This window comes from Rhinopithecus roxellana, chromosome 12 (assembly GCF_007565055.1).
Source record: "Rhinopithecus roxellana isolate Shanxi Qingling chromosome 12, ASM756505v1, whole genome shotgun sequence".
Taxonomy (NCBI): Eukaryota; Metazoa; Chordata; class Mammalia; order Primates; family Cercopithecidae; genus Rhinopithecus; species Rhinopithecus roxellana.
In genome coordinates, this window is record NC_044560.1 from 25,362,132 (window position 1) to 25,504,698 (window position 142,567).

General features: G+C 47.0%; 2 protein-coding genes, 2 long non-coding RNA genes, 1 other non-coding gene and 1 pseudogene across 8 annotated transcripts; 4 read left to right on the top strand and 2 right to left on the bottom strand.

The window, feature by feature from the left end:
- The first annotated feature begins 6,532 nt into the window (after positions 1-6,532).
- Positions 6,533-6,696, top strand: LOC115892429. Its single transcript, XR_004052319.1, has one exon. It is a non-coding gene; the product is annotated as a U1 spliceosomal RNA (small nuclear RNA).
- Positions 6,697-22,842: 16,146 nt separating this feature from the next.
- On the top strand, positions 22,843-49,655 carry LOC104671534 (rootletin-like). Its single transcript, XM_030942314.1, is given in 19 exon segments — positions 22,843-23,065; positions 23,652-23,787; positions 25,301-25,455; positions 29,037-29,222; positions 29,315-29,398; positions 29,477-29,538; positions 29,619-29,784; positions 30,609-30,715; positions 35,623-35,859; positions 36,629-36,725; positions 36,924-37,004; positions 37,906-38,139; positions 39,032-39,093; positions 44,558-44,740; positions 46,215-46,308; positions 46,310-46,360; positions 47,002-47,047; positions 47,050-47,510; positions 49,509-49,655. Coding segments are annotated over 19 exon segments (2,649 nt in total). The 5' UTR covers positions 22,843-23,005.
- A 7,369-nt stretch (positions 49,656-57,024) lies between these two features.
- LOC115892408 lies at positions 57,025-70,264 on the top strand. The gene is made up of 3 exons (XR_004052300.1): positions 57,025-57,286; positions 62,098-62,368; positions 68,842-70,264. It is a non-coding gene; the product is annotated as an uncharacterized LOC115892408 (long non-coding RNA).
- Positions 70,265-79,954: 9,690 nt separating this feature from the next.
- Positions 79,955-81,025, bottom strand: LOC115900719 (annotated as a pseudogene).
- Positions 81,026-88,373: 7,348 nt separating this feature from the next.
- On the bottom strand, positions 88,374-103,340 carry LOC115892404. Of its 4 annotated transcripts, none has more exons than XR_004052297.1 (6): positions 101,038-101,371; positions 100,654-100,894; positions 97,264-98,862; positions 89,883-89,991; positions 89,633-89,759; positions 88,374-88,503 (listed from the first exon to the last, which is right to left on the bottom strand). It is a non-coding gene; the product is annotated as an uncharacterized LOC115892404 (long non-coding RNA). The 4 variants fall into 4 exon arrangements; XR_004052296.1 differs by lacking the exon at positions 88,374-88,503 and adding an exon at positions 103,202-103,340 and having other exon boundaries at positions 101,038-101,126; XR_004052294.1 differs by lacking the exons at positions 88,374-88,503; positions 100,654-100,894 and having other exon boundaries at positions 97,264-98,959.
- LOC115892402 (neuroblastoma breakpoint family member 3-like) lies at positions 89,616-117,308 on the top strand. Its single transcript, XM_030913818.1, is given in 24 exon segments — positions 89,616-89,883; positions 90,835-90,937; positions 91,768-91,982; positions 93,045-93,117; positions 93,578-93,789; positions 94,842-95,051; positions 96,835-96,937; positions 97,760-97,974; positions 99,011-99,056; positions 99,545-99,756; positions 100,809-101,018; positions 102,773-102,875; positions 103,698-103,912; positions 104,972-105,044; positions 105,509-105,714; positions 107,189-107,240; positions 110,734-110,897; positions 111,677-111,728; positions 112,384-112,426; positions 112,428-112,557; positions 113,263-113,314; positions 113,934-114,106; positions 114,809-114,860; positions 115,445-117,308. Coding segments are annotated over 24 exon segments (3,393 nt in total). The 5' UTR covers positions 89,616-89,648; the 3' UTR covers positions 115,689-117,308.
- Positions 117,309-142,567: the final 25,259 nt, after the last annotated feature.

Genomic DNA, 142,567 nt, shown 5'->3' on the forward strand with positions numbered 1-142,567 from the left:
CGTCCAAACACCTACCATTGTGCATACCACTTCACCGAAACGTGAATTATAGCCGGGCGCGGTATTATAGCCGGGCGCGGTAGCTCAAGCCTGTAATCCTAGCACTTTGGGAGGCTGAGACGGGTGGATCACGAAGTCAGGAGATCGAGACCATCCTGGCTAACACGGTGAAACCCCGTCTCTACTAAAAATACAAAAAAAACTAGCCCGGCGAGGTGGCGGGCGCCTGTAGTCCCAGCTACTCGGGAGGCTGAGGCGGGAGAATGGCGTGAATCCGGGAGGCGGAGCTTGCAGTGAGCTGAGATCCGGCCATTGCACTCCAGCCAGGGCGACAGAGCGAGACTCCGTCTCAAAAAAAAAAAAAAAAAAAAAGAGAGTATTATAAAGGACTTCCCTGATCTAAATTTAAATACATTTCACTCTTCTGTTTCTAAAGCAGGCTCCAAGATCCTATAGACTTTGGCAGAAAATTTGACTTAACTGTTGAAACCGTTGAGCCCAAATATTCTGACCTTTATCAATTAATTCCCATGCTGGTGAAGAAGGCAAGGCCACTAACTGGTTGCAAAAGGCAAATTGGAAGGATTTTCAAAAAGAGACTGAAGCAGGGCCGGGCGCGGTGGCTCAGGCCTGTAATCCCAGCACTTAGGGAGGCTAAGGCGGGCGGATCATGAGGTCAAGAAATCGAGACCATCCTGGCTAACACAGTGAAACCCATCTCTACTAAAAATACAAAAAATTAGCCGGGCATGGTGACGGGCGCCTGTAGTTCCATATTGAGGCAGGAGAATGGCGTGAACCCGGCAGGCAGAGCTTGCAGTGAGCCGAGATCACGCTACTGTACTCCAGCCTGGGTGACAAGTGAGACTCCATCTCAAAAAAAAAAAAAAAAAAAAAAAAAGAATGAAGCAGAACATGAAAGGTTCACATTTTAGCCAAATATCTCCATGTTGCCATTCCCCAGGTCCTTCCTAAAAATACAGATTGGAGGATAATTCAGCAATGTACTAAAAAGCCAGACAAACCTGTCTTTGCTTACTTAAAATGGTTTGAGAGCCAGGCATGGTAGCTCATGCCTGTAATCCCAGCACTTTGGGAGGCCGAGTTGAGTGGAACACTTGAGGTCATGAGTTCGAGACCAGCCTGCCAACATGGTGAAACCCTGTCTTGACTAAAAATACAAAAATTAGCCAGGTGGCTACTCAGGAGGCTGAAGCAGAAGAATCGCTTGAACCCTGGGAGGCGGAGGTTGCAGTGAGCTGAGATCCTGCCATTGCAATATAGCCTGGGTGACAGAGGGACACTCCGTCTCAAAAATAACAAAAGAAAGAAAGAAGAAAAAATTAGCAGAGTACAATATAATGTACACGAGAATGATAATCATGACGACAGTCTGTATTTTTTTTTTTTTTCTGAGACGGAGTCTTGCTCTGTCGCCCAGGCTGGAGTGCAGTGGCCAGATCTCAGCTTACTGCAACCTCCGCCTCCTGGGTTCACGCCATTCTCCTGCCTCAGCCTCCTGAGTAGCTGGGACTACAGGCGCCCGCCACCACGCCCGGCTAGTTTTTTGTATTTTTTAGTAGAGACGGGGTTTCACCGTGTTAGCCAGGATGGTCTGGATCTCCTGACCTCGTGATCCACCCGTCTCTGCCTCCCAAAGTGCTGGGATTACAGGCTTGAGCCACCGCGCCCGGCCCAATCTGTATTCTAGAATAGTAAGGGAACCTATTCCATTAGGGAACCAACTGAAAACATCAAATCCCAGTTCACACCCCAGGGTGTGAGGTCACGTGCCTGTAGTCCCAGCTACTCAGGAGGATTAGTAAGGAGGTTTGCTTGAATTTATGAGGTCAAGGCAGAAGTAAACCCTGATCATGCCACTGCAGTCCAGCCTGGGTGACAGTGAGACCTTGTCTCAAAAACAAACATGAAAAAATCCACAAAACCAAACAACAAATTTTCCCCTCACTCTGAAATGACAGTGGCAAACATCACTTTGCTATTGGAAAATTAAAACACCTCCTCTTGCTAAAACACTCCCTCTTGCTAAAACACTCCCTCTTGCTATCAACCTGCCCTCTTACTCTAACATGTCTGACCCACGGTTTAAAATGCCCAAAAACTGATGTACTCAAATTGTAGTACACTTACCTGTTCTGCAACAGCATTTATTTTTGTCTGGAGGAGATCACCATCCATAGCCCTATAAATGTCTAACAGCATGGAATGATGAAGGGCAGTGTCCTTTAGGATATATATATATATATATATATAGCTCTGAAGAAACCCAACATTGGGCGACTTCCCTCAAACTTTTCACTAGGCATGACCACTGTGCTATTTTAGATAGAGAGTCTGTGGGGCAAAACCTGAGAATTATCTGCCTGGCTATCAAGAAGATAGCTTCTTGTATTTTTGGGGAGTGAACACCTTTGCTTCAAGGGAGTGTTTCCTCCCAGGATTACAAATCTTTCTGTAACCTCAGGAAACATTGCTGATGAAAACCAGGCATGGTGGCTCTGGCCTGTAATCCCAGTGACTCAGGGGCTGAGGCAAGAGGATCACTTAAGTCCAGGAGTTCGAGGTTGCAGTGAGCTATGATGGCACCACTGCTCTCCAGCCTGGGCCACAGAGCCAGACACTGTCTCTGAAAGAAAAAGAAAGAAATACATTGCTGATGAAACTGTGGCCTCTTTTGCAGCTCAATAAAAAGCTAGTTATTCACTGGCTAAGGTTGTACTAGACAATCACATGACTTTAGATGATATGTTTAGCTGAGCAGGGAGATGTATGTCTGGTGGCAAATACCTTTTGTTGCATATACATAAATATTCCCCATGCAGTAGAACTTTCTCTAGAAAAAGTCCGTTCAGTTGGTTGTAGGGCCTAGGGCTTATTTTTATTTCTCAGTCCTGACAAGGTAAGGCCGGATTAATGAAGATTCTCCGCAGGTGTAAATTTCCCCTACAAAAGACAGTTTTGCAGAGTTACTTCTGTTTGCTGGCTCTCTGACAGCCATCTTAAAATATGCCAAAGAAATACATTCTGGGGTAAAATATTTTGATTTTCTTCATCTATCTACAGCTTCACCGTGCTGACAGCCTCCAGTCCAAGCATACCTGAAGCCTTTCTTTTTAAAAAGCTTTCCTACCCTTCTGACTGCCTTCAAGTCTCTGCCAAAGCACAAGTCACAGTGACTGACTCCCTGCTATAGCAAGCTCGGAATAAATAGCCTTTGCTTTTTTCCATTTGGTTGGTCTTTGTTTATTTGCAGAAGCTTCAGTGTAGAGTTGACAAGGACTCCATCTTTCACCACACCTTGGTAGTTTCCTCTGAGCCCTTTTCTCTGTTAGTTCTTGGCCTGCCAAGTCCAGTTTTAGAAAAGAATACTGTTGAGTCTAGTTTAGCAAGAGTCCTCCCAACCACTTTTGATAGCTGTTCAATTCCTCTTAGTAATTTTCCATCCACTGACTTTCTTCTCTTGCCAATTGGCTATAATCTTCAACTCCTCCTGCTGTATTTGAGGTTGAGCTCAGTTCTCTGCTGGCCTCTCTTGCCTATTGTAGTACATACAATAAAATCTGTCTCATGTTTTTAACAAGTGTCCAGCGCAGTCCCTCAGAAACTACCTTTGCAAAATTCTGACAATAAGAGAAAGCTGACATGGCTGGCCCCATCTTGGTTCTAGCCTCACAGGCTAGCTGTCTTTGCTCTTTCCTGGGCAATTTCTCCCAAGCTGTCTTTGGGAGTTTATAGTTTAAATCAGGGGTCCTCATCCCCCAGGGCCACAAGACAGCTACTGGTCCATGGTTTGTTAGGAACCCAGCCGAACAGCAGGAGGTGAGCTGCAGACCTTCAAGCATTACCACCTGAGATCTTGTCAGATCTGCATCAGCATTAGATGCTCATCGGAGCTCGGACCCTATTGGGAACTGTGTATGTGAGGGATCCAGATTGCGCACTGCTTATGAGACTGTAATTAATGCCTGATATCCTGAGGTGGAACGGTTTCATCTGGAAACCTTCCACCACCCCCTTCCATGGAACAATTGTCTTCTGTGAAACCAGTCCCTGGTGCCAAAAAGGTTGGGGACAGCCAGAAAAGTTGGTTTAAAATGATAACCTTCCCCAAAACTAAATTACCCCTGTAAAACTCATGAAAGGCCACCAAGTTAGAAGGATGAAAGAGGCCTGAACTCTACTAAGATGTATGCCTCGTTCAATGATTACCAGCCATTATTCCAGAGGTCGCAAGATTTGCAGCTTCCCCAATAACTGCTGTGAACATCACTATTGTAGAACCTAAGATTGGCCTCTTGAGATGTCTTTTCAGGCTTTAGCATTTCTGACTATTGGATGGCACCATTTGGCCCGAAAATCAACCAGTCCCTTAGCCCCTACCCAGAAGCTGACTCAATGCAGGAGGGCCATTTTCCACACCCCTGTGATTTCATCCCCGACAATCAGCACCGCCCAAGCCCTAGCCCCCTCCCCACCAAACTATCTGAAAAACCCATTACCTCCAAGCCTTCAGTGAGATTGATTTGAGTAACAACTCTGTCTCCCACATGTCGTGGCTGGCCTGTGTCAATGAAACTCTTTACTGCAATGCCGTGGTCTCCATGAATTGATTTTGTGTGTATATTAGGCAGGAAGAACCCATCAGGCGGTTACATCTGCAGGATGGTGCCAGTTCTTTCCACAAAGGCTGGTCAGATACCCAGAAAGTATTTCTCCACTACTGCCTGGACAATGTGTCTCCCTGTCAATCTCCAGGAAATGGGGCCTGGATCAAGGATTTAGTATTCAGCAGATACTACACTGTCACCTCATCCCTCATTTTCAATATTTTGCCATGCCTTCCAGTGGCCTAACTGGCCACCATGCCACAGAATCTTTACTTTATGATCTCCAAGGAGAACTCTCCACTCGATGTTTTGTGATTTGAGCAATGGAATAGAATCTGATACTGGTGGGCTGGGAGAGGTTCCCGGACACTGGTGGGATCTCGACCCCAGCTGTGGTGTCCAGGATCTTGACACCACCTCAAGAACGAAGTCAAGGATGAGTCAGCAAATAGTGAAAGAAGAGATTTATCGCAAAGCAAAAAGTACACACTCAAGAAAGGGGAGTTTGGGCATACCGGAGAAAGAACAATGGGTGCTGGGGTTTCATCTTGATGGGTTTCTTTAACCAAGGAGTGGAATATTCATGAAAATTCCCAGGTAAAGGTGGAGATTTCTTGGAACTGTGGCGCCTTCCATTTTTACATCAAATAATGGTCTCACAACTGTCATGCCACTGGTGGGTGTGTGATTTAGTATGTTAATGAGCATATAATGACAGTCTAGTAAAACCTCTGTCCAATCCAGCACCACATTGTGTCCAGTCAGTCTCAACCAGCTTGGTCCACACCCTGGTTTTCCAGCCTCTTATCAGCCCATAGCCTCAAGTCATGTAAATCTACTGCCTAGAATTTGTTATCCTGTGACCACCCTGTATTATTCCTGTTTGAAATCTACTTGTAAATATTCAAATGGTCTTTGACTTGGGCATTCCAACTTTGCTTACTTCACAGTGTTTCCCGCGTAATACATAAGAAAAGATGATCCAGACATTTGTTAAACATCTCAAATAAGATGTAGCCCAGGTATTTGTGTCAAATTTGGATGATTTTGGTTTTGTCTTTGCAGAATATAAAAAACTAACGTAAGGTAAGGACGAAGGTCTGGAGATGGCTGCGCAAGAGATGACAAAGTCCAACACCACGCTTGAGAGTGTCCAATCATCTCTTCTGGGGCAGCGTCTTTTTCTACAGTACTGAATTGGGAAAACAAGCAACAAGATTCATGAAACTGGACAACTGTCTTTATAACATTACCAGTGATAAAGCCAGTAAGGAAGGCTGGTTTGCAGTCATCCAACCTGCCTCTTTACTTTCATAAATATGGTTTCTCTCTGATATTAAAGGGCTTCCCATTTCAAGCGGAATGCTACATCACAAGGATAAGGATGTGAAGAGAACCGGTTTCTTTTGTAATCCTAAACGTTCCGCACGGCAGTTTTTGCGAATTAAAAGCCATTATTTGAAGAAGGGTGCCCAGGATCCATCTGGCGGCGGCGAAGTCTCCGCAACACAGGCTAAGGACGGTGCTTCTTTGAGAGAGTACAGATGCCGGGGCGGGAGGAAAAAAGGGAGAGGCAGACGTCACTTCCCCTGCCGGCTCCTGCAGCGGATTGGTCGGCTGAGTGACAGAAAGGCAGACGAGGACTGGGAAAGGCACTGTCGGTGACATCACGGGAAGGGCGACCTTCTATGTAGATGAGGCAGCGCAGGGACTGCTGCTTGGCCACCTGCTGCTTCGCCACGAAGGAGTTTCCATGCCGCGGAGCGGGCTCAGGACCGCTGGTCGGACCTGAGAATCCCAGCTGTGTGTCAGGGCTAGAAGGGCTCGGGAGTGCGCGTGGCAAGTGACCGTGAGTGAAAGGGTGACGCGTATGAGGCTGTGGCGGGGCGGAGGTGTAGGAAGTCATACTTACCTGGCAGGGGAGATACCATGATCACGAAGGTGGTTTTCCCAGGGCGAGGCTTATCCATTGCACTCCGGATGTGCTGACCCCTGCGATTTCCCCAAATGTGGGAAACTCGACTGCATAATTTGTAGTAGTGGGGGACTGCGTTCGCGCTTTCCCCTGGCTTTTTGTGGTTTAAAAAATAGACTGTATACTAGAAACTATTTTTTTATTTTAGCTGTGTGTTTTTCTTCAAGGTGTTCTAAGTGTAGTTTCAGTGGACAGCTTGGGAATATGGAAGTAGTATATCGCCTGTCTACCAGAGGTGGAATAAGTATGAGCGGTTGTAACACAAGCTATATTGAGGGAGGGCTGCACAGCTCTAAGACTGGCCGCTTTTTGTAGAAGTTGGTGCCAGGTCTCCCGTCTCTTGGCTTCCCATGCTCTGTGAAAATCTTCGTGTTTTTTTACCCCCCAGTCACCTTTTACACAGCCTCTGCTTCTAACCACAGCCCCCGGTTTATAGGATTTCGGTGCCCTTAGCGCACATTCATCCAGGCCCGCAGGTCAGAACCTCAGTATCACCTGTCTTGACCGAAATGCGCTGCGATCCTCCCTGAAGTATAAGGCGGGAAGTTTTATGAGGAGCCGGGTCCAGTTTCCTACTTAATCTCCTGCCGTTTACATATCTTGTCTTTCTTCAGACTTTGTTTAAGCGACAGCTTCTTGTTTGAGGTCACGCTTACACGTCCTACATCCATTGTCAGGCAACTTTCTAGATAGCACTCCGACCCATCCTTCCCACCTCCAAGCAGCCCTTTCCTATTTTTGGTGCCAGTGTCCTCCCCTGTCCTTCTTTCTTCAGGCCCTCGCTTATCACCTTCATGGACAGAAAATACTTAGCCCTCTCTCAACCTGCGGTTTACACCCGACACGCGTCAGTACCCTGGCAAATTCCTTAGTACCCCTTCTCAAATTGCACTGTAAATGCATCTCTTTTTAACTCCCAGAAGTATCTGATTGGTTTTGTCCCTGCACTACATGAATTCCACTACAGAAGAAAACCCCAGGGCTAGAGATGGCGGTTCTGAGCATTGTGCCAGCCTCTCCCAGGGTATGTTTTCTGACCTCACCTACTTCTGATCAGTTGAGGTCAGGAGTTTGAGACCAACCTGACCAACATGGTGAAACTCCATCTCTACTAAAAATACATTTGAAAAAAAAAAAAAAAAAATAGCCGGGCGTGATGGTGTGTGTCTGTAATCCCAACTACTCAGGAGGCTGAGGCAGGAGAATCACTTGAACCTGGGAGGTGGAGGTTGCAGTGAGCCAAGTCGTGCCACTGCACTCCAGCCTGGGCGACAGAGCGAGACTCCGTATCAAAAAAAAAAAAAAGAAAAAAAAAAAGAAAAAGAAAAAGAAAGACAATTAAGAATTTGTTGAAAATTGTTTTAGTACAATGCTAGGCTGCATGTCTTGCGTCTGTACTCCCACCAACTCAACAGGCTGAGGCGGAAGGATTGCTTTAGGCCAGCAGTTGGAGACCAGCCTCAGCAACAGGGCAACACCTCATTTCTTAAAAAATACAAGGGAAGCTGAGCCAGGAGGATTGCCTGAGCCCAGAAGTTCCAATTTGGTCAGCTATGATTGCCCTGCTTCACTCTAGCCTGGATAACAGAGCAAGACCCTGTGCCTTAATTTTTACTTTATGTATATTTTTTACTACTTACGCTTTATTTATTTATTTATTTATTTATTTATTTATTTATTTATTTTTGAGACAGCGTCTTGCTCTGTAGCCCAGGCTGGAGTGCAGTGGTGCAATCTGAGCTTACTGCAAGCTCCGCCTCCCAGGTTGAAGCTATTTGCCTGCCTCAGCCTCCAGAGTAGCTGGGATTACAGGCACACGCCACCACGCCCAGCTAAGTTTTATATTTTTAGTAGAGACGAGGTTTCACCATGTTAGCCAGGCTGGTCTCAAACTCCTAACCTCAACTGATGCACCTGTCTCGGCCTCCCAAAGTGCTGAGATTACAGGTATGAGCCACCTCGCCCAGCCTACTTATGCTTGAAATGGGAGGTTTCATTAGGGAAACATTTTCTTGTTGAATTTCTAACATGAAAAAATAATAGATTTAGCTGTAGATTAAATTAATGGTCTTGATAGTTTGGTACAATAAATGAAATGAAGTCGATAGCAAAGAGGAATCTTTGATTCTCTTGAACAATTTAAATAATGTAAATATTTAATATATAAAGATATGAAAAAGTTCATTACGTTATTATTTATTTATTTATTTTTATTTATTTTGAGACGGAGTCTTACTCTGTCGCCTAGGCTGGAGTGCAGTGGTGCAATCTCGGCTCACTGCAACCTCTGGCTCCCGGGTTCAAGCGATTCTCCTGCCTCAGCCTCCTGAGTAGCTCGGATTATAGGCACACACCACCACGCCTGGCTAATTTTTGTATTTTTTAATTTGTAGTAGTGGGGGACTGCGTTCGCGCTTTCCCCTGGCTTTTTGTGGTTTAAAAAATAGACTGTATACTAGAAACTATTTTTTTATTTTAGCTGTGTGTTTTTCTTCAAGGTGTTCTAAGTGTAGTTTCAGTGGACAGCTTGGGAATATGGAAGTAGTATATCGCCTGTCTACCAGAGGTGGAATAAGTATGAGCGGTTGTAACACAAGCTATATTGAGGGAGGGCTGCACAGCTCTAAGACTGGCCGCTTTTTGTAGAAGTTGGTGCCAGGTCTCCCGTCTCTTGGCTTCCCATGCTCTGTGAAAATCTTCGTGTTTTTTTACCCCCCAGTCACCTTTTACACAGCCTCTGCTTCTAACCACAGCCCCCGGTTTATAGGATTTCGGTGCCCTTAGCGCACATTCATCCAGGCCCGCAGGTCAGAACCTCAGTATCACCTGTCTTGACCGAAATGCGCTGCGATCCTCCCTGAAGTATAAGGCGGGAAGTTTTATGAGGAGCCGGGTCCAGTTTCCTACTTAATCTCCTGCCGTTTACATATCTTGTCTTTCTTCAGACTTTGTTTAAGCGACAGCTTCTTGTTTGAGGTCACGCTTACACGTCCTACATCCATTGTCAGGCAACTTTCTAGATAGCACTCCGACCCATCCTTCCCACCTCCAAGCAGCCCTTTCCTATTTTTGGTGCCAGTGTCCTCCCCTGTCCTTCTTTCTTCAGGCCCTCGCTTATCACCTTCATGGACAGAAAATACTTAGCCCTCTCTCAACCTGCGGTTTACACCCGACACGCGTCAGTACCCTGGCAAATTCCTTAGTACCCCTTCTCAAATTGCACTGTAAATGCATCTCTTTTTAACTCCCAGAAGTATCTGATTGGTTTTGTCCCTGCACTACATGAATTCCACTACAGAAGAAAACCCCAGGGCTAGAGATGGCGGTTCTGAGCATTGTGCCAGCCTCTCCCAGGGTATGTTTTCTGACCTCACCTACTTCTGATCAGTTGAGGTCAGGAGTTTGAGACCAACCTGACCAACATGGTGAAACTCCATCTCTACTAAAAATACATTTGAAAAAAAAAAAAAAAAAATAGCCGGGCGTGATGGTGTGTGTCTGTAATCCCAACTACTCAGGAGGCTGAGGCAGGAGAATCACTTGAACCTGGGAGGTGGAGGTTGCAGTGAGCCAAGTCGTGCCACTGCACTCCAGCCTGGGCGACAGAGCGAGACTCCGTATCAAAAAAAAAAAAAAGAAAAAAAAAAAGAAAAAGAAAAAGAAAGACAATTAAGAATTTGTTGAAAATTGTTTTAGTACAATGCTAGGCTGCATGTCTTGCGTCTGTACTCCCACCAACTCAACAGGCTGAGGCGGAAGGATTGCTTTAGGCCAGCAGTTGGAGACCAGCCTCAGCAACAGGGCAACACCTCATTTCTTAAAAAATACAAGGGAAGCTGAGCCAGGAGGATTGCCTGAGCCCAGAAGTTCCAATTTGGTCAGCTATGATTGCCCTGCTTCACTCTAGCCTGGATAACAGAGCAAGACCCTGTGCCTTAATTTTTACTTTATGTATATTTTTTACTACTTACGCTTTATTTATTTATTTATTTATTTATTTATTTATTTATTTATTTTTGAGACAGCGTCTTGCTCTGTAGCCCAGGCTGGAGTGCAGTGGTGCAATCTGAGCTTACTGCAAGCTCCGCCTCCCAGGTTGAAGCTATTTGCCTGCCTCAGCCTCCAGAGTAGCTGGGATTACAGGCACACGCCACCACGCCCAGCTAAGTTTTATATTTTTAGTAGAGACGAGGTTTCACCATGTTAGCCAGGCTGGTCTCAAACTCCTAACCTCAACTGATGCACCTGTCTCGGCCTCCCAAAGTGCTGAGATTACAGGTATGAGCCACCTCGCCCAGCCTACTTATGCTTGAAATGGGAGGTTTCATTAGGGAAACATTTTCTTGTTGAATTTCTAACATGAAAAAATAATAGATTTAGCTGTAGATTAAATTAATGGTCTTGATAGTTTGGTACAATAAATGAAATGAAGTCGATAGCAAAGAGGAATCTTTGATTCTCTTGAACAATTTAAATAATGTAAATATTTAATATATAAAGATATGAAAAAGTTCATTACGTTATTATTTATTTATTTATTTTTATTTATTTTGAGACGGAGTCTTACTCTGTCGCCTAGGCTGGAGTGCAGTGGTGCAATCTCGGCTCACTGCAACCTCTGGCTCCCGGGTTCAAGCGATTCTCCTGCCTCAGCCTCCTGAGTAGCTCGGATTATAGGCACACACCACCACGCCTGGCTAATTTTTGTATTTTTTAATTTGTAGTAGTGGGGGACTGCGTTCGCGCTTTCCCCTGGCTTTTTGTGGTTTAAAAAATAGACTGTATACTAGAAACTATTTTTTTATTTTAGCTGTGTGTTTTTCTTCAAGGTGTTCTAAGTGTAGTTTCAGTGGACAGCTTGGGAATATGGAAGTAGTATATCGCCTGTCTACCAGAGGTGGAATAAGTATGAGCGGTTGTAACACAAGCTATATTGAGGGAGGGCTGCACAGCTCTAAGACTGGCCGCTTTTTGTAGAAGTTGGTGCCAGGTCTCCCGTCTCTTGGCTTCCCATGCTCTGTGAAAATCTTCGTGTTTTTTTACCCCCCAGTCACCTTTTACACAGCCTCTGCTTCTAACCACAGCCCCCGGTTTATAGGATTTCGGTGCCCTTAGCGCACATTCATCCAGGCCCGCAGGTCAGAACCTCAGTATCACCTGTCTTGACCGAAATGCGCTGCGATCCTCCCTGAAGTATAAGGCGGGAAGTTTTATGAGGAGCCGGGTCCAGTTTCCTACTTAATCTCCTGCCGTTTACATATCTTGTCTTTCTTCAGACTTTGTTTAAGCGACAGCTTCTTGTTTGAGGTCACGCTTACACGTCCTACATCCATTGTCAGGCAACTTTCTAGATAGCACTCCGACCCATCCTTCCCACCTCCAAGCAGCCCTTTCCTATTTTTGGTGCCAGTGTCCTCCCCTGTCCTTCTTTCTTCAGGCCCTCGCTTATCACCTTCATGGACAGAAAATACTTAGCCCTCTCTCAACCTGCGGTTTACACCCGACACGCGTCAGTACCCTGGCAAATTCCTTAGTACCCCTTCTCAAATTGCACTGTAAATGCATCTCTTTTTAACTCCCAGAAGTATCTGATTGGTTTTGTCCCTGCACTACATGAATTCCACTACAGAAGAAAACCCCAGGGCTAGAGATGGCGGTTCTGAGCATTGTGCCAGCCTCTCCCAGGGTATGTTTTCTGACCTCACCTACTTCTGATCAGTTGAGGTCAGGAGTTTGAGACCAACCTGACCAACATGGTGAAACTCCATCTCTACTAAAAATACATTTGAAAAAAAAAAAAAAAAAATAGCCGGGCGTGATGGTGTGTGTCTGTAATCCCAACTACTCAGGAGGCTGAGGCAGGAGAATCACTTGAACCTGGGAGGTGGAGGTTGCAGTGAGCCAAGTCGTGCCACTGCACTCCAGCCTGGGCGACAGAGCGAGACTCCGTATCAAAAAAAAAAAAAAGAAAAAAAAAAAGAAAAAGAAAAAGAAAGACAATTAAGAATTTGTTGAAAATTGTTTTAGTACAATGCTAGGCTGCATGTCTTGCGTCTGTACTCCCACCAACTCAACAGGCTGAGGCGGAAGGATTGCTTTAGGCCAGCAGTTGGAGACCAGCCTCAGCAACAGGGCAACACCTCATTTCTTAAAAAATACAAGGGAAGCTGAGCCAGGAGGATTGCCTGAGCCCAGAAGTTCCAATTTGGTCAGCTATGATTGCCCTGCTTCACTCTAGCCTGGATAACAGAGCAAGACCCTGTGCCTTAATTTTTACTTTATGTATATTTTTTACTACTTACGCTTTATTTATTTATTTATTTATTTATTTATTTATTTTTGAGACAGCGTCTTGCTCTGTAGCCCAGGCTGGAGTGCAGTGGTGCAATCTGAGCTTACTGCAAGCTCCGCCTCCCAGGTTGAAGCTATTTGCCTGCCTCAGCCTCCAGAGTAGCTGGGATTACAGGCACACGCCACCACGCCCAGCTAAGTTTTATATTTTTAGTAGAGACGAGGTTTCACCATGTTAGCCAGGCTGGTCTCAAACTCCTAACCTCAACTGATGCACCTGTCTCGGCCTCCCAAAGTGCTGAGATTACAGGTATGAGCCACCTCGCCCAGCCTACTTATGCTTGAAATGGGAGGTTTCATTAGGGAAACATTTTCTTGTTGAATTTCTAACATGAAAAAATAATAGATTTAGCTGTAGATTAAATTAATGGTCTTGATAGTTTGGTACAATAAATGAAATGAAGTCGATAGCAAAGAGGAATCTTTGATTCTCTTGAACAATTTAAATAATGTAAATATTTAATATATAAAGATATGAAAAAGTTCATTACGTTATTATTTATTTATTTATTTTTATTTATTTTGAGACGGAGTCTTACTCTGTCGCCTAGGCTGGAGTGCAGTGGTGCAATCTCGGCTCACTGCAACCTCTGGCTCCCGGGTTCAAGCGATTCTCCTGCCTCAGCCTCCTGAGTAGCTCGGATTATAGGCACACACCACCACGCCTGGCTAATTTTTGTATTTTTAGTAGGCATGGGGGTTCACCATGTTGGTCAGGCTGGTCTTGAACTCCTGACCTCGTGATCCTCCTAGAAATGGCCTTGGCTAGGAACAAAGTAGGGGGAAATGGTCGCTGGAGCTGGGGCCTGGGTACTGGGCCAGGTTGCCCTGCCGGGGGTGGGGGGTACTCAGGGTTAGAGGCGGCCAAGCACCAAGACTTCAGCATCCCCAACCTCCGAAAGGACTCAGAGAGATGCAGAAACCAAGACAGGGTTCCTCTTTAAGGAAAGAGACTTTTGAGGAAGACCTCAGGACTCTGAACCAAAATCCAGATTTTTCCCCATCTGTAGCTTAATTCCATCTTAATTGGTGCAACTTCATCCTTCCCCTGTGCTCAGGACAAAAAACAATTCTTTTATAGCGTGGTCGTTCTCTGGCCCCATACATCCTATTGGTCAGAAAAGTATGTTTTTTCTTTGGTTAATGTCAGACTTTGGTCTGCATAATCTTTTTCTTTCTTGGTCTGAAAACCACCCAATAGTCCCATATGTCACTTTTTTGGATAAACCTAGAAATGGATCTTTCTGGTCTTAAAGCTTGAAACTTAATATTTGTTTTATCTGAGTTCCTTCCTCAGGAAACAGCCTCTCAAGAAAGCTGTCAAAGAACTGAAATTCATGCCGACAGTGAGATGCTGGGACCCCTCCTTCCTCATGATTGCTTCCTTGCTCCTCCCGAGTTCCGTTTTCTTACACATTGTTACATTTCTTCCCTGCCATCTAAACCTCTGGTGTTGGTCGGCCAGGGAGATGGATTTGAGACTGAGTTCTCATCTCCCCCGCTGCAGCACCCTATTAAAGCGCCTTCCTTGGCAAGAATCATCTCGGTGATTGGCTTTCTGTGCGGTGATTGGTCCTTGCGACGGCCGCTGTCCCCCGCAGATGCCCTCTGCAGCTCCTGCGTGCGGCGCCGCCGTGCACTGCCCTCCTCGTGTGGGACGCGGTTTCGTTTTCATTGCAGCCCTGCTGAATCGGAAGCATCTCCATTGTGCAGATGGGGAAACCGAGGCCCAGAGTGCGCAGTTGGACTGGCCACGAAGGCAGGGCCGCCGGATGCTGTGCGGGGATGGGGCCCTGCACCGCTTGCGCCTCTCACCATGCGGCCTCCGGCCCCTGGGCCCGGTAGCGTCCCTGGAGTGGGCATTTTGAATGAGCGCCCTCCTGGTTTTCACACAAACCTAAGTCTGAAGACTGTGCTGGGGCGGATGTCTGCCCCTCTGGTGACCAGCTCACAACTCCCTCGGGAAGACGATTGACTAGGGAATGGGGACCCTGGGGAGGGGGCCTTCGCGGTGCCATCTGTCTGTGTACGCCAGAAAACAGAAATTTCTGTTTTTTTTTCGCTGGGCTCACAGCAGGTGCTTAGTAAACAGATCTTGTGGCGGGAGCAGAGGCCAGCGGGATTCAGGCAAGACTCCAGGAGTCAACCCCTGGATCTCGGAGGCTCCCCACCGGCGCACATTTGCCTGACTTAACCCTCCCCTCCCCAGTCTTTCTCTCAGCCCTTGGAGGGGAGGCCCCCTTTCCACCCAGGTGGCCCCTGTGGGGGTCACGGCCTGGTTTTCACCCTGAACTTCTGGGATGCGGGAGATGCTGGATGTGTTCACTGGTGTCCTTCCATGATCCCCGTGTGTGGCTGACACCATCTGTGGCCCAACATGACCCCAGCCAGAGCCAAGGGGAATCATTTCTTTTTCCATTTAACATCCTACATTATTACTTGGCTCTTAGCATTCATTAATTCATTCAGCAGCTCTTCGTGGAGATTTGGCCTTAGTCCATGCACTGTGGAAATGGCAGTGAACTAAGCCAACCTGGCACTTTGGGAGGCTGAGGTGGGAGGACCGCTTGAGCCAAAGAGTTGGAGACTAGCCTGGGCAACATCTCATCTCTACAACAAGTAAAAATTTAGCCAGGCATGGTGGCCCCAGCTACTCAGGAGGCTGAGGTGGGAGGATCCCTTAAGCGCAGGAGGTCGGGGCTGCAGTGAGCCATAATTTTGCCACTGCACTCCAGCCTGGATGACAGAGCAAGACGCTGTCTCAAAGGAAAAAAAAAAAAAAGACAACATACATGTTGGAGAAAACGGAACAGCCACTGGAGGGACCTCTTTAGCTGGGAGTCAGGGGTAGCTCCCTCAGAAGGTGATATTTTTGAGCCAAAATCTGGTCGGGAGTCCGCTGTGCAGAGGAAGGGGGAAGAGTGTACCAGGGAGAGAAAATGGCAGTGCAAAGGCCCAGAGGTGGGACCATGCCTGGTGTTTGAGGAATCAAGAAGGCCATGAGCAGCCGGGTGTGGTGGCTCACGCCTGTAATCCCAGCACTTTGGGAGGCCAAGGTGGGTGGGTCACTTGAGGTCAGGAGTTTAAGGCCAGTCTGGCCAATATGGTGAAACCTCATCTCTACTAAAAATACAAAAATTAGCCGGGCGCGGTGGCTCACGCCTGTAATCCCAGCATTTTGGGAGGCCGAGGTGGGTGGATCATAAGGTCAGGAGATCGAGACCATCCTGGAGAACACGGTGAAACCCCGTTTCTACTAAAAATACAAAAAATTAGCCAGCCGTGGTGGTGGGCACCTGTAGTCCCAGCTACTTGGGAGGCTGAGGCAGGAGCATGGTGTGAACCCAGGAGGCGCAGGTTGCAGTGAGCGGAGATCGCGCCACTGCACTCCAGCCTGGGCGACAAAGCCAGACTTTGTCTCAAAAAAAAAAAAAAAAAAATTACAAAAATTAGCTGGGCGTGGTGGTGCTTGCCTGTAATCGCAGCTACTCAGGAGACTGAGGTAGGACAATCGCTTGAACCCAAGAGGTGGAGGTTGCAGTGAGCCGTGATCGTGCACCACTGCACTCCAGCCTGGGTAACAGAGCAAGACTCTGCCTCAAAAAAAAAAAAAAAAGAAGGCCATGAGCCAGGGGGAGAGAGAAGGAGATGAGGTGGGAGAAGTGGGGCGGGGCCAGATCTGGGGGGCCCTGTGAGCCATGGGAGGACTTTGAACTTCATTTTAGGTGCGGTAAGAGCTAGTAGAGGGCTTTGGGCAGGGGAGGGGTATGACCTGTACTGTGTGAAATTGAGTGGGGTGAGGGGATGAGCAGCGAAGCAGAGAGACCCTTGGGGAGCCACTGAGCAGTCCAGGCAGTGGCTTATGTGATACACATCGGAGTCCTGGGGTGGTGCCAGGCACACAGCAGGCGCTGCAGGATGGCAGTCATTGCTGTTCCTGTTTTTGTTTATTTGACACAGGGTCTTGCTCTTTCACGCAGGCTAGAGTGCAGTGACACAACCGCAGCTCGTTGCAGCCTCAACCTTTCAGGCTCAAGCAATCCTCCTGCCTCAGCCTCTCAAGGAACTGGGATTACAGGAGGTGCATGCCACCATGCCAGGCCAATTTTTTTGTGTTTTTTTGGTAGAGATGGAATCTCACTATGTTGCCAGGGCTGTTCTCAAACTCCTGGGCTCAAGCAGTCCTCCTACCTCGGCCTCCCAAAGTGTTGGGATCACCCAGCTTGCTGTTATTATTTAAAACTCTGGGCTGGGCGTGGTGGCTCACGCCTATAATCCCAGCACTTTGGGAGGCCGAGGCAGGCAGATCACTTGAGGTCAGGAGTTGGAGACCAGCCTGGCAAACATGGTGAAACCCTGTCTCTACTAAAAACATAAAAATTAGCTAGGCGTGGTGGCGCATACCTGTAATCCCAGCTACTCAGGAGGCTGAGGCAGGAGAATTGCTTGAACCCAGGAGGCAGAGGTTGCAGTGAGCCGAGATCGTGCCACTGCACTCTAGACTGGGTGACAGAGCGAGACTCCATCTCCAAAACAAAACAAAACAAACAAAAAAACCAAAAACCCTTTGGAATCAGGCACACCTAGGTCGCGGCTGTGACTTGAGCTCTTTGTGGCTGGGTGCATTGGAGTCAATTATTTAACTTCGCTGAGACTTCATGCTGTCATCTGTAAAGTGAGTAGAGTGGTGCTGGGAATGTTAAAGCAGGTAAGGGACAGATGTAACGTTTTGGGCACAGGGCCTGGCTCGTGGTTGGTTCAATATTTTTGTCATAATTTCCAGTCAGCAACAGGAGGATAAAGAAGGGGTAAGCGGATAAGAGCTGCTGCTATGTTGGAAATGAGTAATCTCTGAGGAGCTTTTTGGCTAGTTCCTGCCACTAACCCTGGCAAAGGCAGGTTTGGAGGGTGGTAGTGGGGAGGGAAGGGTACAAAGGGTGTCTCTTCTGTATTTGGTCACCAAATAATGGCTCAGCATCTAGAACAAGGCACAAGGTTCTAAGTTGGCTACAAGAAAGAGGCAATAATATTCATGATAGTAATGATAACAGTAATAATAGCCAACACTTACCCGCTGTTTAACTGCTGGTAGTAATTAAGGTAACACTAGCTAATGTGATAGTGAAACCCTGAATCTTCAGAGGCTTAGCACAGTAGAAGTTTATTTCTCATTCATGAAATGTCCTGTTGGGTGTTTGGCCGGTGGCCATCTATGTGGTGACCCAGGGACCCAGATCCCTTCTGTCTTGTGGTTGCAGCATCCCCTAGGACCTTGGAGTTATTTCCTTCTAGCTGATGGACCAGGAAGGAGAGAGATAATTTTATGGGCCAAGCCTAAAGTGGCACGCTTTCTTTCTGTCTGAATTCTGTGGACCAGAAGTTGACCATAAGGGCATATCTGACTGCACGGGAGTCTGGGAAATGGCTTCTAGCCATATTCTTTTTTTTTTTTTTTCTTTTTTTGAGGCGGAGTCTCGCTCTGTCGCCCAGGCTGGAGTGCAGTGGCACGATCTCGGCTCACTGCAAGCTCCGCCTCCCGGGTTCACTCCATTCTCCTGCCTCAGCCTCCTGAGTAGCTGGGACTACAGGCGTCCGCCACCGCGCCCGGCTAATTTTTTGTATTTTTAGTAGAGACGGGGTTTCACCATGGTCTCTATCTCCTGACCTTGTGATCCGCCCGCCTCGGCCTCCCAAAGTGCTGGGATTACAGGCTTGAGCCACCGCGCCGGCCTTCTAGCCATATTCCTAAGAGGAATCAGAAATTCTTTGTGGTGAGCACATTGCAGTTTCTGCCACAGCATATCCAGGCATATAGCTTAGCATGGGGTATTTTATTTAATGCTCATGCTAGAAACAGGCACCATTATTATCCCATTTTGCAGATGAGGAAACTGAGGCTCAGGGAAGTGAAGACTCTGGTGCAGGATCTGTAAGCCAAGATTGGAGTCCAGGTGGCCAGATGCTGAAGCTGTTAGTATCCAGATTTCTAAGAGGAATTCAGTCATTTTTTTTTTTTTTTTTTTTTTTTGGAGAGTTGGGTGGAAGCAGTGGACACATACATGGAGTTCAGATATGACCTCCTGGAACCCACAGAACCCAGCAGGACTATGGGGGAGAACTTTGGGGATGGTGAGCCAAGAGCGGGTGTCACCTGGTGCCAGGGGCTGACATCGTGTCCCCTTCCCCTAACTGTTAGGGCCGTGGTCAGGAGAGGGCACAGAATAATTCAGTTCAGGCCCCCAAGGACATCTGGGGCCCCCTCTGCTGAGCTGGGCGTGCAGGGCTGGACATGCTGGTCCGGTGGTATTTGTGGCTTCCCCCCTGCTCTGGTGGGCAGGTGTGCAGCCTGTAGAGGGGATTTTTGGAGGCTACTTAGAGGTAGAAGAGTGGGCATCCCTGTGGTTTGTAGTGGGAGCTCTCTGCTGCTGGCTGGTTTAGTTTAGTTTTTTTTTTTTTTTTTTTTGAGACAGAGTCTCGCTCTGTCACCCAGGCTGGAGTTCAATGGTGCGATCTCAGCTCACTGCAACCTCTGCCTCCCAGTTTCAAGTGATTCTTGTGCCTCAGCCTCCCGAGTAGCTGGGACTGTAGGCACCCACCACCATGCCCAGCTCATTTCTGCATTTTTAGTACAGATGGGGTTTCACCACGTTGGCCAGGCTGGTCTAGAATTCCTGATCTCAAGCGATCCACCTGCCTCGGCCTCCCAAAGTGTTGGGATTACAGGCGTGAGCCACTGCACCCGGCCAGTGGCTGGTTTTGTTTTGCCCAAATCTGGCTTGCTTGCCATTGCAAGTTGGCAACATTTATCTTTTCTGTCCTGTCTCTTGGTTTTCCATCTGCAGGGCAGGTTCCTTTGGGCATGAGCGGTCCAGCCTGGACTGATGAGCATTTGGACAGCACCGTGGCATTCTGGGTCTGACCGCGATACAGTAGTAGAGCCTCAAAGCACAAATGCCTCGGCCTTGCCCTTCAGTCACTTATTGGGAGGCTGCTGGTCAAAGTGGAATGAGCTCTGGGCTTACCACTCCCCTGAAGCATGTCACCTTGAATAGGTGAGAGCCCAATCTCTCTGAGCCTCAGTTTTCTCATCTGGAAGTGGGTTGAAGTAAGGATTTAATGAGATAATGTGAATGTGCCCCTTTGGGGCACAGCATGGAGCAGAGGGCACCCAGAGGCCGAGGGCTGAGGCATAGCAGTGAAGCAGGACGAGCCACAGGCAAAACTCCTCAGACACCGGGTTAAAGAAGGAATGAGCTTTATCTGGCTGGGAACTTCAGTTGACTTGTGTCTTAAAAGTGGAGCTCCTCAAATGAGCAATTCCTGTCCTTTTTCAGGGCTTACAACTCTAAGGACAGGAGCCCAGACACATGATGCTAATGACAATAGGAACAGCAGCCACCATTGGCTAATAGCTCACCACCTGCCAGGTGTGGCAGGTACTATCAGTCTCATTTTTTTGTTGTTTTTGGTAGGAAGGAGTCTTGCTCTGTTACCCAGGCTGGTCTCAAACTCCTGGGCTCAAGCGCTTCTCCCATCTTGGCCTCCCAAAGTGCTGGGATTACAGACCTGAACCACCATGCCCAATCTAGTCTCCTTTTATTTTATTTTATTTTTTTATTTTTTAATTTTATTTTATTTACTTATTTATTTTTTTCAAGGCAGAGTCTTGCTCTGTCACCCAGGCTGGAGTGCTGTGGCACAATCTTGGCTCACTGCCACTTCCTCCTCCCAGGTTCAAATGATTCCCCTGCCTCAGTCTCCTGACTAGCTGGGATTACATGCACATGCCACCAAGCCCCAGCTAATTTTTTTTTTTTTTAGACGGAATCTTGCTCTGTCGCCCAGTCTGGAGTGCAGTGGTGTGATCTTGGCTCACTGCAATCTCAGCCTCCCGGGTTCATGCCATTCTCCTGCCTCAGCCTCCTGAGTAGCTGGGACTACAGGTGCCTGCCGCCACACCTGGCTAATTTTTTTTGTATTTTTAAAATAGAGATGGGGTTTCGCCACGTTAGCCAGGATGGTCTTGATCTCCTGACCTCATGATCCACTCGCCTTGGCCTCCCAAAGTGCTGGGATTACAGGTGTGAGCCACCGCGCCTGGCCAATTTTTAAATTTTTATCTATTTATTTTTTTTTTTGAGACAGTCTTACTGTGTCGCCAGGCTAGAGTGCAGTGGCGTGATCTTGGCTCACTGCAACCTCCGCCTTCCAGGTTCAAGCGATTCTCCTGACTCAGCCTCCCAAGTAGCTGGGACTACAGGCATGCACCACCATGCTCAGCTAATTTTTGTATTTTTAGTAGAGACGAGGTTTCACCATGTTGGCCAGGATAGTCTCAATCTCTTGACCTTGTGATCTGCCCACCTTGGCCTCTCAAAGTGCTGGGATTGCAGGCTAATTTTTGTATTTTTAGTAGAGATAGGGTTTCACTATGTTGGCCAGGCTGGTCTCGAACTCCCGACCTCAAGTGATCTGCCCGCCTCAGCCTCCCAAAGTGCTGGAATTACAGGCTTCAGCCACTGCGCCTGGCCTGGTCTAGTCTCCTTTTAGAGATGAGAAAACTGAGGCTCAGGGAGGTAACCTGTTGAAGGTCATACTGTCTTGAACACCATAGTTGCAAGTGACCGAGCTGTGTCTTACATGCAACCTCAGACCTGATACTGACTCCAGAGCTGTGTGCCTAACCACTACACCACATAGCCTCCTTGCCCCAGGGAAAAAACAATGGGAGGTGTGGGTGACCTCTGGGTCTCAGGGCCCTGGGATATAGGGACTGTGCTTTTCTTTTCTTTTCTTTTTTTTTTTGAGATGAGTTTCGCTCTTGTTGCCCAGGCTGGAGTGCAGTGGCACGATCTCGGGTCACTGCAACCTACGCCTCCCGGTTTCAATTGATTCTCCTGCCTCAGCCTCCCAAATAGCTGGGATTACAGGTATGCGCCACCATGCCCGGCTAATTTTTATATTTTTGGTAGAGACGGTGTTTCACCACATTCCTAAGACTGATCTCAAACTCCTGACCTTAGGTGATCCGCCCACCTTGGCCTTCCAAAATGCTGAGATTACAGGCCTGAGCGCCCATGCCCGGCTGGTACTGTGCCTTTTGGATTTTCAAATGAATGAAATGAGGATTTCTTGGGTGTTGGCCATGTGACCCCCCGGCACTGTGTCATGTGCTGGTTATGCACACACGATATTCTGTTTCATCCCCGGACCGCTCCATGAGGTGAGTGCCAATATTATCACATCTTACGTAAGAGGACACTGAGGCTCAGAGAGGCAAAGTCACTGTCGCTGGTGCACCCAGCTAGTGGGGGCTGGGGTGGGTGTGGAAGCCAGAAGCTTCCCAATAAGGGAAGGCTGGGGCATTTGTAGGTCGGGGCTGTACCACTGTGTCTAGGTCACTAGGAATGCCGCAGGTGTTGCATAAATGCTCATCAGTCCAGGCTGGACAGCTCATGCCCAACTAAGTGCCTAGCCTGGTCTGGGTGGCCTCACAGCCTGCATTCTTTGCCCTACACCTGTTGTGGGAAAGCGTGCTCCCAGCGTGCTGTAAATCCTCACATTCTTAGCTAACCATGTGACCCCAGTTCTGGCCCAGCAAAGATGATCCGGAAGACTTAGGGCTCTGGCCTTTCCCACTGCATGACTACTGACTCCACCCCCTGGACTTGGAGGGCTCTAGGACCCAGCAACCTGGGGAGGGTGGAGAGTGTGTGAGGTCCTGACCTCCAGGTACCTCCTCTCTTTTCCTCCCCCCATTCCCTCTTGTCTCTCCTCCCTCCCTTTCTCTCCCTTCTCCTCCCCTCTCTTTATCCTTCCTCTTCCTTCGGCTCCCCGCCTCTGCTTCCCTCCTCTCCTGTCCTTTCCCATCCCCTCCCCCTTCGGCCCCTATCCCGCTCCTCCCACCCCGGTGGTCACATGGGGGCGCCGCAGGATTTAAGCTTGATCTGCCTGGTGCTCACCACAGCAGCCTGGCTGTGGCGCCTGCTGACTGAGCTAGTCTTGGGGTCCTGGAGAAGGGGACTGGAGGGGTGCCCACAGCCTTCCCTCCATGAGCTTGGGGCTGGCGGGGGCACAGGAGGTCGAGCTGACACTAGAGACGGTTATCCAGGTGGGTCCTGGGGGCTATGCCCACCCTGTCTGGGGCAGGGTAGTGTGGACTTAGCAGGAGTGGTGAGAGGTGTGTTAGACTTGGGGGTCAAGGGGTGGGAGAGGTGTGGTGGTGGTGGGGCATAAGGGGACCCCCGCTTGCAGTTCCTGGCAAGACGGGGGGCAGAGGTACACACAGGGTGCACCTGCTGTGGCTCCCTCATCCCAGTGCCCTGCATTGGGAGAAGGGGGGTCCCTACTTCCAGATTTTGGGGTTCAGGGGACCTCTGGCATAGCCGGATCCTCATCCATCTAGGGTCGGAGCCAGATTGGAGCCCCCAACACTGGACTGCCTCAGTGGGGTTTGGGAGTTGCCCGTGGGGTTTGGTTCGCATCTCTGGCCCTGGGTGGCCTTCTTCCAGAGGCAGGGAGCGCACAAGAGGCTCCTCCCATGGTAATTTTTTGGATTCTAACTCCCAGGCTTCACTCCAGCTTGATGGGGCTCCTGGGGACCCACATCTTGGGCAGTAGGACTTTGCGGCTCTCCCCCCGAGGCCAGGGAGCCCCGGGTCCCAGGTCCCCTGAAGACCCTCTCGCTTTTCCCACAGACACTGGAGAGCAGCGTCCTGTGCCAGGAGAAGGGCTTGGGCAGGTGGGAACTGGCCCAGGACGCTCAGACCACCAGCCTGCCTGCCTGCATCAGGGAAATTGTCACCCGCAACCTCTCCCGGCCTGAGAGCCCAGGTGCCACCCCCATCCGCTCCCCTCCACAGACACCACCCACATTTTACGTCTTTGCATGTTCCTTTCCTGAGCAGTCACCATGATGATCATGACTGTAACTCGCTGTGGGGCAGGCACAACCTTATGATGGAAGAACCCATTTTACAGATGAGGAAAGAGAGGCTCAGGGATGTTATTTGCCCAGACTTATTCTGCATGTGGTGCAACTAGAAGGAAGGGCTGAGCATCCCCTCCGTGCTTGCCTGTAGCCTGCTGCAAAGATGTGAACCCCAAATCCCATATTCCCACCCGGGAAGGTGTGAGCTGGTTGAACCCAAGATATAGGGAGAGGGCAGCTCAGCTCAGACCAGGGTTTTGGAGAAGTCTGAGTGGATGGTGCTGTCCATGCATTTCCCATGTGGGCAGGAAGGCGGATGGTCCCTGCTTCTCTGAGCGGGTGGCACACATGGTGTCATTATGTGGCTTGAGGGTCTGGGAAGGACACAGTCAGTTGCAGCTGATGTGCTGGAAGCTCTCCGTGATGGCGTGTTGGTGTTCTAACCATTGTCTCTGTTCAACTGACAAGCTACAGACAGGCCCCCTCCTTGGGAGCGCCAGGGATGTTGGTGCCCTGGAGCCCCAGACAGAGAGAGACTCCGGGGGCCTTCACCCTGACACCTGGGGCGTATGTCCAGTTCTCCCAGGGTAGAAGGGAAACCCACAGGAGGTGGACAACCCCGCTTCTCCCGCTGGCCTTTCTTTCCCTCTTCTCTCTTTCTCCTCCTCCTCACAACCTGACCTACGCTATCCTGAGTCCTAGCCTTTAAAGTTCCATGAAGCTCTTCCCTCGAGCGCGGCTTTGATGCTTTTCTGGGAGGATCTGGTTACTATTCTACCTTTTTTTTTTTTTTTGAGACAGAGTCTCGCTGTGTTGCCCAGGCTGGAGTGCAGTGGTGCAATCTTGGCTCACTGCAACCTCCGCCTCCCGGGTTCAAGTGATTCTCCTGTCTCAGCCTCCCAAGTAGCTGGGACTACAGGCATGTACCACCATGCCCAACTAATTTTGTATTTTCAGTAGAGACAGGACTTCACCATGTTGGCCAGGCTAGTCTCAAACTCCTGACCTCAGGTGATCCTCCCATCTCGCCTCCCAAAGTGCTAGGATTACAGGCGTGAGTCCGCGCCCGCCCCACCTATTTTACAGATAAGTAAAACAGGCCCCAGAGAAGAATAGTAATTGGAAAAGGAGGGAGCAAGAACTCAGGGGTCTCCTGGCTCCTAGACTGAGCCTCTCTCCTGCACCTCCAAAACCTGCTGGGCCACACTTTAGCTGGAGCTGTGTTCACTTTATGTCCAGCTTTGTATCCCCTCCTTGCCTTCCTCCCCGTTCTCAGCTCTGTTTGCAGGCCTAATCCTGCAGCCATTCCCACCTGGGCTCATCCCAGGGGCCTGGATGGTTTTCTTGCCCTCCCCATGGCGGGAGGATGTCCCACTGGACCCAGAAGCCAACCATGTGCCCACTGTCCCTTGCCAGCCCCACTGCCAGCCACGGAGATGGCATCGCTGCTGTCACTGCAGGAGGAGAACCAGCTGCTGCAGCAGGAGCTGTTCCGCGTGGAGGACCTGCTGGCCCAGAGCCGTGCCGAGCGCGATGAACTCGCCATTAAGTACAAAGCGGTCAGCGAGAGGGTGGGTGCCGCCCAGGTGGTGGGCTAGGCCAGGGCTCCCCTGGTTTGAGGGCATGGAGGCATCTAGACCAGGCCCACACATGGGGCAAAAGATGGGCCCTGGTGTCAGGTTGGCCTGGGCTTGGATTGAGGCTCTGCTACCTTGAGTGGCGTTGAACAAATCACTACATTCTTCAAGCCTGTTTTCTGTAGTGGGGATTGTAATGGGATGTGGAGTTGTGTGAATAATAGGAAATAATAGAATAAAGTGCCTGGCATAGGGGCATTTTGTTCCCATCTGTCCCAGGCCTGTTAGGGGTGCGGTACACAGAGAGCGAGATCCCTAGAGATTCCTGCCCCTTGAGTTTCTGGGCATCTCCCTGTGCTACCATTGCCACGGGCCTTGGGGCTGAGGCGGTGGCTGGATGCTGGCTCGAGGCTGGTGTGGGCATCTGCGGTGTTCTGCAGGCCATCTAGGGTAGCCACAAGACCTGCTGCCACTGCCTATTGGAATGGGTTCCAGGCAGGGAAGGAAGGAGAAGCAGGCCTGTCTTCATGTCCAGGCAGGTTTCACATCACCCGTGCTGCAGGCTTGTGGGGGTCCCACGGCCTGGGGCGGGAGCTGGGTGTGAGCCGGTGCCAGGGGTGCGGGATGCTCTTGATGCACTGTCTGCTTTGGGCCTCCAGGTGGCCAGGAGGTGACCCTGGGAAGTTGGTGGTGGCTGAAGATTGGTAAGGGAGTTGCAAGTGGGACCGAGTGTATGTGTGCAGATGGGAGGCATGCAGGTGGCAATAACGTATTAATAGTAGCTACTGTTTATTGAGTGCCTACTGTGTGCCAGGTACGTGCTGAGTGTTTCACATTTAATACACCAAGTTCGGGACCATTATGATCCCATTTAACAAAGGAGAAAACAGAAGCTCAGGGAGGGGAAGCACCATGCTGGGGGCACACAGCCAGTTAAGGCTAGACACCAGGTCTTCCAACTTGCAGCCCTGGGGCTCTGTTTGGTTTCTAGACTAACCCAGTCTAGAACCAAAGTTCTGAAGTTTTGTTTCCTACGTACGGGAAGAGACACTGGGCTAGGGATTTCAGGGCACAGTTGGCCCCCACAAAGTTGGAAGGGACCCAGAGAGGCAGGGGCTGGTCCAGGGTCCCCTGTGTGGTAGTGGCAGAGCTAGGGTTGGCGTGGGACCCCTGAGCTGGGCTTGTCCAGGCTGGAGCCTGCACTGGGGGAGGGTGTGTGTTCCTGTGTGTGACTGTGGGGCGTGTCCGTGTCCTGGGATTTGTCTGGCTGGACAAACCCCCGACGAGTTGGGACTTGTAGAGGAGCCGGGTAGGTGTCCCACAGTGGCCCCTAGCATCAGGACAGTGGAGAGCTAGTTTTCCCAGGGTCTGCAGCGGGTGTGTAGGGCATGCTGGCCCCAGTCTTGCCTTGTCAGTGGTAATGGGGCTCTGAGCCAGCCCTCCCTTTCCTTTTGGCCCATGCATGGCACAGTGCCACACTCCCAGGGCCTGCCTCTTAAATGCCACCTTCTGAAGCTAGCCCTGCCCCCAGCTGGCAAGGAAGGGAAGAGGTGGGAGTTGACAGGTTCCTCCTCTGCTGGGACACAGCAGCTGGGGCTGGAATTGTAGCACAGGTGGTCTGGGTTAGTGTGGAAAGCTCCCTCCTGTGGCTAAGGGGGCCCCAAATGGCACGCAGAGGGCGCCCACTGCTTCAGTTGTCCTCTATCCACCATGGTTTAAATGAGGCCCCACCTGGAGGGAGAGGCGGAACAGGAATGACCTTAAAGGCCCTTCCTGGAGGGTGGGTCTCCAGAGAACTTCAGAGCCTGGAGATCACCTTATCACAGATAGGAAAAGTCCGTCCTGGAGAGGGGGCATGATAGGCCCAAGGTCAGTGGTGGTGCTGGGATGAGACCCTTGGTCCAGGGCTCTGCAGTTGGGCAACATTCTTTCCCTGCCACCCCCTTGTCCCCATGGCCACAGGTGGCAAGTGCCTGCCCCTGCGGCCCTCCCTGGCATGGTGGGCTGGGTTGGGGGCAGTCAGCGAGATTGTTGTGATCTTTCCAAACCTGCAGCACCCCTGGCATGGGGAGTGGAGGGAGGGTCAGGTCTGTGTCCTATTGACTGCATGTCCTGCAGGGAAACTGAGGAACTCCCAGAGGCCACCTCCCGGCCAAGAGAGAGGACCTCAGGCCCCCTATGGGGGTCCCCCCTTCTTGCTGTCCCTGAGAAGCAGGTGTAGGCGCAGCTGAGAATGGAAAGGAGGGAGTGGCCACACCTCCCTTGGCTCCAGAGGACAGACCCCCTGGGCTCCCTCGTGTCCATAGCAACCTGGAAAGAGTAAATTGAGTGGCGGTCCGAGGGCAGCGGTTGCTAGGGGAGACAGTCAACTCCTTTCATCTCTGGCTTAGTGGCAGCCTCCTTCCCTTTTGAATTGCAAGTAAAATTGAAAGGCTGTTTTGTGCGGGGTGAAATTTGTGGAAAGGGGTGAGGTGTGGCCGAGAGGGTCCTGGCTCTGGTTCTGAGCATTGGAGAAAGGGGAGGAGAAGCCGGCAACGGCCTGAACCCCTCTGTGTCCCAGAGGCAAACAGTACCTGCTTCACACCTGCCGTTGCCCAGGCTGGATTGCAGTGGCGTTATCTCGGCTCACTGCAACCTCCGCCTCCCAGATTCAAGGGATTCTCCTGCCTCAGCCTCCTGAGTAACTGGGATTACAGGTGCATGTCACCACACCTGGCTAATTTTTGTATTTTTAGTAGAGACGGGGTTTCATCATGTTGTCCAGGCTGGTCTTGAACCCCTGACTTCAAGTGATCCACCCACCTTGGCCTCCCAAAGTGCTGGGATTACAGGCGTGAGCCACTGCACCCAGCCAGAAGGTGGCATTAATATACAGGCGCTGTATAGGGCAACATCTGTGCGCATCTCTTACAAATCTTAATGCTGTATATTTGAGGGGGTTCATTCGTGTCCCCCTGGGGATGTTTGAGGTTGCCTGTATGTGTTATTGTGTGCATATCTTTAAGCTCACATATGCATAGGTGGATTGACACCTCTGTTTTGAATATATTCCCATGAGCTCATGCCATTAATTCACCATCACAGCAAATATTTTACTGAGTGTGAGCCATGCCGTACCACAGCCACCATTCTAGTACTAAGATACACTGAGGTGCAAAAAATCCAGGCTTTCCTGAGCTCACATTGGGGTGGGGGCGTGGTGGGGAGACACAGGCATCAATGTAATAAACAGAAACCACGACAGGGCTGAGTGTTCCGGAGGAGAGGCACCTGGTGTACTGAGGCCCCTGAGGTTGATCCCAGGTGCACCTTTGAGCTTTGCCTGCATGGTTTCGGTTTGTGGGCTCACCTGCATGTGTCCATGCATGCCCCATCTGCATGTCTGTGCATGGCTGCATCACCCCCTGCACATGTGCACTGCCCCTGGGCTTGCCCACATATGCCTGCTCCCCAGGGTGCCAGACTATCAGCCTATAAGGTATTGTGGGTCTGGGCCCAGCCTGGTGTCCCCTACAGAGGCCTGAGCCTGCCTTCGCAGGAGGCCCAGGACTCTCACCCACGGCCCTTCCCTGCAGCTGGAGCAGACTCTGCGGCTGGAGTCTGGGGAGCTGGAGATGCAGGAGCCCAGGAGGCTGGTACGGCAGACTGTGGAGTTGCGGAGGCAGCTGCAGGAGGAGCAGGCCTCCTACCGACGCAAGCTGCAGGCCTACCAGGAGGGCCAGCAGCGGCAGGCCCAGCTTGTTCAGCGGCTGCAGGGCAAGGTCAGGGCCACCCACTTCTGCTCCTGCCCTCCCACGTGTTCACTTTGCCCTGCCCCAACCCCTGGAGCTCACCATCAGCTCCCCATCCCCAGATTCTCCAGTACAAGAAGAGGTGCTCGGAGCTGGAGCAGCAGCTGCTGGAGAGATCTGGAGAGCTGGAGCAGCAGCGACTGAGGGTGGGTGCCAGGGTGGGGCAGGGGCAGGCCCTGCCCTCTACCTGCCCAGCCTGATGCTTTAACTTTTCTCCCACCCAGGACACAGAACACAGCCAAGACCTGGAGAGCGCCCTCATTCGGCTGGAGGAGGAGCAGCAGAGGTGAGGGCGCAGCAGGGAGGGCCAGGGCTGGCAGGATGGCCCCTGGGCGAGTGCCTGCTGATCCCCTGTGCCCCATTCAGGAGTGCCAGTCTGGCCCAGGTGAATGCCATGCTCTGAGAACAGCTTGACCAGGCAGGCTCAGCCAACCAGGCTCTGAGTGAGGACATACGAAAGGTGACCAGCGACTGGGCACGCAGCCGCAAGGAGCTGGAGCAGCGGGAGGCAGCATGGAGGCGTGAGGAGGAGGTGGGCATGGGGGTGCAGGGAGGCCAGCTTGACCCAAGGGGAAGGTGCACTGCAAAGGAGGGAGGATTCAGAAGCCTGGAGAGGGAGAGGGAGCACTGTCCAAGGGAGCATGTTAGCAGAAGTAAATAGCCATCATCACAATAGCTGGTCTTTATCAATGCATAGCATGTACCATGTGCCCAATGTGCATTGACCTTTATTCCTCGTAATAACAGCATGTGGTAGGTGCTATCATTCTCTTGATTTTAAAGAGAGGTTAAAGCCGGTTGCTGTGGCTCACACCTATAATCCCAGCACTTTGAGAGGCTGAGGCAGGTGGATCACCTGAGGTCAGGAGTTCGAGACCAGTCTGGCCAACATGGTGAAACCCCATCTCTACTAAAAATACAAAAAATAGCCGGGCTTGGTGGCACACACCTGTAATCCTAGCTATTCAGGAGGCTAAGAGATCGTGCCACTGCACTGCATCCTGGGCAACAGAGCAAGACTCTGTCTCGAAATAAATAAAGACAGGTTAAGTAACCTGCCCACAGTCATGCAACTGGCAGCTGGGAGGCAAAGCTAGGTCCCTTGCATTTTTTCCCTTCCTTGCTGCCTGTTGCAGCCAAAAGAGGACTTGAAAGCCAGGTCCCTGTGCAGGAGGGAGCCATGAGGCTTGGGAGGCTGAGCGTGGCTGCTGGGGCCCAACTCTGTGCACAGGCCCACAGGAAGACCCGCTCCCTTGAACGGTGGCGCCTCCTGGAATGGTCGGAGATGGGGGAAGCTGGGGGAGGTGGTAAACCTGCTCTCACCCCAACCCTTCCCTCGGCATGTCTTCCCTCCAGTCTTTCAACGCCTACTTCAGCAACGAGCACAGTCGCCTGCTCCTCCTCTGGAGGCAGGTAGTGGGGTTCCGGCGGCTGGTCAGAGAGGTGAAGATGTTCACTGAGAGGTGAGGCCTGGCCGGGGCCGGGGCAGCAGCTGAGAGCCAGCCCTGCTCTTTACATCCAACTCAACTCAGTTGAATTTCAGTTCAACTCAGTGCACCTACTGTGCACAAGGGCGTGTGAGGATACAGAGGCAACTTGTAATAACCATTACCAGGGTCATGGCAGTCAGCATTTATTAGATGTTTACTTTGAGCTAGATTCTTTGTATATTTCATTTCAACGAATATCCATAGCTTCCCTGTGAAGTAGGAACTGTGTTCATTCCCATTTTACACATGAGGACATTGAAGCACAGAGAGGTTGAGTGATCTTCCTGAGGTCACACAGTAGTACCTAAGTGGCTGAGTCAGAGTTTGAAGTTCCTGATTTTTCTTTTTTTGAGAAGGAATCTCGCTCTGTCACCAGGCTGGAGTGCAGTGGCACGATCTTGGATCACTGCAACCTCTTACCTCCTGGGTTCAAGGAATTCTCCTGCCTCAGCCTCCTGAGTTGCTGGGATAACGGGCATGCCGCCACGCCTGGCTGATTTTTTTTTTGTCTTTTAGTAGAGATGGGGTTTCACCATGTTGCCCAGGCTGGTCTCGAACTCCTGAGCTCAGGCAATCCGCCAGCCTCAGCCTCCCAAAGTGCTGGGATTATAGGCATGAGCCACCGCACCAGGCCGAAGTTCCTGATTTTAATCCACTAGAATATTCAGCTTTGCTACCAAGGACCTCACAGCCTCTAGGGATGAAGAGACGTAGATCCCCAGAATTCTAGACTAAGGAGGCGAGTGGTCAGTGATATGTACATGGGACAGAGGGAATGTCCTGGAGGCTCAGAAGGATGGGAGGGGTGGGGAGGTCAGAAAAACCGCTTTGTGGAGATGGAATTTGCTCAGAGCCTCAAGGAATGGGTAGGGTTGAAGCAGAGCAGCGGGCACTCCAAGCAGAAGCAAGGCAGGAGCAAAGGCAGGGAGGTGGGAGCCCATGGCAGCCAGGGGGGTTGCAACGAAGCACTGGTACAGGGAAAGGAGAGCCTGCCTCAGCAGGGAGGCTTGGGCCTGCCTGATGTTTGAAGAGGGGCGTCTGATCGGTGTGAGCAGTCAGCTCAATAGTAGTGTCGGGGAGGCTGTGGAGAGAGCCCCAAGGCAGGGGACCAAGGTGTTTCATTTAGTGCATTAAAAACATTTTAGTTAGTAATCTTTTCTTTTCTTTATGCCTCCTGGTCTCAAGCAGTCCTCCTACCTCAGATCCTGTGCAGTTGGGACCACAGGTGCATGCCACCAGGCTTGCTGATTTTTTTATTTCTTGTAGAGTTGAGGTCTCACTTTGTTGCCCAGGCTGGTCTTGAACTCCTGAGCCCAAGTGATCCTCCTGCCTTGACCTCCTTTGGTGCTGGGATTACACACACCTGGTTTAATAATCTTTTCTTAATATCATCAAATAGCCAGTGTCTAGATTTTCCATATGTCTCATAAATGTCACAGATAGGCCAGGTGCAGTGGCTCATGCCTATAATCTCAGTACTTCGGGAGGCCGAGGCAGGCGGATCACCTGAAGTCAGGAATTCGAGACCAGCCTGGCCAACATGGTGAAACCCCCATCTCTACTAAAAATACAAAAATTATCCAGGCGTGGTGACACAAGCCTGTAATCCCAGCTACTGGGGAGGCTGAGGCACCAGACTCGCTTGAACCCAGGAGGCAGAGGTTTCAGTGAGCTGAGATGACACCACTGCACTCCAGCCTGGGTGACAAAGTGAAACTCTGTCTCAAAAAAAAAAAAAAAAAAAAAAAATTCACAGATAGTCTTGCTTTAGTGTTTTCTTGACAATTTGTTTGAATCCAGATCCATAGACATTCACAAAATGTGAGTGGTTGCTTTGTCTTTGTTTTTGTTTTGAGATGGAGTCTCGCTTGTTGCCCAGGCTGCAGTGCAGTGGCGCCATCTTGGCTCACTACAACCTCCGCCTCCTGGGTTCGGCAATTCTATGGCTGCAGCCTCCTGAGTAGCTGGGATTACAGGCGTGTGCCACCACGCCCAGCTAACTTTTGTATTTTTAGTAGAGATGGGGGCTTCACCATTTTGGCCAGGCTGGTCTTGACCTCAGGTGATTCACCTACCTTGGTCTGCCAAAGAGCTGGGATTACAAGACCGAGCTACTGTGCCTGGCCCCTGCTTTGTCTTTTAAGTTCCTTTTAACTAACTTGTTCAGGAAACTGGGCCAATTGTCCTTGGAGATTCTCATGGTCTGGATTTTGCTGGTTGCATCCTTATGGTGTCAATTAACATGGTTCTTTATCCCATGTATTTCCTGTAAATTGGATGTTGGATCTAAAGCTAGGTCAGATTCAGGTTCTTCTGCTTGCTTTTCTTTCTTTCTTTCTTTTTTTTTTTTAAATCAAGACTCCATAAGTAGAATGTATTCTTCCATCGGGATGTCCCTACGCCTGGTGTCTCTCTTTTCGAGATCCAACCCACTCATCAGAGGCTGCAAAACTATGAGCTTCTCATTTAGTCACTCCTTTGTATATTAATTAGAATTCTGGAATGAGGCACTTTCCCTGCTTACTATTGGATAACCAGTGGTACAGTTCATTCAGGGAAGGAAAGGAAAGGATTTAACCTGTATTACGGACTTAAAATACATTTTTTTTTTGTTTTGAGACAGTGTCTCTCTGTCGCCCAGGCTGAAGTGCGGTGGCACAATCACAACTCACGTTAGGCTTGACCTCCCAGGGTCAAGTGATCCTCCCATCTCAGCCTCCCAAGTAGCTGGGACTATAAGTGTGCACCACTATGCCCAGCTAATTTTTTTTTTTTTTTTTTTTAGAGATAGGGTCTTGCTATGTTGCCCAGGCTGGTCTCGAACTCCTGGACTCAAGCAATCCACCTGCCTCGGCTTCCTAAAGTGCTGGAATTACGGAAATGGGCCACCATGCCTGGCCTTAAAATACATTTGTCCTTTATTTTAAGGCCAGGCATGGTGGCTCATGCCTGTAATCCTAGCACTTTGGGAGGCTGAGGCAGGTGGATCACCTGAGGTCAGGAGTTCAAGACCAACCTGGCCAACATGGTGAAACCCTGTCTCTACTAAAAATACAAAAATTAGCTGGATGTGGTGACGTATGTCTGTAATTCCAGCTACTTGGGAGGCTGAAGCAGGAGAATCACTTAAACCAGGGAGGCAGAGGTTGCAGTGAGCCAGGATCACACCACTGTACTTCAGCCTAGACGACAGAAAGAGACTCCGTTTCAAAAAAAACAAAAACAAAAACAAAATTTTTAAGTAGCCTTTTAATATTTTTATATTTTACTTTTGATTAAGTCACATGTTCACAAGGTTCACATTTCAAAACGGTACACAGTAAAACGGCTCCCTCTCCCCGCTGACCCCAGATGTCCCCCTTCCCTCCTTGGAGGCAAGCAGCATTATCAGCTTGTTTTTCTTTTTATATATACAACTTTTTTCTTTTTTCTTTTGGCCACCAAGTTACTATGAGACGCATTATCAGTTTCTTTTTTTTTTTTTTTTTCTCGAGATAGACCCTGTGTCTCCCAGGCTGGAGTGCAGTGGCACGATCTTGGCTCACTGCAACCTCCATCTCTCAGGTTCAAGCGATTCTCCCACCTCCACCTCCCAAGTAGCTGGGATTACAGGCATGAGCCACCACACCCAACTAATTTTTGTATTTTTAGTAGAAGCGGCGTTTCGCCATGTTGGCCAGACTGGTCTCGAACTCCTGACCTCAGGTGATCCTCCCACCTCGGCCTCCCAAAGTGCTGGGATTATAGGCGTGAGCCACCGCGCCTGGCCTATCAGTTTCTTAAGTGACCTTCCAAGGTTATCTTATATAATCAAATAAAGCAGATCACACACACACACACACACACACACGCACGCACACTTTTTTGTATATGCGCCTGGTAAAATTTCATCTTCACAGTTCTTGAAGACGCTTTCCTCACCTACCAGTTTTAACTGGGATGTGACTCTGTGTCAGACCAGGAGGAACTTTTTCACTGGTTTTCTTTGACCACAGAGTGTTCCACTGAATAGATGTACCATCATGTACTTAGTAGCAGTCCCCTTTTGATAGACATTCAGGTTGTCACCAGGATTTTTTACACGAGCAATGCTGCAGTGAACCTCCTTGTCCACAAGCCATGTCCTCTGTGCTGGGGTATATCTTTGGATACGTTCTTAGAGGAGGAGCTGGTGGGAAGGTCCTATGGATGCATAGTTTTCGGAACTCTCCCCCAGTGCCCTCCCTTGTGGTTGTACGGGGAGCGCCTGTTACCCCAAGGCCCCTCCCTGTGTATTATGTGACCCTTTTTTTTTTTTTTTTTCCCCAATCTGATAGTGGACAAATGGCATCCCAGTGTAGGGTTTGTTGTTGTTGTTGTTTTCTTCCTCTTTTGTTTTTGAGATGGAGTCTCACTATGTTTCTCATGCTGGCCTCAAACTCCTGGGCTCAAGCAGTCCTGCCTCCGCTTCCCACATAGCTGAAACTGCAGGTGCATGCCACCGCACCCAGCCTAATATATTTTTATTTTTATTTATTTATTTTTTTTTTGAGACGCAGTCTTGCTGTGTTGTCCAGGCTGGAGTGCAGTGGCATGATCTCGGCTTACTGCAGTCTCCATGTCCTGGGTTCAAGCAATTCTGCCTCAGCCTCCCAAGTAGCTGGGATTACAGGCGGGTGCCACCATGCCCCACCAATTTTTGTATTTTTAGTAGCGATGGGGTTTTACTATGTTGGCCAGGCTGGTTCAAACTCCTGACCTCAGATGATCTGCCCGCCTCGGCCTCCCAAAGAAAGTGCTGGGATTACAGGTGTGAGCCACCATGCCTGGCCCCAGCATAGTTTTAATTTGTAGTTGGGAGCGAGCCCCATCCCATCGCCAGCCTGTGCTCTCTCCCCAAGGGACCTGCTGCACCTGGGAGGGGAGCTGGCCCAGACATCACGAGCTGTCCAGGAGGCAGGCCTGGGACTGAGCACGGGCCTGCGGCTGGCAGAAAGCCAGACCGAGGCAGCCCTGGAGAAGCAGGCCCTGCTGCAGGCCCAGCTGGAGGAGCAGCTGCAGGACAAGGTGCTCTGCGAGAAGGACCTGGCCCAGCAGCAGATGCAAAGCGACCTGGACAAGGCTGACCTCAGTGCCAGGTGTGTACCTGGTGGGTGCTGCACAAGGCAGGCGTCCCTGCAGAAGGTAGAACTGGAGGGTTGGGGAGAAGGGAGCTTCTGTTCACTAGGCACAGGGCCTTCCTCTGTGAGCTCAGCCACTCTTCCCAGGCACCCCACTGAGGTTCTGAAGGCACTTGCCCAGTGTATATCACAAACAGCTTAGCCTCTGATGACAGAACTTGTGGCCGGGTGTGGTGGCTCATACCTGTAATCCCAGCACTTTGGGAGGCCAAGGTGGGAGGATTACCTGAGGTCAGGAGCTCAAGACCAGCCTGCCCAACAGGCAAAACCCTGTCTCTACTAAAATACAAAAACTAGCCAGGTGTGGTGGCGCATGCCTGTAATCCCAGCTATGAGGGAGGCTGAGGCAGGAGAATCGCTTGAACCCAGAATGTAAAGGTTGCATTGAGCCAAGATCACATCACTGTATTCCAGCCTGGATGACAGAGGGAAACTCCATCTCAAAAAGAAACAAAAAAAAAAGAACTTGTGCCCCTTACTCCTGCCACCTGGACAAGTCCTCAAGTGCTTTCCCATGAGATAAAGCTGGTGGGAAGCTCATTCCTGTTTCACAGATGAGAAGTGTAAGGTCTAGAGAGGAGCCGGGACTTGCCTAAGGTCACACAGCCAGGGAGGTGGATGTTAGGGTCCCTGCCTCGGGTTTGGAGAAGCATGGTGGACACAGAGCTAGTGGATTTGAGAGGCAGGGGTGGTCCCCTATTCACCTCTGTTGCTCCCCCAACTCCAGAGTGACAGAGCTGGGCCTGGCAGTGGAGCATCTTCAGAAGCAGAATCTGGAGAAGGATCAGGTCAACAAGGACCTCACCGAGAAGCTTGAGGCCCTGGTGAGACGCAGCTGCCCCTGAGATGTGGCAGGGTGGGATGGGGTACTGGCCAGATCCATGGATGCAGGCTTAGGGCTGGGCTACCTGGGCCGCCTGGGCCACCCCCAGCATCCCACTCACACTCAGGTTCAGCCCTTACAGGTGTGCAATCTTCGTGGTAAGCACACTCACCTCCTCCATCCCATTTCTTTCTCCCAGCAGCCCTGTAGCATAATCGTCATGACACAGATGGGGAAACTGAGGCCCAAGAGGGGAAATGCTTGTCCAGTCTCAGAGCAAGTAAGCAGGAGAGTCGGGACTTGAACTCCCATCCGCGCTCTCCAGGTCCAGATGCTGCCTCTGGCAACCCAGCTATTCCCCCTCCCCCACCAGTGGGACACTCACTACCCCAGGGTACAGCCTGGTTTGGTCACCCCTCTGTGTGGGGCCTGGCCTGGGTTCTAGGTCCAGCTGTCCTCCAATTGACTGTGTGACATGGGGGCAGGACACAGCTCTTCTCTGGGCCTGGTCTGTTCAGTGAGGGCCTCGGGCCTGCTGCCCCTCGGGCCAGGTGGCTGGCCTATGGACATGGCTTCAGAGGCCACCTGGTCAGTGGTGAGCCAGGGAGGGAAGGGAAAGGGAGGTTTCAGATAAGACAGAACCTGGACCACCCTTTGTCTCCCTAACCGCACTCCAGGAATCCGTGGGGGCTACAGGAGCAGGCGGCCCTGGAGACAGAGGATGGAGAGGGGCTACAGCAGACCCTAAGGGACCTGGCACAGGTGTGAGCCCAGAGAGGCAGGAAGACAGGGCCCTGCCAGGCAATCCTGGGCTCCCCCACCACGCCTTTCGTTGACCTGGGACTGAACTGCAAATGGGTGGGGGCCTGGGGCCCAGGCTGTAGCTGCTCAGCACCCCTGCTAGCTCACCCGGCCCCTGCCCTGGGGAACCCCGTGTCAGAGGGGAGGCACGGCCCTTACGGAGCCCACCTGTGAGCAATGCCAGTGATGTCTTCGCAATAAATCGGAGGCCTCAGCGGCGAGCTGAGGACTGAGCTAGTGGAGGAGGTGAAATCAGGGAGGCTTCTTGTAGGAGGGAGCATTTGGAATGAGGCAGCCCCCAGCCTCGCCTGGGCATCTTTACCAGCTCACCCCGCGGTTCCTAACTACGGCCTCCTTCTGCCTCCCTCCCCTCCCCTCAGGTCATCCTGTGCTTTGTTGAGAGCGGCGTCCAGCTGAGCGTCTCCAAGTGTCTCCGAGCCAAGAGCCTGCGGGGGCTTTCGGGCCAGTGGACCCCGTCCCCACCGCCCACCGCGGCGCTCCTAGCCAGGCCGAGGTCGTTCGCCCCGCCGAGGCCCCTCTCCCCGGCCTGCTCAGACTCCTCCAAGCTCGCCCTAATCCACTCCGCCCTGCACAAGTGCCAGCTGCAGGTCCAGGTAGGAAGGGGCTTGAGGGTTCTGGGCGCAGCCAGAGGCCCTGGGGCGGGAGGGGGAAGGGGCCCGCGCCCTCCGGGTCGGGGCGGGGGCGGGAGCGGGGGCGGGGGCGGGTCCGGGGCCAGGGTCCTGGGGGAGGAGTCTGAGCGCCGCAGGGTGCAGCCAGAGCCCTGAGAAATAGTGTCTGAGGTTGTCATGACCCCGAAGGAGGTGGCCGAGAGCTCTGCGGTGAAGCCGAGCCCAGAAGTGGGGGTGCTTGGGCAGCTGGTGGAGGGAGGAGACTGCCGCAGTGTTAGGGTCATGGTAGAGAGGGAGACATGTCCCTTGTCATACAGAGCCAGGATTCTGGGAAAAGTTCTAGCAAGGGGAAGCAGAGCCTAGGGTGAGAGGAGCTCGGGAACTAGGGGCAGAGCCAGGGTAGGGAGGGGTCTGAGAGTGGAACCAGGATGCAAAGGGGAGGGGCCTGGGAGCCCTGGGGGTGGGGTCAGAACCCAGGAGACGAAGGGGCCTGGGGGTTTGTCTCGCATCCGGGGGAGTTTGACAGGAATTGTCCGGGACCCCAGGGAGGTGAGGGCTCAGAGGGTGGTGAGGGCACATAGTAGGGGAGCGTAAGTGTGGCTCTCAGGCCTAGGCCCCTATCCTGTCCCAGGCCAGGTCCAGGCCCTGGACCCCGCCTAGCCTAGGCCAGTGTGTATCCCTGGAACCAGAAGAGAGTAGGTGGGCTCTGGAGGCCTCCCAGGACCCCCGTAGACTCTGTGAAGAACATGGGTGGGCGCTATGAGGCAAGCCAGGTCTGGGCACCCTGCGGAAGCAGCTTAGCGACAGCGAGAGTGAGCGGTGGGCCCTAGAGGAACAACTGCAGCGCCTGCGGGAAAAGACCAACTGCGCCATGCAGGCCCAGGAGGACGCCCAGCGCGAGGTGCAGCGGCTGCGGAGTGCCAACGAGCTCCTGAGCAGGTGCCAGGGAGGTCTGAGCTGGGGGGTGCTGAAGAATAAATCAGCGTCTGGGCATAACACCAGTTGAGCCTTATGCGTGTGGTCTGCACTAATATGGTCGCCCTGAGCTGCATATGCCTATTAGCATTTTATTTATTATTTTATTATTTATTTATGAGATGGAGTCTCGTTCTGTCGCCCACACTGGAGTGCAGTGGTGCGATCTCGGCTCACTGTAAGCTCCGCCTCCCGGGTTCACCTATTATCCTGCCTTAGCCTCCCAAGTAGCTGGGACTACAGGCGCCCGCCAGCACGCCCGGCTAATTTTTTTTTTTTTTTTTTTTTTTTTTTTTTTTTTGAGACGGAGTTTCGCTCTGTCGCCCAGGCTGGAGTGCAGTGGTGTGATATCGGCTCATTGCATTCTCCGCCTCCCTTGTTTAAGCAATTCTCACCTCAGCCTCCCGAGTAGCTGGGATTACAGGTGCCCATCACCACGCCCGGCTATTTTTTTTGTATATTTAGTAGAGATGGGGTTTCACCATCTTGGCCAGGCTGATCTTGAACTCCTGACCTCGTGATCCACCCTCTTCCGTCTCCCAAAGTGCTGGGATTACAGGCATGAGCCTCCGCGCCTGGCCAACATTTATTTTTTATTATTCAGTTTTGTTTTGTTTTGTTTTGCTTTGTTTTGAGTCACACTCTTGCTCTATTTCCCAGGCTGGGGCACAATGGCTCCATCACAGCTCAATGTAGCCTGGAACTCCCAGACTCAAGCGATCCTCCCACCTCTACCTCCCAACTGTCCCTAGTTGGGGGCCAGGGCCTGGGCCTGGCCTGGGGAAGGGTAGGGGACCGATGCCTGAGAGTTAGGTTTCCACTCCCTTCCTCTGTGCCCTCACCACCCTCTGAGACCTTACCTCCCCGGGTTCCTAAGCAACTCTGATCTCATCCATGAGGATGCTAGACAAGTCCCCAACATTTCTAAATTTTTTGTAGCGATGGGGGGGGGGGTGTCACTATGTTGCCCACACTGGTCTTGAACTCTTGGCTTCAAACACTCCTCCCTCCTCAGCCTCCCAAATTGCTGGGATTACAGGCATAAGAAACTGTGCCTGGCTCTTTTAAAATTTAATTAAAAATTTTAGCCGGGCGCGGTGGCTCAAGCCTGTAATCCCAGCACTTTGGGAGGCCGAGACGGGCGGATCACGAGGTCAGGAGATCGAAACCATCCTGGCTAACACAGTGAAACCCCGTCTCTACTAAAAAAATACAAAAAACTAGCCGGACGAGGTGGCGGGCGCCTGTAGTCCCAGCTACTCGGGAGGCTGAGGCAGGAGAATGGCGTGAACCCGGGAGGCAGAGTTTGCAGTGAGCCGAGATCTGCCACTGCACTCCAGCCTGGGCGACAGAGCGAGACTCCGCCTCAAAAAAAAAAAATTTTAAAAAGTGAAAATTCAGACTGGGTGTGGTGGCTCACACCCAGCTGACTGACCAACATGGTGAAACCCTGTTTCTACTAAAAATACAAAAATTAAACAGGCATGGTGGCATGCTCCTGTAATCCCAGCTACTTGGGAGGTTGAGGTGGGAGAATCACTTGAACCCTGGAGGCGGAGGTTGGAATGAGCCAGGATCATGCCACTGCACTCCAGGTTAGGAGATGAGGAAGACTCCGTCTCAAAAAAAAAAAAAAAAGGCTGGTTGCGTTGGCTCACACCTGTAATCCCAGCACTTGGGGAGGCCGAGGTGGGCGGATCACGAGGTCAGGAGATCGAGACCATCCTGGCTAACACGGTGAAACCCCGTCTCTACCAAAAATACAAAAACAAAATTAGCTGGGCATCGTGGCGATCACTTGTAGTCCCAGCTACTGGGAGGCTGAGGTGGATCAATGGTGTGAACCTGGGAGACAAAGCTTGCAGTAAGCTGAGACCACACCACTGTACTCCAGCCTGGGTGACAGGTTGAGACTCCATCTGAAAAAAAAAAAAGGAGAAAATAGAAGAAAATTCAGTTTTTTAGTTGCCCTAGCCACATTTCAAGCATTCATCAAGCATACGTGGCCATAGAACGTTCTGTCATGTCAGAGAATTCTATTGACAGCACTATTCTGGACTGTATTTCTTGGAGTTTTTTGGTTTTTTTTTTGAGACAGAGTCTTGCTGTGTTGCCCAGGCTGGAGTGCAGTGGCCGGATCTCAGCTCACTGCAAGCTCCGCCTCCCGGGTTCACGCCATTCTCCCGCCTCAGCCTCCGAGTAGCTGGGACTACAGGCGCCCGCCACCACGTCTGGCTAATTTTTTGTATTTTTAGTAGAGACGGGATTTCACCATGTTAGCCAGGATGGTCTTGATCTCCTGACCTCGTGATCCACCCGCCTCGGCCTCCCAAAGTGCTGGGATTACAGGCTTGAGCCACCGTGCCCGGCCTTCTTGGAGTTTTTTAATTTAATTTTTATTTTTTATTATTTTTATTTTAGAAGTGGGGTCTTACTGTGTTGCTCAGGATGGTCTCAAACTTCTGGCCTCAAGCGATTACACTGCCTCAGCCTCCCCAAATGCTGATATTACAGGCATAAGCCACCATGCCTGGCCTTGAAGATTTTTTTTTCTTTTAATTTGAGACAGGGTCTTGTTCTGTCACCCAGGCTGGAGTGCAGTGGTGTGATCTCACTTCACTGCAACCTCCACCTCCTAGGCCTAAGTGATCCTCCCACCTCAGCCTCCTGAGTAGCTGGGACTACAGGCACACACCACCATGCCTGGCTAATTTTTCTGTTTTTTGCAGAGATGGGGTTTTGACATGTTGCCCAGGCTGATCTCTAACTCTTGAGCTGAAATGATCCATGCATCTCGGCCTCCCAAAATACTGGGATTGTAGGTGTGAGCCATCACGCCAGGCACCTTGAAGATTTTTAAGACAAGAAATTATCCACTTCTTTTTTTTTTTTTTTCCGCACTCTTATTGCCCATGGCACGATCTTGGCTCACTGCAACCTCCACCTCCCGGGTTCAAGTGATTCTCTTGCCTCAGCCTCCCTGGTAGCTGGGATTACAGGTGCCCGCCACCATGCCTGGCTAATTTTTATATTTTTAGTACAGATGGGGTTCTACCATGTTGGTTAGGCTGGTGTCGAACTCCTGACCTCAGGTGATTCACCCACCTTGGTCTCCCAAAGTGCTGGATTACAGGCATGAGCCACCATTCTTGGCACCTTGAAGATTTTTAAGACAAGAAATTATCCACTTAGCTGCCAGGTTGTTTTTGATATTTTGTTGTTTGGTTTTCCTCTTTCATAAATGTAACGATCTTATGAAAAGTTTGAAAAATAGAAATAAAAAGACAGGGCCTTCTCACAGCCTCATCTGCCCATCCTAACTCATTTAGGGCACTGGTTTTCCTTCCCATTGTGTTTCCTGGCAGTGAGATAGCAAACGTTTCCTCCACACCTACCGTGTGCCAGGCTCTTGGCCGAGTGTTTTTATGTACTCTGTCATTTAGTCTTCCTGTCAAACTCATGCAATTCGGAACTCTGTTGTAACCTTGAGAGACTCGCTCAGACTCGTACACCGTGTGTGGCTGGGGGTGGCAGGGTGGGAATTCAGGTCCATCTGAGAGTAAACTGAGGCTTTCCATGCCTGGAAAGGAGAAGGTCTTTTTAAGTAGTTGTGTTCACAGCAAGCGTCCCATTTCACATTCTGCGAAATGTAGAGATGGGGGTCTCACTGTGTTGCCCATGCTGGTCTTGAACTCCTAGTTTCAAACACTCCTCCCACCTCAGCCTCCCAAATTGCTGGGATTACAGGCATAAACCACTGTCCCTGGCTGTATTAAAATTTAATTAAAAGTTTTAAAAAGGGAAAATTCAGGCTGGGTGTGTTTTACTTAACAGCACATTGTCAACTGGGCACGGTGGCTCACGCCTATAATCCCAGCATTTTGAGAGGTCAAGGCGAATGGATCACTGGAGGTCAAGAGTTTGAGACCACCCTGGCCAACATGACAAAACCCCATCTCTATTAAAGATAAAAGAAATGGGCTGGGCATAGTGGCTCACGCCTGTAATCTCAGCACTTTGGGAGGCCAAGGCGGGAAGACCACCTGAGATCAGGAGTTTGAGACCAGCCTGACCAACATGGAGAAACCCTGTGTCTACTAAAAATACAAAATTAGCCGTCAGTGGTGGCACATGCCTGTAATCCCAGCTACTTGGGAGGCTGAGGCAGGAGAATCGCTTGAACCGGGGAGGCAGAGTTTGTGGTGAACCGAGATCATGCCATTGCACTCCAGTCCGGGCAACAACAGTGAAAGTCTGTGTCAAAAAAATATATAAATAAAAATAAAAGTAAAAAATAAATTAGGGCCGGGTGTGGTGACTTATGCCTGTCTTCCCAGCACTTTGAGAGGCTGAGGTGGGCAGATCACCTCAAGTCAGGAGTTTGAGACCATTCTGGTCAACATGGTGAAACCCCGCTTCTAAGTAAAAATACAAAAATTAGCTGGGCGTGGTGATAGGCGCCTATAATCCCAGCTACTTGGGAGGCTGAGGCTGGAGAATCGCTTGAAGTCTGGAGGTAGACGTTGCAGCAAGCCGAGATCATGTCACTGCACTCCAGCCTGGACGACAGTGAGACTCCGTCTAAAAAAAAAAAAAATTGCTGGACACGGTGCCTTGCACCTGTAATCCCAGCAGCACTTTGGGAGGTGGGCGGATCACAAAGTCAGATTGAGACCATACTGGCTAACACGGTGAAACCCTGTCTCTACCAAAAATACAAAAAATTAGCTGGGTGTGGTTGCAGGTGACTGTAGTCCCAGCTACTCAGGAGACTGAGGCAGGAGAATGGTGTGAACCTGGGAGGCGGAGCTTGCAATGAGGGGAGATCACGCCACTGCACTCCAGCCTGGGTGACAGAGTGAGACTCCATCTCGGGAAATTAAAAAAAAAAAAATCATGTCGTGAAGTTTTTTGCACCTACTGCCAGTGAGGAAAGTGGCAGTTCACAGCAAGTCTTTGGGGTCCCAGTTGCTGCCTTCTCCTCCTTCCCCTGCTGTGGCCACCATGTGCCTATGTAGCAGGAAGCTGTGGGATCTGCAGACTCAGCTCTATCAGGCTTCCCAGAATTGAGGGGCATGGGGTGTTATAGGGGGCATTTCCTGGTCACATGGCCTAGCAGAGCTGGTGCCACAATTGCCTGTGTGTCCCAGGAGCCTAGCCTTGCCTACCTGATAGGGTGCTTGGAGATAATGCTAGCACCTCCATCCACTCCAAGTGGATGGGCTGGGGAGAAGGAAAGCCAGGTTCTTCTGCTGGAAGGTGTGAGTGAAATGAGTCAGCCATGGGCAGGGTGGTCAGGGAAGGCTTCCTGGAGGCAGGTGCCTTGGAAGATGGGAGGATGTAGCTCATGGCTAGAGGAGCAGCCAGCCACCTTCCCTGAGGGCGCAGCCCCAGCATCCCCTTTGCTCCTCCTCCCCTTGTCCTGAAGGAAGAAGAGCAACCTGTCCCACAGCCTGCAGGTGGCCCAGCAGCAGGCCGAGGAGCTGTGGCAGGAGTAGGAGAAGCTGCAGGCTGCCCAGGAGGAACTGCGGCGCCAGTGGGACCGGCTGGAGGAAGAGCAGGAGGACGCGGTGCAGGATGGTGTGCGGGTGCCGCCGGAGCTTGAGCGCAGGTGAGCAGCATCTCGCCTCCCTGCCAGGGCCCTTCAGATGTGCCTTGGGTCCCCTGTCAGTGCCCTCGGGGGGTTAGGGAGCACCCACTGGGTCCTGGGTCTCCTACCATCTGGACCCCTCTGATGCTAACCAGACCCATTTCAGGAAATTGGGGCTCACGGAGGTGTTGTCACTTACCTGGGGTCAGAGAACTAGTTAAAAGGTAGAACTTGGATGATAATAAGAACAATAATTAAAATAGCAGTAGTAATATTAACAATAGTATTTTTAAAATTTAGTTATGATCATAACAATATCCTTACTAATTTCACTAAGTGCCAGATACTGTTTTTTTTTTTTTGAGACGGAGTCTCCCTCTGTGGCCCGGGCTGGAGTGCAGTGGCCGGATCTCAGCTCACTGCAAGCTCCGCCTCCCGGGTTTACACCGTTCTCCTGCCTCAGCTTCCCGAGTAGCTGGGACTACAGGCGCCCGCCACCTCGCCCGGCTAGTTTTTTGTATTTTTTTTTAGTAGAGATGGGGTTTCACCATGTTAGCCAGGATGGTCTCGATCTCCTGACCTCGTGATCTGGCCGCCTCGGCCTCCCAAAGTGCTGGGATTACAGGCTTGAGCCACCGCGCCCGGCGCAGATACTGTTTTAAGAAATTCAGTTCTCATTCAACTCTATGATAACTCTGTGTTGTAGAAGCTGTTATCTCCATTTTGTGGATGGTAAACTGAGGCACAGAGAAGCCATGTCCCTTGCCCCAGGTCACACAGCTAGTTAGCAGAAGAGCCAGGATTTGAACCCAGGCATTCTGCCTTCAGAGTTAACCTCTTCCCCACTGCACTGCTTACCTCTCTGGGACGTGATCGATGATGGTGTTTAGTAGACTGTGGTGGTGCATGTTATTCTTGTTTCTGAAGGCCCTTGGGGAGATGTGTCAGGAACCATTTTAAGCACATGTGAAGTCTGTATCCTTAAAACAGGCCAGGCACGGTCGCTCATGCCAGTAATCCCAGCAATTTGGGAGGCTGAGGCAGGGGAATCGCCTGAGGTCAGGAGTTCGAGACCAGCCCGACCAACATGGGGAAACCCCGTCTCCACTTAAACTACAAAATTAGCCAGGCATGGTGGTGGGTACCTGTAATCCCAGCTACTCAGGAGGCTGAGGCAGGAGAATTGCTTGAGCCTGGGAGGCAGAGGTTGCAGTGAGCTGAGATCACACCACTGTACTCCAGCCTGGGTGAGACAGAGCGAGACTCTGTCTCAAAAAAACAATGTCACAAGGCAAGTGTTACCTCATTTTGCCGATGTGAAAACGGAGGCCAGGGTCATGCAGCTAAGTGTAGTGGGCTTGGGTGCCCTGTGGGCCAGGCTCTTTCTCTCCAAACTCCTGCCTCAGGCCTGGTCCCTGGCCCAGCATCTCGCTGGCTACAGGAGGTTCAGGACAGGAAAGTGAGATGGGCCACCCGCCCGCCCTCTGTCCCGCAGCCATAGACAACTAGAGCAGCTGGAAGGGAAGCGCTCAGTCCTGGCCAAGGAGCTGGTGGAGGTGAGGGAGGCGCTGAGCCACGCCACGCTGCAGCAGGGACATGCTGCAGGCCGAGAAGGCCGAGGTGGCCGAGGCACTGACCAAGGTGGGTCCCTGTTTGCTGCACAACCACAAACTTACCTCTGACCCCCAGCCCCAAGACTTCTCGCTCTGGCACGGGCTGGTCCCAGTGTCAGGCGGATCTCTGAGCCTGCACAGACTGACCCCTCCTTCTGGATACAGGCTGATCTTTGTCGCAGGCCACAGACCTCTGGACCTCTGGTCCCAGGTATAAGTGGACTGACCTCTCTTTATGGCCATATCCCTGCTCTTGTGGATGCTCCTGGGGACAGTGCCTATAGCTCAGGGTCATCCAGTGCCTGAGACTCAGCTCCTGGGGCCTGAGAGTTGGGGCTACAGCCCAGAGACTCCTTGGCGGGAGGCCGGCCCTGTCCGCTGCAGCCTGGGCTCTGAGCAGTGCTATAGACCCTACTCAGGGATCCTCTGAACTCTGGTCCTGCCCTGCAGCTTGAGCTATTTTTGCACAGCTCTGTGGTGCGTGGATTTTAAATGGCTCCATAAGCAGCAGGCTTTCTGCAGTGATTTTTTTTCCATCTCACGCTGTGTCCCCTCCTTGTTTCACCTCCCCTGTCTCTGAGGGTCCATCTCTCTGGGTCTCTTCTTGTCTCTCCTCACCTCCTCCCAACCTTTCTGCCTTTCCTCATCTCTGAGGGCCTGACTCTGCAGGCTGAGGCTGGCTGCATGGAGCTCGAGCTCTCCATGACCAAGCTGAGGGAGAGGAGGCCTCTCTGCAGGACTCCCCGTCCAAGCTGAGCGCCCTCAACGAGAGCCTTGCTCAGGACAAGCTGGATCTGAACCGCCTTGTCGCCCAGGTACGCTGTGCACCTGCAGGCCCACCTGCCTTGCCCAGTGTCAGTGAGGCACCCCGGGCCCAGCCCTGTACCTGTCTTGACCCGTGCCTCCCTTTCTGTCTCTGGTTCTCTGTCTGTCTCCGTCTGTCTGTCTATCCTCTCTCGGTGTCAGAGCACAGAAGCTCCATGGGCCCTCATCTCCCCTTCCCCAGTGTCCCACACACCCAAAGGCACTGCCCTTCATTCCCTGGGAGCCTCCCCTGGGATATTGTGGCTGGTGGGTGGGTGGATGAGGCCTCCTGGTCCTGGGAGGAATGCCCTGCTTATGAGGCCCCATTTGTACCCGGCCCACAGCTGGAGGACGACAAAGCCGCCCTGCAGGGTGTGTGTGTGTGTGTGTTTGAGACAGAGTCTTGCTCTGTTGCCCAGGCTGGAGTGCAGTGGCATGATCTGGGCTCACTACAACCTCTGCCTCCATGGTTTAAGCTGTTCTCCTGCCTCAGCGTCCCAAGTAGTAGGGACTACAGGCGTGCACTACCATGTCTGGCTAATTTTTGCATTTTTAGCAGAGACAGGGTTTCACCACATTGGCCAAGCTGATCTTGAACTCCTGGCCTCAAGTGATCCACCTGCCAAAGTGCTGGCATTATAGGCGTGCACCACCGTGCCCGGACGGGCCCTCGTTTTTGTACACACGTGCATTGCAGATCTAGAGAAGGTCATGACTTGCCCAAGTACATATAGCACATGAGGGCAGACCCTGGGCTCGAACCCAGACCTTCTGCCAGGACTGGGTTAGGCCCCAAGTTGGGGTGCTGCATGATGAACAAGCTGGGGGATGGTGGGAGTGCTGCTCAGTCTCTGGGTGGGGGCCAGCTCTCCCGGCAGCTGAGTGGGCGGGAGCAGGAGCTGGAACAGGCCCGGCGGGAGGCCCAGCATAAACGGTCCATGGATCTGTCTATATTATTTCTTACAACTGCACTTGAATCTATAATTATCTTAATTGGAGAGCCATGGGAAGTGGGATTTGGCTGCAGGGAGATGGTTCCCCCCACCCCCTGAGCCTGGGTAAGGGCTGGGGGCTCCCTGGGAATGCTGCAGAGTGGCAGTGGTTCCCAAGGGGGCTGCTCAGGATTCCAAACGTTCCACCACCTTTATGCCACCGTAAATGATTCAGGTAAATTTCTCTGGCCTGTGGGAGGAAGCAGCCCTGGCAGAGGCCTTCAGTGGCAGGTTCGCAGAGACAGGGGAGGCTGTGTGGGTCCCGTTAAGCTTCCAGGTCCCTTAAGGTGCAGGAGATAGGGGGCCATGGACTCATTAGAGAAGGCAGGGTGGGTGCCTGGGGATGGAGGGGTCAGCTACGGCAGGGCCTTGCCCATAAGGGCTGTGGCTACCCGACCAGAGGCACCTGCCCACCGAGTGTCCATGGAAATACCCTCCAAGGCAGTTCGCTGAGTGAGGGGAGGGAAAGCGTGGGTGATGAAAGGACACCTGCCTGCCTTCATTGGCCTCCTCACTTCCAGGTAGCACCTGGTCTGTCATGTACTCTGATGTCCCTGGGGGTCCCTTGTGTGAGCTGACCTTTCTGGGGTGTTTCCTAAAGGCCCAGAACAGACCGGAGGGTTAGGGGTCCTCGTTCAGCCCAGGGAGTTTTGGGACAAGCATCCCATGGTCTGCCTGGCATTCTCCAGTTTGCAGAGGGCTGAACCCTGGGCATGTCACATCCAAAGGTGGAGTGATGTCTCAGGGGTCCTGTGTGCACAGAGCCTGGCCCAGAGCCTCTCACAGCCAGTTACAGGATTTGATGCTGACACTAGGGTGGTGTTTTGCTGACACAGGAATGCAGGCTCAGGAGCTGGTGTGAAGATCCTTCTACTGGTGCCTGCTACTTGGGCATCCAGAACTAAAGCACCGAGTCCTTCTTTGTTTCAGGAATTTCCTTGATTTAACTTTTCTGATTGGTGGGAGCTTCTAACTGGAGAACCTTCCAGAAAGCACTGCCTTTGAGAAGTGGCTGGGTGGCCAAAGGACTGCCAATATTCCCACCTGCCTTCCTCTACTCTGCCATTCTGACTATAAAATCCCCCTGAAGAAACCTTTGTCAGGTCTGATGCAGGCAGAGCATGTAGGGAGGTGTTGGGAGTGGGGGCTGAGAATGGTAGAAGCTTCATCGCAGAGACAAGAGAAGAGACAGCTGAGTAAGAGACAGTGAGTCAAGGGAGCTCAGCAGATGCCAGACCCGGAGCAGATGGGAGTAGGATGGCAGAGGCCCCAGGGCTTGCAGAAATCATGGGGAAGGCACAGGTCACCCCACAGGCACGAGTGAGGGTGCTGGAATTCATTTTTACCAAACCTTACACCTGGCTTTCCTGTGAATCTCAGGGGCTACAGAGCAGCAGGCACACTGCTGGTGGGGGAGGCACGTCTGTGCAGAGGTCCACTGTGGTCTTCAGCCCAGAGCACAGACATCCCAACCAGGGCTACAGCGTGAGCACTCGAGTTTGGGGCCCAGATGGTGGGCTGGCCTGATGGAACAGGCAAGAACTGAGGAGACTCTCACCGCTACTGGAGCACCAGACTGATGGGAGACAGAAGCTGTACATGGACTGATGGGAGACAGAAATTGTTCATGGACTGATGGGAGACAGAAGCTGTGCATGGACTGATGGGAGACAGAAGCTGTGCATGGACTGATGGGAGACAGAAGCTGTGCATGAACTGATGGGAGACAGAAGCTGTGCATGGACTGATGGGAGACAGAAGCTGTGCATGGACTGATGGGAGACAGAAGCTGTGCATGGACTGATGGGAGACAGAAGCTGTGCATGGACTGATGGGAGACAGAAGCTGTGCATGGACTGATGGGAGACAGAAGCTGTGCATGGACTGATGGGAGACAGAAGCTGTGCATGGACTGATGGGCGACAGAAGCTGTGCATGGACTGATGGGAGACAAGCTGTGCATGGACTGATGGGAGACAGAAGCTGTGCATGGGCCACCACCCCTTCAGGGGCACAGTTGCCACTGGCATGCCTGAGAGTTTGTTTTCAAAAGAATGTCTTTCAGAATTTGTGATGAAGAACCCAAAAGCAAATGCGACAAAATAAAAAATAGACAAATGGGACTTCTGCACAGTGAAAGAAACTATTAAAATATCAACAGAGTAAACAGACAACCTGCAGAAGGGGAGAAAATATTTGCAAACTGCATCTGACAAAGGTCTGATTTCCAGAATCTACAAGGAACTTAAACAAATCAGCAAGCAAAAGAACCAAATAATCCCATTGAAAAGTGGGCAAAGGACATGAACAGACACTTCTCAAAAGAAGACATAAAGTTGGCCAACAAACACATGAGAAAATGCTCAACATCACTAATCATTAGAGACGTGCAAATCAAAACCACAATGAGACAGCATCTCAAGCCAGTCAGGATGGCAATTATTAAAAAGTAAAAAAAATAACATGTTGTTGAGGCTTTGGAGAAAAGAAAATACTTATCCATTGTTAGTGGGAATGCAAATGAGATCAGCCCCTGTGGAAAGCAGTTTGGAGATTTCTCAAAGAACAAAAAACAGAATTATCATTGGACCCAGCAATCCCATCACTGGGTATATACCCAAAAGAAAATAAATGTCCTACCAAAAAGACACCTGCACTCAAATGTTTATTGGACCACTATTCACAATAGCAAAGACATGGAATCAATCCAAGTGCCCATCAGCGGTGTATTGGATAAAGAATATGGGGTACATATACACTGTGGAATACTACACAGCCATAAAAAATGAAATTGTGGCCTTTGCAGCAACATGAATGCATCTGGAATCCATTATCCTAAGCTAGTTAATGCAGAAACAGAAAACCCAACATCACATGTGCCCACCCATAATGGGGAGCTAAACAGTGGGTATACACAGACACAAAAATGGGAAGTACAGACACTGGGGGATTACTAGACAGGGGAGGGAAGGAGGCAAGGGCTGAAAAACTACCTATCAGGTTCTATGTTCACCACCTGGGGAGTGGGATCATTAGAAGGCCAAACCTCAGCATCACGCAATATACTTACGTAAAAAACCTGCATGTGTATCCCCTGAATCCAAACAAAAACCCAGTCTTTCTCTTTCCAAAACCCCAAAGCAAACTTACCAAAAAAACTTTCCAAGGGAAACACAATCCCTAGACAAACAGCTATATTTTCAGCAGAGCAGATGCCAGCCGGGAAGACACAGAGCTAGTTGCCTTCAACACCGACAGCCAGCCCCAGGCTGCTCAGAAAAGGCCACTGGGCAAGGAGAGGCGGGGACCTGGACCCTTGGGTCCCATTGGCCTCTCTATCAGAGGCTTTGCCCCTGGCCCTGGCTTCCGAGAGGCTGTTTTCCTGGAGAAGGCCACGGTGGTTCTTCCCAGAAACGTTGTTCTCCCTTTAATAATTCAGCACGCATGCTGAGTGGGGTGCCGGTGGCATGAGTGAGATTGGACATGGCTAACCTTTAATGCCAGCGGGAAAGCTTAATAAAGTGACATTTGGCCTGAGCTGCAGCCTTTGCAGCTTAATGGTGCACCTCGAGGTGGCTGCTGGCGACCCCATGTGTTCGGCAGCAGGCAGGCCAACCGTCCGGGCCCTCTTCTGGTCGGGGTGGGCCACTGAGATATCATAGATTGGAGGCATCCGGGGGCCCTTAGCTCTTTGAGGGGCACTGTGGGGTGGGTTGTGCCCTTGCCATCAGCCTCAGGGAAAAGAGCACTGGATTTGGAGTCTGGAGAGCTCCTGGCAGCTTCCTGCCTCCCCTACTTTCCAGCAGTTTGCTCTGGGGTGAGATTCCTTGGGGTCCTGAGCCTGTTTCCTCACTCATTGGATGTAGTTAAGAGCTACACACTTTTTATACGTGTGTCCTTTCTGCACAGTGACACCCACAGCCTTGGGGACAGCAGCCGGCTACAGCCTCTGCACCATCTGGTACCCGCACCTGCAAGTCCAGGTATAGGATGTCACTGCGGGGTGTCACTCACTCACTCATTCATTCAGCATGTTTTTGCTGGGTAGGTGCATGGTACAGGCCTGATCTGGCACTGGGGCTTCTGAGTGAGTCTCCGGCCGACAGGCTGCAGATGGCACACTTGTTGCTGAGCTTTCCGGACTCTGGGACCTGGATGCAGCATCCCAGTTTCAGCCCTCAAGGGCACCTTGCGTTGACCCCCTTTCTTCTCCTTGCCCCCTCTCTCCCTGCCTCCATCTTTCCCTTCTCCTCCTGTCCCATTCTTCAGTAACTTCTGAGTCCCTCCTATGTGCTAGGTGCTATTCTAGGCACTGGGAGTGGGGAGGGGTGGCCTAGCAGCAAACAAAACAGACAAGTCCCCACTGTCCCTGCTACCAGGAGGGGCCCAGGATTGGGTGGCCCAGGGCCCCACGTAGCAGTTCTAGAGTGGGCCCAGGGAACGTGACACTTTAAGCAGTGTGGGCCTGTCCTGACCTGTCGTCTTTTCTTGGCTCTCTGTCTGTTCTCCGTAATTCACCAATCTCCAGGCTGGCCAGGAGCTCTACAAGCCCAGATGTCCGTGACTTGTGTGCACTAGAGAATGGGGCGTCGCCATGGAGGGCAAGCCTTTCAGACTTGGGGATGCTTGTGGGCTGATATGGGGACTTGATGGGACCTCTCTCTGGAGATGTGATTCTGTGGGGCAGTGGAGGAGCTCAGCAATTCCCTCTGATGCAGATGGTCCCCGGATCACAGCCCAGGAAACGTGGTGCTGGAGTCTGTTGAGATCGAATCCTAGCTTGTCACTGTGACTGTGTGGGCTTGGGCAAGCACCAATAATTATGGACTGTCTGTGATTTCACCGTATTTTGAAGCTAAGAGGTGAGCCTGCTACCTTTCCCTGGATGCTGGCAGAAGACATGAAATTCCCGGGGCAGAGACAGCTGTTGTTGTTACTTGCCACCCAGCAGGCAGCCCAAGCTTCATGGTCCTCATGGGTCCCGTCTGCCTCTAAACCCCATGGCTGTGATACTGAGAGGCCCAGGTGGATGCTGCATATGTAGGGGGTCTGTGTCCCAGCCAAGGACCCCATCTGAGGAACCTTGTCTTGCTGAGTGGACTACAAGCACACTGCCTGGCCTTTGCGCTTGAGGGGGACATTATCTTTATTACACTGGAGTCCAAACAAGCCTGCCTCTGCCCTGGAGGGAGACAGCCTCTATCTTCCAAGTTGTTCACTATTCAAACATTCTTGGAAAGATAGTCTGGAGCAAACACTATAGATGGCTATATCTAAGATGAGCAGAACCACCAGCGACCCAGGGGACTGGGTCTCAGGAGCAAGTGACTCAGCCCTGCTGAGCTTGTTCCCTTGTAGGAGGGGACATAATAGTTGTGTTCACCCCAGAAGGTCACTCCATTACCTGCTCCTGTAGCCCCTCTAGTCCCTGCCCCCCGCCCTTGCCCATCTAGGAGTGGGGATGGGGAAGCTGGAGGGAAAAGCAGGGCTTTGCAGACTTTGGCGATTCCATCAATTTCTTGTCCTTTTGTAAACCCTCCTGCCTGTTTGGGGCTGGCTGCTGCTTCTAGCCCTGGTGAGCCAGGGCTCATGCTTCTGGTGCTGCACCCTGGCCTCCTAAGGTGCCCCTGGCTCAACAGCCCTTCTCCAGTGTGACGGATGACTACAGAGTGACCCTCCCAGCTGCTCACAGAGCTGACAGCTGAGAGGCTTGCAGAAATGCCTTTTCTGTTTCATTGTCTATCGCTTATGTACAGCATCTAAATTTCTAGCTGTTAATGAAAGATTATAGATGTATTAAAAATGTCCCCAAAACCTCTCTTCTTTGCACTTGGATTGTTAAATTCCCAACCTCCATTTTCAGGTTTTAATGAACAGCACAGGGTAATTCATTGGCATGTTGGCCTTGCATGTAGTACCCTCTCTCATCCCCTCTTGGGGGAAGCTCTTAGAACAGGTGTTTGAGTGGAGGGTCCCAAGGTCCCGACAGGGCTGATGGGCTCCCATGAGCCTCCTCTGGAGGGTGACAGGGGTTGCTTTGCAGGTGCTGCTGCCCGGTGGGGACTCGGAGAGACACTTGAGCTCCTCAGAGTTTGTGTGATCGGGTCCTTGTCCTTAGGGGCTGGGGCTGCAAGCCGGCCATGCCAGGAGCATTTTTGTCAGCCTTCTGGTGCTGCACTTGCAGTTTGGGAAGCTGCTACCACCTGAGCTGTGCTTCCTGGCTGAGGACATTTTGCAAACAATAGCTTCCCTTAGGCAGGGAGCCATTCAGTGCGGATCCTGGTGCGCTGCGCTTTCTCTATGAAATTAGAATGATCATAGAAGTAACAAAACAATAGTATCAGCTTCAGCTCATTTCACTCCATGAACCTTTGCAGAGCACCTGTGATGTGCTGGGCACCTTGCCGAGTGCCTGAGATCTGAAGAGCCTTGTGGCAAGATGTGGGTGGGTTTAGCTTCTAAGGTCTACATAGGTAAAAAAAAAAAAAAAAAAAAAAATTGCATACTAAAAATCACTGAACTTGCTGCCAGATCTCGATGTGGGCCCTTGGAAGTGCAGGGCCTGGGGATTTCCTCTTTCATTCCTCTTTGTATTCCAGCTGTGGCTTCCCTGCGGAAGGACAGTGGAGGCCAACGTCTAGTTTGGACAGGAGTCACAGCTGTGAGGGAAGCTAATACAGAGATGGCTCTTATTTTCCCCACCCTGCAGCCCCGAGCCTACGCAGTTGAGTTCTTAGAAGTTACATTTCCATATGAGGCTAAAGGCTTATCCAGGCAGCAAAGTTAAGGAGAGAGTGGGGAGAGTTAGAATAGGTTTAGGTGCCCTGCAGGAAGAGACAGTTTGGGAGGGGGAATTAGAATGAAGATTCAGGGTCTCGCAAAGAGAGTGGAGCTAGACACAGCTTCTGGGCTACACAGAGAGGCATTTGGCCCCACCCTGGGGTTGGGAAGACTTCCAGGAGGAGATGCATGCTGCTTCCTAAGGGTCACATTTTCCATTTAGGAGGATAATGAATAGATTTGGAGCAAGAATGAAAGGAAGTAAACATCTAGGTACATTTGGGTGCCTGGTCTGCTGTAGATGAACACCTGACTGTGAACGCCATGTCCTCAGTGCCTAGCAAAACACAGTTGCCTAATAAATATTTGTGGAATGAATGAAAGACCATGAATTATTTTCTATTTTGAAAAGAAGACTTTAACTCTCCTTTCCCGAATCCAGTGGTTCTTAAGCACTGTCAGCATCTAGGGTGTCAGGGCTACCAGGAGAAAGCCCAGCAGAGGCAGCTGCAGGAGCAAGGAGCAGTAGAACACGGAGAATGTCTGCTGGGGGCTCCTGAGCCTGGCCATGGCTGCATGCTGACCTCCTTGTCTGCAACAAGGCTGCAGGTGAGCAGAAAAGTGAGATTGACTGCCACTGGGCAGCTGCCCACCACAGGTCCAGCCCAAAGCCTCTCACACCCTAAGCAGCATATTTTGCCCCATCACCCCAGGGGACATCTGGCAATACTTGGAGACATTTTGGTTGTTACAAGGGGTAGCCTTCAGGGTTAGAGGTGAGAGATGTTAAACATTCTACCATGCACGGGTGGCCCACCCCCGCCATGACATGAAAGAGATTTGTCCCACCCAAGATATCAATAGTGACCAGGCAGAGGATGCTGAACCAATGCTGCCTAGGGTGTGAGAGGCTTTGGGCCGGACCCGTAGTGGGCAGCTGCCCAGTGGCAGTCAATCTCATTTTTCTGCTCACCTGTAGCCTTGTTGCAGGCAAGGAGGCCAGCAGGCAGCCACGGGCAGGCTCAGAAACCCCCAGCAGTCTCCGTGTTCCCCTGCCCCTTGCTCCTGCAGCTGCCTCTGCTGGGCTTTCTCCTGGTAGCCCTGACACTCCAGATGCTGACAGACTGCAGGGGGGTCCTGCCATGCCTGGTTAGAGACCCTGTCCTGGGCTCTGAGAATTCAGTGCTTGGCTTCAGAAAGCAGTTTGCTCCTTTTTCTCTCACATTCCCGGGTCGCAGCCTGGCCTGAGGCCTTAGGAGTAGGGGAAAGCTGGGTAATCCCCAGGGCACACAGCGTTCATGTCCCACTCTGCTTATGCTCTTTTGGTTGGTGCCCAGCACAGATGATCAAGTCCAGGGTAGCCACAGTCAGGCCAGGGTTTGTGCCCTCCCTAGGTCTCCCCGACTCTCAGGACTTGCTCTCCCTCAGCTCTGAGGACAACATGGCCTTGTGGAGCGGGAAGAGGGAAGGGAGAGAGGGTGGAAAGTCCCCCGTCCTGCCGCTGGATGCTCCAGCCATTGCGTGGATGCACCACACATACTGTCTCCACCGCTGGACTTCTCTGGCCCCCTCCCCCGGATAACACCACCCCAAGTTCTATCCGTGCTTCAAGCTCCCTCCAGAGCCCTCCAACCCCCAGCCCATGCTCAATCTCCCTTGCCATCCTGTGGCACTAATGGGGCGCATTGCAAGGTTCGGTCTTCAGATGGCCTCTCCCTGGAAGCACCGCCTCCTTAACCAGCTGCAAGCCGCGGGATGGCAGAGCCACGTGCCCACTCACACGTGCAGTGAGTATAATGTGTTGAAGACGCTGTGCACATAGGGTCCCCTGCCAAGTGCTCTGCCTGTGTGGTCACAACAGTCTCATGAGTGATGATGCTGTCATCTTGACTGTTTTCCATAGCGGCTGGGGAAATCAGCGACTTGCAGAGTCGTGGCTGGTGCTTTGACAGAGAGGCGAGGGGATAGGGGGATTTCCCTGTCCCCGCGGCACTCGGTCCATTCCCTCGGTTACTCCTTCTTTGGGACCGCGCAGTCCCTAACCTGCTCGAACCTTTATGCAGTAGAGGCGGCCGGGTCCCTTTAAGGCTCCTCCGCGCCTGCGCCTTGGGTTCTGCTGACACGGCCAAGCCGGATCCTGAGGAGCCAGTGGGGCGCAGGCGCGGCGGCGCGGGGCTGGCTGGCGGTTGAGACCGCGACGGTACTGGGAGGGGTAGGTGAGGGTCGCGAGGCTGCCTGAGCTACTGAGTGAGCATGGCGCTTTTGGAACGCCGGACGGGCGACCTGCGGCGCCAGGAGCTGGGTCGAGGCGCGGCGGCGCGGCTACCGGCTGCTGTCTGGATGGGAAGTTATGGCGAAGTCCACCCAGCCTTTCCGAGGTGAGGGCGCCCGCCAAGCTGGGCGGGCGGTGAATCCGGGACCCGCGGGGGCACAGCTGGGTTGGGGCGCGGCCGTGGCAAGTTTTGTTGCGGGAGGGGTGGTGGGTGTGGGGGGTGCACGGCCGGGGCCTAAGTTTCCTGAGCTCGATTCTTCCCCTGCGGCTGCCACCGAAGCCCGCCTCTGGTGCGCTCTGGGGAAGAAACTCGCTGGCGGGTGTTCTGTGGCATCGCAGGCGGTGGAGGGACGGAGCAGCTTCGGGGGCACGTCCTCCTATATCCTGTAGAGGACACTGACCCCGGACCCCACCTTCGAGGCCAGAAATCGGTTCCCTCTGCTTGCAAAGGTGGAGTCTTTATTGGCCTCGGGGATTCTGCTCCTGGCGGTGTCTCCAGGCTGGCGATGGGCAAGCCAGGTGTGCCAGGTCCAGGATGCACATGAGGAGCGTTTGTGGCCATCACCGAGTCACCTCATGACTAGCGGGGCAAGCCTCAAATTAACCGCAGGATTTCCAGTAGGATGGATTGTGGGGTTGGCGTTTGCACTGCAAGAGTTGCTGTGATTTCCCTGTGTCTGTCTGTCTGTCATTTGGCGTCCTTTCACCGAAGAGTTAACCGACATGTTTGGCATGGTTTCCTTGCTTTCCTCCTGTCTTTTGCTGCTAGAGCCACTTTGGAAAAGAAGTCTTTTCTTTGGGTTAGAGCGTTCATCCTTTCTTTGCCGAAAGAATGAATCCCAGTGCATCACGAAGTTAAATAAAGATCTGCTGGTAGTGTTTAATCTTTGTTCGGAGCTGATATGCGTTAGTAGCTTTCTTTTTGTTTTTGTTTTTGTTTTTTTTTTTTTTTTTTGAGACGGAGTCTTGCTCTGCCGCCCAGGCTGGAGTGCAGTGGCCAGATCTCAGCTCACTGCAAGCTCCGCCTCCCGGGTTCACGCCATTCTCCTGTCTCAGCCTCCCGAGTAGCTGGGACCACAGGCGCCCGCCTCGTCGCCCAGCTAGTTTTTTGTATTTTTTAGTAGAGACGGGGTTTCACCGTATTAGCCAGGATGGTCTCGATCTCCTGACCTTGTGATCCGCCCGTCTCGGCCTCCCAAAGTGCTGGGATTACAGGCTTGAGCCACCGTGCCCGGCCTCTTTTTGTTTTTAAATTTTATTAGTAAAATTTCAGCAGTGAACCAGGAGCTGTTTTTTTTCTATTGTGAAATGCTAGCTTTAAGATTTCTGAGAACTTTGTGTCAAAGAAATCTTTGAAAAGGTCCTGAAGTATACAGAAGTTCACAATTTTAAAAGTGCGGGTGGTCCGGGCGCAGTAGAGACACCTGTAATTCCAGCACTTTGGGGAGCCAAGGTGGGTAGATCACTTGAGTCCAGGATTTCCAGACCAGCCTGGGCGATGTGGCAAAACCCTGTCTCTACTAAAAATACAAAAGTTAGCTGTGTGTAGTGGGATCCCAACCCAGTAGGCTGAGGTGGGAGGATCACCAGAGCCCGGGAGGCTGAGATTGCAGTGAGCCATGATCATGGCATTGCACTCTGACCTGGATGGCAGAGTGAGACCCTGTCTCAAAAACAAAAACAAAACAAAAAACCAAAAGGTAATGAATTTTTACCAAGTGAACCACCGCAGATCAAGAAATAGAACATTACTAGACTGGGGTATATTTGTAGGAGTGGCATTGTTGGTTTTAGAGGTATATGAATGATAAACTTTAGTATTACATGTTGTTGAACATTTTCCCAAAATGGTTGAACCATTTAACAGGGATGTTCTTTTTACGCCACGTCCTTGCTGATGCCTGTCAGTTAAAAATTATTTTGCTATTCTAGTAGGGGTACAGTAATGTATCAGTGTGGTTTCATTGAGATTGAGTGTCTTTTATTGCCATTTATATATCCTGTTTTGTGAAGTACCTGTTAAATCTTTTTATCCGGTTTTCATTGATATGCTTGTTTTTCTGTTGATTTGTAATACTTTATTCTGGATATGTGTCCTTTTTAGGATATATATGTATTACATTTCCCTTTTTTCAATCTGTAGCTTGCCTTTTTACTCTTTTAATGGTGTTTTTTCATGATGGAGATACTCTAACTTTTTTTTGTTGTTGTTTTTGAGACAGGCTCTCACTGTGTTGCCCAGGCTGGAGTACAGTGGCACAGTCACAGCTCACTGCAACCTTGACCTCCTAAGGCTTAGGTGATGCTCCTGCCTCAGCCCCCAAGTAGCTGGGACCTCCAGGGGAGCATCTCCACACTCAGCTCTTTTCTGTGTTTTTAGTAGAGATGGGGTTTTGCCACGTTGCCTAGGCTGGTCTGGAATTCCTAGGTTCAAGTGATACACCTGCCTCGGCCTCCCAAAGTGTTGGGATTACAGGTGTGAGCCACTGCACCCGGCCTGAGATTCTTAATTTTAATGAAATTATACTTTATCAATCTTTTCCTTTATGGTTACTGCTTTTTGTGTCCTGTTTGAGGAATCAATGCCTAACCTAAGAGTATGAACAGATTTTTCTGTGTTAACCTTACAGCAATTTTATTTTAGTTTTTCCATTTTTTTTTTTTTTCCAGTCAGGGCCTCACTCTGTTGCCCAGGCTAGAGTGCGGTGGCAGGATCTCAGCTCCCTGCAACCTCTACCTCCTGGCTCAAGGGATCCTCCCACCTCAGCCACCTGAGTAGCTGCGAGTGTAGGCATGCGCCACCATGCCTGGCTAATTTTCGTATTTTTTGTAGAGATGGGGATTCAACATTTTTTCCAGGTTGGTCTTGAACTCTTGGGCTCAAGTAATCTGCCCGCCTTCAGCTTCCCAGAGTGCTGGGATTACAGGCGTGAGCCACCCCACTTGGCTATGATTCACTATTTGCCACATGGATCTGTCTGCTTGATCCAGCACCATTTATTGAAAAGACCATCCTTTTCCTCTTGCATCGTGTGGCACTTTTTTTCATAAATCGAATGACTGTATTGTCATCTGATTTATGAAATTAGTGTGGGTCTGTTTCTGTTTCTGGACCAACCTGGGTAACATAGTGAGATCCCGTCTCAATAAAAAATAAAAATAATAAATAAATGAATAAAATTTAAAAAATAAGTGCGTAGAGCTGATGGAGTCATAGGTGATCATTTAAAAATGATTGTCTGTTTCTTGGCTACATATGGGTGTTGGTCATTCAGATGTGTTGGGCGTTCAGGCGAAATGTATTAAGTGAATTATGTGGCGTTCAGAATGATTGCTAGATGTTCATTGTGACTTGAATGAGATGTTATTTGAGCCTCAGAGCTACAGTTTTCACTCTTTTATTTATTTATTTGTCTTTTAAAAATTTTTACATCTTCCTGTCAAGGCAGTAACTCTTTTATACTGAATTGTTCTCAGGTATACTTAGTTCCCAGGAACGCTGTATGGATTGCACTGAAATAAGTGTTCAGCCATTGAAAGGGCTCACGTGATGTGATGTAAATAATAGTATTCTACATAATAGTTTGAGGACACATCGAATATATGTATTTTTTTTTTCTTGAAACAGTGTCTCGCTCTGTCACCCGGGCTGGAGTGCAGTGGTATGATCCTGGCTGTCTACAGCCTTGACCTCTCAGGCTCACGCAGTCCTCCCATCTCAGCCTCCTTAGTAGATGGGTCTACAGGAATGCACCACTATGCCTGGCTAATTTTCTATTTCTTTGTAGACAGGGTTTTCCTGTAGCGCCCAGACTGGTTTCCAATTCCTGGGCTCAAATGGTCCTCCCACCTTGGCATCTCAAAGTGTTGGGATTACAGGCATGAGCCATCACCACCTGGCCATTTTAGTTGTAATAATTTTTATATTTTTCTAATTTAAAAGATTTACTAAAATGTCTTACAGCTATTATTTATGAATTTAATATTCATTGTTGTTATGATTTTATTTGTGTTTAATCTTATTGTCAATATTAGCTCCTGGAAATTAGAGATTTTGTCTCTTTTATTCACCACTGTATTCTCAATACTTGACCTTGCCTGGCATGAAAGAGATACTGAATCAATATTTGTTGAATGAATGAATGAATGAACATAATAATACCATATTCAGCAATCTCCAAGTATAACAGTTTTCACCATCTAACAAATAAAATAGCTTGTATAGAGCAGAGTCACAGTCAACCTGCCATAAAAGGAAATATCAATGAAAAATAAACCTTTGTGTGGGTAGCTGCTAAGATTTTGGGGCTTTTGTTACTGTAGCATAATCTAGCGAAAGCTCAGCGAGACAGCATATAGAATATATGTGTACAGATAGACCAGATAGAGCAGTAGATGAGAGTCCAAAGATAGTTCAGTAAGCATTAACTAACTACACCCACACTCTCTTAATTCCCCAACAGAAATAATGGAATTCTCGTTCACTAAGATGTGCCTCAAATATTACTTACTTTGTGAAAACTTCCCTGGCTACTCAAGTATTTAGTCAGGACTCTTTATTATTTTCCCCCCAGGCTGGAGTGCAGTGGTGCCATCATAGCTCACTAACCTCTAACTGAAGGCTCAAGGAATCCTCCTGCCTCAGCCTCGCGAGTAGCTGAGACTCCAAGTGTGCACCACCATGCTCGTCTAATATTTCAGTGTTCATTTTCAGAGATGGGGTCTTACTATGTTGCCCAGGCTGGTCAGGACTGTTGATTACATATGACAGAAACGCAACCAACTCGAGTTCCCCACCACCTTTCAAGCTGCTCTTTCCTGGGTCTTCCCAGTCTCCGTAAATGGCAGCTCCATCCTTCAAGTTACCAAAGCCCCAAATCTCAATGTTAACCTTGATTTCTCTCTTTTATCTCACAGGCAATCTGAAGGCAAATCCTGTTTAGACCCAGGCGAAGGTTCCTGGTGACCCAGGCTCTCACCAGCCAATTGTCCCTTCCTGTCCTCCTGAGGGTGTCTGGAGCTTCAGTGCTATGTGCTCTTGGCCTCCACGCTGGGGTGCTACTGACTCCCACTGTCCAGCGCTTCTGGTGGACTCTCCGAGGCACCGATGCAGAAACTTCCCCATTCGGTGCACCAAGAGCAGCCTCACAGGGTGTGGGCCGACATGAAGAGCTGCCAGATCCAACAGGTGAAAATCCCGAGGCATTGCCGACTCGATGGGGTCAGAGAGTCCTCTTTCTATGATGACTCAGATGTGAAGGGAGGATGCCAAGGTCCCTAAACATCGCAGGGCCTTGCCTGGCATGAAACAGATATGAGATAAGTATTTGTTAAATGAATGAACAAATATTCACAGCGTGTGCTGCCCACGACCTGCAGTGCCGTGGTCAGGTAGAAGTGATTTTACTTCAGGAGAGGACAGTGTTCTCTCCAGGACTTTTCCTGAGTAGCGAGATCTGCATCCCTCTCCTCGCTCTTCCCCTCTCACTACCATTCTCTGCCCCCATTTCTGTCTGTTTCCACCCTGCTGTCCCCTTTCACCTGCTTTCTCCTCTTCAGCTTTTGTGGCTCACCCCCTCCCTGTCTGTCCCCCTGCATCCCCCAGGCTCAGGCCGCTACTGTCTCCTGGATGGGGAGATGTGTCTGGTTTTAGGCAGTGCCCTCTAGATGTGTCCAGGATGGGGAAACATGGCTCAGTTGACAGTCTAATGGGTTAAAAGAGTGGCCACTTTTGAAGGCCTGTCCCATCTCCCATTCCAGAATCCTGTGGGACTTAGAATTTATGGACCACAGTGGAATTCTTGGCTCCCCAGGACCTTGTGGTGGATGCCTTCTTTCCCTGAGCTTTCATGGGGTGACTATTAGGTAGCAGGCCCTGCTCTTGGCTAGAGGCCCCATAATGAATAAATCTCAGGTCACTACGCCACGGAACCCACCACTGCAGGCATTGAGAGGGGGAGAAAGAAAGGGGCATGGCCTGTTTGTGTCCTTCTCACGTGGCCACTCACCAGATCCTGGGGGAGTGGGAGCCAGTGCAAGGATAGAAGTCCAGTGAGAAAGGCAAATGGATGACATCAGACCCAGGGATTGAGGCCCCCAAATGCAGCCAGGTAGATTCTGGAGTCTCTGGCAACAGTGGGTGAGACAGAATGTGTTTCAGAGGAGGAGGAAGGGGTTGTACCCCATGGAAACAGTATATGGTTTTACGGTAGTGCGTCTTTCTCTAATCACCAGTTAGTGTGTTCCTGTTAATGGAAAATATTGGTGGTGTAAGTTCCCCAATGTTCTCATCTTCATGTAAATTTGTTCCCTCCCTCCCTCCCTTTCTTCCTCCCTCCCTTCCTTTCTTCCTCCGTCCCTTTCTTCCTCTCTCCCTCCCTCCCTCCCTCCCTCCCTCCCTTCCTTCCTTCCTTCCTTCCTTCCCTACTTCCCTCCAACTCTCTCTCTCTCTTTATTCTTTCCCTCCCGCCCTCCTTCCCTTCGTCCCTTCCTTCCTCCCTCCTTCCCTCCCTCCCTTCTTTCCTTTCTTTATTTCTTCTTTTCTTTTTCTTTCTCTCTCATGCTCTCTCTTTTTCTTTCCTTTTCGTTCTCCCTACTTTTTTGAGTCGATCACACTGTATTGAAACCCACATTATTTACCGGAATCTCTGGAGCTGCTTCTGTCTTGCAGGCGGGGAGTTCGTCCAGTAGCCCTTAGCTCCTCCCAGCCCCTCCTTTGATTTGTGGGTTCCACTGGGGCAGCTGCTGAGTCTCAGTGGTTTCTAGTCTTCACCAAGGTCTGCCCACCCAGATGGTTTGTACCTGTCCTTACCACAAACATGCACTATCTAGATTGCTGAGGCTGCTTCTGCCTAACTGATCTGCTGTTTTCCGGGGCACCCCAGGATTTGAGGTAAATGGCACAGGCATGGAAATCTCCAACTGCTCTGACTCCAGGTTGGTGCACTTCAATGCCAAGTACTAACCACACAATAACAGGATGCCACCAAAACCTTGATATGGGGCTGCTGCAACCTAATTAAAAAAAAATTAATCAATGTATTTTTTTTTTTTTTTTTTTTTGAGACGGAGTCTCGCTCTGTCACCCAGGCTGGAGTGCAGTGGCCAGATCTCGGCTCACTGCACGCTCCGCCTTCCGGGTTTATAGCATTCTCCTGCCTCAGCCTCCCGAGTAGCTGGGACTACAGGCGCCCGCCACCTCGCCCGGCTAGTTTTTTTGTATTTTTTAGTAGAGACGGGTTTTCACCGTGTTAGCCAGGTTGCTCTCAATCTCCTGACCTCATGATCCGCCCGCCTGGGCCTCCCGAAGTGCTGGGATTACAGGCTTGAGCCACCACGCCCGGCCAATAGACATTATTTTTTAGAATAGTTATAGGTTCACAGAAAAACTGAGTGGATAGTACAGAGAGTTCTCCTAGGCTCCCCTGTCCTCCAACACGCAATTTCCCCTATAAGTATGTTGTATTAGTGTGTCCATTCGTTACAATTGATGAACCACTATTGATATATCATTATCAACTAAAGTCCATAGTTTACATTAGAGTTCATTCTTTGTGTTTCACAGATTATTGGTCTTGGCAATTACATTATGTCCTAAATCCCCAATACAGCATCATGGAAAATAGTTTGCTGAAAATTCCCTGTGCTTCACCATTTCGTGTGTCCTCCTCTCCTCCAGTCCTGACAACCACTCATCATTTTACTACTTCTATCTTTTTGACTTTCCAAGAATGTCCTAGAGTATGTAGGTTTCCAGACTGGATTCTTTCTAGCATTATGTATTTTAAATTCCTCCATGTCTTTTCATGGCTTGATAGCTTGCTTTTTAAAATCACTGAATCAGATTTCATGGTGTGGCTACAACACAGTTTGTTAATTCATTCACTTGGTGAAAGACATTTGGGTACTTCCAAGTTTTGGCAATTATGAATAAAATTGCTGTAACTACTTATGTTTGGACGAATGGAGGCAAGATGGCGCACTTCCAGGTTCTTCATCACCAACTTTCCCGCGCGCGAAAATGCAGCTGGCGCCCAGGAAGGTGCAGACCAATCAGGCATGCGCCAGGTGATGTCAATCCAAAGAGACAAAGATTTACCTGGTGGCACCTGTGGAGCCCTTCCCCCTCCCCGACACGTTCGTGCCCCGCCTATTGCCCTTCCACTCTTAGAAAAGCCACTCCTGGCAGACGCGCGGTGTGGGCTTTCTCAGCCCCCATTTTTGTCAGGACTGTATCAGGCAAAGAATAAATTTGCAGTTTTGCTTCTAGCCTTGCCTACTCGCTGGTTCTTTTGTGCCCGCTCTGGTGATCTTAGAAAAACAAATCACTTATGTGCAGGATTTTGAGTGAACTTAAGTTTTCCAGAGTGACTGTACCCTTTTGATTTCTACTGACTATGGAGAGTTCTGGTTGCTCCTCATCTTTGACAGCATTTGGTGTGTTCACCTTTTTGCATTTTAGCCATTCTAATGGGTTTACACTGATATCTCATTGTTGTTTCAATGTGCAATTCCCTAACGCCAGGTGATTTTGAGCATCTTTTTCATATGCTTATTTGCCATCTGTATATCTTATTAATGAGGTGTTCAGATCTTTCACCTATTTTTTTCTTTTTTCTTTTTTTTCTTTTTTTTTTGCTTTGTGTTGTTCTTAGAATTCTTCATATATTTTGGACAGCAGTTTTTCCATCAGATTATTTTGTAAATATTTTCTGCCAGTCTGTGACTTGCTTTTTCCATTCTCTTGACAGTGTCTTTCACAGAGCAGAAGTTTTTAATTTTAACGAGGCTCAACTTAATTTTTTTTTTTTTTTTTGAGGCGGAGTCTCGCTCTGTCGCCCGGACTGGAGTGCAGTGGCCGGATCTCAGCTCACTGCAAGCTCCGCCTCCTGGGTTTACGCCATTCTCCTGCCTCAGCCTCCCGAGTAGCTGGGACTACAGGCGCCCGCCACCTCGCCCGGCTAGTTTTTGTATTTTTAGTAGAGACGGGGTTTCACCGTGTTCGCCAGGATGGTCTCCATCTCCTGACCTCGTGATCCGCCCGTCTCGGCCTCCCAAAGTGCTGGGATTACAGGCTTGAGCCACTGCGCCCGGCAATTTTTTTTCATTAGTAGATTGTGCTTTTGGTTTTGTATCTAAGAAGCCATCATCAAACCCAAGATCCCCGAGAGTTTCTCCGATGTTACCTCCTAGGATTCTTATGGTTTTGCACCTTACATTTACATGTAAGATTTGTTTTATAAAGTGTATAACATGCATACCTGGACTTATTTATATATTTTTTGCATGTGGTTGTCCAGCTGTTGTAGCACCACTAGTTGGAAAGGGTAACTTCCCTGCTTTAAATTGTCTCTAAACCTTCGTGGAAGGTCAGTAGACTGTAGGTAGGCCTGTTTCTGGGTTCTGTATTCTTTTCCATGGATCTATTTATGTGTGTGTTTTCTCTTTTCACCAACTTCACACTATTTGGATTACTGTAGCTTAATGTAAGTCCTGAAGTTGGTAGTGCCAAACCTCAGGGTGTTTTTCGGAACTTCATCTTGAGAACCTGGTTGAGATCATTGTAGTAAAACTTGGAAATGTGTGAGATTCCCCATTAGTCTGGTTTTCAAGGAGTTTTTTTTTTTTTTTGAGACGGAGTCTCGCTCTGTCACCCAGGCTGGAGTGCGGTGGTGCAATCTCGGCTCACTGTAACCTCCGCCTCCCCAGCTCACGCCATTCTCCTGCCTCAGCCTCCCGAGCAGCTGGGACTACAGGCGCCCGCCACCGTGCCCGGCTAATTTTTTTGTATTTTTAGTAGAGACGGGGTTTCATGGTGTTAGCCAGGATGGTCTCGATCTCCTGACCTCGTGATCCGCCCACCTCGGCCTCCCAAAGTGCTGTGATTACAGGCGTGAGCTACCGCGCCTGGCCACAAGGAGTTTTTGATGCCCTAACCAGGCACCCTCAGCTTCTAGTGATCTGTCAATACCATTTAAGTTCTTCTCCCACTTGCTGTCCCCAGTAGCTTCTCTTCCTGTGAGCTCTGACTCCTTGTGTGTTCGCCTGTCATTCTCATTTTTAGGGTGGCAGTTTTCCCTGTGACCTCAATTCTCTGGTCCACCCTAGAAGGGTTGACTTGCAGTATCTCCTAGGATTCTTATGGTTTTGTACCTTACATTTGCATGTAATATTTATTTTATAAAGGGTATAACATGCATACCCAGATTTATTTATATATTTTTTCATGTGGTTATCCAGCTGTTGTAGCACCACTAGTTGGAAAGGGTAACTTCCCTGCTTTAAGTTGTCTCCAAACCTTCATGGAAGATCAATGGACTGTAGGTAGGCCTGTTTCTGGGCTCTATATTCTTTTCCATGGATCTATTTGTGTGTGTGTTTTCTCTTTTCACCAACTTCACACTATTTGGGTTACTGTAGCTTAATGTAAATCCTGAAGTTGGTAGTGCCAGACCTCAGGGGGGTTTTCAGAACTTCATCTTGAGAACCTGGTTGAGATCATTGTAGTAAAACTTGGAAATATGTGAGATTCCCCCTTAGTCTGCTTCTCAAGGAGTTTTTGATGCACTAACCAGGCACCCTCAGCTTCTAGTGATCTGTCAATACCATTTCAGTTCTTCTCCCACTTGCTGTCCCCAGTAGCTTCTCTTCCTGTGAGCTCTGACTCGTGTGTTCGCCTGTCTTCCTCATTTTTAGGGTGGCAGTTTTCCCTGTGACTTCAATTCTCTGGTCCACCCTAGAAGGGTTGACTTTCAGTTCCTTCAGCCTTTTGCTAGCTGTGAGGACGAGTGATGACTGCCTAGCTCTTTCCATGTTGGACTAGAAACCCAAAAGTTCGTTTAAAGAATTACTTGTTATAAAAGTCACCCATTGTCAACATACGACTCAACGATTTCAGCTGATTTATGGAATTGTGCAGCCATCAGCAGAGTTTCTACTTCAGCACATTTTGTAGCTTCCCCAAATTCCCTTGAACCTCTTTGTAGTCATTTTCTAATCCCTGGTCCCCATGACTGGTCTGAATAGAATGAGTATTTGGAAAGCAGACTTCATTCTATTTACATTTTCATGTGTTTGGGACTTTATATAGTGGACTATTGTGTTCATTTTGTGACAAGTAGAGAAGAGATTGCATTCTAGGGATATTTTTTTTGGGAAACATAATAGTAGTCCTGTTTATGGCTCTCCTTGAATTGGTTCTTCTGTGTTGGTGACCGGTATTTGCTACCAGACCTTATCTGGTAAGCAAAAGAAAAGCAATTTTTAAAAATCTATAAAAATCGAGATGATACATTTTCACATAATAACATGTGGAGTTAAGTAACGAACCATCTTTATTAATTAATTTATTTATTTTTGAGATGGAGTTTTTGTGCTTTTCCTCGGACTGGAATGCAATGGCGTCATCTCAGCTCACTGCAACCTCCACCTCCTGGGTTCAAGTGATTCTCCTGCCTCAGCCTCCTGAGTAGCTGGGATAACAGGCACCCCCCACCATGCCTGGCTAATTTTTTTGTTTTTAGTAGAGACAAGCTTTCTCCATGTTGGCCAGGTTGGTCTCTTAATTCTTGACTTCAAGTGATCCACCTGCCTTGGCCTCCCAAAGTGCTAGGATTACAGACATGAGCCACGGCCTGACCTCAACCATTTTTATTCTTTCAGAAATGTGATTGATAACAGTAAAGCCGCACTCCTCACGTGCCTGAAATACCCCTCATTGTCTTCTTCAGGTGGCAAGGGCTCTGGAACAGCCACATAAAAGTGAGGGCAATATTTTTTTTCATTGATTGATTGGTTGATTGATTTTTTTCTCTTAGAGGGGTTAGCATCCATGTATCTGAAATTGAAATTCAAGAGGAGAGACAGACACCTGTACTAGTTTTCTCTTGCTGCCAATTATCACATTACCACAAACCAGTGGTTTGAAACCACGGAAGTCTGGAATGAAGTGGCTGGGTTCTCTGATCAGAGTCATGTGAGGCTAAAATCCAGGAATGGGCTGGCTGTGTTTTTTTCTAGAGCTCAAGCTATTTTTCAAAGTTCAATACAGATATTGGAAGAGTTCCTATTCTTGTTTGTGGGGGACTGAGGGTCCTTTGTCTTTGCTGACTGTCAACCAGGAGACACTCTGACTCCAGAGGCCACCTGCTTTCCTCCTTACCTGTCTTTTCCATCATCAACCAATAATAACTCATGGAGTCTTTCTCAAGCTCCTACCTTCTCTGACTTCATCTTCTCCAACCAGCCCCAGAAAGTTGTCATGTATGAAGTGATGTGATTAGATCCAGTTCATGCAGGTAACCTCACCAGCTTAAAGTCATATAACTGGCATATAACAACACAATCACAGGAATGGTGTCTCATCACCTTAACGGGCTTTAGAGACAAGGGTGTGGCATGTTTAGGGACCATTTCAGAAATTCCATCTACCGCAATATTCACATTCCCCCAACTGCGAAATGCATTCACCCTCTCCCCTAAGATTCCCAATCTCATGTCATTAAAGCATTAGTTCAACATGAAAAATGTCATGTAGACCACATCAGATGAAAAGTGTAAAATCCCATTTAAAACATCCACACCAAGTGTGGATGAGGCTTCTGAGGGTGTCCATTAGGTACAGATCCTTGACATAATTCCCTTTCCTCCGTCGACCTGTGAAACTGAACAAACAGCTTATCTGCCCCTAATGTGAAATGACGGGACAGACGTGGAATAATAACTACAGTGATTCTAGTTCCAAATGAGGGAACAAGGAAGGGATAAAGAAGTCACTGACCCACAATAGTTTGGAAATGGAGTTGGGCAAAATCCAGCAGGAGTTTCTTAATTAGGATCCACAGCCTGGGACTGATCCGCCGTCCTGTGAGTCTTTGCCTCTGGGCTCTCTGCTCTGCATTTCTTGAGACCAAGATTATTTGTCTTTTTTCTCACACTCTTTTGTGTATGGCTCCTATTGCACTCAAAATGTTTTTGAGATTCATCCGTGTTGTTTTGTGTGTCAACAGTTTGTTCCTTTAGCCTTTCCATGGAATGAATGTATCACAGTTTATTGATCCATTCTTGTATTGACAGATGCTTGAATGTTTCCAGTTTTTCCTATTATGAATAAAAGTGCTATGAACATTCTTGTATAAATCATTTTCTGGACATATGTTTTAATTTCCCTTGGATAAATGCTTAGGAATTCCTGAGTCATAGAGTAGGTAGTTGTTTACTTCTGTACGAAGATGCCAGACATTTTTCCCCAAAGTGTTTATACTATTGTACATTCCAGCCCTTAATGTATGAAGGTGAGAAAGCTTTTGCTACTTCCAAAGAGGCCTGTCTATATACATGTAATTTTTTCTAACTGGAGACAGGCTGATGACTTCAGGGACATGAGCATGGGATACAGGACATCTGTCATCACCACCAGCATGAAGTTGGGATTGAGGAAGGAGGTTAATCGTATAAGAAATCCTGGGACCAGCATGAGCTTCTGTCAGGGCACAAAGGGCACTGAAGTGAACAGGCATAGGGGGCCCTGGTGTCATAGTAAGAAAGTGTCTCATTGGTAAAACCTTTACCCTTGAGGAGGTAAATAAATTCCTTGTTCCTTCTTGGTTACCCTTGAAGATGAGGATGGCCGAACAAAATAATATCATGTCTGCAGAAACTCAGATCTTGGTAAGATTTATTAGTAGGGAATCCAATGTTAATGCCAAGAAGCAGCCGCCAGTTGGGATCAAATGTGAGCCTGTGGATGAAGGTGCGTACTCAAACACAGGGAGCTTTTTCAAAGATGCTACTAGTAGTTTTCCAGGGCAGAGATGGGTCCTCTATCTTTCTAACCTAGCCCATATGCTTAGCCGAGAAGGTTTCTTCATATCACTTTAAATGATGATGTCCCTTGTTCAGCAATTTTCTAAACATTCTTTAGATAGGAATTTTATGGGCATTCTTGATTGCATTAAGCTTAAATTTAAAGCATCTTATGGTTTTATTGCAAGGTGTTGCCTTGTTTCCTTTTTAAGATGATACAATTTATAACACGGAAGTTTGCTGTCTGTCCCCTCCCTTTATGTACATATAAAATGAACAAACATGTGGCCATGAAACAGATGGTCATAGAATTGGTTCAGTGGTTGTGAGTGCAGCAACTCAAGAGTGTCTTATCTGAAATCCCACCAGGAATGCCTGGACACAGTAGACAAAGTTTGTTCAACTGGATGCCTTAGGATGCATGCTTCCAAAAACAAAGTAGCCAAAAAGAAACCAGAATAATAGAATATCAGAGCCAGAGGAACATTTGGTGGTAGTTCAGTACGTCCCCCTTTTCAAGCTACAGGCGACACAGTGGAACAGGAGCAGGAATGGGCCTGCCTGCTGTGCCCAAAGTTCATTGGAGATTGTTGCGGTGAAGAATTTCATTGATGATGAAGGAGAAATAAACCCCCGTCAGCTTCAATTCAGGCAGGTTTATTGAAAAGGTGAAGAAGCGTCTTGCAAAGCACAGCATGGCTGAGGCTTGTGGGCTCTGTCTGGGAAAATGAGCAGCCGACAGTGGCTGATGCTACCCCTGACTCTGGGGCTGTGTGGTCTCTTCTTCCCTGAGAGCATCTCTTCTGTTCTCTTGTGTCTTCCCTCCGCCTGGCAGTCTCTGTGTACTCTCCAACACATAATTGAGCAAGGCTGTGCCAGTCCCAATGCCACCTGGCACTTTAGGTCTAATTAGAAAGGCATGACATAAACTGGCCCTTTATAATACAGCTGTTGGAACAGCAGTTGAAAATACAGTATCTTGATTCCTGGTTTAGTACTTTATGCTGAATTTTCTTTTCTGAATATGAGCACAGACTTTGGAATGTTAGTGTCACCTAGCATTATGAGCTAGTATTCTCCTTTTGTTTCTCCATAACATCCCCTCCTGCTTCCCACAGATCCACTCTCCACTCATTTCCATCCTGTCTTATGCCACTTCGTGCTTGTCCCTTCTAGAATGCATCTTTGGCTCCCCTGCGTACACACTTCTAGTTAGGTTTAGCAATGGGGGGCACCTGATGGAGCCTGGACGTGAGAGGAAGGTGAGGTCTGTATTTCTTCCCTCTCCCTCCCTGCTCGGGCACTGAGTATCTGGCAATAGCTGCATCTGTCTGTTACTTCAGTGGTCACTCTTCCATAGCCCCAGTTCTCAGTGGGTCCCATAGCATTATTTACCTTTGTTCCTTTAGCTCCCATCAAGGAAGATGGAGAGACATTCTCCTCACCAAGGCATTAAGAAATGCACAGGTGAGGGGAACAGTGGCGTGACTGTCAAGTTCTGTGGTACCTACTGTCTGCAAACTGGAGGTCATGGCGGGAGATGCAGCATGGATTTGCCCTCGCTGCTGTCAGTGAGAAGAACAGGGTTCTGGAAGAGTAGAGGACAGGCCGTGGGACTTGGCCATCTAGAGACAAGGCGGGAGGGATTTCCTTGAGAGGTAGGGATATGTGGTGGTTACTAATCATTGTGAGGTGTCTGGGAATGTAATGGATGAGAAATCTAGTAAGAAATGAACTTTTGCAATAATTAGAAAAGCTCTAGTTCTGAGGACAGAGACCTGATGGAGTCACCATAGTGGGAATTTATGACCTGGCATCCAGTTGAGCTACCTGGAGCTTCTTTTTTTTTTTTTTTTTTTTTTTTTTTTGAGACAGAGTCTTGCTCTGTCACCCAGGCTGGAGTGCAGTGGCCAGATCTCAGCTCACTGCAAGCTCCGCCTCCCGGGTTTACGCCATTCTCCTGCCTCAGCCTCCCGAGTAGCTGGGACTACAGGCGCCCGCCACCTCGCCCAGCTAGTTTTTTGTATTTTTTAGTAGAGACGGGGTTTCACCATGTGAGCCAGGATGGTCTCGATCTCCTGACCTCGTGATCCGCCCGTCTCGGCCTCCCAAAGTGCTGGGATTACAGGCTTGAGCCACCGCGCCCGGCCACCTGGAGCTTCTTGACTGAGGGGAGATGGATCCCTTGAGGAAGAGTGAAGCCTTCAATGGTGCCGCAAGTGTATGCTGTCAATCTTCCTCCAAGCCTCCCCCTGAAGGACCTGAAGTCATTTATGTGGGTGACTGAGGAAAGGGAAATACTCAGAGCTTCAGTGGCTTGTTGGATTCTGGCTCTGAAGAATGGTGACCTAAGGGCACCTGTGGTGGCCATGAAAATGCACTACTTGCATCTCCAGCAGCAGGAGGCCTAACGAATCAACAGCCCCGGCTGCTGCACTCCGAATTGAGGACTTGGTGACATTTCCCCCGCGTCTGTACTAGCCCATGATGAGGAAAGCCTCATATCAAGTCCTCCCAACAGAACACCCCTGATGACTGATGAGGATGTCGAAGCTGTTTTCCTGTGGCAGCTGTGACTTTCTTTCTTCAAAGTCTGTTTTGTTCATGCACATTAACTGATTTATATAAAATAGAATAAATGCCTAGACTCCCATGAGTCCATCTTCTATTGATAAACTCTAGTTCTGAGGACAGAGGCTTGATGGAGTCAGTATAGTGGGAATTTGTAAGTTGGCATCCAGTTCAGAGACTTGGAGCTTCTTGACTGAGAGGAGATCGGGTCCCTCTGGGGAACAAAGAAGCCTTCAATGTTGTTTCAAGGGTATCCTGTAAATCTTCCTCCAGGCCTTCCCAGAGGGACCTGCTATATGACTTGTGATACAGTAACCCCAAATTCAGAGTGTTCTGCTCTACTCTGAAGAATGCAATATCTTAATCCTCTGGATTCAACCCAGTACCAATATTTGTGTGTAGCTATGCACCTTAATAGACCAAAGCTAATTAGATGAGGAATGGTAGGCCCAATTCAACCGTACAGGCATCAACCATATCAGCATACAGGCATCCCTCTCCCACCGTTTCATTTTTGTCTCCACTCCAACGTCTTCTCCATTTTGTTTGTATTAATTTTCTATTGCTGCATGCTAAATTACTGGTAACTTTTAGAGGCTTAAAGTAAGACTGATTTATTTTCTTGCAGTATCCACAGATGAGAAGTTGAGGCCTGGATTAGCTGGGTCTTCTTCTCAGGGCCTCACAGGCTGAAATTAGGCTGGGTTTCTTTCTGGAGTTTCTGGGGAAGAACTTGCTCTCTAGTTTCCTCAGGTTGTCAGCTGAGTTCAGTTCCTTGTGACTGTAGAACTGAGATCTCTGTTTTCTTGCTGACTGTCAGCCAGGGGCCTCTCACTGTTCCTGGAGGCCTCCCATGTTCCCAATACATGCTTCCTCCAGCCAGAAGAGGAGAATCACCCTGCATGGAAACCCTCCTGCACTTCACATCTCTCCAGGAAGACCTCAGTCCCTCCAAGGAACTCACCTTCATTAGGTCAAGCTCATAAGATCATCTCTCTGTATTAAATTTGACTGATCTGAGATCTCGATTACATCTGCTAACTTGTTTTTGCCATAAATTGTAACACAATCCCAGGAGTGATATCTCATCACTGGCTTTAGTCTACACTCAGGAAGAAGTGATTATATGAGAACAAAGATCACTGGGGGTCATCTTAGGATTCTACCATAATATTATAAAGGCACAGTAATTAAAAGAGTATAACAGATTTCTGCTTGTTCCTGTTAGAATAAATCATATCAGACTAATCCTGCCTCCGTAAACAACCATAAAATTGTTTTCAGACAGTGGACAACAGGCAGTACAACAGGAAACTTAAGGGGGAAGCCCCAAGATTTCCTAGTTCTTTAGGGAGAATTTTTCAGCAGCTGCATCGTGGGCTAGAGTCCACTCAGAGCAGGACAGCCCCACTGAGTGAGAAGGCAGAGATCAGAGTTCCAGTCCACTGAAGCAACTGCAGTCTGTGGGGCAGGGCAGCAATGAGGAGACAGCTATTCAGAGGGGCAGGTGTCGAAGTCCATGAGGGGTTCCATGTGCATACTTATCAAGGGCGGGACTGTACCTGCACAAGGAAAAGACAAACAGATTTAACAGAGGGGTGACTGCTATCAAATTGAGTTTGGACCAGAGGTACTTGAGGTGGAGGAGGGTTGGGGAATGGATGATGGAGTTTCTGCCATCCAGGGTGGGAAGAACTCACGCACACCTCATTAGCACCCGGGTATCCAACTGAGACACTAGAATGACTGTGCTTTAGGAATAAGTGTCACACTTTACAGTAAGGCCTATTCTAGACCAGCCCTAGTAAAGCCTAAAACCAAACCCTGACAAATCCACAAAGCGCTGAATTGATGATTGCCAAATTAGAGGGTCTTGGGAAATGCTGTGGGCTTTCCATGAATTCATTTTAATAAAACATAAACCAAGTCCACATAAGTCCAAAGTGATCAGACAGTAATTTTCGTGCCCACTAGAACAAAATTAATTCACACAATCAATGACACAAGTGAGCCAAGTCGACATTTAAGCAAAATACATCTAAGAACAGCTAACAAATGCCTCTTCTCAAACTCACATGGAACATTCACCAGGATAAACCACATATGCTGAGCCATCCTTAGTATTTTCTGTCCTTCCTCTTTGACTTGTGTATACTGTGCTCAAGCTCTTAAAAATTATACACTTTAAGTATTCACTTTAATGCTTATGTACTTTAATGCATCTCAATTGCATGTAAGTTATATTTCAATATATTTGTTAAAAGTTTGTAATTTAAAAAACCGTCCTAGCTTGATTCAAGAAATCTTTTTTATATTTAAAAAATATAATTTTATATATTATCAGGGCAAAAGAGAAAAACCATATGGTAACCTTATTATACACAGTAAAAGTGTTTGGCAAAATTGAAAACTTTTTTCATGATTTATGAAAACAAACCCCAGAAAACTCTCAGCATGATAAGAACAGAAGGCAACACTTCCAACCCCATTAAGAACGGATTTGACAAAAACTCACAGGTAACATATTAAATGGCGTAAGATTGAATGCTTTTCTATTAAACAAGGGAAAAAAGTAGAATATCTGTTGGTACTCTTTCAATTCAGCATTATAGTAGAGATCTAAATCCATGCAATAAAGTAAGAAAAATAAATAAATAAAAGTATTGAAAAGAAAGTATTGAAGCTGTCTTTTTTCACAGATAATGGCTGCGTATGTTAATAATCCTAGAAATCTACAAAAATCTACCAAAAGTAATTAGTGAGTTTGATAATGTTACAGAATATAAGCTCAGTGTAAGTAGTCTTGTGTATTTCTATATATTAGCAATGAATATTTGGAAAATGAAATAAAAATACAATTTCATTTAAAGTAACATCTAAATACATGTCATGCTTATAAATAAATTCAACAGGCTGGGTACAGTGGCTCACACCTGTAATCTTAGCACTTTGGGAGGCTGAGGTGGGCAGATCATGAGGTCAAGAGATTGAGAGCATCATGGATAACATGGTGAAACCCAGTCTCTACTAAAACTACAAAAAATTAGCTGGGTGTGGTGGCATGTACCTGTAGCCCCAGCTACTGGGGAGGCAGAGGCAGGAGGATCACTTGAACCTGGCAGGCAGAGATTGCAGTGAGACGAGGTCACATCTCTGCACTCCAACCTGGGTAACAGAGCAAGACTGTGTCTCTAAAAAAAAAAAAAAAGAGAGAGAGGGAGAGGGAGGGAGACACAGAAGAAAGAAAGAAAGTCAACAAAATTTATCTAAGACCAGTACACCAAAAACTACAAAAAAATTGCTTTAAGAAATTATGAAAGAACAAAATTAGTGGGGAGATAAACCTTGTCATGGATCTGAAGAGTTATGTTTAAAAAGTCAGTTTTTCATCAATTAATTTCCAGATCCAATGCAATTCTAATAAACATTCCAAGCAACATTGTGGTAGAAAATTATAAGTTGATTCTACTATTTATATGGTAATGTCAATGATCAAGAATAATAAAGGAGCAATATTATAAGAGAATAATGGTGAATGAATTCACTACCTATTTCCAGAATTACTCTGCAGCTATGAAAATCATGTGTTTTGTTGAAAAAAATAGAATATATATCAGTGGAAGGGAAGAGAGAATCCAGAAATAGATATATAGATGTCTAATTAATGATTCTTAGGATATATGTATGTATACACCCCCCCACATACATATATCTTTTTGAAGATTATCTATCATCATCTCCAAATAGGGAACATTAAGAGAAATAAAAGGAAACCACAATATTTATCTCCAACAAAGGGCTTTTTTAGAGTATGTATATATGTATGTATATGTATATAGCAGTCTGATAAACAGCACAATGAAACAATTTCTCTAAAGACTTGAATAGATACTTCAGAAAAGAAGATACATGAATGATCAATTAGCGTAGGAAAAGATGTTCTACTGTTTCGTCATCAGGGAGATCAATCAATACAACAATGAGATACCAGTACATATCCATGAGAATGGCTAAAATTTAAAAGGCTGAAAATAGCACATGTTGGTGAGGATATAAAGCACTTGGAAGTCTTAATACTTGTAGGAATGAAAGATGGTATGACTCCTTTGAAAGTCTAACAGTTTCTTAAATGTTAAACATATACAAATCAGATGGACAGTCCTTCCATTCCTAGGAATTTACATACTGTGTCTGCACAATGATCTGCGTGTGTTTCCAGACTAAACTGAGGGACGGGCTGCTATGTCTCGTGGCCCAGCAAGGAGATGCAGATGAACTGGGGAGGAAGAGAGTTTTTACTTCTCCAACTGGTTACAGGGAAAAGGCCTGGAAATTATCACCAGATCAACTTAAAATTACAAAGTTTTCCTGAGCTTATGTACCTTCTAAGCTATATGTGTATATGGAAGTGTGCATTCATCTAAATATATACGTGATTAACTTCTTTTAATCTAGAACTAAGGTCTGAGTCCTGAAGACCTTCCTCTGGAGCCTCAGTAAATTCACTTAATCTAAATGGGTCTAGGTGCTGGGGACCCTTATCTTGTCTTTTGCTAAATCACAGAGGTTTGGGGAGTTCGTTCAGACCTCCAATAAACTTATTTGTGGAGGCCTGGGGAGTTTCTTCAGACCCCCAATAAAACTTGTTTAATACTAAATGACTCCTGTTAAGAATGCCTTTGTTATTTTGTCATGCTTTAAGGCCCAGGAAAATCCTAGGCAAAACTCTTGGTGGGCTTTTGTTACATTCCAGCCTTTGTATAAGGGCACTGGCCTTTTTTTTTTTTTCTCTCTCTCTCTCTTAATATTTGACTGAACCACTCAGTTGGTACTGAAACAGTTGTTAGGAGTCCTGTGGTAGTGAGACCTGGCCTGCCATGTGTAGATGCTCATGGTAGTTTCTTCATACTAGCCCAAACGTGGAACGATAGGAATGTCCAATAACAGGTGAAAGTATACACAAACACGGTATAGCCACACAAAGGAATACTACTCAGCAATTACAAGGCATTAACTGTTGATGCAAATACTCATATGGATGGATTTTAAAATTATGTTGGTGCATGAAAGAAGGCAGACACAAAAGAACACAGGTATAATTTAATTTATAGAAAATGGTTAAAAAGAAAATGGACCTGAAGTGGCAGTGGCTCCTTAGGGCTGAGGGTAGAAAGACCAATGAGCTGCATAGGGGTACAAGAAATTTTGGGGCATAGGGAAATTCCTTTATTTTGGTTGTGGCAGTAGTTCCATTAGTGTACACATTTGTAAACATGCATTGAATTACACATTGCACATTTTAAAGTGATGCAATCTGTTGTACCTAAATTATAACTTCATAACGTTGATTTCATCATCTTAATTTCTCCATACTAGCAATTAGCAGCTAGAAAATGAAATGCGCCGGGCGCAGTGGCTCAAGCCTGTAATCCCAGCACTTTGGGAGACTGAGATGGGCGGATCACGAGGTCAGGAGATTGAGACTATCCTGGCTAACACGGTGAAACCCTGTCTCTACTAAAAAATACAACAAACTAGCTGGGCGAGGTAGCAGGTGCCTGTAGTCCCAGCAACTTGGGAGGCTGAGGCAGGAGAATGGCCTAAACCTGGGAGGCGGAGCTTGCAGTGAGCTGAGATCCAGCCACTGCACTCCAGCCTGGGCGACAGAGCGAGACTCCGTCTCAAAAAAGAAAAAGAAAAAGAAAATGAAATGCAATAAAACATAATAGAGATTAATAGCTGTAATCATTACATGCTTAAGAATACATGCAATGAAGCGGGTACAAGGCCCCTAAAAGCAATTGGTGAGAAAAATGAAAGAAGACTAAATAGAGAAATATATATCATATTCATTGACTGGAAGATTCCATGTTGTTAGCATATTACATCACAATTCTGATTAATATTTCTAGTAGGAGATTTTAGAGAAATTTAAAAGCTAATTTCAGAATGTATTTGAAAATCAAAGAACCTACAATAGGCAAGTCGGTCTTGAAGAAGCAATAAGTTGGAGGACTTACTCTGCTAGACTTCAAACCTGATTTTAAAGCTACAGTAATTTAAAAACGGTCGTACTGGTGTAAGTGTTCATAAATATATCAAAGTAAAAGAATACAGATTCAAACAGTACGCCCACATATGAACAGTTATTTTATTTATTAGTAGAATCTTTCTTATTCATAAAAAACCCTCAAAACAAAAAATTTTTCCAAACACACACAGGAGGGGTATGAGTAGGGGAAGGTGTCTGTCCATCTATCCCTGGCCCCCAGCCCATGTGGTTTTGGCAGCAATAAGGGGTGTGGGGTAATGGCCCCCAAAATTAAAACGGTGCATGTGTGTATGAGAAGGAAAGGGGGGCAAACTATGGGGAGAGGTTGAGGGGAAGGAACAAAGGAGGTCAGTACTGGGAACGCTGAAGGAGGGAGGCCATTTCATAACATTTATTGTTGATGAAACTGCCTGGACGCCTACTTTGCCCATGAGCAGGCGCCTAGCGTCTTGGCAGTCATGGTGCCAGTGACATTGAAGGTGGGGGCTCCACCGATGCTCTTGGTTTTAAGATCCACGGTCAGTTCCCCATCCTGCAGCCGTGAGTCCGGGACCACAGTACATTTCTAGCCCCCAGTGTCAGCCCATTCACAAAAAAGCTTGACCAGTCTTTACCAACCAGGACACCAACCTCAGCTGGCGTGATGTTCACGAAGGTTTTCCCTGGGATGGTGGCCCAGATGGAGGGCGAGTCCTTGTTGCCCACGATGGCCGCGTCCTAACAGGTCCGGTCCACCACGAGGCTGTGGATAGAGGCATCCGCCTGGCCGTTGTGCTGCTGCTGGGGCTCCTCTGGTCGCTGCTGCTGGGGCCGCCTGGGCTGGCGGGCAGGGAAGGCGGAGAGCTCGGGGCAGGCGCTGCCCTCCTCACTATGGCTCTGCTAGCTGTGCAGCGGCCCTCGCACCGCCGTATATATGTATATAATATATATAAAATACATACTATACTTTAAGTTCTAGGGTACATTGTGTTGTAGGTTGTGCAGGTTTGTTACATAGGTGTATATGTGTCATGTTGGTTTTCTGCACCCGTTAACTCGTCATTTACATTAGGTATTTCTCCTAATGCTGTCCCTCCCCCAGCATCCCCCCCCCCCCCCGCCAGGACAGGCCCTGGTGTGTGATGTTCCCCGCGCTGTGTCCAAGTGTTCTCATTGTTCAGTTCCCACCCGTGAGTGAGAACATGCTCGCACCGCCACTTCTAAATGTTTTAAAAACAAAGGCACCAATGCCCTTCACTGGGGAAATGAAAGACTTTTAAGTAAAATGATTTTGATTGAAATAATACTTGTTGTTTGAAAAATTTAATATTAACAACGACTCTCTATCATACTTTGAAATTAACATGTGAAAGTTAAAATTAGAAACCTTGTAAAGGAAAATGGGAAAATATTTATTAGACTAGATACTGTAACACTCATCACAATAAGAAATCCATCAGGCCGGGCGCGGTGGCTCAAGCCTGTAATCCCAGCACTTTGGGAGGCCGAGACGGGCGGATCACGAGGTCAGGAGATCGAGACCATCCTGGCTAACATGGCGAAACCCCGTCTCTACTAAAAATACAAAAAATTAGCCGGGCGAGGTGGCGGGCGCCTGTGGTCCCAGCTACTCAGGAGGCTGAGGTGGGAGAATGGCGTGAACACGGGAGGCGGAGGTTGCAGTGAGCTGAGATCCGGCCACTGCACTCCAGCCTGGGCGACAGAGCAAGACTCTGTCTCAAAAAAAAAAAAAAAAAAAAGAAATCCATCGAATTGCACTGCATTTTTAAAAACTTTCTGCTTATTATGTTGTTGTTTAACAACTTAAAAGCTATCTGTAGACCAGGAAGAGCAAATAATTATTTGCTATATAATATAGCAAAAAATATGTATGTATGAATGGACGCATTCAAAATATATAAAGAACTCCTTTAGATTACAAAGAAAATGACAAACACCCCAGTATATAAATGAACATAAAAATCTGAGAAGATATTTCCCACAAGAAGATGTCTAACTGAACATTAGGCATGAGAAAACCGAAATAGGATAGCACTACACACCTGGTAGAATGGCTATAATTTAAAAGACCGAAAATATTAAGTGTGTGGGAATGTAGAGCAACTGGAAATGGCCTACATCTTTCATAGAAATGTAAAGTAATACAGTTTACTTTGCAAAACTCTGGGTCTATTTTCTTCCCATTCACCAAGCAACTCCATCTCCAGCTATAGAATCCCAGGAAAATAAGTATGTATCTTCACAGAAATAATTGTATGCAAATATTCATAGTTACTTATACACAGTAGCCAACAACTAAACCTGTCTCCCATCAGAAAAATGGATATCAAATTGTGTGATAATCATACAATCAATAGGATATTACTTGGCCAAAACAAAATGACACAAGGGAAAAACACAAAGAAATTAGTGTCATATATAACCACCTGAGTAGGAGAAGTGAAAACAAGAGAACATACTAAATGATTGCATTTGCTTATTTTTTTGAGATGGAGTCTCACTCTGTCGCCCAGGCTGGAGTGCAGTGGCACGATCTCGGCCTCCGACTCCCAGGTTCAAGAAATGTTCCCTGCCTCAGCCTCCCAAGTAGCTGTGGTTACAGGCACCTGCCAGCACGCCTGGCTAATTTTTGTATTTTCAGTAGAGACAGGGTTTTGCCATGTTGGCCAGGCTGGTCTTGAACTCCTGACCTCAGGTGATCTGCCCACCTCAGCCTTGCAAAAGTCTTGGGATTACAGGCATGAGGCACCAGGCCCAGCCAAAATGATTCCATTTTTATGAAGCACATGATCAAGCAAAATTAATCTATGGTGACTGCTCTAGTTTAAATATTGGTCCCCTCCAAATCACGTTTAAATGTGGTCCTCAGTGTTGGAGGTGGGGGTTAATGGTAGGTGTTTGGATCATGGGAGTGGATCTCTCATGAATAGATTAATCCCCACCCTGGGAGAAAGTAGTGAGTGAATTCTCACTCTCTTAGTTCCTGTAGGAGCCGGTTATTAAAAGGTGCCTCTCACCTTTACTTGCTGTCTTTTGCTTCCTCTCTCAGCATATGATCTCTGCACACTCTGGTTCCTTTTCACCTGCTGCTGCAAGTGGAAGCAGCCTCAGGCCCTCATGAGGAGCAGATGCGGGTGCCATGCTTCTTGTGCAGCCTGCAGAACTATGAACAAATGCACCTCTTTTCTTTATAAATTACCCAGCCTCTGGTATTCCTTTCTAGCAGCACAAAGAGACTAAGGCAGTGACAACATTCAGAATATATTCTTCGTTGGGGGATGAGTATTGACTGGCAAGGACCACGTCAGAACTTTGTGGCATGGAGGAAAATGTTCTCTGTCTTTAACTGGGTGTTATTATACAATGTACAATTATATTAAAATGTCTTAAGCTGTACTTTTAGGTTTTTTGCAGTATACTCTATGCAAATTATACCTCAGTGAAGAACTGTTAGCATACAACAAAGAGAGAGATACAAACACTCAAAAATTGAAAACTGACAGAAAATAGATAACAAATATTGAGCCTAGAAATAAGAGGGATCCATTGAGAAGAAACCAAAAGCAATGGAATAGAACAAAGATTTTAAAAAGTGTCATACAAAAGAGTTTTAAATTTCAAAGTTTGACATGATATTAAAGTGGCACACTGTTTCCTTGGGAAAATCAAGTGAGAACCACAGACTGAGACGAATTCCCGCAAAGGTATGTAAATCAGTTTGATCTAATGGTACAAGATTAGCTTTGAAGGCCAAAAGGAACTGGTTTCTAATTCTTGTTCCTCTCCTCACTAGTTTTGTGACCTAGGGAAATTTTCCAATCTTTCTGAGTTTGTTTTCTCATCAGGAACAGGATAATACCTAAGTAACAGGCTAGTTCATAGATTTAAATATGATCACGTGGCAGCAGACATGAACCATAATTAATTGTTAAGAATATATTTACACTGAACTCTCCTTTTTCCATGTGAAAATTGTAGACAAACAACAATTGACAGAGAATAGACAGAATGTTCTAAGATAAATATTATTCCTTTGTTTCTGGAAAGAAGTCGCACATACAGTAAAAATAATTAGAGAGGACCTAGTTCATATTGAACAATCTTCCCCAAACCCTGAAACAGGTCTACTTTCTAACACCAGAGATGTCTTGACTGAGTCCAACCCCTGCAATCTCCTCTGTCTGGAATAGACAGAGGAAGTTTGCTCCAGCCTTAGAACAGCATGGGCTGGCAAGCGTTCTCAGAGAGGCTCTCAGCTTCAACTCTAAAGGGCCTGAGGAATATGTGCAACTGGGTCGGGTTAAGGCCAAGCTGAACCACATGACCAGGGCTCTCACCAGCGCCAAAGTCAGTGGAAGGATATCAGTCCCCAGAGCTCTGTTACAGGCCGTGGATGCTCCATGGAGGGGTGGTGAGCCTATGAATAACAATCAGGAGAAACATGGGTAATGGACAGGAGGCATAAATAAACCAAGTCCACCCTCCTCTACAACCCAGGAAAGTTCTCCTTCAAAAAACGATGTCTTGAAGAAAACAGGTACAAATCTTTGTGACTTTGGATTAGACATTTTTTAAGTAGGCACAAACAATCCAAAAATAGATGGAGAAATGGACTTCATGAAAATAAAAACTGATATGCTTCAAAGGACACTGTCAAGGAAGTGAAAAGATAATCCACATAATGGGAGAACTATTTCCAAATTGTATATTTGACACAGGTCTAGTACCTAGAGTATATAAAGAATTCATATAACTGAGCAAGAAATGACAAACAACCAAATCGAACAGTGGGAAAAAAGCTGTGAGTAGAGGTTTCTCTAAGGAAATACACAAATGGCCAAGAAGCACATGCTCAGATGTTCAATGTTTTTCATCATTAGGAAAATGTAAATTTACACCAAAATGAGATACCACTTCACACCCACTACTGTGACTTAGGGAAAAAATAAGGACAATACATGTTTGGAAAGTTATGGAGAATATGGAATTCTCATATATTACTGCTGGGAATGTAAAATGGCAGAGCTCCTGAATTTAGTGAACAGTGTGTGAGTTCCTCAAAAAGTTTAACAAAAAAAAAAGTTAAACATAAAGTGACATATGATGCAGCAATTGCACTCCTAGGCTTATAACCAAGAAAATGAAAAACAGGTTTTCACTCAAAAACTTGTACAAAGCTGTTCATAGCAGCATTATTCTTAATAGTTAAAAAGTGGAAACATCTTAAACCACCATCAGTTGATGAATAAACAAAATGTGGTGTAACCGTATAGTGGCATATTATTGGGCCATAAAAGTTCATGTACTGATGCAGGTTACGAAGGATGAAACATGAGAACAATATGCTAAGAAACAGATGGAAAAGGCCACAGTTTGTGATTCCATATAGAGGAAGTGCCCAGAACAAGTACATCTGTATCTAGAGAAAGTAGATTAGTGGTTGTCAGAGACAGCAAGAAGGGGGGAATTGAAGAGTGACTGCCCGTAGGTACAGGCATGGTTTTTGGCATTATGAAAATATTCTGGAATGAGGTAGTGGTGATGGTTGTGAAACTTTTGGAATATGGTCAAAGACTGAAATGCATGCTTAAAATGGTGAATTTTGTGATATATGAATTATGCCATAGAAATAATAATAACAGTAATAAAGCAAGGTGTCTTTCCACATCTCCATGTCCTGTATTTTCATTTAAAAAAAAAAAAAAAAGGAAAAAAAAAAGCATTTCAGGCCAGGCTCAGGGGCTCACTCCTGTTATCCCAGCACTTTTGGAGGCCTAGGTGGGAGCATCGCTTGAGGCCAGAAAGTTCAAAACCAGCCTGAGCAACATAGCAAGACTTTGTCTCTATGAAAAATAAAAAGTTAGCCAGAAATGGTGATGTGTGCCTAGAGTTCCAACTACTTGGAAAGCTGAGATAGGAGGATCACTTGAGCCCAGGATTTCGAGGTTGCAGTGATCTATAATCACCAGTACATTCCAGCCTGGGTCATAGACCAAGACCCTGTCTCAAAAAGGAAAGAAAAAGAGAAGAAAAAAAGCATTTCGCTTTAATAGTAAGTGACCAGAATGTGATGCTGGCAGCATGTTGTGAGGAAATGTATTAGATGAAAGAAGTTAAATTCCAGAAGTTGTCCTTTTTTCAGAAATGAGGTATGAGGGAGAGAAACACGTACTTGGAAGGAACTGACCCAGCTGAATTGGAAAATGTGAGAAGAGGGTGGGGAAGAGGCTGCTCCACCTGAGATCTGGCTCCAGGACTTACAGCAAGGGGAACTTGGGCAAGTTACAGACTCTCTGTGCCTCACTTTCTTCATCAGCAAAACAGAAAGAATCATCCCTCCCGGGCGCGGTGGCTCAAGCCTGTAATCCCAGCACTTTGGGAGGCCGAGACGGGCGGATCACGAGGTCAGGAGATCGAGACCATCCTGGCTAACACGGTGAAACCCCGTCTCTACTAAAAATACAAAAACTAGCCGGGCGAGGTGGCGGGTGCCTGTAGTCCCAGCTACTCCGGAGGCTGAGGAAGGAGAATGGTGTAAACCCAGGAGGCGGAGCTTGCTGTGAGCTGAGATCCGGCCACTGCACTCCAGTCCGGGCGACAGAGCGAGACTCCGCCTCAAAAAAAAAAAAGAAAGAATCATCCCATCAACTGTAACGTCAGTGCTATCAGTGGGTCCCCAAATTCAGTGCACATCCTAGTCGTGTTAACAAACACATTCCAGGCCCCACCTGAGCCCTCTGAATCAGAATCCCTGCAAGGAGGACAATGAACTTGTATTTGCACCGACTTTCCCAGCTGTTTCTTACTTTGATGAAGTTGGGGATAGGACCCATTGAGCTGCATCACATTATTCCAAAGCCAATACACAACAGCAGAACAAGAATATTTTCAATGCAGTCTCTAAAGCAGAGGAGAAACTGTTGAGGGAACCTAGAAATAAAGGAGAAGGAGATCTGGTTTGCTGGGCTCCATTTAAACTTTATTTTGAGTACAGCAGAGCCACGAGCCCTTCGGGACACATGCCTGGGGCAGTGACAGTCCAACGTTGGAAGAGTGGAAGCCCTAGTTTGAAATTGAAGCATGCTTTGAGTAGAAATTAAGTTGACCTCTTTTTGCACAGCAACATGGCCGATCTTGCCTCAGCTGCTCCACTTACAAGAAAAGGAATCATACTGCTAGGAATTCAAACTTCAGCAGTCATGGGTAAGTGAGGAAGTCTTATGAATGTATTCTAGCCACCTAACAAGAAACCTGAAATTTAGCAAGCTCTTTCAATTTCAGGACAGTTGTGTTCACTAGATCAGAGGCATGAAGAACAGACCCCTAAAAAGGGAAAGTGTTCCTTTCAGTTTTAGGACATCACTGGAACATTAGGGAAGTGGAAACACAGCTGCCTGCTCTAGAGTATGGGTTGCCTTTGTGTCTGGAATGTGTCTGACGTCCTGATCCCTGTGTCCATTTCAGGGAGCCTTGGGAGGAGCCTGAGTCACTGATGGAATTGGACAGTGCGTGGAGATGCTTCAGCAGGACGAGAGTAAGTGCAGGGGCAAGTCCAGGTCATACTGAGAGAGAATGAGTGGTGTTGATGGGGACAGACAAAGGTAAAATCCAAGGTTTGTGCTTCATCTTCAAAAACTCAAACTAATAACAAACTTGGCCTTATGAGAAATCATAAGTATTTTTCTATTTCCATGAGAATTTAATCTCAAAAGAGGAATCAGAAAAATATTAAGTCCAGGGCATAAAACCTAAACCATTGCTCATATTTATTCTTTCTATATAGAGCAAAGTGTAAAATCATCTCCATAAAACATACACGGTGGTTATAAAAAGGCAAAAGGCTTAGTGAGAATCATTGGTATTCCATAGAAGAGTGAATTAAACAGAGCCAAGGGAAGACCCAAGTCTCATACTTCTCTTGTGTATTCCAAAGTTTCAGGGAAATTCTAGGTGATAGAGGTTATTTCCCATAATGTTAAAGCAAGGTTTCAGACACTTGAGAAGTTTGGTCCCAGTACTCTAGGAGGGCACACCTCTGTCCTGGAAAATAATCCAGGTATGTTTACTCTCCCTGTGACTCATTCTGGTCATTCTTCCAGCATCACAAAAACCAAAAAATGGAAATATGTCCAAATACATGATTTGCTATCCCTCTTCTTCAGGTTTCTTACCTGTTACATATGGATAATAGCATTACCTTAAGCATTATGGTGAAGATACAACGTCCAAATATGAGCACAGTTTTGAGCAAAATGCCTTGTACGAATTGGTCAGTGAATATCTACTAAATAATTATGGGAATATTTACTGAATTATATGGATCCTAGGAATAATGACTGAATAATGACTGATTGCTTTTATTGGCAGTGCTGAAAACTCATCCCTGTGTGACCTCAAGTAAGCCATGTAACTTGGTGAACCTGCAGTTTTATCATTTTTAAAATGAAGAAACTTGACAGATTTTCATTATGACACAGAACGTCAGGTCTCCCAGACCCCGGAAAATACATTTACTTAAAGCTGTTGATACATCTCAAAGCAGTATCCTTACAGTGTCATTGGAGGACAGTGCGGGCTGCAGTGAGACACGCCTTCAAATGGGATTGATCCAGTCCTCGTTCCTTCACTTCCACATGAATGCTGAGCGGCCCAGGATCACACCCAGTGCACCCACAACTCAGGCAAGTCCAGCAGCCAATCCTAGGAGAGCTGGGCTACAGAACAGTCTCCCAAGTTCCAGGTTCACAAAAGCTTGGTGGGGATGGAAGCTGAGAAAGTGAGGAGGTGGCTCAGGGGATTGCTCTTTCCTACTCATTCCTCTCATGTCAAACTCACCTTCTGCTGCACCACTGAGGATCACCAACCAACCCTGACCATAACCTTGATCTTGCCATGTTCTGTTAGTGAAATGAAACCAAAAATGAATGATGTGAGTCCAACTCAACAAAATATATATCAAAACATATTCCATAAGAACGGCTCATGGCCCTGTTCTTTCCTGTATACGGGAAAACAGAAGGGAAACAACCAAATAGCATCAGGTTTAGGAAACTTCCTAAGATAGATGGTCACACATGCTTTCAGCAGGTCTCTATATACACGAGTTTGATCACTTCATCCCTTGAAAAGAGCCCTTGAGGCACTCGAATGACATCCACAATTGACAAGTATGAAATGTGGTTCTCAGTGCCATTAAAATACAAATCAACCCACATAGAGGAAGAGCTTTGGACATAGGGATGTCAAACTGGTCTAGAGTGTAGTGAAAAGCCAAGATGGTGCCCCAGTAAGAAAAAAGAAATCAACGTAACAATGAGATGCAGCAAGAAGAATACTGAGACAGGAAAGAAAACATTTTTTAAAAATGAATTATTCATTCGCTTTCTAGTGGATACAGAAAAAACTGCAGAAGACGCAGAGGAAGGATATCAGTGCAGGCTAAAAGTTTCATATCTTACAGTTGTAGAAAAGGCTTAAGATCTGTTTTAACTTAGAGCAGGTGGGGTGACTTCATGACTGTCATTAAGAAAATATAACCTGTTGGGAAACTGTTTCTGCCTTGATGATGTTGTACAGACAAGAGATAAACAGTGAGGAATGTGCTTAGATGTATTGGGAAAGAGATGGGTCTGTGGCATTGTCACAAAGGTACGTGAATATTGAGAGTGAATGCTGAAGGAATGAGCCCACTGGTGGTGACCCTCAGGTGAGACCAGGGTGCCTGTGTTTCAGTCAAGCCGGGGCAATTGGAATGCAGGCTCCTAAGATTCCATGACACCCCCACCTTCTAATTCTGTTATTGCAACTGCAGACCGTTACCTGGCACCCTGGCCACAATCTTCCTCACTCTTGTGAGACTCTGAGCGACTGGCAGTGCCTTAGCTCTGAACTCAGACACCTCGAATCTTGTTTTTGTGGTTAAGGATACTAAAGTGCTGTGGGGACTGATCTCGTTTTTCTGAACAGTAAGTTAAGAATTTCAGTTACTGACATCCGTCAGTCCTGATTCAACCTATTTGATTTTACCAGTTTTTAACGCATCATGTGTTTCGGTTTCTTCTCCCCAGTCCCTGACTCCACGTCTTCTGCCACAAACGTCAGCATGGTGGTATCTGCGGGCCCTTGGTCCAATAAGAAGGCGGAGATGAACACTCTAGAAATCAACGAGAAATTGCGCCCCCAGCGGACGGAGAACAAACATCAGTTCATAAACACCAAAGAGAAATTTCTTGTAACTCAATTGGCCTACTTTCTGGCCAAGGGGCAGAACACTTACAGTAAGTTCCGTAGGCTCACCATCACGAAAGTGATGAATGATGTCCTGTCTTCTCTCTGAGAAACTGAATTCTCTCTCCATCAGAAGTAATGTAATCCTTTCCGTACTTCTACGAAATTAGAAATGGGTATTTTCACATTTTGTTAAAATTGGAAGACAGAGGTACCAAAGTATTTTGAAACTTTCCATGTTTGCAGTCAGGTGGGGATGGGCCTAGAGTTAAAATCTCAGTTATGGTTTCAGACACCATCACCGACAGCATCAAGAGCAGGGAGTAGGGGCTGTGGAAGGTGGCTCAGTCTTGTTATCCCAGCACTTTGGGAGGCTGAGGCAGCTGGATCACAAGGTCAGGAGATTGAGACCAGCCTGGGCAACATGGAGAAACCCCATCTCTACGAAAATTACAAAAATTAGCTGAGCGTGGTTGTAATCCCAGCTACTCAGGAGGCTGAGGCAGGAGAATCCTTTGAACCCAGGAGGCAGAGGTTGCAGTGAGCCAAGATCATGCCATTGCACTCCAGCCTGGGCGACAGGACCAGACTCCTCAAAAAATAAACAAACAAACAAAGGCAGAGAGTATCCTGGTGTGAGGGAAGTCCTACTTCCTGGGGAACAGACTTTTGTTCCTAAAGAGGAAGAAAGTTCGCACCCAAGGATATGTGGAAGTAGCAGTGCAGTGTGCAGAACAGGAACCCTCGGCCTGTCACCTGGGCTCCATCCAAGTAGCTTGTCCTGTCTGTCCCTCAGTTTCTCTTTCTTCGTCTCTAAATTGTGGAGGATGAGATGTCATAAAGTGGGGAGACTAAAGAGTAAAGAGGTGGAATTCCCTGCGTAGAGCCTGATGCTGGGGACAGTTATGTCCTTGGGATGGACCTGGCTCCTGCCCTGTAGGCGGTGACCACCGCTGTGTGTTCAGCTTTTCACTGAGGCCAATCTGTCTGTCTTTTCTCAGAGTATGAAGAGTGCAAAGACCTCCTAAAATCTATGCTGCGGGATGAGCTTCAGTTCAAGGAGGAGAAGCTTGCAGAGCAGCTCGGGCAAGCTGAGGAGCTCAGGTGAGGGGGCCCTATGCAGGCAGGTGGGCAGGTGTGTAAATCTCTGAAGCAGAGCAGCTCGGCGGGTTGAAGTAAGAGCTAAGCTGGGTCTGGGGAAGGGTAGGAATTGCCATGGCAGGCTCACAACACACAAAGATTTATGAAACAGAGAACAAGGATAATAATAAGTTATGGGTTGCAGTTGTTTCTCAGAGCCTTGATTTCTCTTTTTGAAAGAAGTAATTGTTGAGGTGAAATTTGCATAACACAAAATTAACTAAGGGAGTGGGAACCACCCAGCACAGCATTGAGTGTAATCAAAATGGTACGCCATCACCACCCCACTTACCCTTAGTCAGAATCACCTCCTGACTGACTGCGGCTTCTTATCCTTTCACTCGATCAATGTTGCCTTCTCGAACCTGTCATTGTTTTCTTCTTTTCAATTGGCCCCATCTGCACCTGGCCTCATTTCTGTCCATGGCTTTTTATCTAGTGACTGTGAGACGCACTATGTATATTTTCACATGGAAATGTCCATGGCCAGAGTGAGGAACTGAAAGGATGGATGTCTTTTTGAAAGCGAATAAGGAAGACACCTACTTTTGTTTACAGAAGGGAAAGATGAATGGAACATCGTGGAGGATCTTACAGGAGTCCTCTCTGATATAGAGGAAGCCTGTAAACTATATTTTCTTCTTTCTCTTGACCTCAGACATTTCTTTAAACATGTGCTGACCTTCTCCTTGGAGGTCTCCTTGAGGACATTGTCTCAGAAATCTCTGTAGCAATATTCGAACTGATCACTCACCCTTTTCCACTGTTAAATTTTCTCTACTATCTCACCTTAGGCGATATAAAGTCCTGGTTCACTCTCAGGAACGAGAGCTGAGCCTGTTAAGGGAGAAGTTGCGGGAAGGGAGAGGTGCCTCCCGCGCATTGAATCAGCATCTGCAGGCCCTCCTCACTCCGGATGAGCCGCTCAACTCTCAGGGGTGGGACCTCCGAGGACAGCTGGCCGAGGGCTGTAGGCTGGCACAGCACCTCGTCCAAAAGCTCACCGCAGGTAAAGTCTCCATAGGACCTGATGACCCAAAACCCCCGACTTAATGAGAGATTCCAGACCTCCGTACTTTCACAATGACAGTTGTATCGGTGGTGGTTTTTTCCACTAAATATATGTGGCCATGACATGACCAGGACTTCCTGGGTGAGTTCAGAGATGGGAAACCCTGCAACCCATGGGGTTGGAGGTCACAGTATTGCGAATGTCCCTCTTTCCTTGATGGAAGATGGTATTTGGAGCCAGAGGCAACATCTCTATAGTTGTAAAGGAGAGGAAGGAGGCTGTGACAGGAGGGTGCCTGTTAGAGTGAAAAGAGTTCTGGACTAAGAATGAAGGTTCCCAGGCTGTGTCTTTGACAATGTTCTTAGTAACTGTCGGTGATTGAGTGATTTTTCCCTCGTGAGATTCTCTCTCTCCATCTGCAGAGGCAGGCACATTGTCTCTTGCAAGGTTCTGAAGCATCCAAATGTGGGAACACTTACGACTGCTTTTGAAAATGAGATAAAGCCCCTCGGCATGTGTTGTTGGAGAAGGCACTTGATGTGGGGGCATTTGGTGGTAGGAAGTGCTTCAGACTGGAGCACTCCCCATGGAAAGCATGTCCCTGAATAACACAGGAGAGGCCACACAGAGGGCCTGTGAAGTCTCCTGATGCATAGACGACTGTGGGGCAAGTTTGACCTATCCTAAGAGAAAGAATTAGGTTCGAAATGCGAACTGTGACAGGACACCAAGCCTGTGCCTGGGAATCAGATTTGTGATGGGATGATGGAGACAGCTGCCAAAGTCCAGAGAGAGGCTGGGCAAGTCCCCCAGTGATATGGGGAGCAAAGTGTCTTTTCAATGTTTGGCCACATCTTGATGGTGGCCCTCCAGATCAGAAATGCATTGCCTGATGGATCAGGAAACCATGGCAGGGCATTTTGTTAAAGATAAAACATGAGAGCTTTCAGTTGAATGGTGACCCATGCCTCGATGTCCATCTCTCTGTGCACATTGGGCTGACTATGCTTGCAGAGTGTGAAGTGGGAAATATCTGAATGAACACTTCTGCATTTACAGAAAATGATGAAGATGAGGATGAAGATGTTAACGTTGAGGAGGCTGAGAAAGTACGGGAATCATGTGCCCCCAGGTAACCCTGAATAATCAGGAGCAAGTAATGGGTTTTGACATATGAAAAAGGTCTAGGAGGCACACCCTCTCTGGCATCTCTGATGGGCCACAAGCCTGCATTCCCTTGGCCACAGTATGTGAAATTCAACCCAGCTTAGACTCAGGATGCGGCAGCTGTTGTGTTTCTCTGTGTGTGGCGAGTGTCATGTCTGTACTGTACAGGGATAGCTGAGTCTTCTTCTTTCTCAGATCCTATCTGTCCAGTGCAATGAATACCAGTTGCTCTGTTCCTCTCTGTCTCCCATGGCAGCCATGCTCTGTTGCAGAGAGAAGACGATTGCCTGTTCCCTCTTAAAGGGAGCCTCCTGTTTGCTTTCTGTGACCACTCTCCTAATGCCTCCTGTCAGAACTGGCTAGGACTCCCTGGGGTCCAATCCCTGTGTGTTTAATCTTCTGGCATCTCTATCTCACCTCATCAGGGAGGTGCGGAAGGCAGAAGAAAAGGAAGTCCCTGAGGACTCAGTGGAGGACTGTGCCGGCACTTCTTCAAATAGCTGTGGCCCTTCTGAGTCCAACCAGCCTCACAAGAACTGCAGAGTCACATTTGAGGAAGACCAAGTGGACTCGACTCTGCTTGTAGACCGTGAATCGTCTCCCGATGGACGGCAGGATGCTCTAAACCCTGTCCCAGGTAGCCTCTGTTTTCCTTGTGTGTCATACCTTGTCTAGGCTACGGAAGATCCATTCTGAGTACAGGCTGTATAGGTACATATTGGTTTACTCAGAAACTTGGATGGAGCTAGGTGCAGTGACTGACACATATATTCGCAGCACTTTGGGAGGCCCAAGTGGGAGGATCATTTGAGTTCATGAGTTCAAGACCAGGCTGGAGAATATGGTGAAACCCATCTTTACAAGGAATACAAAACATGAGCCAGGCATGTTCCTTTGCCCCTATAGTCCCAACTTCTCAGGAGGCTTAGGTGCGAGGATTGGCTCAGATGATCCTCCCACTCTCATTCACTTTTCGCAGGCTAGACTCTCTCTCGTTTTCATTGGCTTGTCTTAGCTGTTAATAAGAAGTCTCTGGCCAGGGTCGCTGGCTCACATCTGTAATCCCAGTACTTTGGGAAGGCAAGGTGGGTGGATCACCTGAGGTCAGGAGTTTGAAAGCAGCCTGGCCAACATGGCGAAATTGTATCTCTACTAAAAATTCAAAAAAATAGCTGGCAGGGTGGTTGACGCCTGTAATCCCAGGTACTTGGGAGGCTGACACACGAGAATCACTTGAACCCAGGAGGCAGAGGTTGTAGGGAGCTGAGATGATGCCACTGCACTCCAGCCTGGGCAACACAGTGAGACTCCCTCTCAAACAAAACATAAGAAACCAAACCAAACCAAACAACCAATCAAACAAAAATTTAATGAAACAAAAAACAATCTCTTGAGCTACACAGAAACATTGGCCCCTCATGAGGTAAAAAGGTGAGAGCCCATCCTTGCTTTATAGAAACTTGTAAGCAAGAAAAGGGTGGAAGTGTTTGTGTTCTGGTTTCAAGGTGACTGCGTAGCTCAGACAAGTTGACTTAAAGGAGATCAAGAGTGGAGATGAGAAGAGTGAAACCAGGGAAACAGCATCTTCAAATCAGTGGACAAGGCTGTCTGACATCCCTCAGTCCTGATTCAACCTATTTGATTTCACCAGTTATTAACCCATCATGTGTTTGGGTTTTTTCTCCGCAGTCCCTGGCTCCAGCTCTTCTGCCACAAACGTCAGCATGGTGGTATCTGCGGGCCCTTGGCCCAGTGAGAAGTCAGAGATGAACACTCTAGAAATCAACGAAAAATTGCACCCCCAGCGGGCAGAGAACAAACATCAGTTCATAAACACCAAGGAGAAATTTCTTGTAACTCAATTGGCCTACTTTCTGGCCAAGGGGCAGAACAGTTACAGTAAGTTCCATAGGCTCACCATCACAAAAGTGATGAATGATGTCCTGTCTTCTCTCTGAGAAACTGAATTCTCTCTCCATCAGAAGCAATTTAATCCTTCCTGTACTTCTAGGAAAATAGAAATGGGTATTTTCACATTTTGTTAAAGTTGGAAGAAAGAGGTACCAAAGTATTTCGAAACATCCATGTTTGCACCAAAGTATTTCAAAACATCCATGTTTGCAGTCAATTGGGAATGGGCCTAGAGTTAAAATCTCAGTTACGGTTTCAGACACAGGCACAGAATGACCTGTTTTCTCCAAGAGGCTAAATCATGTTTTCAAGAATCCTCTCTGTACCATATAAGATCCGGCAGACAAATAACATCTAGTCTGTTGTTCTAAATGTCTCAGGCTAGTGAACTTTTATTCAGTTCAAGCTTCTGTTGAGGTCCAATAGGCAAAGCTCTGTTCTAGGGACCCTGAGGGAAATTTGGTGATAGTACACAGCACCCGCTGTGAGGGGCATCAAGAGGAGTCTGCTCCTAATAGAACTTGTGGTATCTATAACCGACAGCATCAAGAGCAGGGAGTAGGGGCCGAGCAAGGTGGCTCAGTCCGGTAATCCCAGCACTTTGGGAGGCTGAGGCGGGTGGATCACGAAGTCAGGAGTTTGATTCCATCCTGGGTAACGTGGAGAGACCCCGTATCTACTAAATTTTCAAAAATTAGCTGGGCGTGGTGGCGGAGGCCTGTAATCCCAGCTACTCGAGAGGCTGAGTCTGGAGAATCCTTTGAACCCAGGAGGCAGAGGTTGCAGTGAGCCAAGATCATGCCATTGCACTTCAGCCTGGGCGACAGGGCAAGACTCATCAGAAAAGAAACAAACAAAAAAGGCAGAGAGTAGCCTGGTGGGAGGGAAGTCCTGTTTCTTGGGGCACAGGCTTTTGTTCCTAAAGAGGAAGAAAGATGCACCCAAGAATGTGTGGAAGTAGCAGTGCAGTGTGCAGAGCAGGAACACTGGGCCTGTCTCCTGGGCTCCATCCAAGTTGCTTGTCCTGTGTGTCCCTCAGTTTCCTCATCTGTTCATACGGTACTACAGTAATACCTACCTCTGTAAATTGCTGCAATGGATTACATGAGCTGTTTCTTGTCATTCTCTTAGAACATTTATTGGCACAGAGTAAACACTATTTATTAGTTCTTCATTTTACTGTTTCTAAATTAACACAAACTTTGTTAGTATTGGGCATATTTCCTTCATAGTCTTGCGGTCTTATGTCTCATACTTTATGTTTCTATTATGATTGTTAAAATCATATCTGCAGATATGATTTAAAAATGAAAGATTTTTAAGATCTTTGACATATTTATCCTTGAAATTCCGAGTCAAAGGGAAACCATCAGGCCCATAGTCCTAGGGGCCTTCCCGACTGTCCAAGAAATCTCTACTTCATGCCCCAGTGCAGTGTTTTGGAGGAGAGGCTGCAAGGCTTGGGAAAGTGGCCCCGCATTCAGAGTCAGACCTCAGGGGCTGTGAATTCTGACTCCACTGAATTGTGGTTGATCATCTTGTCAACTTCCTTGATGTGCCCTTGAGTTTCTCTTTCTTTGTCTGTAAATTTTGAAGGATTAGATGCCAGAAAGTTGGGAGAGTGAGGAGTAAAGAGGTGGAAATCCCTGCCTAGAGCCTGGTACTGGGGACAGTTATGTCCTTGGGATGGCCCTGGCTCCTGCCCTGTAGGCAGTGGCCACCGCTGTGTGTCCAGCTTTTCACTGAGGCCGGTGTGTCTGTCTTTTCTCAGACTATGAAGAGTGCAAAGACCTCCTAAAATCTCTGCTGCGGGATGAGCTTCAGTTCAAGGAGGAGAAGCTTGCAGAGCAGCTCGGGCAAGCTGAGGAGCTCAGGTGAGGGGGCCCTATGCAGACAGGTGGGCAGGTGTGTAAATCTCTGAACTACAGCCACTCGGCAGGGCGAAGTAAGGGCTAAGCTGGGTCTGGGGAAGGGTAGGAATTGCCATGGCAGGCTCACGACACACAAAGATTTATGAAACAGAGAACAAGGATAATAATAAGTTATGGGTTGCAGTTGTTTCTGAGAGTCTTGGTTTCTCTTTTTCTAAGAAGTAATTGTTGAGGTGAAATATGCACAACACAAAAATAACTAAAGGAGTGGGAACCACCCAGCAGCATTCAGTGTACTGAAAATGGTGCGCCATCACCACCCCACTTACCCTTAGTCAGAATCACCTCCTGACTGACTGCAGCTTCTCATCCTTTCACTCAATCAATGTTGCCTGTCATTCTTTTCTTCTTTCGTCTTTTCAGTTGGCCCCGTCTGCACCTGGCCTCATTTCTGTCCATGGCTTTGCATCTAGTGACTGCAAGATGCACTATGTGTATTTTCACGTAGAAATATTCATGGCCAGAGTGAGGAACTGAAAGGATGAATGTCTTTTTGAAATTGAATAAGGAAGACACCTACTTTTGTTTATAGAAGGGAAAGATGAATGGAACATCGTGGAGGATCTTACAGGAGCCCTCTCTGATATAGAGGAAGCCTGTAAACCATTTTTTGTTCTTTCTCTTGGCCACAGACATTTCTTTAAACATGTGCTGACCTTCTTGGAGGTCTCCTTGAGGACATTGTCTCAGAAATCTCTGTCACAATATTCGATCTTATCACTCACCCCTTTCCACTGTTAAATTTTCTCTACTACCTCACCGTAGGCAATATAAAGTCCTGGTTCACTCTAAGGAACGAGAGCTGAGCCAGTTAAGGGAGAAGTTGCAGGAAGGGAGAGATGCCTCTCGCGCATTGAATCAGCATCTCCAGGCCCTCCTCACTCCGGATGAGCCAGCCAACTCCCACGGGCGGGACCTCCGAGAACAGCTGGCCGAGGGCTGTAGGCGGGCACGGCACCTCGTCCAAAAGCTCACCCCAGGTAAAGTCTTCATAGGACCTGATGATCCATAACCCCAGGCTTATGAGAGACTCCAGACCTCCGTACTTTCACAATAATCGTTGTATCGGTGGTGTTTTTTTCCACTAAACATATGTGGCCCTTCCAGGACTTCCTGCATGATATCAGAGATGGGAAACCCATGGGTTTGGAGGTCACAGTATTGCAAATGTCCCTCCTTCCTTGGTGGAGATGGTCTTTGGAGTAAGAGGCAGCATCTCTCTAGTTGTAAAGGAGAGGAAGGGGGCTGTGACAGGAGGGTGCTTGTTAGAGTGAAAAGAGCTGTAGACTTAGAGTGAAGGTTCCCAGGCTGTCTTCTTGGCAATGTTCTTAGTAACTGTCAGTGAGTAATTTATCCTTTTGAGTATCTCTGTGTCCATCGGAGAAGGCAGGCAAATTGTCTCTTGCAAGGGTCTGAAGCATCTAAACGTGGGAACACATGAGTGCTTTTGAAAATGAGATAAAGCCCCTCGCCGTGTGGTGTTGAAGAAGGCACTTGACATGGGGGCATTTGGTGGTAGGAAGTGCTTCAGACTGGAGCACTCCCCATGGAGAGCATGTCCCTGAATAACACAGCAGAAGCCACATGGAGGGCCTGTGAAGTCTCCTGAGGCATAGAGGACTGTGGGGCAAGTTTGTCCTCTCCTAAGGGAAAGAATTAGGTTTGAAATGCGAACTGTGACACAACACTAAGTCTGTGCCTGGGAATCAGATCCGTGGTGGGATGCGGGAGAGAGCTTCCAAAGTCCAGAGAGGCTGCGCAAGTCCCCAGTGATATGGGGAGCAAAGGGACTTTTCAGTATTTGGTGACATCTTGATGGTGGCCCTCCAGATCAGAAATGCATTGCCTGATGGATCAGGAAACCATGCCTGGGCATTTTGTTAAAGATAAAACATGAGAGCTTTCAGTTGAATGGTGACCCATGCCTAGATGTCCATGTCTCTGTGCACATTGGAGTGACTGTGCCTGCAGAGTGTGAAATGCGAAATATCTGAACGAACACTTCTATATTTACAGAAAATGATGAAGATGAGGATGAAGATGTTAACGTTGAGGACACTGAGTAAGTACAGGAATAATGTGCCCCAGGTAACACTGAATAATCAGGAGCAAGTAATGGGTTTTAACATATGAAAAAGGTCTAGGAGGCACACCCTGTCTCTGGCATCTACAATGGGCCACAAGCCTGCATTTCCTTGGCCACAGTATGTGAAATTCAACCCAGCTTAGACTCAGGGTGTGGCAGCTGTTGTGTTTCTCTGTGTGTGGTGAGTGTCGTGTCTGTACCGTACAGGGATAGCTGAGTCTTCATCTTTCTCAGCTCCTATCTATCCAGTGAGAAGAACACCGGTTGCTCTCTTCCTCTCTGTCTCCCATGGCAGCCATGCTCTGTTGCAGAGAGAAGAGGATTGCCTGTTCCCTCTTAAAGGGAACCTCCTGTTTGCTTTCTGTGACCACTGTCTTAATGCCTCCTGTCAAAACCTGCTAGGTCTCCCTGGGGTCCAATCCCTCTGTATTTAATCTTCTGACATCTCTATCTCACCTCATCAGGGAGGTGCGGAAGGCAGAAGAAAAGGAAGTCCCTGAGGACTCAGTGGAGGAATGTACCATCACTTGTTCAAATACCTACGGCCCTTCTGAGTCCAACCAGCCTCATCAGAACTCCAAAGTCACATTTAAGGAAGACCAAATGGACTTGACTCTGCTTATAGACCGTGAATCGTGTCCTGATGGACGGCAGGATGCTCTAAACCTTCTCCCAGGTAGCCTCTGTTTTCCTTGTGTCTCATACCTTGTCTAGGCTACGGAAGATCCATTCATTGTGAGGACAGGCTATATACGTACATATTGGTTTACTCAGAAACTAAGATGGAGCTAGGGGCAGTGACTCACACATATTCGCAGCACTTTGGGAGGCCCAAGTGAGAGGATCATTTGAGTTCAGGAGCTGGAGAGCAGGCTGGAGAATATGGTGAAACCCATCTTTACAAAGAATACAAAACATTAGCCAGGCATGTTCCTTTGCCCTTATACTCCCAACTGCTCAGGAGGCTTAGGTGTGAGGATTGGCTCAGATGATCCTCCCACCCTCATTCACTTTTCTCAGGCTAGACTCTGTCTCCTTTTCATTGGCTTGTCTTAGCTGTTAATAAGAAGTCTCTGGCCAGGGTCGCTGGGCTCACATCTGTAATCCCAGCACTTTGGGAGGGCGAGGTGGGCGGATCACCTGAGGTCAGGAGTTCGAAAGCAACCTGGCCAACATGGCGAAATTGTATCTCTACTAAAAATTCAAAAAAATAGCTGGCAGGGTGGTTGGTGCCTCTAATCCCAGCTATTTGGGAGGCTGATGCAGGAGAATCACTTGAACCCAGGAGGCAGAGGTTGCAGTGAGCTGAGATCCTGCCACTGAACTCCAGCCTGGGCAACACAGTGAGACTCCTTCTCAAACAAAATATAAAAAACCAAAACCAACCAACCAATCAAACAAAAAAATTAACGAAACAAAAAACAGTCTCGAGCTACACAGAAACATTGGCCACTCATGGGGTAAAAAGTTCAGAGCCCAGCCTTGCTTTATAGAAACTTGTAAGCAAGAAAAGGGTGGAAGTGTTTGTGTTCTGGTTTCAAGGTGACTGCATAGCTCAGACAAGTTGACTTACAGGAGATCAAGAGTGGAGATGAGAAGAGTGAAACCAGGGAAACAGCATCTTCAAATCAGTGGACAAGGCTGTCAGTGACATCCCTCAGTCCTGATTCAACCTATTTGATTTCACCAGTTATTAACCCATCATGTGTTTGGGTTTTTTCTCCCCAGTCCATGGCTCCAGCTCTTCTGCCACAAACGTCAGCATGGTGGTATCTGCGGGCCCTTGGCCCAGTGAGAAGTCAGAGATGAACACTCTAGAAATCAACGAGAAATTGCGCCCCCAGCGGGCAGAGAACAAACGTCAGTTCATAAACACCAAGGAGAAATATCTTGTAACTCAACTGGCCTACTTTCTGGCCAAGGGGCAGAACAGTTACAGTAAGTTCCATAGGCTCACCATCACAAAAGTGATGAATGATGTCCTGTCTTCTCTCTGAGAAACTGAATTCTCTCTCCATCAGAAGTAATTTAATCCTTCCTGTACTTCTAGGAAAATAGAAATGGGTATTTTCACATTTTGTTAAAGTTGGAAGAGAGAGGTACCAAAGTATTTCGAAACATCCATGTTTGCAGTCCATTGGGGATGGGTCTAGAGTTAAAATCTCAGTTACGGTTTCAGACACAGGCACAGAATGACCTGTTTTCTCCAAGAGGCTAAATCATGTTTTCAAGAATCCTCTCTGTACCATATAAGATCCGGCAGACAAATAACATCTAGTCTGTTGTTCTAAATGTCTTGGGCTAGTGAACTTTTATTCAGTTCAAGCTTCTGTTGAGGTCCAATAGGCAAAGCTCTGTTCTAGGGACCCTGAGGGAAATTTGGTGATAGTACACAGTACCTGCTGTGAGGGGCGTCAGTAGGAGTCTGCTCCTAATAGAACCTGTGGTATCTATAACCGACAGCATCAAGAGCAGGGAGTAGGGGCCGTGCAAGGTGGCTCAGTCCGGTAATCCCAGCACATTGGGAGGCTGAGGTGGGTGGATCACGAGGTCAGGAGTTTGATTCCATCCTGGGTAACGTGGAGAGACCCCGTATCTACTAAGATTTCAAAAATTAGCTGGGCGTGGTGGTGGGCACGTGTAATCCCAGCTACTCGGGAAGCTGAGGCTGGAGAATCCTTTGAACCCAAGAGGCAGAGGTTGCAGTGAGCCAAGATCATGCCATTGCACTTCAGCCTGGGCGACAGGGCACGACTCATCATAAAAGAAACAAACAAAAAAGGCAGAGAGTAGCCTGGTGGGAGGGAAGTCCTGTTTCTTGGGGTACAGGCTTTTGTTCCTAAAGAGGAAGAAAGATGCACCCAAGAATGTGTGGAAGTAGCAGTGCAGTGTGCAGAGCAGGAACACTGGGCCTGTCTCCTGGGCTCCATCCAAGTTGCTTGTCCTGTGTGTCCCTCCGTTTCCTCATCTGTTCATAGGGTACTACAGTAATACCTACCTCTGTAAATTGCTGCAATGGATTACATTAGCTATTTCTTGTCAATCTCCTAGAACATTTATGGGCACAGTGTAAACACTACCTATTAGTTCTTCATTCTAGTGTTTCTAAATTAACACAAACTTTGTGAGTATTTGGGCGTATTTCCTTCATAGTCTTGTGGGCTTATGTCTCATGCTTTATGTTTCTGTTATGATTGTTAAAATCATATCTGCAGATATGATTTAAAAATGAAAGATTTTTAAGATCTTTGACATATTTGTCCTTGAAATTCCCAGTCAAAGGGAAACCATCAGGCCCATAGTCCTAGGGCCCTTCCCGACTGTCCAAGAAATCTCTACTTCATGCCCCAGTGCAGTGTTTGGAGGAGAGGCTGCAAGGCTTGGGAAAGTGGCCCCACATTCAGAATCAGACCTCAGGGGCTGTGAATTCTGACTCCACTTCATTGTGGTTCAATCATCTTGTCAACTTGCTTGATATGCCTTTGAGTTTCTCTTTCTTTGTCTGTAAATTTTGAAGGATTAGATGCCAGAAAGTTGTGAGACTGAGGAGTAAAGAGGTGGAAATCCCTGCCTAGAGCCTGGTACTGGGGACAGTTATGTCCTTGGGATGGCCCTGGCTCCTGCCCTGTAGGCAGTGGCCACCGCTGTGTGTCCAGCTTTTCACTGAGGCCGGTGTGTCTGTCTTTTCTCAGACTATGAAGAGTGCAAAGACCTCCTAAAATCTATGCTGCGGGATGAGGTTCAGTTCAAGGAGGAGAAGCTTGCAGAGCAGCTCGGGCAAGCTGAGGAGCTCAGGTGAGGGGGCCCTATGCAGGCAGGTGGGCAGGTGTGTAAATCTCTGAACTACAGCCACTCGGCGGGGCAAAATAAGGGCTAAGCTGGGTCTGGGGAAGGGTAGGAATTGCCATGGCAGGCTCACAACACACAAAGATTTATGAAACAGAGAACAAGGATAATAATAAGTTATGGGTTGCAGTTGTTTCTGAGAGTCTTGGTTTCTCTTTTTCCAAGAAGTAATTGTTGAGGTGAAATATGCATAACACAAAAATAACTAAGGGAGTGGGAACCACCCAGCAGCATTCAGTGTACTGAAAATGGTGCGCCATCACCACCCCACTTACCCTTAGTCAGAATCACCTCCTGACTGACTGCAGCTTCTCATCCTTTCACTCAATCAATGTTGCCTGTCATTCTTTTCTTCTTTCATCTTTTCAGTTGGCCCCGTCTGCACCTGGCCTCATTTCTGTCCATGGCTTTGCTTCTAGTGACTGCAAGATGCACTATGTGTATTTTCACATGAAAATGTCTATGGCCAGAGTGAGGAACTGAAAGGATGAATGTCTTTTTGAAATTGAATAAGGAAGACACCTACTTTTGTTTATAGAAGGGAAAGATGAATGGAACATCGTGGAGGATCTTACAGGAGCCCTCTCTGATATAGAGGAAGCCTGTAAACCATTTTTTGTTCTTTCTCTTGGCCACAGACATTTCTTTAAACATGTGCTGACCTTCTTGGAGGTCTCCTTGAGGACATTGTCTCAGAAATCTCTGTCACAATATTCGATCTTATCACTCACCCCTTTCCACTGTTAAATTTTCTCTACTATCTCACTGTAGGCAATATAAAGTCCTGGTTCACTCTAAGGAACGAGAGCTGAGCCAGTTAAGGGAGAAGTTGCGGGAAGGGAGAGATGCCTCTCGTGCATTGAATCAGCATCTCCAGGCCCTCCTCACTCCGGATGAGCCGGCCAACTCCCAGCGGCGGGACCTCCGAGAACAGCTGGCCGAGGGCTGTAGGCGGGCACAGCACCTCGTCCGAAAGCTCACCCTAGGTAAGGTTTCCATAGGACGTGATGACCCAAAACCCCAGGCTTATGCGAGACTCCAGACCTCTGTACTTTTACACTGACAGTTGTATCGGTGGTGTTTTTTTCCACTAAACATACATGGCCATGACATGACCAGGACTTCTTGAGTGAGAACAGAGATGGGAAACCCTGCAACCCATGGGTTTGGAGGTCACAGTATTGTGAATGTCTCTCCTTCCTTGATGGAAGATGGTGTTTGGAGCCAGAGGCAACATCTCTCTAGTTGTAAAGGAGAGGAAGGAGGCTGTGACAGGAGGGTGCTTGTTAGAGTGAGAAGAGCTCTGGACTAAGAATGAAGGTTCCCCGGCTGTCTGTTTGGCAGTGTTCTTAGTAACTGTCGTAGAGTGAGTGATTTTTCCCTCGTGAGATTCTCTCTCTCCATCTGCAAAAGCAGGCAAATGGTCTCTTGCAAGGTTCTGAAGCATCCAAATGTGGGATCACTTATGACTGCTTTTGAAAATGAGATAAAGTCCCTCGCCATGTGGTGTTGGAGAAGGCACTTGATGTGGGGGCATTTGGTGGTAGGAAGTGCTTCAGACTGGAGCACTCCCCATAGAGAGAATGTCCCTGAATAGCACAGCAGAAGGCACATGGAGGGCCTGTGAAGTCTCCTGATACTTAGAGGACTGTGGGGCAAGTTTGTCCTCTCCTAAGAGAAAGAATTAGGTTCAAAATGCGAACTGTGACAGGACACCAAGCCTGTACCGGGGAATCAGATCTGTGTTGGGTTGATGGAGACAGCTGCCAAAGTCCAGAGAGAGGCTGCACAAGTCTCCAGTGATATGGGGAGCAAAGGTCTTTTCAATATTTGGCCACATCTTGATGGTGGCCCTCCAGATCAGAAATGCATTGCCTGATGGAACAGGAAACCATGCCAGGGCATTTTCTTAAAGATAAACCATGAGAGCTTTCAGTTGAATGGTGTCCCATGCCTCGATGTCCATCTCTCTGTGCCCATTGGGCTGACTGTGCTTGCAGAGTGTGAAGTGGGAAATACCTGAACAAACACTTCTGTATTTACAGAAAATGATGAAGCTGAGGATGAAGATGTTAACGTTGAGGAGACTGAGAAAGTACAGGAATCATGTGCCCCCAGGTAACCCTGAATAATCAGGAGCAAGTAATGGGTGGTAACATATGAAAAACGTCTAGGAGGCACACCCTCTCTGGCACGTAGGATGGACAAAACGCCTGCATTCCCTTGGCCACAGTATGTGAAATTCAACCCAACTTAGACACAGGATGTGGCAGCTGTTGTGTTTCTCTGTGTGTGGTGAGTGTCGTGTCTGTACCGTACAGGGATAGCTGAGTCTTCTTCTTTCTCAGCTCCTATCTGTCCAGTGCAATGAACACCAGTTGCTCTCTTCCTCTCTGTCTCCCATGGCAGCCATGCTCTGTTGCAGAGAGAAGAGGATTGCCTGTTCCCTCTTAAAGGGAACCTCCTGTTTGCTTTCTGTGACCACTGTCTTAATGCCTCCTGTGAAAACTGGCTAGGACTCCCTGGGGTCCAATCCCTCTGTGTTTAATCTTCTGACATCTCTATCCCACCTGGCTCATCAGGGAGGTGCAGAAGGCTGAAGAGAAGGAAGAATCTGAGGACTCACTGGACGAATATGCCATCGCTTGTTCAAATAGCCACGGTCCTTGTGAGTCCAACCAGCCTCACAGCAACACCAAAATCACATTTGAGGAAGACCAAGTCAACTCATGTCTCATTGACTCATCCTCTCATGATGAATGGGAGGATGCTGTATTCATTATCCCAGGTAGCCTCTATTTTCCTTGTGTCTCACACCTCTTTCTGTGCTGAGGAAGTATAACCCCGAAGACAGACTCTATATACACAAGTTGGTTTAAATAAAAATCTACGATGGGATTCTAAACACAGATATCAGGGAGGTTTTCTGTCCTTCTCAGCTCATGTCATGCCTTTGTCTCCCGGTCCCCAGTGTGAAGTTACTGGACCCCAGGCAAGTGTGACAACCTCATAGTCACCTGAATGCAGGAGGTGCATGGGAGGTAACTGTGAGGCTTCCTAGCTTCGATTCAGTATCTCTTGTCACCTGTGATTAAGTCATGTGTCCCCAAACAATGTCCATGGAGTTTCTATGCCTTTTGAAGAAGACTGGCAGCCTTGCCTTTGTATTTGGATATATTGTTCCCCAGGCTTCACGACTCTCAGCTTTAATCTTGATCTCTTTTAAGTCAGCTTGGTTAGCTGCACAGTCACATTGAAATGTGGACGGAAACTTTTCTTGTTTGGTTTGCTGATACAGTTCCATAAAGCAAGGCTGGACCCTGGTTCTCCACCCCATCAATGCAATAGCTGATCCACTGTTTCTTTGTAGCATCATAGATTGTTGTTGTTGGTGCTGGTGGTGGGTTTTTTTTGGCGATGGAGTCTTTCTCTGTCACCCAGGCTGGAGTGCAGTGTCACCATCTTGGCTTGCTGCAACCTTCGCCTCCCAGATTCCAGTGATTCTCCTGCCTCAGCATCTTGAGTAGCTGGTACCACAGGTGCACACAACCACATCTGACTAATTTTTGTCTTTTTAGTAGAGATGGGGTTTCCCCATATTGGCCAGGTTCATCTTGAACTCATGACCTGAAATGATTCACCTGCCTTGGCCTCCCGAATCACAGATTCTTTTTTTTTTTTTTTTTTTTTTTTGGGGGGACGGAGTTTCGCTCTGTCGCCCAGGCTGGAGTGCAGTGGCCAGATCTCAGCTCACTGCAAGCTCCGCCCCCCGGGTTGACGCCATTCTCTGGCCTCAGCCTCCGGAGTAGCTGGGACTACAGGCGCCCGCCACCTCGCCCTGCTCGTTTTTTTGTATTTTTTAGTAGAGACGGGTCAGTTGAGTTTCATGTACAGATGCCTCTGAACATTTAATGTCCATGGTACCTGGTGATATAAGTCAGTATTGCAGCAACACTTCTAGAAAATTGTTTGACTAATTTTTGGAGATTTTGAGGGAAAATTTCATTTTCTTTGCATAGACTCAGGCAGGGACTATGGCATTATGGTCTACTCACAGAGGGAAGTTTTGGCCTGTGGGTCTGGAAAGCAGGGTCATCGACTTCTCACCAGACTTAATCTAGACCACCCTAGAATATTCATGTCAGAATCCATGTTCTTGCCCTGAGAATAGTTAGGTCCTTGTTCTATGACTGGGCAGTGATTTGGTCATATGTGAAGTGTGAATTGCTTAATGTGACCTGCTTCTCTGAATTTATTTACAGAAAATGAAAGTGATCATGAAGAAGAGGAAGAAAAAGGGCCAGTGTCTCCCAGGTAATGCTGTGGAATTGTGAGCTGTTAATTCAGTAGTGACACCTGGAGATTGTAGATTTAGGGAAAACGAGGAAGCGATGAATAGAACGATTTCTTTCATTCACTCAGCTACAAATTGTCCTTGTTAACAATGTAGTGCATTATTTGTGGCACTTGTATTGGTTTTAATTTCATAGTCCTCTCAAGATAGGTACTTGCAATCAGTTGAGCCAGGTGAACTAGCCAAAGAGGGATATCTTGTTCATCTTTTCAAAAAACCAGCTCCTGGATTCATTTATTTATTTATTTATTTATTTATTTTTTGAGATAGAGTCTCGCTCTGTCACCCAGGCTGGAGTGCAGCGGCCTGATCTCAGCTCCCTGCAAGCTCCACCTCCCGGGTTTACACCATTCTCCTGCCTCAGCCTCCCGAGTATCTGGGACTACAGGCGCCCACCACCTCTCTCAGCTAGTTTTTTGTGCTTTTTAATAGAGACCAGGTTTCATGTGTCAGCCAGGATGGTCTCGATCTCCTAACCTCGTGATTCGCCCGTCTCGGCCTCCCAAAGTGCTGGGATTACAGGCTTGAGCCACCGCGCCTGGCCCATTGATTTTTTTGAAGGTTTTTTTGTGTCTCTGTCTCCTTCAGTTCTGCTCTGATCTTAGTTATTTCTTGCCTTCTGCTAGCTTTTGAATTTGTTTGCTCTTGCTTCTCTAGTTGTTTTAATTGTGACTTTTAGGGTGTTGATTTTAGATCTTTCCTTTCTCTTGTGGGCATTTAGTGCTAGAAATTTCCCTCTCCATACTGCTTTCAATGTGTCCCAGAGATTCTGGTATGTTGTGTCGTTGTTCTCAATGGTTTCAAAGAACATCTTTATTTCTGCCTTCATTTCATTATTTACCCGGTAGTCATTCAGGAGCAGGTTGTTCAGTTTCCATGCAGTTGTTCAGTTTTGAGTGGGTTTCTTAATCCTGAGCTCTAATTGGATTGCACTGTGTTCTGAGAGACAGTTTGTTGTGATTTCTGTTCTTTTACATTTGCTGAGGAGTGCTTGACTTCCAACTATGTGGTCAATTTTGGAATAAGTGTGATGCGATGCTGAGAAGAATGTATATTCTGTTGATTGGGATGGAGAGTTCTGTAGATGTCTATTAGGTCTGCTTGGTGCAGAGCTGAGTCTGAGTTCTGGATATCCTTGTTAACGTTCTGTCTCATTGATCTGTGTAATATGGACAGTGGGGTGTTAAAGTCTCCCATTATTGTTGTCTGGGAGTCTAAGTGTCTTTTTAGGTCTCTAAGGACTTGCTCTATGAATCTAGGTGCTCCTGTATTGGGTGCATGTATCTTTAGGATAGTTAGCTCTTCTTGTGGAATCGATCCCTTTACCATTATATAATGGCCTTCTTTGTCTCTTTTGATCTTTGATGGTTTAAAGTCTGTTTTGTCAAAGACTAGGATTGCAACCCCTGCTGTTTTTGCTTTCCATTTACTTGGTAGGTGTTCCTCCATCCCTTTATTTTGAGCCTATGCGTGTCTCTGCACATGAGATGGGTCTCCTGAATACAGCACACTGATGGGTCTTGAGTCTTTATCCAATTTTCCAGTCTGTGTCTTTTAATTGGGGCATTTAGCCCATTTACATTGAAGGTTAATGTTGTCATGTGTGAATTTGATCCTGTCATTAAGATGTTAGCTGGTTATTTTGCCTGTTAGTTGATAGAGTTTCTTCCTAGCATCAATGGTCTTTACAATTTGACATGTTTTTGCAGTGGCTGGTACTGGTTATTCCTTTCCATGTTTAGTGCTTCCTTCAGGAGCTCTTGTAAGGCAGGCCTGGTGGTGACAAAATCTCTCAGCATTTGATTGTCTGTAAAGGATTTGATTTGTCTTTCACTTATGAAGCTTAGGTTGATTGGATATGAGATTCTGGGTTGAAAATTTTTTTCTTTAAGAATGTTAAGTATTGGCCCCCACTCTCTTCTGGCTTGTAGAGATTTTGCAGACAGACGTGCTGTTAATCTGATGGGCTACCCTTTGTGGGTAACCCGACCTTTCTCTCTGGCTGCCCTTCCATTTTTTCCTTCATTTCCACCTTGGTAAATCTGACAATTATGTGTCTCGGGGGTTGCTCTTCTCGAGGAGTATCTTTATGGTGTTCTCTGTATTTCCTGAATTTGAATGTTGGCCTGCCTTGCTAGGTTGGGGAAATTCCCCTGGATAATATCCTGAAGAGTGTTTTCCAGCTTGGTTCCATTCTCCCCATCACTTTCAGGTACACCAATCAAATGTAGATTTGTTCTTTTCACATAGTCCCGTATTTCTTGGCAGCTTTGTTTGTTTCTTTTTACTCTTTTTTCTCTAAACCTTTCTTCTCACTTCATTTCGTCGATTTGATCTTCAATCACTGATACCCTTTCTTCCACTTGATGGAATCATCTGCTGAAGCTTGTGGATGTGTCATGCAGTTCTCATGCCATGATTTTCAGCTCCATCAGGTCATTTCAGGTCTTCTCTACACTGTTTATTCTAGTTAGCCATTCGTCTAATGTTTTTTCAAGGTTTTTAGCTTCTTGCAATGTTTTCGCAAATCCTCCTTTAACTCTGAGAAGTTTGTTATTACCAACTTTCTGAAGCCTACTTCAGTCAACTCTTCAAAGTCATTCTCTGTCCTTTTTTGTTCCATTGCTGGCGAGGATCTCTGACCCTTTGGAGGAGAAGGGGCGCTGTGGTTTTTAAAATTTTCAGCTTTACCGCTCCAGTTTCTCCACATCGTTGTGGTTTTATCTCCCTTTGGTTGATGCTGGTGACCTACAGATGGGGTTTTGGTGTGGATGTCCTTTGTGTTGAAGTGGATGCTATTCCTTTCTGTTTGTTAGTTTTCTTGTTAACAGTGAGGTCCCTCAGCTGCAGGTCTGGTAGAGTTTGCTGGAGGTCCGCTCCAGACCGTCAAACAGGGATTTCTTGGTGTCACCTGTTCTCTCCCATGCGTTTAAATCCAGGGAGGGAATGTATATATGCTTTCTGCTTATGTTTTGTTAGTATGTTTTCCAGTATTTGTGCCAGAAAAGAAACTGAAAAAATAAACATATTATATCAAAATATTGGGAAAATGGGGCCCTTAGCACACAAGATCTGTGTCTGCACTGCCGTAAGAGCTCTGTTCACTTGAATGCTGCATGGAAAATTCAACACAATTTATGCAAAGTAGTTGAAATCCTGTGTTAGTCTCTGTGCTGCAAGTCATGACGGTAGTTTACAGGGAGAGTCTGGGTGCCCTGCATTGGCTCATCTGTGGCAAGTGTACTGAGCACATGCTGCCCATTTTTGGTCATTCCCCAGGGCAGTCACCCTCTGCCCTGCATTTAGAAGGATACTTTTATTTCTGTTGAAGGAAAAATGGCTTTGGTTTCTGTGACCACTGCATTCTGCCTCCCATCAGATCAGCTGGGAGGTTTGTTGTCTAATCTCTGTTGGTGAAATCTTCTGTCATCCCTGTCCTGCCTGTCTCATCAGGAATCTGCAGGAGTCTGAAGAGGAGGAAGCTCCCCAGGAATCCTGGGATGAAGGTTATTTGACTCTCTCAATTCCTCCTGACATGTCTGCCTCATACCAGTCTTACAGGAGCACCTTTCACTCATTAGAGGAACAACAAGGCGACTTGGCTCTTGACGTGGGCAGTGAGTATCCATTGTGAAGGTGATAAAGCTCCAGTTCATGTCCCAAGTAGACCCCGTAATCTTGGGGCTTTCCGCCCCTGGTTGGGCTGAAAGTTGCCATTACTGTGGGTTTAACCTATATATCAATGTAGATTTCAATCACTCTGGAGTCGAGTCTGAAGCACAGGCATGGAGTGGTTCAGTGACCTTTAATATCTTCACTGAATTTATCCCCATTTTCTGTGTCTTCTCGGTTAGCTTGTTTTAGCTCATCTGTCCATCGATCTTGCTGGTATGTTTTCTAGATAAATGACTGACTTTTCACCCACAAAAGCCGTAATAGCCGATGCTTCTGTGTAGAACCAGGTCTCATTGTAACTCAAGAGCTGGTATATTACACCCCTGCATGAAATCTCAGTGTCCACAATCTCATAAACTATCAAATCCTGGGTATTTGATGTGAGAAACCTGAATATTGCAGTATCTCTCCTACGAGGTGTTAGAACTATTTGCCTAAAATCTATTGGGAAAGTCATTGCTCATTTGTGTACACAAACCTAGGATAGACCACACTGGGAAGATAACATTCCATACAGGGGAATTTTGCCCAAGGCTCCTGAAAGGAACCAAGTCAGTTCTCTCAAGACTTGACCTCAGGCCTGTGGTTATGTTTCTCTCAAAGTCTTCTGTTCCCACACTGAGAAGACTGATGTCCCTGTGTTAGGATTGGACAGAGGAATGTTTCTGTGTGCAAGGAAGAACTGCTTCATGTAAGAGGCCCCATCTGAATTTATTTGCAGGACACTGGTGTGATGAATTGAAAAAGGAGGACCAAGAGGCCACAGGTCCCAGGTGAGTCTGAGAAATTGTGGACAGTTAATTTGCTGTTGACACCTAGAGACGCTAAGTGCAGGGAAAACAGTATATGCTGAAAATAGTGATTTTGCCTTATCAGACAAGTCTGAATTACACCTACTAATATTGCTTTTGGTTTTCATTACAGTAAATATTTAGGTTTCCATTTCTTCCTACCCTTGTCATTTACTAACCTACTGAAGGTTGACCATACCTCAAAAGCTGTATTCTGATGGTGACTGCAGGGAAACTTGAGCACATTTTGTGCAAAATTATTGAGCCCACTGTTTTCATGATCACTGTTGGCTGTTCGTCCTAAGGGCACAAATACAGAGTGTTCTTTGACTGCCTCATCAGTGTGTCACCTGGCCGATTCACTGAGCTCTTGCTCTCTCTGTCCCTGTCTCTGTCTCTGTCTCTGTCTCTCTCTCTCTGTGAGTGTGTGTGTGTGTGTGTGTGTGTGTGTGTTTCTCTTTCATCCTTTTTTACCTGGCCCTGATTGTGCCAATATAAACGCAGTAATCTGTTACCTCGTTAATAGAGCTGTCCTTTTTCTTTTCAAACACTTCCTTATGTTACCTATGAAATCTAGCTGAGGCTGTGTGGTTTCTGATTCCCCCTGGCTTATTCTTTACTTTTCCTACTTTTCCAGGCTCAACAGGGAACTGCTGCATGAGAAAGAGCCTGAATGCCTCGCAGGACTCACTGGATAGATTTTATTCAACTCCTTGCGGGTATCTTGAACAGCCTGACTTATGCCAGCCCTACAGAAATGCGTTTTCCTCGTTGGAAGAACAGCACTTTGGCTTGGCTCTTGACATGGACAGTGAGTACCTTACTATGAAGGTGATAAGGCTCCACCTGGTCTTCCAGATACAGGTGATATTCCTGTTCCAAGTGGCCCTTCCTGACCCAAGAGATGTCATTGCTGCCGGCAGGACCTATGGATGCATATAGGTTGTAATGCACCTGTAGTTTCAGTTGGAAGCCCAGATATGAAATGGGTCAGTGAGCGTGGCTCTATTCCTAGTCTCCAGTCATGTCTGTGGCAACCTGAACCCACTCTCAGCACATTGGACCCAGGCAGATGTAAAAAGTTCACAGAACTATGATTCGGACTCAAGGGTTTGTAGATTTCCTCCTTGATTCTAATTTCAGTGTCTTGCGACCATGAACGAGTTGGGAATTTGATGAGACAGGGCTGAATACAGCAGTTTTCCTCCTAGAAATCATCTGGGGCATTTTCTTTGAATTGATGGGAACAATAAGGTATAATTGTTTGCACAAACTTGGGATAAATGATTTTGGGATAACTGTCTACCAGAATAGGGACATTTGACCCTTGGTTCTGAGATGTAAATGCAAGAATCTCTATCATGACCAGCTTTGAGGCCTCCTGCAGTGTATCTCTCACATTATCCTGTTCTCATGCTGAGGAGCCTGTGGTCCCTGTGTGGGGATTAGAGAGTGGACTGTTATGGATGTAGGTGAATTGGCTTATTTTGCCTGTCCCTGTCTGATTTTATTGCAGGAATTACAAAGGACCAAGAAGAGGAAGAAGACCAAGGCCTACCATGCCCCAGGTAACTCTGAGCAATTGTCAACAGCTCATTCTGTGTTGACACCTGGAGACTCCTGGTTCAGGGAGAACAGAGCGGGCTGACGTTATCGATTACATCTTTTCAACCAAGCCTGAATCATTCCTACTAACATTGCTGTTGGTTTTTATTGCCGTAGATGTTTAGGTTTCCAGTTTCTTCCTCCCCTTATCATTTACTAACCTACTGTAGGTGGACCACACTTCAAAAGCTGTATTGTCATGGTGACTGCATGGAAACTTGAGCACAATTGATGGAAAATTATTGATCACAGCCTTTTCATGATCACTGTATGCTGTGTGTCCTGAGGGCACTGACAGAGTGTCCTGTTACTCCCTTATCAGTGTGTCACCTGGACAATTCACCAAGCGTGCGCTCTCTCTGTCTCTCTCTCTCTGCCTCTGTTCTCTGTCTGTCTTTCTCTTTCATTCTTTTCCATTTGGCCCTGTTCTGTCCCAACATGAAGGCAATAATTTGTTACCTCATTCAATGATCTATCATTTTTCTTTCTTGACCACTTCCTTATGCTACCCATGAAATCTAGTTGGGGCTCTGTTGTGTCTGATTTCTCCTGACTTATTCTTTACTTTTTCTACTTTTCCAGACTCAGCAGAGAGCTGCTAGAGGTAGTAGAGCCTGAAGTCTTGCAGGACTCACTGGATAGATGTTGTTCGACTCCTTACAGTTATCTTGAGCTTCCCGATTCATGCCATCCCCAGGGAGGTTCCTTTCACTCATTGGAGGAACAACACGTTGGCTTTTCTCTTGGCGTGGATGGTGAGTACCTTTCTCTGAAGCTTATATGGATCCACTGAGTCTTCCGTATAGAGATCATATTCTCGCTCCAAGTGGCCGTTACTGAGCTGAGAGATGTCACTGCTGCAGTGAGCACTTATAGGCACATGTAGGTTCAATGAAACTCTAGTTCCACCTGGAAGCCCAGACATGAGATGGGTCAGTGAGCATGGCTCTCTCCCTAGTCTCAGGCCATGCCTGTGGCGCTGATTCTACTCTCAAGACATTGGACCTGGGCAGATGTGACAAATTCAGAGAACTACGATTTTGACTCAAGGGTTTGTAGATTTCCTTTCTCACTCTAATTTCAGTGTCTAAAATCCTCACAACCATGAACAGTCTGAGTATTTCATGAGACAGGGCTGAATATTGCAGTTTTTCTCCTAGAAATCATTTGAGGGCATTTGCTTTAAATTGATTGGAAAAATACGGCATAACCATTTGCACAAACTTGGGACAAATGATATTGGGATAACGATCTACCAGAAAAGGGACATTTTACCCTTAGTTTCTGGGACAAAAACCAAGGAACCTCTATCATGACCAGCCTTCAGGCCTCCTGAAATATATCTCCCACAGTGTCCTATTCTTATGCTGAGGAGCCTGAGGTCCCTGTGTAAGGATTAGACAGTGGATTGTTTTGTGTGTAGGGGAATCAGCTTCATGTGTCTGAATTTATTGCAGAAATTGAAAAGTACCAAGAAGGGGAAGAAGATCAAAACCCACCATGCCCCAGGTAACTTTCAGCAATTGTGGACGCTTAATTCTTTCTTAATACCTGGAGACGACAGATCCACGGGAAAGCAGTGCGTTTGGTTTCATGTTTTTAACGAAAGCTGAATTACTCCTACTGACATTGCTGTTGGTTTTCATTGCAGTAGATGTTTAGGTTTCCATGTCTTCCTCCCCTTATCATTTACTAACGTACCATAGGTTGACCATACCTCAAAAGCTGTACTCTCATGGCGACTGCATCGAATTTTAATCACATTTTATGGAAAACTATTGAGCTCACTCTTCATAATCACTGTTTGCTGTGTGTCATAAGGGCACTAACTCAGAGTGTCCTTTTACTCCCTTATCAGTGTGTCACCTGGCCAATTCACTCAGTTCCCGCTCTCTCTCTCTGTCTTTCTCTTTCATTGTTTTCTACCTGGCCCTGTTCTATCCCAACATAAAGGCAACAATGGTTTACCTCGTTAAAAAGATCTTTCCTTTTCCTTTTTTAACCACTTCCCGATGTTACCCCTGAAATCTAGTTGGGGCTCTGTGGTGTCTGATTTCCCCTGGCTGCTTGTTTAGTTTTGTCTCCTTTTCCAGACTCAACGGGGTGCTGATGGAAGCAGGAGAGCCTGAAGTCTTGCAGGACTCACTGAGTGGATGTTATTCGACTCCTTCAAGTTACTTTGATCTACCTGACTCATTCCAACACTATACAAGTGCCTTTTACTCACTTGAGGAACAGCACGTCAGCTTGGCCCTTGACGTGGACAATGGGTTTTTTACTTCGACGGTGATAAGGTTCCGCCTGGGCTTCCAGATGGGAGTCATATTCCCACACTAAGCAGCCCTTACTAAGCTGAGAGATGTCATTGCCGCAGGCAGGACTTGCAGGCACCTGTAGGTTTGAATGAAACTGTAGTTCCGTTTGGAATCCCAGACATAGGATAGGAAAGTGGGCAGAACTCTATTCCATTCTCAGACCATGCAGTGGCAACCTGTACTCAGTCTGAAGACACTGGACCCAAGTTAGGTGTGACACGTTCACAGAACTCTGCAGCACATACCGGGAGTGATCTGTCAGATCTTCTAATTTGAACCAGGTATCTCTGGGTAGCTACAAAGTTCCTCAGGGATTTCATTTTACGGGCATGTTTCTGAGCTTTTATGCCTGCTCAAGGTCAGTGTCATCTTTGTGTTTAACTCATCCAAAGGTGTTACCCTGGTTCCAATGAACCTCCCCCCATTCTTTGTATCTTCAGTGTTGGTTTGTTTTAGCTGATCCATCTGTAACACAGGAGGGATCCTTGGCTGAGGATTGTATTTCAGAACCACTGACTGCTCTTGACAATTGTTAACCCACTAGGCTCCTTTGGTTAGAGAAGCCACAGTCCTTCAGCCTCCAATTGCTATCAATACGTAGGAAGACCACAGCTAGATGGACAAACAGCGTGGAGAGCCCTTAGCCCTGCTCCTCTCAATTCCGTCCTGTAAAGAACAGGAGCCAGGAGCCGCTGGCAGGAGACAGCATGTCACCCGGGACTCTGCCGGTGCAGAATATGAACAATGCCATGTTCTTGCAGAAAACGCTTAGCCTGAGTTTCATAGGAGGTAATCACCAGACAACTGCAGAATGTAGAACACTGAGCAGGACAACTGGCCTGTCTCCTTCACACAGTCCATGTCACCACCAATCACACAACAAAAAGAAGAAGAGATATTTTGGGTTCGAAAACAGTAAAAAGATACTGTAGCTACGTTTCTTTATTTTGAACCCCAAATATTTCCTCATCTTTTTGTTGTTGTCATTGATTGTGGTGACGTGAACTCGTTTGTAGAGGACAGGTCAGCTGTCTGGCTCAATGATCTACATTCTGAAGTTGTCTGAAAATGTCTTCATGATTCAATTCAGCCTAAACGTTTTGCCAGGAACACTGCAGAGTCAATACTGTGAGTTTCCAACGTCAGCCTATCTATCTGCGGGCATAGAAGGTCTAGTTTGTCCACCACCATTATCGTGACATCAGGACTGGTTACTTGGTTAAGGAGGGGTCTAGGAGATCTGTCGCTTTTAGAGACAACTTACTTATAATGAAGTATTTGGGAAAGTGGTTTGTAAAGGTATAAATGTTATGTATTCCAATGATCATCCTCTAAACATTTTATCATTTATTAATCATCCCTGCCTGTGTCTATTATATTCATATCTCTACACTGGAAATTTTCCGTCTCAATTTTTATTCTGCCTCTCTTTTTGCTAGTGTCTGCTGTTGAAAAAAAAAAAAAAACATTCTCTGCCTGAGTTTTAATTTTTGTCCAAAGTTATTTTAATCTATACAATTAAAAACTTTTGCCTATCACTCTGGACTGTTGGATTGTTTTTTACATTCAGTGTTAGAATCTTTTATTATGCTGATTGGTTTTGGTGGGTACTGATACAAATTAATAAAAAGATTTTCATTTCTCTGTTTATTTTCTAATCTCTTCCACATTGTAGGCTATGTTTATCATATGTAGCAGAATATATTTACTACATTTCTTGATTCTAATTATTTTATTCTTTGTGTGTGTGTGTGTGTGTCTGTGTGTCTGTGTCTGCCTTTGGCATTTAGGAAGGGTTGCATAGCTCAGGCTTAATATTGGACTAAAAATGTTTTTGATAGTTTTCCCCCCTTTGAACTAGACACACTTCTAATATTTGGTTTATATGTTTTAAATTATGACTTTCAACGTCAAAGATTTCCATAAGACCGCAAATTACATATGCATTATCTTTTTTCTACCTCCCTTACCTGCCACTTTTTTTTTTTTTTTGTATTTTTTAGTAGATACGGGGTTTCACCGTGTTAGCCAGGATGGTCTCGATCTCCTGACCTTGTGATCCACCCGCCTCGGCCACCCAAAGTGCTGGGATTACAGGCGTGAGCCACCGCGCCCGGCCTGCCACTTCTCATAATAGTAATTGAACGTAAACATACACTAGTGACATTCTGTGATTGTCTTCTTGGCCCCACCTTGGTTTTTGGTTAGATCCACAATTAAATATATTAATGCTCATGAGCTATTCAAAAGTGAATGTCACGATCATCACTTGCTGAGTGGTACTCATCCTTAACAGAGTCCTCATGAGGGAATCAGGTCTCGCTGAGCTTAGCATGTTTAATCATCTTATCTCACGGTCTGGATGCATGGATCGCATGACTGGATATAAGGTGCTCGCCCAAAATGATTTTTCTTGAGTTTTTAGGAGATATTGTCTTCCCTGGGGGACATACACGGTGTATGTTCTCATTGTGGGATTCTATTTTGTTCTACCAGGACCTCTAATTTCTGCCAGTTACTTCGTTCATGTGTTCTCTTCACCACGAGTCTCCAGAGGGTGCTTCCTCTGTCCAGGCCTCCCCATCTCCCAGCAATTCTGCGTTTCCAAGATTGGCGCCTCTGGTCCTCTGCACGGTGAAGCCCCTTCCTTTCAATTCCCCAGTAGCCAGTGCTCTAATCCACCAGGTCTCAGGCATGGTCTGTTTCTCCACACGCTCTTTCTGAGGATAGTTTTTCCTGTGTTCTGTCATGAACAGGCCCGTCCTGCTGTTCTGGCCTCGATTTGCATAGTGTTTCCTGCTCTCTCTGCAGTTGTGTGGCTCTCAGACCTAGCTAAAGACAATCTCCTGAGGGCCAAGTGTTCCCTAGCCCAGGTGTTTAGGGCCAGGGTTACGGGTGGGATTTTTGACTCTCTAAGTTAACCCCTAGGGCTTTGAAGTGTCCATTGAGAAATTCAGCGGTCATCATCCTAGGTGGACTTGCTCTCTCCTATCCTCCTACTTCTGCTATGCTTTTCTAGTATTATAGTTTATATTTAGTTGCATAATCCATTTTGAGTTAGTTTTTGAGTGAGTATTGAGGTTCAGGTGAATTTTTTTCCTTTGGGGATATGCATGTCCAGTTGTTTCTGCAAAATTTGTTGACAAGGGAGCGCCTTCTCCACTGAGTCATATTTGGACCTTTGTCAATCCATTGGCTGGCTGAGACTGGTGAGAGGACTGTCCTGGTGTTTGGACAGAGAGACTGGGCATGAAGTCGGGTGGTTCTTAAGGGAAAAATTAAGGAAGGCCCATTTTTGTATGCGGCATAGGAAAGCCCCAAGCACAATTGGGGTACCCTCTACCAGCATGTTGCAGCACACTCATCTCTGCTCTCTCCATCTCTCCTGCTGCAAAAGCTTGGGTGTGCACAGACACTGAGGTCGAGTGGTGTCTCTGGGCACTTTTGAGCATTGACACCGAAGCTCCAGCATCACATCTTAGAATATCAAGCAGCCGGGTGGATCGCCTGAGGCCAGGAGCTCACGCCCAGCCTGACTAGCATGGTGAAACCCCGTCTCTGCTACATACAAAACAAATTGGCTGGGCATGGTGGCGCATGCCTGTAATGTGAGCTACTGGGGAGGCTGAGACAGGAGAATCGCCTGTGTACCTGGGAGGCGGAGGTTCCAGTGAGCTGAGATCACACAATTGCACTCCAGCCTGAGCACGAGAGCAAAACTCCATCCCCCCAAAAATAAATAAAGTAAAAGAATATCAAGCAGCCAAAGAAGCAGGAAAACATGACACATAATGAAGAATCTAATGATCTAGTTGAAATTGAGACACATGTTGGAAATAGAAGAAAACGACATTAGAACAGTTAGTATAATTTCATTTTAATTAAATGGAGAGGTTAAAGAATTTTTAAATATCAAATTCTCTAGATAAAAACTATGATTTACAGTCTGAAATGGAGGAAGGCACTGGACTAAACATTGCAGAAGGGAAGATTATCGAACTGGAAGGGATAGAAGTTGAAACTGACATAAATGAAACACACAGTAGCAAATGACTTGAAAACACAAAGCCCATGAGGATAAACACTTTCCACACCCTCCAGAGGGCTAAATGGAATCCCTGAAGGGCGTGTAGTGGAGAAGAGAGACGAAGATATTTAAAACATATTGGATGGAAGATTCAGAAGCTCCATGGAAAGCATAAACTTCAAATGTTACAGAAATACAACTATTCTAAGAACAAGAAACATGAAGAAAACTTCACCAAGGAACACCTTAATCAAATCCATCAAAACCAGTGACAAAAAAGAAATCCTGAAAGTAATCAAAGGTGAAAGAACATGTTACATACAGAGCACTGCCTAGAAGGATGGCATAAGATTTCTCATAGGAAACTCTACAAACAAGAAGTTTGCAATAAAGCACTTAGAAAAACTGTCACCGGCCGGGCGCGGTGGCTCAAGCCTGTAATCCCAGCACTTTGGGAGGCCGAGACGGGCGGATCACGAAGTCAGGAGATCGAGACCATCCTGGCTAACACGGTGAAACCCCGTCTCTACTAAAAAATACAAAAAACTAGCCGGGCGAGGTGGTGGCGCCTGTAGTCCCAGCTACTCGGGAGGCTGAGGCAGGAGAATGGTGTAAACCCGGGAGGCGGAGCTTGCAGTGAGCTGAGATCCGGCCACTGCACTCCAGCCTGGGTGACAAAGCAAGACTCCGTCTCAAAAAAAAAAAAAAAAAAGAAAAAAGAAAAACTGTCTCCTACAACTCTACACCCGGTCAAATTATTTTTCAAATATAAACATGAGATAAAATATTTTTGAACAGAAAACAAAAGGATCTCAATATGCAGATGGTGTGATCCTATGGAGAGAAGATCCCAAATAATAATCACAAAGGCAAATACACATACATGCTCACAGACACCACACACACACACACACACACACACACACACACCACAGAGTTAATAAGTGAACTTAGCAAACATTCAGCAAACAATCCATTGTGTTAGCAATGAACAATCCGAGAAGAAAATTGACAAAACGACTTCATTTCTATTAGCATCTATAAGAATAATATGCCTGGGAATAAATTTGCTCAAGAAGGTGCAGTACTTGTACACAGACAACTCCTGAACATTGCTCGAGGTCACGTGGTCCTGCACCCACGGGCAAAGGGATGGTCTGGGCTCAAAACACAGCCCCGCCCGTCCACAGCAACCCATGAAATTGGCGGGAAACCTGACAGCCAAGTGGCGGATTGGCTTTTTTTTCCCACCCTTCTTTTTCCCCGGAACAGTGACCTCCTGTCACCAGGAAGCCGGCTTTCTCAGATCAAAAGCAAAGTAAGGGAGGGGATTCCCAAACAACCTCCCTCCCTGGGGTCCAGGCAGCGTAGGTCTAGGTCCCCCTAATAACGGAGGTCTCCTTTGAGTGAGCGATGTGAGCACATGAGCAGACCTGCCGGCAAAAGGGGACCAGCCTGGATTACCAGCACTTCGGGAGGCCGAGGCAGGAGGATCGCTTAGGCACAGGAGTTCGAGACCAGCTTGGACAACATAGAGATTTTTTTTGGGGGGGTAGGGACCCAGTCTCTACAAAAAAATTAAAAAATAAAAAAAAATTAGCTGGACTTGGTTGAGCCTGGGAGGTCGAGGCTGTGGTGAGCCATGATCGTGCCACTGCATTCCAGCCTGGGTGATGGAGTAAGATCCTCTTTCAACTAATCCAAAATGAAAACCAAAAACAAGGACAGAAGATGCAGAGAAGATCCAGCACCATGCTAACCTCAGAGGAGGCGGCGGGGGTTGGTGACGATCCCCTGGAGTTTTTTTCTTAAAGACCCTCATTCAGTCGACTCACGGTGGATCACGCCTATAATCCCAGAGTTTTGGGAGGCCGAGGCTGGTTACCTGGCTTTGGGGTGATTGAATCCCTGCAGCACTGGGGGGCTGGAGCGTTCTCAAGGGCAGCCTCTCTTTCAGCCCATTAGCAGCTCATGCCTTTTGCTCTTAGATGACTCAGAGGCAGGAAATCAAATCATCTCACTAAAGTCACTAAAAAACTGTTGTTAAACTACTAAAGATGCTGTGCTTTCGATCAGAGGACAGTGCATTTCTTCATTCACTGAACCCTGGCTGAGCCCTCCTGCTGTGGGAGGCTGCCCCTACAAGAAACGGAGCTCCTGCCCCCAGGTTCTCCTGAGTAGCTGAGGGACGTGGACAGGAAACCAGGCCTGCAGAGTGGAGGGTTCTGCTGAGAGCAGAGTCATCACCACAGCCCGTCCCCAGGGAGCCCCCCATGGAGGCTGCATAAGCAAACGTGGCCCACGGGAGGCAGGATGTCCTCACACAGGTTTGAAGAAGGGGCTGGGGGCTGGGATGCTGGTGCCTTTCACAGGGCGTGTAGCCCACCCCACACCTCACTCTCTTGGGTCTAGCTGCTGAGCTAACTTCCAGAATTCCGGAATCACAAACTCAACTCGGGTTGGAAACAGTGCAGGGACTGAGTCACTGGTTCCATGAACTTGGGGTGGGGTCTGAGAATCTGCATTTCTCACAAGTCCCAGGTAACGCTGATGCTGAAGGCCCAGGGACCATACTTTGAAGACCCCTGGCCTGGAGGCAAGGTCGAGGGCCAGGAGTCTAAGCAGGCCAGAGCCAGCCTGCTGCCTATTTTTGTAAATCAAATTTTGTTGGAACACTTCCATGCCCGTTTGTTTACAAATCCTCTCAGGCTGCTTCTGAGCTCCAAGGCCAAGGCTGTGGAGCTGCAACAGAGACTGGCTGGCTGGCAAAGCCTACATTATTTACTATCTGGTCCTTTACAGAGTCTGTGGGCACCTGCTCTATGCCATCCTCTCTCCCAGGTTCAGGGGACACCTTGCCACTCCTCCCTTCCAGCTCACCATCAGCTGCCACTGCTGCTTCCCAGACCCCTGAGAAAATACAAGCAACCAGAAGTCACCTTCCCCACACAGGGACACGATCTATGCGCAAAGGCGCCTTCCTTCCTGTGGCTACCCAGTGAACCGGCCCCACAGTGTCCATGGCCACGTGGCCGCTGCCAGCCCCACACCCACTCAAGGGCATCCCAAGCCCATTTCTCCTTCTTCCGAAGGCACTGCCAGCTGCACCCAATGAGTTATTATTTCTCTCATCTCCAAATAAAACAAAAAGCACAGTTGCTTTTTTTGTGTGAGACAGAGTCTCACTCTGTCGCCTAGGCTAGGGTACACTGGCACAATGTCGGGTCACTGCAACCTCCACCTCCTGGCTTCAAGTGATTCTCATGCCTCACCCTCCCGAGTACCTGAGATTACAGAAGTGTACCGCCACACTTGGCTAATTTTTGTATTTTTGGTAGAGACAGGATTTCACCATGTTGGCCAAGGCTGGTCTTGAACTCCTGACCTCAAGTGATCTGCCTGCCTCGGCCCCCCTAAATGCTGGGATTACAGGTGTGAGCCACCTCACTCGGCCTAAAAAGCACAATTTCTTTGACCCACTTTCTTCTCCACTATTTCTCACCTTCCATTCACAAGAAAACTGCTCCAATTTTTTCTTTCATTTGTCTGCGATTCCTCTCCTCCTTCCGGTTCATAAACTGACACCAATCAGCCTCTGCCCTCACCACTCCGTGGGAGCTACGCTTGCCAACGTTGCGGTGACCTCTTTGTTGCTAGGTCCAGTGGTGCCCGTGGTATCAGGGCGACAGAGGTGCTACCTGCGGTTTCCCCAGCTCCCAGGACTCCACGCCCCCTCCCATCCCTCCAGCCACTCCTTTTCAGTCTCCTGGGCTTCTTCCTGCTCATCTCCGTCCTCCAGTGGCTGCCCTTGCTCAGGCCTTGAACCTCTTCTTTTCCCTCCCCACGACACCCCTCAGATTTCTGCCCACCTCGTGGCTCTGAACCCTGTCGCTATGCTGCAGACCCCACCCCCTCTACCTCTCCCCTGAACCCCCGAGCTGTTTATTCCCTGCCTGTGGGGCTCCGCTACGAGGGTGGGGAACGTGTGCCTCAGATTCCCGGGTCAGACACTGAGCTTCCGGCTGCCCTCACCCCCAGCCCAGCTCTTCCCAGAGTGGCCCCCCACCCTCACAGGTGTCAGTCCCACTCCCGGGAGTCACCCCGACTCCTCCCTTCCTCCCAAGTCCTGCCTCCCACATCCAGTCCATTACTGGGCCAGGGACCCCATGCCTCTCCCTCTCCTCCCGGGCCCAGGCTCTTGTGCTGCTCCTCACAGCGTTCCCTGCGCCCACCTCGACCCCTGCCGGCAGACTCTACCTGGCCAGGGTGATCCTTCCAGAACATAAGTTCGATTATGTGATTGCTTTGCTCCAAACCTTCCTACGGCTTCCATTCCTTTGAGAGCCAAAGTCCGATCTCAACAGTGGGTCCACAACTTTTCTAGCCACATCCCCCCACCGAGCCCCTCACACACTGGCCCCTGCCACACTGTCTCCCTGGGGGTCTGTGAACCCAGCAAACAGACTCACTCCCACCTCAGGGCTTCATGCACTCCCCCTCCTCCTGCCCGAATTCAACTTCTGACCACCACGGTCTGCCTGAGCCCCCTCCCACGTTTGCCTCTTTATGCCAAGGTCACCTTCTCGTGGAGGTCTTCCCTGGACACCTCCCTTACATCGCAATTCCTGTCTCCCCCACGCTCCCTGGTCCCGCCCCTGGGCTGTTTCTCCCCAGCGCCTGTCACCTGCTCACACGCCTTCTCTTCCACCTACTCGTCTGGCTTATGCTGTCTGCCCACCAAGATGCCGGCTCCGGGAAAACAGGGAGATTTGTCTGCTGATTCCCAGCTGTGCCGGGCACCTAGTAGACACGGAACAGGTATTTGTTGAGTGAATGAATGAGTGGTTGGATGCCTCTGCGACCCAGCCTGCTGAAGGCGGGAGGAGAGAGAGCACTGGAGAGGCAGCCGGGGCTCCTGGTCTGCATTACTGCAGGTAGCACCGCCCAGGACGCTGGGGACGAGGCTCCCATGTGGAACAAGGGCAGCTTTCTCCGGAGGGTGCAATGTTCGCTGTGTCCAGTGAGGGTGCTCAGGGCAGCTACAGGTGCAGGGACAAGCGGCACCGCTGGCCACTCCCCTCCCTGGGAGGCCACCTGTCCCACTCCCCACCCTCTGGACTCCGAGTAGTGTTGAGCCGAGGTCAGGCTGTGTCTGTGCTAGCCGCCAGCTCTCCAGCCCGCAGCCGCAGGCGGGAACTGTACACCGTTTGCCGAGCACCTTACAAGGAACTGCGGGCCACCAACACAGCCTCTGTGTCATTCCTCCCCAGGGGCCCAGCAGCACATCCCACCACCTTTGCCACCTCCCAGGGGTGGAGGGGTTGGTGAGGTTTCCCCACAGCCCCTGCTTTGCTTTTCAGGATGCCAGACACTCAGGCAGAGCCAACTGGCCCAGAGTCCACCTTCTCGAGCTGCAGATGCCACTGTCCAATCAGGAGCGACTGTATCTGCCAGGCAGCCAATCCCTGTGGAGCCCACATCCTAAGGGGGATACTGTGAGTTCCAGGATGGGCGCAGTGGCTCCTTCAGTGCAGAGGGAGGCAGGAGCGGCTAAGCTGGGTGGCCCCGGGATCCCTGACACCTCCGGGACTGGGGAGAACAGGCTTCAGAAACCGTTTGCCAACCCACCGGACCCAAGAGGGGAGCTAGCAGCTGAGGGGTTGCAGGGCCCAGGTTCCAAAGCAGGGAGCCCACAGGCTAGGTCCCTCCCATCAGCTCCACTTCCACTTGGTCTGCGAATGACCTGGAGCAAATCTTCCGGTTTTAGATTTGGAGAAACTGAAGGGTGGAGTATTTAGAAAGGCCTGCCCAACTTCTCACGGAGCAAAGAGAAGCAAGGTGCGAAAATGCTTGGAGCCCAGGAAGGAATCCGGTCATTAAATCCTAGCTCTTCCCCTTGACGTGGTTGGCTGACAAGGACAGGGGACCCAGGAAGGTCGGGAGGCTCCCTCCATGGGCATTTTCTTTCTTCCTACCATCTTTTATTTTTATTAAAGAGAAAATGTGTTTCCCTGGATACAGACTGCTATTTATATATGCTTTTGTATTTTGAAACTGCTTGGCTGTCCTCAACAATAAATGTCAAATCCATGTTTTATATTGCGGTGTCCAGGGTGTTTTGCTTTGCAACTAAGACTTTGACTTCCTGTTCGATGGTTTGTCACTTCACAGGCTTCCAGATAAACCCCATAAAAGACACTATGGTGGCTGCAAAGAAAGCACTGTTAGGTTCTTCTCTATCTTTTAGAAAGTAATTTCAGTGTTGCTAGGATATTCAGAGTTGGATATATTTAGCATATGGCACATATATAGCGCTTGTAATTTTTCAGGAGTTTTTCATCTATTAATTTCATGTTTTCCGAGCAATCCTGGAAGACAGCAGGGCATCTGCACGCTCCTTTGAGAGGGGAAGCAGTCAGGAGACAGAGCTGAGCTCTCCTTCTCTGTGGGGCTCCACTCGAGAGGCCTGTAGATGCAGAACTAGAATGAATCTCTCCCTGCCTCACTGGGAGGCAGTTAAGGTTTTCATTGCATTGCCTGAGTGCAAATCCTACCTCTAGCTTCGTGACTTGGAGCAGGGTATATAACCTCTGGGCTAGAAAACCCTCAATTTAAAAAATAGAGATAAAAGATATCTCCTAGGATAGTTGTGAAGATAAAATTGGTCATTGTTGCTTTTGTTGTTCCCTGGGGTATTGCATAGGAATTCAGCATTTGTGATGAATTTAGTTCAAGTCAGTGCCCCCTGGAAGCCCCCTGAATTCTTAAAGGAGCTCCCTGGTGTGACTCGTTTTCAAAACAAGTTAAGTTTTTGGCTGGTGAGGAAAAGCATTCCTATTAGATTGTCTGAAGTTGAATCACATCTGTTTTTCACACATTAACATATAAAAGCCTAAAAATAAAATATGGCTAGGAAATGTGTGGACACTTTTCATCAAGAAGTTCTGTGGCATTTGTATGGTTGAGGTGCGCTGCTGTTTTTCTTCATGCTCTAAGCTGTTTCCCAACTCAAAAAATCCGACAGTTTCTCCCAATAATTTTGAGTTCTTTGTTTCTTATGCATTTGTTATAATGTATCTTCTGACTCTTAAAGGGGGGTGTCTTAGGAAATGAGGATTTACCACAAGAGTCATTGCATTCTGTTATTTCACCACTTTTGAGGTGTTTGTAGAAAAGCTGCCCGGTCAAAAAATGTTAAGATAATGCCTGCGTGATTACAAATCTCTTGAACACAAAATTATTCTCCCAAATAAACTGCATTTTTAATTTTAGATGTTTCCCAAGGGAAAGTAACAAATTTGCTCACCAGGTTGAGCACTACGTTTAGTGAGAATAATGTCAAGGAACCAGAAACTGCTTACTCTAGTGCTGTGTTTATAACGCTCATCTTGAACAAGTGCCATCAATATTAAACTTCAGTTAGTAGTACCTATTTTATCCCATGTAACAACTCGATGTTGTTGGGCATATCGTATCATTTATTAATAGTCCTTTTTGTAAATTAAGCTTCATTTGCATTGAGATTCATACATAGTATGACTTGATAGTTGTTGAGAATTTGGAACCATGACTTATTAGAATTTCTTCTATAAACCTGTTAACATCCCATTGTTAATGTAAGATACTTCTTATATACTGTACTACTAGAGTTTGCAAATCCTTGATAAGAATCCTAGTTCTTATCAAGGGTGACTTTTGTCTTTCTGCAATTAAAAAAAATCTCATTCAAGTAGTTCTGACTACAAAGTATACATTTGCTATAGAAACCTGTAAGCCTTTTGCTCTGTTAAAATAAAAGTCAATAGATGTGACATACATGTGTATGTGGCAAAGGAAGCATAATTTATAAAATTATAATGTAAATATTTCTTAGAAAGAATAAAATGAACATTGAGGTCAGACTTAGTAGTTTCCCATTAATTTATTCCGACTCTGCTCTTACCCTCAGACCTGCATCAGAATGCCTTGTATCAGAATGTAACAGGAATGGCTTATCATCAGAATCTCATCTTGGGTATTTGTTCTTCCATCAAATCCCCTAAGACCATCTTATCTTTTAGCAGCAGGGTCTTAGACCCCAGCCAGAATTCCATCTTAAAGCTAATCTAAGACAAAGTGTTAAATTGCTCTCCTTGAGCCCTTGATTAACTAACCCAGTCTTAAGTTCTCTAAGCTTTCACCGAAAACATTCTGTTAAATCAGAAATAACAGGAGAGAAACAGTAGAGTATCCTCAGGGTGAATGCACAAAATCGGTTCTCACAAGGAGAGCGTGTTCTTCCATGGGTTTCTGGCAGGGAGCCACTAGCTAGCTGGCGCTCAGGACTTGGTGTTTTCGTTCTCTTGACTCTCCCCATCCGTGCTGAGGAATCTGCCATATTTTAAAACCACCTCTGATAAAAGCCTTTTAGATGTACTTTTATGGGACTCAAATTGCTTCTAATTAACAGAACTTTAGAATTGCTTGGATAAGAATTATTTTAGTAAGCTTTGTTTGTTTTTTCTTTAAATAGACTTCGTGTTTTTTTGGTGCAGTTTTAGGTTCATGGCAAAATTGAGCAAACAGTACAGATAGTTCCCAAATACCCACTGTCCCCACACATGCACTGCCTCCCCCACTATCAACCTCCTGCGGCAGAGTGGGGCATTTGTCAGCCTATGAACCTGCATTGAAACATCGTTATTACCCAAAGTCCACAGTTTACATTAGCGGTCACTCTTTGTGTTATATGTTCTAATAAATCTTTTAAAATTTAAAATTAATACATGCTCACTGCAACATAATAGAAACAATACAGAAAAATACATACAAGAACATAAAAATCATTGAAACTCCTACCATCCAGGTGCAACCACTGTGAACATCTTCCCGAACATTCTTTTAACTCCCTGCTTCGTTGCTTCTCTGTTTTCAGCCTCACATATACACTGGTACATTTACAACCCGTATGTAGAAATTTTTACAATTGAGATCAAACAGTACATGCAGTTTATAATGCTTTTTTTTCTTTCAGTATCTTGTGGACATACCTATGTGGACTACTTATTTACATTATTGTTTCTTTCCCTCCATCCCTTCCTCCCTCCCTTCCTCCCTCCCTTCCTCCCTCCCTCCCTTCCTTCCTTCCTTCCTTCCTTTCTTTTTTTTTTTGAGACAGGGTCTTGCTCTGTTGCCCAGGCTGAAATGCAGTGGCATGTTCACAGCTCATCCTCTGCCTCCTGGGCTCAAGTGGTCTTCCTGCCTCAGCCTCCCGAGTAGCTGGGACAGGCCTGTGCCACTACGCTCAGCTAATTTTTGAATTTTTGTTAGAGATGGGGTTTCACCATGTTGCCCAGGCTGGTCTTGAACTCACGGGCTCATGGGCTCAAGCGATCTGCCCGTCTCAGCCTTCCAAAGTGCTAGGATTACAGGTGCAAGCCACTGCACCTGGCTTATTTACCTCATTATTCCTACGCCTACCCAGAATTTCATTGTATACCATTCATGATTTATTTAACCAAGCCTTATGTTGGACGTTTAAATTATTTTATTGTTTTTATGATTATAAATAATTCTTCAAAGTATAAAACTCACTGTATATAAATATGTGTTGACTTGTCCGTTTTCTTAAATTTCTAGAAGTATAAGTGTTGTCAAAAAGTTATATACATTTTAACTTTTTATAAATTTTGCCAAACGTCTTCCCTCCAGAAGGATTATACTATTAATTATTTATACGACCACCAAGGGTATATGTTTCTTGCCAGCCAAATTTTAAAATCCAGTATTGTTAATGTTTTTAATATTATGTAGTTAAAAATATCAGTTTTTATAGAGGAAGACCAGTGGTCACTGCTTCTGTTAATATTTGCATTTTATTCATTCAGGCAACAAATTTTGAGGTCAGGAGGATAGAGGGAAGAAAGTAAAATTGCATGTCAGTTAAGATTGATAGAGAAATTGTCTCTGTATAATGAGAAGACTTTACTGTAATTTTTAAAAGATATGTCAACATTTTTTATCAGTCAGCGCTGCTATGATTCAATATTAACAGGTGAGTTTTATAGTCCTCGCTATCTCAGTTCTTCTGATTTCAAATTATTTGTAAGTTAAAATTGCAAGCAAGAAGAAGAGAGAGAAGTCAGCCAGCTGATTCTGCAGAACCTTTTCTCAGAAAATACTTTTCAGCTCTCAGTGCTGCTTTCTAGCAGTGGGAAAAGGTTTGGATCACTAAGGAAATCCAACCTGCCACCTGTTTATTTCAGCGCTGGAGCTAAGAATGGTTTTTACATTTTTAAATGGTTGGAAAAATAAAAAAGGTTTTGTGATATATGAAAATTACATGAAATTCAAATTTCAGTTCATGAGTAAAGTTTTATTGGAACACAGCTATGGTCATTCATCTAAATATTACGTATGGCTTCTTTTGCCCCATAATTGCAGAGGTGAGCAGTGGTGATGGAGACCATATGGCCTGCAAAGCTGCAGATATTTGTGTGTGGCCCTTTACAGAAAGTTTGCTCAGCCTTGGTCTTGATGTGTAGGGAAGGGTAGCAGTAGGAGTGAATGTGATGATGTCTGGTTTCAGGTTTGCTGAGAAGCTGAGTGGTTAATAGCAGTGCATAGGTTTTGAACAAAGTAATTAAAGGTGGGATGGCTGTAGAATTGGTTGTCATAGAAACAGATGAGTCAATTACATTCCTCTTCTCTCAGGAACTGCAGGACAGATGAGGACATTGAAGTACAGAGAATTAAGTGATCTTTTTGAACAGGTTAACTTGTACTCAGATTGGCAGCTTGGTCTGGTACGAAAAAAAAAATTCTCTTTGAGAGTTTGTTTATTCATTCATTTAACCCCTGTTAAACGTTTAGCACGTACCAGGCACTGTCTTAAGTTCTTGAACACCATGCTGGGCATAAAATGTTTGTGGTGTTACAAACTACTGGTAATACCTCATGGAAATTTTTATTTGTGGAATAAAGGAATACTAGAAATGACCTAGATCTTTCCACAGGAGAGAAATCTGAGTTCTATGTGCCTTCATGAAGTTCCTAACAAATCTATTAGGAACTTACTGTCATTTAAAAGTAGGAATAAATTTTAAAAAGATGATCTCACTTTGGTAAAAAAGTGTTTCAATGAAAGCCTTTTTAAAATAAAGGCCTTTTTAAAAATAATATTCTTAGAATATTAGTCCTGGAATCAGGCCAGGAGCCCGTTTCTTGGTTGATTATTCAGTCTTCTTCCTGTTAGCAAAGCCCAGAGACTCCTACACTTTTTTGTGTTGTGGACCCTTTTGAGAATCTCCCCAGAAAACACATAAATGCACATATGTACACAAAATTTTGCATGTTACCTATAGGATTATATGGGATTCTTAAACATCTATGGTTCATAGATAGAACTTCTGATTTAAGAGTGAAAATAAATTATTTGTCCAGCGGCTGTTCATCGGGTGCCTACTGTGAACCAGTTAACACTCATTGTGCATTTGTTGTCGGGAGATTTTCCAGAACATTTGTCTACTTGTAGCATAAAATCTAGTCAGTCTAATTTTAAGAGAGGCTCTGTTAGTGCGGCTTCAAGGGCTTGAGAGGCCAAGCTATTTATTTTTTAAATTTGTGTTTTAGAATCTCTATAAAAGTAACTTGTGTATTGGGAAATGTGCTCTGACAAGTGTGCTTATTGAAATAAAATGTGCTGTCACCTGTTAGATTCTCTTTTATTTCCCTTATTCTAGAATTTTCAGAACATTTTAGAATACAGTGATGTATTAGAATAGTTCTTAAAGTAAGTCTCGGATCTCCTACAGTCATCTGAGCAGTGAAGTAGTTAATACTGAAGACCCATTTTTGTCTGTGGTCACCAGGAAGTTAATTTTGTAGGATGTCAGTTTTTTTTTTTTTTTTTGAGGCGGAGTCTCGCTCTGTCGCCCGGACTGGAGTGCAGTGGCCGGATCTCAGCTCACTGCAAGCTCCGCCTCCCGGGTTCACGCCATTCTCCTGCCTCAGCCTCCCGAGTAGCTGGGACTACAGGCGCCCGCCACCTCGCCCGGCTAGTTTTTGTATTTTTAGTAGAGACGGGGTTTCACTGTGTTAGCCAGGATGGTCTCGATCTCCTGACCTCGTGATCCGCCCGTCTCGGCCTCCCAAAGTGCTGGGATTACAGGCTTGAGCCACCGCGCCCGGCCAGGATGTCAGTTTTACAATCTTCAGCAAACCCTTCAGGTATCTAATTCTGTTACTGAAAAACAACTGGAATTTGAACATACCAAGAAGGTATAGTATTTTCTAGGTAGCAATGTCAATAAAATCCTTTATTTAAAAAAGGTTTTCATTGAAACACTTTTTTACCAAAGTGAGATTATCTTTTTTTCTTTATTCCTACTTTTAAATGAGGGTAAGTTCCTAACAGATTTGTTTTACTACAAATTAGATAATGTATATGAAATTAGTTGATATAGACATCTCTGGCTCAGTTAATGTTAGTTGAACCTGAACACCAAAGAAAAACACTTGGATTGGATGATGACTTTTTTTTTTTTTTTTGTAGAGTTCTTTTAAAAATATAACCAAGTAGACCTTATTCCTTCTAGCCACCTGGATGTTTGTACCCATTAAATGTTTGAGGTGATGAATATCCTTAAATACCCTAATTTGATTATTACACATGCTATGCATGTATCAAAATAACACATGTACTCCATAAGTAAGTACAATTATTGCATAATAATGACTTTTTAAAATAGATGCTATAGATATTTTCCTCATTAACAAATATGAGTTGAAATAAAAAAAGATACCAATTCAGTAATCTCTTAATTATTGCCTAGAATCGCTTTTCCCCCTAATGTTAGAGGATATGGGCTGTTATTTTGAACCAAGAAAATGAGAATAATAATGAGAAAGGCGGCCGGGCGCGGTGGCTCAAGCCTGTAATCCCAGCACTTTGGGAGGCCGAGGCGGGCGGATCACGAGGTCAGGAGATCGAGACAATCCTGGCTAACACGGTGAAACCCCGTCTCTACTAAAAAAAATACAAAAAACTGGCCGGGCAAGGTGGCGGGCCCCTGTAGTCCCAGCTACTCGGGAGACTGAGGCAGGAGAATGGCGTGAACCCGGGAGGCGGAGCTTGCAGTCAGTGGAGATCGCGCCACTGCACCTCAGCCTGGGCGACAGAGCGAGACTCCGTCTCAAAAAAAAAAAAAAAAAAAAAAAAAAGGGAAAGGGTGTAGATTCCAGAACTGACATCCGAAAGTTCTCCGAGTCAAGGTTTACCGACGGGGACTCATTGGAGGTTAAATGTGAACCTCCTGCCTATCTTTTGGGAACAGACAGGGGAAGTGCAAAGCAGGGTGTAGATTATAACATTGGAAATTCAACAAGCTAGATCCCCAGAAAAATGAAAATGTGAAAAGGAGCCTCAGGAGGTGTGGACAAAGGCCCACTGAAATGGGAGCTCAGGTCTCCAAGAGACATTCTGTCTCCATGTGTTAGAGCCCCAGGTTACGTGCAGTGGGAGGGAAATCCAGAACACAGCCAGCAGAAATGGTTTTATTGCTGTAGACTCTAACTTTGGAGAGCTGGTTTGAGTGAAGATACATTTTCTCTCAACGTGGGAGTTGCTATAGTATGAGGAGGTTTCTTCATTGTCTTGTCCTAATTCCTGAGTGGTTTCTATCAAAATAAGTTGGTTACTGTAAGTTTTGATTGATTGAGGTGCTTATAGGTGAACAGTTGAGGATTCAAATGATGGTATGTTTGCAATAGTGGAATCAGAATTTTTTTTAAATTTATAAATTTGAATTAATACATGTAATAGGTAGATGATAAGGAAGGCTATATAACCCTCACTCCTATCCCCTGAGGTAACTAATAATTTGGTTTGTTCTTTGCAAACCTTTCTCTATATGGCATAAAATATTTAATTTTGAATGTGTCTTTAAATTGGCACGTGTACTAAAATTTGAATTTAGATTATTTTATAGCTATTTTATAACTGGATTAAATTGAATGGAAATTGGGTGGTATGAAAATTACATTCTGCTTGACAAGAATTACTACTCAGTCTCTGTTAGGTGGTAGAGGCAGAAAGGAGGTAGGGCCTGACCAACTTGTGGGAGGTTAGGGATGGAAAGAGGGGTCTGGAAAGAGGGAAAATAGAAAGGCACGTTGAGAACTCCTTGCCTGTCTGCATATCTGTTTTATTTTGGCATAGGAAGAAATGAGGGGATCAGGTTTGAATCCTGGCTGTGATTTTTAGTGACTTAATTATCCTGTTGAAGTTACCAACCTTCCATAAGTTTGTTTACTTATAAAGGAGCTTAGGGATATTTCATAGTTATTTTATAAATTCTTTTTTTTTTTTTTTTTTTTGAGACGGAGTTTTTGCTCTTGTTGCCCAGGCTGTAGTGCAATGGGGCGATCTCAGCTCACTGCATCCCCCGCCTCCCAGGTTCAAGCTATTGTCCTGCATCAGCCTCCTGCGTAGCTGGGATTACAGGTGCCCGTACCATGCCCAGCTAATTTTTTGCATTTTTAGTAGAGGCAGGATTTCACCATGTTGGCCAGGCTGGTCTCGAACTCTTGACCTCAGGTGATCCACCCGCCTCGGCCTCCCAAAGTGCTGGGATTATAGGCATCACGCCCAGCCTATTTTATAAATTCTTAAAAGAGTTAAATAACATGTAAGTCATCTAGCCCACTGCTCGGTTCAGTGGTCCCTCTCTTTCTTCGTTCTTTCGAAGTAGGGAGTTTGAATTTGAAAGTTAGTTAACTTGTCAAAATTCATTTTTCATGGTACATAATTAGATACCTTTGCCTTTTTAAAAAGGACTGTTTTATAGACTAAATCAATAAAAAGATAATTGATTATAAGGTAGTATTTCTCTGGGATCAAGTCAGTTGAATATTTGTTGGCCCTAATAAAGATCTGGAAATTAATTATTCATTGATAGAGAAAGCAAAATTATGTCACATTTTGGAGATAGGGTCGGTGTGTCAATCACTGAAATTAATTTGATTGGAAACAAAGGTTTGACCAAGTAGGATGGGAATTGTATGAAAATACATTTTAATCTCAGTTGCTTAAACATAAGTTGGCCGGGCGCGGTGGCTCAAGCCTGTAATCCCAGCACTTTGGGAGGCCGAGGCGGATGGATCACGAGGTCAGGAGATCGAGACCCTCCTGGCTAACACGGTGAAACCCCGTCTGTACTAAAAATACAAAAAACTAGCCGGGCGCGGTGGCGGGTGCCTGTAGTCCCAGCAACTGGGAGGCTGAGGCGGGAGAATGGCGGGAACCCGGGAGGCGGAGCTTGCAGTGAGCCGAGATCGCGCCACTGCACTCCAGCCTGGGCGACACAGCGAGACTCCGCTCTCAAAAAAAAAAAAATAAAAAAAAAAAAATAAGTTGAACTCTCAATAAAAATGTGAAAGCTATACGATTTTTAGAAATACCTGTGGAGGAAGAAGAAGATGAGGAGGATTTTAGCTTAGCATTCAGCAGACCTTGGCTACCTTCATTCAAACTTAGGTTTTCATTCAGAAGACTAAGTTGCTTTTCCCACCTTCTTCCCATTTTTACCATGTAGAATATACCAAATCAGTGGGGGAAAGATAGAAAATTAAAGAAAATAAAAATTATGGATTATCCCCCTTCTCAGAGAAAACCATTGTTGACATTTTAATGTATTTAGTTTCAGATTAGTTTTCTTTTCCTATTCATGTGTTCATATACTTAAAACAAAAATGATATACTTTAAAAATACTTTTTATAAATGCTTTTTTATTTATTTATTTATTTATTTTTGAGACAGAGTTTCACTCTGTCGCCCAGGCTGGAGTGCAGTGACGCGATCTCGGTTCACTGCAAGCTCCACCCCCCTGGGTTCACGCCATTCTCCTGCCTCAGTCTCCCAAGTAGCTGGGACTACAGGTGCCTGCCACCACACCTGGCTAATTTTTTTGTATTTTTAGTAGAGACGGGGTTTCGCCATGTTAGCCAGGATGGTCTCGATCTCCTGACCTCATGATCCACCCATCTCGGCCTCCCAAAGTGCTGGGATGAAAGGCATGAGCCACCGTGCCTGGCCTGTAAATGCTTTATTCAATCAAATGTACTGTGAATGTCCTTTATGCTGATAAATGTATTTCCACAACATCTGGTTATCTTTGCTCTCTTCTAATTACAGAAATAATGCATGTTTATTGGAAAAAATTTTCAAGTATATCGGTATATCTAACAGGAAATTAATCTTGCCATGTAATCTAATTAATCATTTGTACCACAGTACTTTTTAGTGTCTTAGGTTTCAGCTATATGGATGGACTATAATTTACTGAGTTAATTCCATATTGTTTTCCATTTAGCCATGAATTAGAAGCAATTTACAGTAAACCACACTGCTGTGAGCATTTTTGTATATACATCTGGGTACAGTTGTCCAGTGATCTCGTTAGAATGAATTCCTACAAGTGTATGTGCTGGTTAGTGTGTGTATATTTTAAAGATTTTTTTTTTTTTTTTTTTTTTGGTCAGGTACTGCTAAATTCTTTCCAAAATCAGTGTGTTCTCTGATCAGCAGTGTTTGGGGGAATATCTGTTTTTTTTCACACCCTTTCCTATCTTTAAGAAAAATGTTTTGTGTGTGCCCATTTAAAAGGTTAAAACTGTTTTACTTTAAGTTATTCTTTATTAACTGAGTTTACTATTAGGAGGTTTTGGCTACATGTATTCGTTTGTGAATTACTTTTTGGCCTATTTCTAAAAATTGAAGTGTCATCTTTTTCTACAAAAGCAAGTATTCCCTTTTTGTACATCAGTCAGTATGACTTAGAAGATGCCTTAGTCTCCTTTGAAACAAAATGAGTTACGTGTGAATAAAAAATTTACTCAACTGTAACACTTTGCTCTTTGCATATGGCTATATTGACCTGAGAGCCAGGAAGTTCTGGCACAACCTGTATTTTTATCCTGAGGCAGGTAGATAGACTCCAGCTACCTTGTGAACTGTGTGGTTTTCTTGGCAACTCTCTCTGTGTTTGTCTCGGCAGTCTCATCAGTCTTGGTAGCTGTGCCAGTATTCGGGTGAGGAGTGAGTGGGACTCTGTCATCACTGCAGTAAATTAAAGTGAAACTTACTATCCCTGAGCCCAGGGGCGGTTGATATTGCAGATGGGGGAATAATGTCTGTGTAAGTTACTGTGTACAGATACTCTCCTTGGTGCCTAGGGTGATGAAAGTAACTACAATGCACCTTGTAGCATGGTACCTGTTACACAGTAGATGCTCATTAGATGTTGGTAGTTCAGTTAACCAGGATGGTCAAGGAAGGCAGTGATAAATAGAAGACAAGCAGATCTGAGTTGAAGCCCTTCTTTATGACAATTAAACAGGTGACTTTGGGAAAGTTATTTAACTTTTGAGCCTCAATTTTCACATGTTGAAAGGAGAGCTAATAAGCCTGCTACATAGGGTTAAATGAGATAATATGTCAGGCATGTAGCATTATGCCTGATGTTGGACTTTCCAGAGGAAGAAGGCGGTGTTAGGGCCTGGTCAGGTGGATGCTGCCCCTTGGCAATCACAGGCCTAGACACCCAGGCATGCCCAGAAGAGCAGCATCCTCACCATCAGTGGGCAGAGTGGGAGCTTTGTTCCAGAAGGAAAGGTGCAGTGAAGAAAGGTGATTAATGTGGGGAGGGGAGGGAAGAAGGCATGAATGATGGGAATCATGAGGAAACAATGGAAACATCTAGATTATATCCTTTCTTCCTAAAAATCAAGTAAAAGACTCATTTCTTTTGCCCAGCATGTCTGTCAGCCAGTTGATTCTGCAGTTCTGTTTCAGTGCCTACTCGAGTGTTTTGTAGGCTGGTTTTGGGAAAATGTGTATATATAGATGCATGTATACACAAAATTAAAGTTAAAAATAGTTGCCAAATAGATGTTCTTTTAAAATGAAGGATGATAAATAAGTGCTGGAAGCCTCTGTGGGAGGAACTGGTGTGAGTGAGAAGGGAAGGCTTCTTGCAAGAGGAGATTTGATTTGACTCCTGAAAGGGGTTGAAGTTTTGGTCCTTTTCTTTTTGAAGGCCACTGATATTTCCCAGAGTCTGTTCCATTGCTCCTTCGTCCTTGCAGATGCTTTGGACGGAGTCTGTTTTAAGGGTCAGCTGAGTTTGCAGAAGCATCATATCCTGTCACCCATGTGCCTGGTTCACAATGCTTGTTCACTCCTGAAGTCCCTGTCAACCCTGCCAGAAAGGGACCTGCTCAACTGTATAGCCTGGCGGGGCCAGGTGCCATACTCGATTAGCGGAGCAACCCAGAAAGCTTGGGATCTTTGTGCTGCTGAACACCACTGCAAGCTGTTTTCCTTTCTAAGTCACACTTTACGGGGCATAGTTGTCATTTGTCTCTGTGTACATATTTGTAAAGCATTTGGAGATACCAAGCATGTTAACTGTAGCTCTTTGAGTGTGTGTGTGTGTGTAGGGAGTGGGGGGGTGGGGAGTGGGGCAGGTGGAAACAAGCCTAAGTAGAAAAATAGTGAGAATTACACTATTGAATTCCAGTTTTCACCTTGAATTTTTCTTTTCTCTGTCGCTTGTTTTGTTTTTATGAAATGCTTTATATAGAGTACTTGCATATAATGAAAAAGAATGATCCTTAAAAGTTAAAAATGGAAACATTTTAAAGATACTCCTATTTTAACAAAAGTTTTTTATTTTTCTCCGTTTTCAAGGTATATTACCCAAATTTGGGATGGATGTGCATTGATGCCACTGATCCAGAGAAGGGAAACTGGCTGCGATATGTGAATTGGGCTTGCTCAGGAGAAGAGCAAAATTTATTCCCACTGGAAATCAACAGAGCCATTTACTATGAAACTTTAAAGGTAACAGTGTTAGAATTAATTTACTGTTAGTTACACTGCTTATATTTTCCTTGTTCTTTTTTTTTTTTTTTTTTTTTTTTTTGTTTTTTTTTTGAGATGGTCTCATTCTGTTGCCCAGGCTGGAGTGCAGGGGCTCCATCAGGGCTCACTGCAGCCTAAGCCTCCCCAGGCTTGGGTGATCCTCGGACTTCAACCTCCTGAGTAGCCAGGACTATGGGCACATGCCACCACACCCGGCTAAGTTTTGAATTTTTTGTAAAGACAGAGCTTTGCTATGTTATCCAGGCTGGTCTCAAACTGCTGGGCTCAGCGATCTACCTGCCTTAGCCTCCCAAAGTGCTGGGATTACCGGCACAAGCCACAATGCCTGGGCGTGCTTACGTTTTTCTAATGCTGTCCTTAGTTGTGACTGACAATGATTTTGCAGACCTGGAAAGGATTATATTTGGAAGTGCTTCATCCACACTCTCAGGATTCTGTGTTTTAATATATGGTTGCCGTGTGTGTCAGGGAGCTAAAGCATGAAGATCGTGTTAAGTAATTACACAGTGCATCTTTAAAGATACTGATGAGTTAAGCATGTGGCAGCTGCTTCCCTCCTCCTATGACACAGAGGCATTAGGAACTGTCCGGCAGATTTATCCAACTGTAAGAAACTATCAGTAGGTATGGTGGGTCTGTGTTAACTGAATACACATTGTTAGTCTTTGATATTAATGCAGCCTTGGATTAGTTTTTCTTTTCCCTAAATTTTACTGAGAATAGAAATGGAACAGAACATGTTTCTTCCTTCTTCCAAATTTTTCCTTGGAGATATTAATTGTTGAAAAGAAGAAAGTCATGTTTTAGGATTGGTAATGAGATTATGGAGCACATTCAGGGACATGAATGTGAGGAAGCGTGGAGTGTTGCTGCATTTCTTCGTGGAGCAAAGGCCATGTCTCCCTAATTTTCATGGGTCACATTCTTTAAGAAGACAAATCCGGCCAGACTTGGTGGCTCACGCCTGTAATCCCAGCACTTTTGGGAGGCCCAGGTGGGTAGATTATGAGGTCAGGAGATCAAGACCATCCTGGCTAATACGGTGAAACCCCATCTCTACTAAAAACAAAAAATAAGCTGGGCATGGTGGCGGGCGCCTGTAGTCCCAGCTTCTCGGGAGGCTGAGGCAGGAGAAGGGCGTGAACCCGGGAGGCAGAGTTTGCAGTGAGCCGAGATCATGCCATTGCACTCTAGCCTCGGTGACAGAGTAAGACTCTGTCTCAAAAAAAAAAAAAAAAAGTAAATAAAGATCCTCACATTATACACGGAGATATTCTAAGGCAAAATTTCAAGCCTGTTAAGATGGATGGTTGTTGCTTTTTGCGTTAGATAGGCAACATTGCTATAAGGCAAATTTCTCTTTATTCACTTCCATTAAAAATGTCATACGTTGGAGAATAGTCTACGAAAAAAATGATCTCCATGGAGTCGAACACTTTTGATGAGCACATATTTCAAATCGTGGCCAGCTTTGCAGTGTGCTGTGTTTTGTTAGTGTAGTGGCAACAGGCCTTCTGGAAGTTTAGTTAACCTGTAGCTGTTGAATTGTGCTGCATCTTTCCTGGCATTGTTAGCCAACTAGACTGACTGTTACCACGTTTCTACCCAGGTCCTTGTGTCCAATCCCTGCAGGCTTTTTGTTACACTTTCTTATTTAGGACTTTAAAAACCTGTTTTCAATTTTTATTCTGCTAGATCGTGGTAGCATGCTTTTCTAGTAGGTATTACTCTACAGTTTTCTTATATTGGAGTTTGAAGTTGGATTCAAGAATGCATTCTGTTTCTCAAAAGTATTTAAAGTGAGAAATACATATGGTTGAATCAGTGAGGTAGAATCCTAGTGGAGATGAAATACTCACTAGGGGGTTAATATGAGACAATCAAGGTAATAGGAAGGAAGTGTTTTTTTTTTTTTTTTTTTTTTTTTTTTTTTTGACACGAGTGTTGCTCTGTCACCCAGACTGGAGTGCAGTGGCATGATCTTGGCTCACTACAAGCTCTACCTCCTGGGTTCACGCCATTCCCCTGCCTCAGCCTCCCAAGTAGCCGGGACTACAGGCGCCCGCCACCACACCCGGCTAATTTTTTGTATTTTTAGTAGAGACGGGGTTTCACCATGTTAGCCAGGATGGTCTCGATCTCCTGACCTCGTGATCCGTCCGCCTTGGCCTCCCAAAGTGCTGGGATTACAGGCTTGAGCCACCGTACCCAGCAGGAAGGAAGTTTTGAAGGCATGCAAGCTCATGTAGATACTAGGACACTGCAATTCCTTCATTATACTTCAAGTTAAAATGTGTTCATCTCTGATGCAAATTCACAGAAACACTGAGAAGCAAGATAGAATAGTGGTTGGGAGAGTGAACTCTGAGGCCAGACTGCCTGTTTTAGATCTTGACTTGCTGTGACCCAAGGCAAGTAGGTGTGACCTGACTAGCTTTGCAACCTTAGCTAAGTCCCTCTTTGTGCCTCAATTCCCTCATTGTAAGATACCGGTAATTATGGTATTGACCTCATAGGGTGGTTGTGATGATTGCACGGGTGAATACAGATAGAGCTCCAGCACCTAGTAAGTGCTAATAAATGATTGCTGTTATTTTTCACAAGGTGGTATGGTGTCATGGTCAGGAGTGGGGACTCTGGAGCAGACTGTCTTGTGAGCAGATTTTGGCTTCTAGATATGTGACCATGCGAAGGATCTCTCTGTGTCTTAGTTTTCTCATCCATAAAATGGAGGTAATAATAAAACTGCTTCATAGTTTGTTGTGAAGGTTAAACAAGCCAATCTATATATATAAGATTCTGGGAACAGTTCTTAGTTCAGTGTAAGTCCTCAAGTGTTAACTAGCTGTACTAGTACTATTATTTTTACCTTTGTCCGAAATAACATAGTTCTGATTTTTGAAGACCTCCCCCAGTCTTGATCTTTGCTATTTGCTCAAGTATGTACAAAGCCTTTCAGATTTTTTACTAGTGATTATCTTAACTCTATTCTTCTAGATTAAGTGTTCCGTGGGTTAGGTTTTCTAAAGAAATTACATGTGATGCTCTGTGGGCTCTGTGTCTTCTCAGCTTATTATTACACCCAGATAATTGGGAAATCTCAACACTGGTTTTGTTTGTAACATGATTAAAAATGATTTAAAATTCCTGAAAGTTAGCTGTTAAGTCTGCTATCTATTTATTTCTCTGTTCTCTGTTCATTAGTTTGGTGAATATTTATTGAGAGTCTGCTGTGTACCGAGTACTCTCCTATGGTAGTGAACAGGATAGACAAGGTTTCTGGTCTGGTGGATGTTCCGTGTTACAGGGGAAGAGGCAGATAGTAAGTAAATAAGAAAGTAATTTCCGGTAGCGATTAGTGTGTTAAGACAGTAAAATGTGGCTGGGCGCGGTGGCTCAAGCCTGTAATCCCAGCACTTTGGGAGGCCGAGACGGGCGGATCACGAGGTCAGGAGATCGAGACCATCCTGGCTAACATGGTGAAACCCCGTCTCTACTAAAAAGTACAAAAACCTAGCCGGCGCGGTGGCGGGCGCCTGTAGTCCCAGCTACTCGGGAGGCTGAGGCAGGAGAATGGCGTAAACCCGGGAGGCGGAGCTTGCAGTGAGCTGAGATCAGGCCACTGCACTCCAGCCTGGGCGACAGAGTGAGACTCCGCCTCAAAAAAAAAAAAAAAAAAAAAAAAAAAAAAAAAGGCAGTAAAATGTGATAAGAGACTAGCTAGGTAGGAGAGGGCTGCTTTGTCTCCAGTGAGTCAGGGAAGGCCTTCCTGAGGAAAGACGTTCGAACCCCACTCCTTGGATAGGAAGGAGCTGGCTACGCAAAGGTCTGCTGGAAGAGCAATCCAGGAAGAGGAGTGGTAGGAGCAAAGGCTTTGGAGTAAGTATAAGCTAATAGTTTTTTTTTTTTTTTTTTTTTTTTGAGATGTAGTCATGCTCTGTCGCCCAGGCT